The following is a 112,302-nucleotide window of genomic DNA, read 5'->3' on the forward strand; positions in this document are numbered from 1 at the left end:
GGAGAACAAAGGGAAACTGGAGAATAAAGCCACTGAGAAGTTTACCTGATAAAACGTGTTTAATTTTTTATTAACTTCACATTTTGGGCCACAAATGTGACAGGTAGCTACTGGGAGATCCGCACTATTGCAGCGGACGGAGTAATCTCCCAGTCTGTGTCCAGTCTCTCTGATGTAGAGAAGACCCACAGCGGGAGGAGCACCGGATGCAGTAGATGACCCCTGCAGATTGACGTGAAAAGTTGCTTCACTTGGAAGGACTGTTTAGGGCCCCGAATGGTGGTGAGGGCGGGATGAGGTGTGGGCCCAAACGCAAGAGGGAGCTTGTTCACGTGTGGAACCAGCCGCCAGGGAAAGTAGTGAATGCGAGTTCAAATTTGAACATTTAAGAAAAATTTGGACAGGTAATGGATGGGATGGGTACGATGTGACCAGGTGGGAAAATAGTTCGGCATGAGTTCCCCAAATGAGCGCATCTGGATAATTTTTCTCCATCACTCAAGAATTAGATCCATTTTTTTTTGGGGGGGGGGGGAATTTACCAACAGTATCTTATCATTTCAAAATACTTTTAATACAACTATTGGAAGTCTAGAAATGCAGTTAGACATCATTCTGGCGGGTGCTTTGGCCAGGCAGAAGGGAGTAGAACTAATTTCCCCCCCTTCCCTCTGGATACAGGATCGTAACCCAGCCACTTCCTCATTGAGTTCCAGTAAAGACTGACAACCCGATTGCCCAATGAAAACGCAGGAACGAACGCTTCGTGGAGATTAAGTTATTTATGTGGCATCCCCATGCATTTGAAAAATCGACTCTGAAATGGCCTTGAAGTTGCTGTTTAAACTTTTGGAGGTAACTGTCCTCTTCATGTTTCAACCTGCGATCTTTTTGGATCTTGAAGGTAAAAACTCCTCTGCTCATCGGTGGATACAACTACTTGCAACTCGTCCAAGAATTGGCGCGGCTTTAAAGCAGCACGAACAATTTACCTGTCGTGGGACCGAGGGGGGCGGGGCTTCTGTTGCGAGGCGACCCCCTGACTGGATACTGCAAGTGCCGATCACCGCGGGGAAAGCCAATCCCAATCGCCAGTTTTCCTTGCGCGGAGGAGCCCTTCACCTGGCGTCCTGTCTCAGCGCTTCCTTGCCGGCCCAGGTGCACCGAGGCGGAAGAGTGCAGGTCAAAGTGAAAATAAGTGGTCGCCATTGATGTATGCAAGTGGCTTAAAGCAATGGAAGTCGATCAATCCGAGCTGTGCGCGAGTTTGCTCATCTGGGTAAGTGAGTGCTGGAGAACTGTCATCCGCCACTGTCCTTCTGCACGGCCCCGTGTTCCCCGTCACTCACCTGCGGGGTTCTGCACAGGTGTGAGACCAGGCATGGCCACCCCGACTGGGACAGCGCTTCCACTTCTGTTCAGATACAAAGTCAACATGCCGCATTGTTAGTGAAGTGCATGGTATCGTTGCCGAACTACTGCAAAAATTTTAATCCCCCCCCCCAAAAAAAACCCGTCTTAAGAACAGGAACATATTTCTCCATTGCTCGTATCAATCATACAATTGAGCGTATTCAATTTGTACTCTACCTCTTTACCAATGTTAACATAAAAATTCTACTATAGTTAAACTCCAAATATCCAATATGCTCAGGATTATGGTGTCCATTTAGCAGATTATTGGATGCTATTTCTAGTAATGCCTAAAAGGAATTTTAATTCGCCTTTCTAATAAGTTACAAATTATTGTAATGAACTTTAAGGTGAATCTGGTCATTTGAAAGGGAAACTCGGCTCTGATGAGTCGAAAGGGGGTGGTGTGAATGAGTCTGGTGAGTGGGAAGCCTCACCTGGTGACCCTGAGGCCTGAGGATTTTTGCATAGTCCGACAGCAGATTACAAGGGATTTAGTGCAGTGGATGGAAATAGATCCAGTTCTGCTTTGTCTTTCTCTGGTCTCCCCAGGAAATGGGTTGCACAGGATAGTGGAGGGGTGCTATAGATGGATGAAAATGAGCAGCTGTCTTGTTGAGAAAGAGGAGTTGGTTGATACAATAGCTGAATCACAAATATATATATTTTTTTGTGATGAAGGATCGCCTACTTTAACCAAAAGCATAGTCACTGTGGAGTCGCTGAGCAGTAGATCTAATTCCACCAAACAAATTAGCAGCAGTCCATGGTCTTTAAACACACTTCCTTCATGTGTTGTGCTTGCTACTGCTTTTAATTATACTAAATTTGTCAAAATAGCAGAATGATGGATTACAGATTTTATTTTTCAATAAAATCTATTTCTTGTCATTGTCAAATATATTTTATTCTCTGTATTTTAAATGATTAGTCAAACACCAATCAAACAAGCTTAATTAGAGATGTAGAATCAAAATGTTACAGTCCATTCATATTTTATCAATTCAATCTGAAACCATAATCCCATTGCACTCACCACAGATGCTGGCTAGTTAGGTAAGAACATAAATTATGGAAGTAACATCTGGCCACTCATGCTTACTTTGCCATTGAATAAGATATCTCAAGATCTTTCCCCTTTCACCTTAAATGCCACCAGTTTTAGATTCCCCTTCCCTGTGAATATAACTGTTTACTTATCTATGCCCAAATAATTTTATAAACCCCTACAAGATCATCCCTCAGGATCCTACATCCAGTGAGAAAATACCTATTCTATCCAGCCTCTCTCATAACTCAAATTTTCATATCCCATCATCATCCTGGTGGATCTTTTCTGCGTCCTTTCCACCTCAATGACACCTTCTTACAAATGGGAAATCAGAAATGCACACGATGCTCCAAATATGGTCATGACATCCCAAATCCTGTCCAACACAGAAATGCTGGAGAAACTCAGCAGGTCTTGCAGTGTCAGTCAGAGGTGAAGATATAAAATGGACGTTTTGAGCCTGAGCCCTGAGATATTAGTTCCTTCAGTATTTCTGTCTCTTGACTACAATCTCAGCATCAGCATACTTTCATGCTTCATCCCAAATCCTGTGCTTTGTAACCTCCCAAATCTGCCAAACTCCTCCTCCTTCACCTGTGTCACCACTTTCAAGAACTATGTACTGTTACCCCTCGGTCTCTTTTTCCTCAACTTTCCCCAGGGCCTTACCAAGTCCTGCCCTAGTTTGTTTTGCCAGAAATACGTCACCTTATACTGAGTTAAATTTCATCTGCTTTTCCACTCTCCAATCTCTCACACATCCTGATCATTTTTCTTCTTCTGAGTAATTCAGCTGTATCATCTTTACATGGCTCAGGTCCCATGGCCACTGTGCTTATTTTGCAAGGTGGAATGAACAATGATTTGGGTTCAGGCAGCACAAACTGTGACCCTGCCTACTGGGCAGCATGATCAAAGACATTTGAAAGCTGTTGAAAATAATTTTTAAATATGTAATCATATTAAATTAATTTACAACACATTAAGCACCATTAACTGAAAGCATCAATGCTGTGAAATAAAAAATAAAAACACGTAGTTAAACTTACCTTTCTAATTAATGTCTATTCAGATGGATTCCGCTATGCCAGATGTACTAGTTGTGTTTTTTTTAATTTTTTTAAATTTTTCACAATATAAACCATATTGACCAAGACACATACAGACATTTTTCTTCTTAAATATATAGTGTCGTTTTCTCCCCCTTCCCCCCCTCCCTCCCTCCCTCACCCCCTCCCTCCCTCACCCCCTTCTCCATTTATTTGAAGTTCAATCTATAAGATACATTAAACCCGTTAAACAATGTTGTCACTTAATAAAAATAAACGAGAAATTTTACTGATTCAGTTCTTTTCATTATCTTCTCCTTCTGTCATTTTAGGTGGTGGAAGTCCATGGTAGGATTTCTCTATTGTATTTCATGCATGGCTCCCATATTTGTTCGAATATTGTAATGTTATTTCTTAAATTATATGTTATTTTTTCTAATGGAATACATTTATTCATTTCTATGTACCATTGTTGTATTCTCAAGTTATCTTCTAATTTCCAGGTTGACATAATACATTTTTTTGTTACAGCTAGGGCTATCATAACAAATCTTTTTTGTGCTCCATCCAAATCGAGTCCAAATTCTTTGTTTCTTATATTACTTAGGAGGAAGATCTCTGGGTTTTTTGGTATATTGCTTTTTGTGATTTTATTTAATATCTGGTTTAGATCTTCCCAAAATTTTTCCACTTTTTCACATGTCCAAATTGCATGAATTGTTGTTCTCGTTTCCTTTTTACAGCGAAATTATCTGTCTGATACTGTTGGGTCCCATTTATTTAACTTTTGAGGTGTGATGTATAGCCTGTGTATCCAGTTATATTGTATCACGTGTAACCTCGTGTTTATTGAATTTCTCAGTTCCGGAGCATAGCTTCTCCCATGTTTCATTCTTTATCTTTATGTTTAGATCTTGTTGCCATTTTTGTTTAGGTTTACTGTTTGTTTCCTCGTTCTCCTTTTCTTGCAATTTGATGTACATGTTTGTTACAAATTTTTTAATTATCATTGTGTCTGTAATCACATATTCAAAATTGCTTCCTTCTGGTAACCTCAGACTGTTTCCCAATTTGTCCTTCAAGTAGGTTTTCAGTTGGTAGTATGCAAACATTGTATCGTGAGTTATATTATATTTATCCTTCATTTGTTCAAAGGATAATAATTTATTTCCCAAAAAACAATTTTCTATTCTTTTGATCCCTTTTCTCTCCTATTCTCTAAAGGAAAGGTTATCTATTGTGAAAGGGATTAGTTGATTTTGCGTCAATATTAGTTTTGGTAGTTGGTAATTTGTTTTATTCCTTTCTACATGAATCTTCTTCCAAATGTTGAGCAGATGATGCAATACCGGTGAATTCCTACGTTGCACCAATTTTTCATCCCATTTATATAGTATATGTTTAGGTATCTTCTCCCCTATTTTATCTAGTTCTAATCTGGTCCAATCTGGGGGGCGTGGCAAGATGGCATAGGGAACAGACGTGCCTTCCAGACCTCTCCTGACTCTGATTTATTGTTTTGTCTTTAAGTGCCCGTTAAAGTTCTTTTAAAAAGTTTATAAATAATAAGAAGTGTTGCATTAGTGCCTAATGGTTTATATGCAAAAAAAAAAGGTAAAAGAAAATATCAACAGACTGTTAAAAAACTACATTTTCCGAAATTGTCTGAGCCTACTTGTTTACAAGAAGCCAGGTCTCAACGTAGAATGGATCCAGAGGAGGACGTGCAGAGTTCGGCATTGAAGCTTTGTTTTAAGCCGGTGAGGCTCTCTGAAGGTCGCACTCAACAGCTTTCAGAACAAGGGGCTGGACGGGTGCCAGTGTTTCGCACGGTGGCCACTGCAGGTGTTGTTGCTGAGGCTTTGACAGTTGAATCAGCTGGGGCGCCACCAGCTGGAGAGTTAAAGAGTTGTCATTCGACTGCTATAGTGGTGGCGCTGCAAAATGCATCTTCAATTACAACGGTTTTTCCAGACATCGATTCAGTGAAGATGATTAAAGAGATTTGGCTTAAAGATAACCCTGATCTTCACTCTCCTGGCATTGCTGGGGGGACTTTGAGTGGGATTTTTATACGAAGTCAAACTGTTAGAAAAGATACTAAATTAAGGGAAGGGACAGAAGATCCCGTGGTCTCTAAGGAACAGCAAGACCCCATTATGCCTGAATCTACTTCTGTTGAAATGTCTGTTAAGGATCTTGAAGATAAGATATATTCTGTATCGAGTCACTTAGCTAATTTTGTGAACCTGTTTATTTCCAAGATTAATGCGATGGTAGAAGTCATTAATGGAGCTTTTAAGCTTGAAACCATTGAAAGATTTGAAATGTGTGATCAAGGTTTAGTCGATGCACAGGATCAACTGCAAGATGAAAATAGAATAATTGAAACATTGCAGATCCAAAATAAAAATTTAGCAAAAAAGGTTGATTATTTGGAGAATCAATCTAGACGGAACAACGTGAAAATTGTTGGTTTGCCAGAAGGCATAGAAGGACCAGATCCAAGAAAATTTTTTACTGAATGGATTCCACGAGTGTTAGGACAGGATAAATTCCCTGAAGGTTTAATACTGGAACGTGCTTATAGAGTTTTAAGAAAAAAATCTTTTTCAGGACAGAATCCAAGATCTGTTTTGATCCGTTGTTTAAACTATTGTGACAGAGAGACAATTTTACGTACGGCTATTAGAAATGCCCAGCAAAATAGATCTCCTTTGATGGTTCAGAATAATCCTGTTTTCTTCTATCAAGATTTGAGTCAAGAAATTATGTTTCAACGACGCGAATTTAATTCTGTGAAAGAACGGTTGTGGGAAAAAAAGACATAAGGAAACATTCAGGTATTCTGCAGTACTGAAGATTTTTTAGGATGGAAATTAGCCAAAGTTCTTTGACAATCCTAAAGAGGTTATGGACTTTGCTCAGTCTCTACCAATCATGCAGTTTCAGGAACGATGTAGTCCTTCAAGGTCTCCAAAGAGAGTAGAGATGTAAGGTGGGATCCAGTTTTTTAAAAGAAATGGAAGCAATGGTGACCGAAGTGGTAACGTTGATTTAAAAAAAATAAATCTTTTATCTTTCTTTTGAGAAGAGTTTAAATAATGATGATAGTTTAATGAAATGGGAGTTGGGAGAGGGAACTGGGTGGGCACTAGTTTCCAGAAGTCATCAGCTACCTGTGAGTTATCTCACACCCAATATTTTGGGGTAGTTACCGCTTTGGGCGGTTTAAACAGGAGGAGGTAGTTGTGACCTCCGACCTGTTTTTTTTTTTCTTTTTAATTTTTGGGTTAAGAAATGAAGGTTTTTTTATTATTTTTTAAAAAATAAATAATTTTTTTAAACTCTTTTTGTTTTCTGATTGTAATTGAGAGGGAATTAGGAGGTTTTTTTTCTCTCTTTTTTTTCTCTTTTTTTGGGTTTTTTTTCCTCTTTTCTTTCTTTTTTAAGATGATGATGTCACAGAAGATAATAAGTCAAAAATTGAGGATGTTGAATTAGATGAAGAGGAAGATGAGGGGAAAGGTGATAAGAAGAAAAAGATGAAAATTAAGTACAAATACATTGAGGGAGAAGAGTTTAATAAAATTAAGTTAATTTCGATAGAGAATTTTGAAGATGTTATAAATGAAGAATATGGAGAATTTTATAAGAGTTTGAACTTTTTTCTTTTTTTTTCTTTTTTATATAAGGGGAGGGGAAGGGAATAAAAAGTTTATCTGATTGTTTTTCTAAGGGATGTTTTTGTTCTCTCGATGAATTATAAAGGAAACTTGGTATTAATGGAAATTCTGTATTTATGTATTATTAATTATGATTTTTTTGAATAACAGGTATGTGGTTGATATATGATTTTAATATTTGAACTTAGTTTTAAAGTGGATTTCATTTGTTAAATACATGTATTATGTTTGATTTAAATATATGTTTAAGGGTATTATTTTAATATTGATATTTTTTTGTTGTTAGTAATTTTTTTTTGTTGTTGTTGTTTTATCTTTTTTTTGTAAGTGGGGTTTTTTCTATTTTATTTACAATATTGTTAATTAATTCTTCACTCTTTATTTTGGGGGGGGAGTCTCCAGGTGGCGCTCATGGAGTGAACACGTTTTGGTTTTTGCTCCATAAAATATACTATTTTTAACCTGTATCCACCTTTGAACTAACTTCACAGAAGTCAGAAAGATCTTTATTATTTCTCGAAATAATACTTGAGTCTGTAAATTTTGAAGAAATGACTGAAGGAAAAGCTACACGAGCTAAAACCCGGGCAGAAGAAGGTAACGGCCGAGAGAAGAAACAACCAGACATTAAACTAAGTGAGATGACCTTCACTGACTTTTAAAAATTCTTTCGTGATGAATTCAAAGATGTTTGTCGCAAAAAAGACCTAGCTGAACTTCGTACAGCTTTAATTGCCTCAGAAGCTGAAGCCAAAAAACAACATACTTTAATTGCAGCTCTTCAAACTGAAGTTCAGCAAAAAGAGATTAGACTGACTGAGGTCGAACAGAAACTTTCCAAAGCAATTAAACAACTAGAAGCGCTCCAGCTGAAAAGCATTGATTCAGAGAACCGTTCCAGAAGACAAAATATTCGTTTGGTTGGAATTCCTGAAGGCATTGAGAAAGGAGATCTCCTGACGTTTTTTGCCGAGCTTTTAAAAGAAGCATACCCATCCGAATTCCCTGCTGATCCACCGCTACTTGATAGAGTACATCGTATCTGGAACCGAAATGCTGAAGCTTCCAAACCCAGAGTGGTGATGGTCCGTATGCATTACGTGAGTACAAAGGATAGATTGATTCGTACAGCCAGAAGACTTGGAAATGTGACTGTTCATGGCTTTAGTCTAAGAGCCTATGAAGATTTTAGTCCGGAGGTAGTACGCGCTCGAAGACTGTTTAAAGATCTGATGTCCGAATGTTTTGAGAAGAAACTGAAACCTGCGCTCCTGTATCCTGCGAGGCTCAGGATTTCTCCGGAGAACCAAGCTCGTCAAATATTCGACTCCGTGTCTGCAGCAAGGAACTACCTGTCGGCTAATTTCCCGTCTAGCGCGACCTCTCAGCCCGAGTGACTGATAAAAAATGCGGTAGATATCGGTCTTTTTCAGGTTAATAGTCAGATTCTGATTTCTGACCATTCGAAAAGTAATAGATCATTATAGCTCTCATTATCCTGTTCATCTTTAACACATTTTTATATATTTATTTTGGGGGGAGGATTGGACTAATTTTAAATTAGATGATTAATGTGTTATAATTATTGGGGGGGTTAATTTGTGTAGCTTAATGATGTAGTATTCTAATTTTTATTATCTTATTTTTTTATTATTTCTTTAAATGTAATTTTTATTTTATTCATGTCATAAAATTTTAAATAAAGTTTAAAAAAAAAAGATCTGGTCCAATCTGGTTTTTCCCTTGTTTGATAAAAATCTGATAGGTATCTTAATTGTGCGCTCTATAATAATTCTTAAAGTTTAGTAGTTGTAAGCCTCCTTGTTTGTACCATTCTGTTAATTTATCTAGTGCTATCCTCAGTTTCCCGCCTTTCCATAAGAATTTCCTTATTATTTTCTTTAACTCCTTGAAGAATTTCTCTGTTAGGTGTTTTGGTAATGACTGAAATTAGGTATTGTGTCCTTGGGAAAATGTTCATTTTAATACAGTTTATCCTTCCTATCAGTGTTAGTGGTAAGTCTTTCCAATGCTCTAAATTGTCTTGTAATTTTTTCATTAATGGATGGTCGAGGTTTTTATATAGTTGCATACCTAGGTATCACATTGCTTGTGTTTGCCATCTAAATGGCGATTCTTTCTTAAACTTTGTGAAATCCTCATTATTCATTGGCCTTGCTTCACTTTTATTTGCGTTGATCTTGTACCCCGATACTTCTCCATATTCCATCAATTTCCTATGTAATTCTTTTATTGATATTTCTGGTTCTGTTAAGTATATTATAACGTCATCTGCAAATAGACTGATTTTATATTCCTTCTCTTTTATTTTTATCCCTCTTATTTTATTTTCTGTTCTTATCAGTTCTGCTAGTGGTTCTATAGCTAACACGAACAGTGAGGGAGATAGTGGACATCCCTGCCTTGTTGATCTGCTCAAGTTAAATTGTTTTGATATATATCCATTTACTGTCACTTTCGCCAATGGCCCCTTATATAATGCTTTAATCCAATTAATATATTTCTCTGGTAGGCTGAATTTTTGTAGTACTTTGAATAAATAATTCCATTCTACTCTGTCAAAGGCCTTCTCTGCGTCTAAAGCAACCGCTACTGTTGGAGTTTTATTTCCTTCTACTGCATGAATTAAGTTAATAAATTTACAGATATTGTCTGTTGTTCGTGTTTTTTTAATAAATCCAGTTTGGTCTAGATTTACTATTTTTGGTACATAGTCGGCCAATCTGTTTGCTAATAGTTTAGCTATTATCTTATAATCTGTGTTAAGTAGAGATATTGGTCTATATGACGCTGGTGCAAGTGAATCTTTCCCTGTCTTTGGTATCACTGTAATTATTGCTGTTTTGCAAGAATCTGGTATGCTTTGTGTTTTATCAATCTGGTTGATTACTTCCAGGAGGGGAGGAATTAACAAGTCTTTAAATGTTTTATAGAATTCTATTGGGAATCCATCCTCTCCTGGTGTTTTATTGTTCGGTAGTTTTTTTTAATACTCCTGTAATTCTTCTATTTCAAATGGTTTTATTAATTTATTTTGCTCCTCTGTTTGTAATTTCGGTAGTTCAATTTTAGTTAGAAATTCATCTATTTTGTCTTCTTTCCCTTCGTTTTCAGTTTGATATAGTTGCTCATAGAATTCCCTGAAGTTTTCATTGATCTCCGTTGGATTATATGTAATTTGTTTGTCCTTTTTCCTTAATGCCAATACCATTCTTTTAGTTTGTTCTGTCTTAAGCTACCACGCTAGAATTTTGTGCGTATTTTCTCCTAGCTCATAATATTTCTGTTTTGTCTTCTTTATGTTCTTCTCCACCTTATATGTTTGTAGTGTTTCATATTTTATTTTTTTATCTGCCAATTCTCTTCTTTTAGTTGTATCTTCCTTTATTGCTAATTCTTTTTCTATATTTGTTATTTCCCTTTCCAACTGTTCTGTTTCCCGATTGTAGTCCTTCTTCATCTTAGTTACATAACTTATTATTTGCCCTCTGATGAACGCTTTCATTGCGTCCCATAGTATAAACTTATCTTTCACTGATTCCGTATTTATTTCAAAGTACATTTTAATTTGTCATTCAATGAATTCTCTAAAATCCTGTCTTTTAAGTAGCATGGAGTTTAATCTCCATCTATACATTCTTGGTGGGATGTCCTCTAGCTCTATTGCCAATAACAGGGGTGAGTGGTCCGATAATAGTCTAGCTTTATATTCCGTTTTCCTAACTCTCCCTTGAATGTGGGCTGATAACAGGAATAGGTCTGTCCTTGAGTATGTTTTATGTCTACCCGAATAATATGAATATTCCTTTTCCTTTGGGTGTTGTTTCCTCCATATATCCAAAAGTTGAATTTCTTGCATCGATTTAATTATAAATTTGGTTACTTTGTTCTTTCTGTTAGTTTTTTTTCCAGTTTTATCCATGTTTGAGTCTAAATTAAGGTTAAAATCCCTTCCTATTAGTATGTTCCCTTGTGTATCTGCTATCTTCAAAAAGATATCTTGCATAAATTTTTGATCTTCTTCATTAGGTGAATATACATTGAGTAAATTCCAAAATTCTGAATATATCTGACATTTTATCATTACATATCTCCCTGCTAGATCTATTATTTCCTCTTCTATTTTGATTGGTACATTTTTATTGATTAATATAGCTACTCCTCTGGCTTTTGAATTATATGATGCTGCTGTTACATGTCCTATCCAATCTCTCTTTAATTTCTTGTGTTCCACTTCAGTTAGATGTGTTTCTTGTACGAATGCTATATTAATTTTTTCTTTTTTCAGTAAATTTAACAGTTTCTTCCTTTTGATTTGGTTATGTATTCCATTAATATTTAAAGTCATATGGTTCAACATAGTCATTTCATACTTTGTTTATCTTTCCTTTCCATTTCCTCATCACCACCTTCCCTTCTTATCCATTTCTGCTTTCTTTTTTTGAACACATTATAAGACAACATTCCTAAAACATAAAATATTTCCACTATTCTCATATCTAAAATTCCTTTAGTCCCTCCCCTTTCTGAGTTGCCCTTTGTCCCTTGTCGGGCAACCACATCTCCCCTCTCCATTTGGATTTGCGAATCCGCTTGCAAGCGTCAACTGATTTCGCAGTGACCATTATTCTTCCCCACCCAGCCCCCCCAAAAAAAAGATTTTAATCTTCATATATAACAAAGATCACTCTCTTAATTCCCTCCTTACTTCCTTTCTTCCCTTCCTTTCCCTTCTTAGTTCTTACTTATACTCTATTTATATATATAGTTTGTTGTCATTTTTGTTCTTGTTACATCTCTTCATCTCTCTGTCTGTTTTGTAGTTGTTCTGCAAATTTTCGTGTTTCTTCCGGATCTGAGAATAGTTTGATTTGCTGCCCCGGAATAACTATTTTAAGTACTGCAGGGTATTTTAACATAAATTTATAACCTTTTTTCCATAGGGTCGTTTTTGCTGCATTGAACTCCTTCCTCTTCTTCAGGAGTTCAAAACTTATATCTGGATAGAAAAAAAAATTTTGACCCTTGTATTCCAGTGGTTTTTTGTCTTCTCTTATTTTTTTCATTGCCTTCTCCAATATATTTTCTCTTGTTGTATATCTTAGGAATTTTACTAGAATGGATCTTGGTTTTTGTTGTGGTTTAGGGGCTAATGTTCTGTGTGCCCTTTCTATTTCCATTTCTTCCTGTAATTCTGGTCTTCCTAGGACCCTAGGGATCCAATCTTTTATAAATTCTTTCATATTTTTGCCTTCTTCATCTTCCTTAAGGCCCACTATCTTTATATTGTTTATTCTATTATAATTTTCCATTATATCTATCTTCTGAGCTAACAGCTCCTGTGTTTCTTTAACTTTTTTTATCAGATTCTTCTAATTTGTTTTTTAAGTCATCTACTTCCATTTCTATGGCTGTTTCTCGTTCCTCCACCTTGTCTACTCTTTTTCCTATATCTGACATGATCATCTCTAATCTATTCACTTTTTCTTCTGTACTTTTTATTCTTCTTTTTATATCACTGAATTCTTGTGTCTGCCATTCTTTTAATGTTTCCATATATTCTTTAAAAAAAATATATCCATGTACTTGCCCTTCCCTTCATCTTCCATTTCTCTGTGTTCTCCCTCCTCTTCTTCTGAGTCCACTCCAGGATCTGTGTCCTTTACCTCTGTCTCTTCTGGTTTTCTTGTTGGGTTGTTTGTTTTATTTTGTTGGGTATTTTTGGTCTTCTTATTTTTATTAGAAGTGTCTTGATGCTGGTCTTCTTCCTCTGGGTTGGTCATCTGTTGTTTCTTTGATTTCCTATTTTTATTCTCTTCCTTTTTGTTCTCATTATTTTCTATGTTTTCCTGTTGAGAGTCTTGCTGTTGTGTTGTAGTTGTCTGTTTCAGCTGTGGAGATTTACTCCTCAGCTGGTCCCCCTTCCCATCAGTGTTGTTTTTGTCTTGCGCATCGCGCATGCGTGGTTGCGCACTTTTGTTTGGCTCCGTGAGCCATTTTTGTAGTCCTGAGTTCAGGGTTTCCACTGACGTCAGGGAGCGGGCTTCTCTCTCCACGGCGGGCCTCCGGTAAGGCCTTCAGCTTCCTCCTCCGACATCCTTCCTTCTTCTTTTCTTCCCGTTGTTTTTGGTTTTTCTTTCTTCGCTGCCATTTTCTCCACACTTTCACTTTCACTTTGTAATGGTTTCTATGTTTGTGCCTTTGTTTTTTCTCTATCTTTTTTTAACTTTTCTGGAGAGGGCTGGAGTTCCCCTACCGGCCACTACTCCATCACGTGATTTCCCCCCTACTAGTTGTGGTTGATGTAAAGCTGAGCATGTCCAGTCTCTCAGCAGAGTCAGATTTCAGATTTATTGTCAGAGTACTTGCATGAGAATATTTTTCCTGCTTATTGGTAGTGCAAAACAGAAATCTGTACATACCATACACATGTAAACAAATAAAGAGCTGTAAACAGATAGCAAATGTAAACAAACTGCAATACTGAAAGAATTTTTAAAAAATCAATAAAGTGAACAAGTCAGAGTCCTTAAATGAGAGTTTGTCATTGAGGAATCTAATGGTGGAGGGGTAACAGCTGTTTCTGAACCTGCTGGTACGAGTCTTGAGGCATTTATACCTCTTTCCTGATGTGAGAACAGAGCGTGTGCTGGGTGGTGAGGATCCTTGATGATTCCTTCTGCTTTCTGATGGCAGAGTTCCCTGTAGATGTTCTCGATAATGGGGAGGGTTTTGCCTGTGATGTCCTGGGGTGTGTCCATTATATTTTGGAAGGCTTTATGCTCAGAGGTGTTTTGTCCCCATACCAGACCGTGATGCAGCCAGTCAGCACACTTTCCACCACACATCTGTTGAAAATTTTCAATAAATATTTAGTTCATCCCTCGACTTAGTCCAAGTTTTTAATTTTGGCCCTCCGTGAATTTGAGTTTGACATCCCTGGCATACAGCATGCATCCCTGTAATACAGACTGAATCGTTATAAAACAGCATAACCCAGATAATAGGAATGCTGCAATGATATTTTGACATTAGAAGATGTCGATCACACAGAATTTCACAACTAATTCAAATCTCTTTAATCTGACATGTCACCCTCAACAAAGAAACCATGGGCATTACCTAAATAAGGAATACTATTAAGCAGATTCAGATTCTATAGCATCTTTAATGATGAAGCAAAACAAGACCACTACCATGAGACATTATTACATTATTTCATTTTTTCTCTTGGACTTGTAAGTCCCCTGCTATTATAAACTTCAGCAGAAACTAGGGGCAGAGATTTCAATGGTGTTGAGTAAAATTGATTTCACTCAATAATAGTGGAGATCTAAAACTTCTTGTCTGAAGAGATGATGGAGATGAATACTCTCTCAATATTTAAAACAAATACTTGGATGGATCTTTGAGGACCCCATAATCTACAAGGTTATGACGAGGAGTTCGCAAGTAGTTGAGACTTGAAGTTCAATTTCAGCAAGCATAGGCCTAATGGGCCAATTAGCTTCCTTCAGTTATTCTACTTAAATTTTATTAAATATGTGTGGATCTATAGATGAAAGTAGAAACTGTCTGTTGATTGAAGTCTCTGAACCAGAAAACAAAACCATTGCAGCCACTTCCAAGATGCTTAACATGAATTTCAATCAAAGTGATAATATGTTCACAGTTGGACAGATTAAAAAGTTTTAGTAGTAAAACATATCAGATTTTTAAAATCCAAATTTAATCCAGTTTGGGCTTGTCGGGGGGGGGGGGGGGGGGGGCGTGGCAAGGTGGCATAAGGATCAGACGTGCCTTCCAGTCCTCTCCTGACTCTATCTTATTGTTTTGTCTAGAAATGCCCATTAAAATTCTTTAAAAGTTTAGATAATTTCAGTGCTGTTAATTTAACTTATGATGGTACAATTGGTGGAAAAGAGCAAAAAAAAATGACAACAGATCATCAAAAAACTACATTTTCCAAAAGTTCAAGTTTTGGAGCCTACCTACAGGAAAGACACCGGGACTCAGCGTGAAATGGATCCCAGGAGAGAGGTACAGTGTTCGGATGTAGAACTCTATGTTACATCGGTAGAGCCCCCTAAAGAGGGCGCCAAACAGCCTTTAGAACAAAGAGTTACTCAAAGGCATTTGTCAACTGTAGAGGTGGCGCTGCAAACTGCATCTCTTGAGATACAAGAACCTATACAACTTGATGTACTGGGAGAACTTAATACATTATGGACTGGGGAAAACCCCGGCCAGCGTCCTCCAGTCATTGCTGGAGAGGCTGTGGCTGGGGTTTCCACACACAGTCATACTACAAGGAAGGCAACCAGAATGAAGGAAGGAATAGAAGATCCTTTGGTTATGCAGAAGAAGCAGGAATCTGCTGAGCCAAAATCTCTTCCAATTGAAAAGATTTATGTGAATCTTGAATCTAAATTATCTTATACAATGCAGGGATTATCCAAGATTATGACTGAACTTGGTACTAGGTTTAATACTCTGGTGAAAATACATTCTCAACAGATGGCTGAGTTTGGAGCTTTTAAGCTTGAAGTGAGAGATAAATTTAATTTGTGTGAAGAAGATAGAGACGAAATACGGGATCAAGTTTTTGATGTGACCAAAATGGTCGAAGACTTACTAACTCAAAATAAAAATTTGGTGAAAAAGATTGATTATTTGGAAAACCAATCCAGACGGAACAATATAAAGATTATTGGTTTGCCGGAAGGTATGGAGGGACCAGTCCCAAGAAAATTTTTTACTGAATGGATTCCGCAGGTGCTGGGTCAAGAACATTTCCCGGAAGGTATAATACTGGAACGTGCTCACAGAGCCTTGCGTAGAAGACCTATTTCAGGTCAAAGTCCAAGACCTGTTTTGGTTCGTTGCTTGAATTATTACGACAGAGAAATAATTTTACGAGTGGCTATTAGAAATGCACAACAGAGAAAATCACCCTTGATGATTCAAAATAATCGAGTTTTCTTCTATGCGGATTTGAGTCAAGAAGTTATGTTCCAACGACGGGAATTCAATCCTGCTAAAGAGTTGTTGTGGAAGAAAGGTTACAAGGCAACCTTTAGATATCCAGCTGTTTTGAAGGTTTTTCAAGATGGTTGCCAACCAAAGTTCTTTGATTCTCCAAAGGAAGCTATAGCATTTGCTCAAGAGCTGCCAATTACTCAGTTTCAACAGAGACATAGTCCACCGCGATCTCTAAGGAGACAAGAGATGGAAGAAAAGAGCCGTGCTCCAAGAAGGAATGGTTGTAATGGTGACTCAGCAGTTGGAGCTGATTAAAAGAAAAGTTGTCCTTTTTTTTTCTAATGTTTTTTTTTAAAAAAAGGGATATTAAATAATGATGATGTTAATTTAAGATGAAGTGAGAGTTGGGGGAGAGAACTGGATAGGCACTATTTCCTGAAAGTCATGTGCTACGTGTGAGTTATCTCACACCCATTTTTTTTTGGGAGTTACCGCATTGCGTGGTTTAGACGGGAGGGGGTATTTTTAACCTCCTACCCGTTTTTTTTTCCTTTTTTTTGTATTAGATTAAAGAGTGAAGGTTTTTTTTTGTTTAAATATAAAAAAAAAGCATAAGAAAGTATTTGATTGTTTAAAAAACTAAAAATTGATGTGTTTTTTTTTGTAAAGTTTATTCAGTAAATAAGGAATATGTGAAATTTAAATGTGAATGGGATGGATAAGTTTTTTTAAATATTTTTTCTTTAACTTTAAGATGAAAGGAGTGGTAATTCTGGTGTATATTATTTTGTTATTTTAGTTATAGAACAAAGGGAATAATGGTGAAAGTTATAAATTGAATTGTACAATTCTTAATGAGGCTTGAATTTTTTTGTGGTTTATGCTCCATTTGTTGAAGATATAGATTTCGTTGTAGATGTGTTTTTATTATTCGGATATCTGAATTTTAACGTAATGATTGGGGATATTTAAATGTGGTATTGGAGGTTTTATTGGATAACTATTCAAGAGTAAAAGGGAAAAATGGTGGAAGAGAACTAAAATTGAATTGTACAGTGCTTAATGAGGTTTGAATTTTGTTTTAAGATGGTGGTTTATGTGACTAATATGATGATAGATGTGAAGTTAGTTGATATTTGGTGAAGGTTTATCTCTATAGAGAAAGTTTTTTTTTCATCTTTTTTTTTCATGCTATAATTTTTTTTAAGAATTGATTATTGTTTAAGAATTTTTGATAGATAATGTTACTAACTTTACTAATTTTTTATATTAAGTTTGAGTTAAATATATGTTTCATCTTAACTCTGTTAAATATATGCATTTAAGTTTGATTTAAATATGTTTTTTAAGTCTGATATCTTAGTATTAATTACTTTTCTTTTTGTTAGTATTTTAATCGGTTATGTTTTTGTTTTTTTTTTGTAAGTGGGTTTTTTTCTCACATATATTATTAACTTTATTAATTCTTCACTCTTTATTTTGGGGGGAAAGGGGGGGTTGGACTAATTTGAGTTGGGTTATTAATGTGTAATAATTATTGGGGAGGGTATAGTTTATTTAGATTACTGATACTGTATTGTAATTTTATTATTTTATTCTTAATTTTTTTTAAAATGTAATCCTATATGTTATTCATGTTATAAAATCTTAAATAAAGTTTAAAAAAAAAGTTTGGGCTTGTCACCTGCATGATTTGGCAATTATATGAAATAATTTTTGAAAGATTGATGATGCATAGTTTCTAACACTTCTGTGGGCTCACACCCAACCTGTTTATCCTGTTCTTCAGTGTAATGAAAGACCTCTTGAAACAGCAATACTTTTAAATTGTTTTTGATTCTCTGTCTGGCCTTGCAAGCACTCCCAAACCAAAAACATTTGAGTTACCTATCATTTTCCAGTACTGACTTCTTTATTAGATATGAATTCAATCACTCAACTGTTGGTGGTCACATCTTAAAATAAAATACGTTGACTCACAGATCAATCCCATTCCTCCAGTTCTTTGGCTTGGCTTCGCGGACGAAGATTTATGGAGGGGTAAAGTCCACGTCAGCTGCAGGCTCGTTTGTGGCTGACAAGTCCGATGCGGGACAGGCAGACACGATTGCAGCGGTTGCAAGGGAAAATTGGTTGGTTGGGTGTTGGGTGTTGGGTTTTTCCTCCTTTGCCTTTTGTCAGTGAGGTGGGCTCTGCGGTCTTCTTCAAAGGAGGTTGCTGCCCGCCAAACTGTGAGGCGCCAAGATGCACGGTTTGAGGCGATATCAGCCCACTGGCGGTGGTCAATGTGGCAGGCACCAAGAGATTTCTTTAGGCAGTCCTTGTACCTTTTCTTTGGTGCACCTCTGTCACGGTGGCCAGTGGAGAGCTCGCCATATAACACAATCTTGGGAAGGCGATGGTCCTCCATTCTGGAGACGTGACCCATCCAGCGCAGCTGGATCTTCAGCAGCGTGGACTCGATGCTGTCGACCTCTGCCATCTCGAGTACTTCGACGTTAGGGATGAAAGCGCTCCAATGAATGTTGAGGATGGAGCGGAGACAACGCTGGTGGAAGCGTTCTAGGAGCCGTAGGTGATGCCGGTAGAAGACCCATGATTCGGAGCCGAACAGGAGTGTGGGTATGACAACGGCTCTGTATACGCTTATCTTTGTGAGGTTTTTCAGTTGGTTGTTTTTCCAGACTCTTTTGTGTAGTCTTCCAAAGGCGCTATTTGCCTTGGCGAGTCTGTTGTCTATCTCGTTGTCGATCCTTGCATCTGATGAAATGGTGCAGCCGAGATAGGTAAACTGGTTGACCGTTTTGAGTTTTGTGTGCCCGATGGAGATGTGGGGGGGCTGGTAGTCATGGTGGGGAGCTGGCTGATGGAGGACCTCAGTTTTCTTCAGGCTGACTTCCAGGCCAAACATTTTGGCAGTTTCCGCCAAACAGGACGTCAAGCACTGAAGAGCTGGCTCTGAATGGGCAACTAAAGCGGCATCGTCTGCAAAGAGTAGTTCACGGACAAGTTACTTCCTTGTAACCTGTTTACTCTTCCACTTTTCCATGACTTCTCACTCCCACCCCCTTCCCCGCTGATTCTCAAACCACCAACCTACATGAAACATAGTTTGCAGCAGTGAAGTAGCCGATCAATTAGCACGCTCTTGCAGAACACCCAGGGGAAGTGTGTGTGCCTATTTCTAATTTATCCAGAATGCATCCCAAGAAATAGGTTCTAAAATTTTGCTTAGAGGCGGTGGTTCTGTTGGTCTGTATAGCTTCAGACTGTTACCACCTGTTGGAGTTTTCAGCTCTGAGCTGAATCTGTGAAGCAAAGTTCCCCATATTTCGAGTACACTGTAAGTTGTGCTTGCAGTTTATAATGTTTCAGATAGTTACCAATCTGCATTTTGGTAATTTGTAAAAAATTATTCAACTTGGAGTTCGGGGAGTTCTTTGTTTGCAATTTATAAGCAAATAGGTCTTTTGTGCCAGCTCTGCAGTTGATGAACTTTTTAAGTTCCAAAGCAGACGATGCAGGGATGTGATGTTGAGGCTCTGTAAGGTACAGGTGAGACCTCATGATGTATTGTGAGCTGTTTTGGGCACTTCATTTGAGAAAGGATATGCTGCTGTTGGAGAGGTTTCTCCAGGATATTCTAAGTGAACACCCTTTAATCATGAAGTTGTGCCCTCTTGTCCAAGACTTTCTGACCATGGGAAAATAACCACTGAACATCTACTCTGTCCACGTCTTTCAACATTCAAAATGTTTTGATGAGATTCCCTCCTCATTCTCATAAAGTCCAATGAATACAGGTCAAGAACTTTCAAACGCTCTTCATATGATAACTCTTTCTGGATTCCGGTATTGAAGAGCGTTTGAAAGTTCTTGACCTGTATTCACTGGACTTAGGAGAATGAGGGGAAGTGTAGGAATTTCTTCAGCCAGAGGATGGTAAATCTGTAGAATTTTTTTTTGCCATAGGTGGTTGTGGAGACCAAGTCATTGATGTATTTAAGGCAGAGGTTAAGTTTCTTGATTAGCCAGGGCATCAAAGTTTATGTGGAGAAATATGAGCAGTGAGACTGAATGAGAAAAAAGATCTGCTCATGATTGAATAGGAGGGAAAAGTCAATGGGCTGAATAGCCTATTTCTGCTCCTATGTCTTATTAAATTCTGGTATTACGCCAGCACTGCTGGAGCCACTGTAATGGCAACACTGCCGCTGGTGCAGACCTGCGAGAGTGGAGACACAGTGCTGCTCTGAGGGTTCAACCAGCTGGTCCTAAGGCTGCCAGCTATCTACAGGCTTTAAATGGCCTGTTAAAGGAGCTGACAGTGTTTGTCAATAAACTCCTGCAACCATCATGGTCAGTGCCCAAGATGGCAGTGGCCACAAATGATTGCAGGTTCCAGGGGAAACAGCAGACTGGCGGAGGGCAGCAGAAACAGGGAGAATGTTGGGAAGGAGAAGCAGCGGAGAAGCCTACATGGGAGGGTGACCATGGTGGCAGCCAGTGAGGGGCTTAGTAACTGAAGGATCCTACAGGAAGATGACCACGACAGCGGGCCAACAAGGGGTTCAGCAGCTGAAGGATCCACACAATCTGCAGCATGCTGGACTGGCTCATGGGAACCAGGTAGTGGATCCTGGAATCAAGAGAATGCTAAGGGCAAGAGAGGCTCTCAAATGGCTTTGGGTGCTTAAAGATTCCTGATTGTGTCGGAGATTTTGATCTGGAGCTCGGATTGCCGAAGGATCGAACAGGAGTCTGTCACTGCAGAGGTTGCAAGAGCGAATCTACGGACACTCTCTGAAGAGAGTGATTCTCTCGAATCAGAAGAGGCCCCAAGCAACTCTAATGGTGACTCTTTGTAGATATTATGTGATGTACAATTACATGGCAATAAAGGAATATTGAAGCGTGAGAATTTCTGCTTAACAATTTTTTTAATTGTTTGAGTGTTATGGGCACCTGGTAGGCCAAAGCCTTACTGCCCATAGTGGTAAACTGTAGCCATAAACCAATCTAGTCCATGTACTGTACGATGTTGGATGGGAAGCCGATTGTACCAATCTCATTGAGCAGAGTCGTTATTGCAAACAGCAAAATGGAAGGTATTGGCAAACTTTTATCACCACGGTGACAATCATGTGTTCACTCACACCAAAACTGTCATTGGTGTCAAAGTCAAGTAGCTCTTTTTCCCTGGTGGTGTTTCTCATCATCTGCCATGGACAGGAATGGCAAATTTTGCTCCCAAGAAACAAGTTCCTCAGCTAAAGACAACAGATTTCCTTCCCGAAATATTCTTGAGCCAGATGAGCTTTTAAGGACAATGCACAGTCACAAGATTTTTAATTCTTAATTTATTAAATGGATGATATTGAAATTTTACAGGCACTGTTGTGGGATTTTTAAATCACATCTTTGACTAAATATTCTTATATCCCTAAATTATGAGTCCCATGGCAACTTCAATGCAAATGTATAAGCAATGAGTTCCAAATTTTGTGAACAACAAAGTCCTACCTTGAGGCAATATTGATAAAAATTTGATTAAAAGTAAGGCTAGGTTATAAATATTAAATTATCAAGTTAAACAGTAAAGGCTGCAGATACTATGAATGTAGTGCAATACAAATATCCCTTTGCTTCCTCTCGATTCTGCGGATCCTGTGGAGTTTCTCCAACACTTGTTGTGTAGTTTATGGCATAATAAATTATTACACTGAATTTGTTTTCTACCTGCAGCTGAAGGAAGAAAATAGAAAATAACTTTTAAAAAATGACGGTAATTTATAAGTTTCAGTGTTGCGTGGAAAGGTAAAATGGTCAGGGTGTCATTACAGAAATTAACTTGGAAGGACGCACGAGGAGGTCTGCAACTTCCTAATTTTCAGAATTATGATGAATCAGGCACAGTTGAAATTTATTAACAGGATGTTTGAAGTGGATAAACCTTTGATATGGGATCATATTGAGTTATCTCATATTGGGTGAGAAGAAGATGAATCAGTTTATTTATAGATGGAATTCTCAGATATTAAGTAATTATAATTTGCCTGTGTTGAAACATTTAATGGAATTTTGGAATTAAATTATAGGTACTTAAGGTAAAATTTTGGCTAAAACTCCTTCGTTTCAAAATAAGCTTTTTCCTTTTACACTTAATAATCAACTTCTGAAGTTATGGGATCAGAAAGGAATTAAATTGGTAGAAGATTGTTATGAAGCAGATATTTTATTTCATTCCAAAGAATGAAAAATAAATGAAATATCTTTGAAAACTCTTTTTTTCTTACTATTAAGTTAAAGCATAATTGTTGGATAATTTTGGGCATATGTTAAGGCTACCCAGGTGGTCTAAATTTGAAATTTTACTTACTGATGGTGGTAAGAAAGGATTTATATCCAAGATGTATGCTTTATTGCAGAACAAAATTCTTAAGCCAGATGTTTATAAATCTAAATTAAAATGGGAAAAAGATTTGACCATATCTATCTCGCAGGATGATTGGATGAACTTGTATGAGGATAGTATGACTAAAATTGTAAATGTAAGGTATAGATTGGTTCATTATAACTTTCTTCATCAGTGTTACAAGATCAAACCAGCAACCACAAAGAAGGCATATCACACAGGGGTAAAGATGAGCAGTTACTTTATTAACAAAAATTCACCTTCAAACTTTAATTCCCCCCCACCCCATTTTATAACAATGCCCACTGGTTACTATGCAAATTTCTAGAACAGTGTAAAACTAATAAATTCCCCAACCTAAATATAACATATGTAATTAAAGTCTGTTATATTTCTAACCAGCCCACAGAAAAACACAAAACACACAAGACTCACAAAACTTCGATCTCAACTGAAGCAAAGATCATAAACAAAGTTCAGTTTGTTTGGTAAACTGAAGCCAAAAGATCTTTGAGAGAGAGAGAGAGAGAGCTAAAAATTCAAAGTTGTCTTGTGTTGCTTGCAGAGAGAGGAACAACTGGCTTGGTCTGGATCATTCTGGCTGCCTTCAGAATGTTCATCCTTTTTGAAATCCCAACATTCTAAACTGTCCTTCAGACCATGACTCATGCTCTGTGCCTCCTTCCACTCCACAGTACCCCCCCCCCCCCCACCTCAGTCGTGGTTTATAGTCCAAGTCCAGAAATTTTTAGATCATTTTTCTGCACATGCTCAGTTCATCTCCCACTCTCTCAGCAGTGCACTTTCACCATGGCTCTCTAAGGCAAACTGTCACTTTTTAATACAAAACCACACAACACATAGGCCAATACACAACACAAATCTCTGTAACAATCAGTTATACTTAACTTCGGAGAAATTAAGGTAAGTGGTTCAGAAGCTGACATCCTGACTTAAAACTTCAAAATTAAATTACCACTCCAGAAAAAGGATGTCATGTTTAGCGTAGCAGTTAGCCAAATGCTATTACAGAGCCAGTGACCCAGGTTTGAATCCAGCATTCTGTATGGAGTTTGTACATGCTCCCTGAATCTACAGGGGTTTGCTCTGGATGCTCTGGTTTTCTCCCACCCACCAAAAACAGGGTTATGGGTTAATTAAGGTATTTGGATGGCACTGACTCTTGGACTGGAAGGGCCTGTTACTGTTCTGCAAGTTTAAATTTAAAATGTGAGCACAAAATTCTAGGCTAATTCTTCAAAGGAATAACCAGAAAATGTTTGTTGCATGATTGGAGAGCCATCTTTCAAGTGAGGTGTTGAATCAAGGCCTACCTTCTCTCTCAAATGTAGATCAAAACGTCCTTGGCACTAATTCAAAGAATAACAGGAACATGGGATGAAGATATACAAAAGCGTATTTCTAATTCCATGTTAGTGCCTGCTGGTATGAACTAACATATTTTGTTATGAACTAACACAAGAACAGCAATGGAAAATTCACCAAACTGGTAAAATCAAAATAATAGTTTTTATTAAACTATTAATCATTTCTTACTTTTCTTTGGCTTGGCTTCGCGGACGAAGATTTATGGAGGGGGTAAAAAGTCCACGTCAGCTGCAGGCTCGTTTGTGGCTGACAAGTCCGATGCGGGACAGGCAGACACGGTTGCAGCGGTTGCAGGGGAAAATTGCTTGGTTGGGGTTGGGTGTTGGGTTTTTCCTCCTTTGCCTTTTGTCAGTGAGGTGGGCTCTGTGGTCTTCTTCAAAGGAGGTTGCTGCCCGCCAAACTGTGAGGCACCAAGATGCACGGTTTGAGGCGTTATCAGCCCACTGGCGGTGGTCAATGTGGCAGGCACCAAGAGATTTCTTTAGGCAGTCCTTGTACCTTTTCTTTGGTGCACCTCTGTCACGGTGGCCAGTGGAGAGCTCGCCATATAACACGATCTTGGGAAGGCGATGGTCCTCCATTCTGGAGACGTGACCCATCCAGCGCAGCTGGATCTTCAGCAGCGTGGACTCGATGCTGTCGACCTCTGCCATCTCGAGTACTTCGACGTTAGGGATGAAAGCGCTCCAATGGATGTTGAGGATGGAGCGGAGACAACGCTGGTGGAAGCGTTCTAGGAGCCGTAGGTGGTGCCGGTAGAGGACCCACTTAATGCTAAACTTAATGCTAAACTTAACCCCATTATGCTCAAATGTGAAATGTATGCGTGTGTGGCCAAATCCCAGACTATTACAGTTTAGATATAATTCTGAAAAGCCAATTTTAAATTTCAGCATCAAATGTTTTGTGTTGAACTTGAAGATTTTAAAATTGCAGTTCAGAAGTAATTATGAAGCATTTTGAAACATCATACTTTAAAACTTTCTTTTGTAAAGTCGTTTAGGAGCAATGTTTCTTCATATGAGTGATTTCACAAGCTCCCTCTTACCTTTCCAAGGAGTTATGGAGTCTGTTTTCCATGACAATTTCTTTCTTAATAAAGAATTATCTTTTTTCATGGACATGAGGCTGCCCTCTTTTCTTAGAAGCAGTCGGAGTGGCTATTTCTTTTAAAATACAAGTTTTTGTGTTCCTCCTTTTATGAGCATAGGCAGCTTTCCTTCCCCAAAGGAAATTTTGCTGCTTTCTCAATCCAATCTCAATCACAGTCCAATCTCATTTCTCATTCCTTCAAGTTCACTGGTCTTTATAGGATGATCTTTTCATCTTCAACTGACCCAAAAATGTCTCTTTTCCAATATATATTCTATTCTGATCTTTCATGTCACATGGTATGACATCATTACATTCTTTGAAGATCTTCTGAACCTTTTAACATCTTCATGCTAAAAAAGCATAATTTAATCTTTGTCTTCCCAAACTTAAAAATCAAAGTAATTGTTTCTGTTTGATGTTTCTCTCCTGCTTCCTGAGTTGCCTGGTACGGATCACCAAAATGGCTTCTTGTATACTTAGGCAAAAAGTCCATTGTTCTTTATCTCAAAAACCATCACCAAATCTTTCTTCTCTTTCTGTAACTGTAGTCACAGTGGATTCTGTCTCTGAGATGATGTTAGTTGCCATTTTTAAAGAATCTCTCTCTCTCTCTCTCTCTGTTTTGAAAATGCAAATATGTTATCTGTGCCAAACTCAGAAAATAACCTTACTAAGATATATAAATATGAAATATAGTTTATCATAACTTTTAGCAATACTTCCAGAAAAGGTGCATTTGCTAATTAGCCTGATCTTAATTAATTTAAGCAAAAAAATGAGTATTAATTCTCTGTTGGCGTAACTTATTTAAAATGTTCACTTGAATTTCTTCCTGCATTTATTTCTGCAGGCCCTTTCACTGTTTAGATCTAGATATAAGCTGACGTTATACATTTTATAATAAACCAAGGAACCTCATGTGCTGGCGAGGTTATGTGTGAAAAATGCTCCAGAAATGCAAAGCTTTTGTCCTTCCTCATCAGAGATTTAACCTGATCTTGTTACACTTCTGTGCCGGTGTCATTACACGCTGTTGAAAGATACATCAGCTGGCACGGTGGAGATAGGAAGTGTAACGTGACTGTCACTCTGGTATGAGGAAATTTAGCAGCATTTACTGGGCCAGGATATCATATGCACAGCAATAAATGGTAAAATTTAGAAATCTATATTAGCAACCTTAGTCTACTCTCAAGAAATTGAGACCAAACTGATAGATCAGTGGCTTTGTATTGTTGTTTAAAACATTGATCTATTACACTAATCAAATTGTGTTCACAGTAACACAACACCAGTGTAGATCCGGTTTTCAGACCTGATACCTAATACCACTTGTATAGACTCCCTTAATATATAGCCATTTAACATTTGTCTCCATGCATGTATGTGTCCTGAAAGGATGTTCAAGTTTGCTCATGCTGATGGAGAGGCCTCAAACCTGCAACCTGTAATCCAGAAAACATCATACCTCTCGCTTTTATGTAATGTGATTCTGAGCATTGTAATCTGCAATTAAAAGTATAATTATTTCTCCAGAATCAGAATTTCAAAATTATTGTCATGAGTATCTCATGAAATTCATTGCCTTGCAGCAGCATTGTAGTGCAAATATTGTATATTCCATTTAAAACTAATAAATTCGTGCAAAAAGAAGAGTAAGTGGGGTAGGGTCTGTGCACACCTTTAGTCTGTAAACGAACAACTAAAAGTTCTGGTTGAAGATTAGGATATTTTGAAAGAAAGGGAATAATAATAACCTGTTGAATAAAATGATGATGTGTAATTCACAGCTTCAAAAATAGCTAAGCAAATTATATGAAAATTATGGAGAGGTTCTAGATGTTGGAAATCAGAAATAAAACTGGAAAATTCCAGATCAACTTGGGTAAGCAGCATATGCGAAAAGCAGAGTTAATGTTTCAAGTCCAGGATCCATTTTTATTAAAATGTTCTAAAGAAGGGTCTCACACCTAAAATGTTTTTGCTTTCCACAGTCAGACTTTCTGATCTAGCATTTTCGGTTATTTTAAACAATTTAGACTAAACCAGTGGTTCTCAACCTTTTTCTTTCCATTCATGTACCACTTTAAGTATTCCCTATGCCATAGGTGCTCTGTGATTAATAAGGGGTTCCTTAAGGTGGTATGTGGGAGGAAAGAAAGAGTTTGAAAACCACTGTTTTAATTGTACCTAATTGACTCGTCATGTGCACAGTTTCCTAACTCCAAAGGAAATGGGCCAATGACAATTTTTCTCAAACAAAATATTTCAGTAACAATTGGGTTGATTCTCAACCTTTCCTTCCCATTCACACACTGCCTTAAATGGCATTGGGATTACTTAAAGTGGTATGTGAGTGGAAATAAAAAAAATTGAGAACCACTGCACTAAATCATCTTTGTATTCAGTAAAACTAACAACAGGGCTCTTCATCATAAATAATTTGCCTGTTCCCCAATAATTATGAATCCCAAATCAATTAAAACTATTTTAATTTTAATTTATGTGTGTGCGTAAATAAGTTTGACAGTTTTTAAGAAGTCAACAAAAAACAATATTGCTAAAGTCACTGCTGCACGACAAGCAGGATTGAAGGAAAGTTCTCATGGTAGAAATTATCACCCTTAAATTCAGCATTTTCTCATGTTACTTTGTTTCCTGTTCTTTCATCAATTAAAATCTAACCTTCTTATTGCTTGTTATTTGTTTGACTTTGTTTCTCCATCACTCTCAATCTTGGCATTCTTTATTATGAATATTGCCTTCTCCAAAGGTTGCAGTGTGCAGAACTGCTGGTAATTTAAGACACAAGTGTGCTGGAGAAACTCAGCAGGTCTCACAGCATACATTGAAGGCAAAGATGCAGTACATAATCAAAATTTTAGGCCTGAGCTACCTTGACAAAGAACTCTGGTTCGAAACTTTGGTTATATATCTTCTTCAGCATGGTGCTGAAACAAGCCATGAAAGACCTCAACAATGAAGACGCTGTTTACATCCGGTACCGCACGGATGGCAGTCTCTTCAATCTGAGGCGCCTGCAAGCTCACACCAAGACACAAGAGCAACTTGTCCGTGAACTACTCTTTGCAGACGATGCCGCATTAGTTGCCCATACAGAGCCAGCTCTTCAGCGCTTGACATCCTGTTTTGCAGAAACTGCCAAAATGTTTGGCCTGGAAGTCAGCCTGAAGAAAACTGAGGTCCTCCATCAGCCAGCTCCCCACCATGACTACCAGCCCCCCCACATCTCCATCGGGCACACAAAACTCAAAACGGTCAACCAGTTTACCTATCTCGGCTGCACCATTTCATCGGATGCACGGATCGACAACGAGATAGACAACAGACTCGCCAAGGCAAATAGCACCTTTGGAAGACTACACAAAAGAGTCTTGAAAAACAACCAACTGAAAAACCTCACAAAGATTAGCGTATACAGAGCCGTTGTCATACCCACACTCCTGTTCGGCTCCAAATCATGGGTCCTTTACTGGCATCACCTACGGCTCCTAGAACACTTCCACCAGCGTTGTCTCCGCTCCATCCTCAACATTCAACGGCTTATGGATGCTCTAGGCAGAGATTTAGACTTTGCGTATATTTACTTGGACGACATCCTTGTAGCAAGTCAAAATGAGCAAGATCACCGCCTTTTCCAACGGCTCCAATACTTTGTTCTGACAATTAACCTTGACAAGTGTCTTTGGCAAGTCAACCATGGAATTCTTAGGGCATAAAATTATAGCAGACGGCATATCTCCATTATCAGGCAAGGTAGATGACTTCTGTATATTCTCCAGACCGGTCACCATCAAAGGGCTACGGAAGTTTTTGGGTATGATAAATTTTTTATCACAGATTTATTCCCGGGATCGTTGACATCCTGCAACCCCTGTTTGACATAATCTCTGCTCCAAACAAAAATATTACCTGGACCGCAGAGGCCGAGGCCGCATTTGTGTCCAGTAAAGAGGCATTAGCCAAAGCAGCAATGCTTGCGCATCCAAATCCAGATTCCTCGGGAACAGTTGTGGGTGCAATTCTGGAACAATACGTCAATGGCCATTATCAGCCCCATGCCTTCTTTAGTTGTCATCCAAGACCAGCGGAAATGAAGTACAGTGCCTTTTTGATCGAGAACTATTAGCACTTTATCTGGCTAATCACAAACACCTATGCCATAGGGATTACTTAAAGTGGTATGTGAGTGGAAAGAAAAGGTTAAGAACCACTGGGTTAGGATTTCATTCCCAAGAGTGCTGAAGAATAAGGGGAGATTTGATAGAGGTAAAGAAAATTATGAGGGGTAAAGATGAAGCAAATGTAAGCAGGTTTTTTTCCAATGAGGTTAGGTGAGACAAGATCTGGAAGGCGTGCATTAAAGGGGAAAGGAGGAAAGTTTAAAGGGAACATTAGGGGCAACTTCTTCATGCAGAGAATGATGAATGTGTCACAAAAGATCACAAGATATAGGAGCAGAAGTAGGCCTATTGGCCCTTCGAGTCTGCTCCGTCATTCTCATCATGAGCTGATCCATCCACCCACTCAGCCCCATTCTTCAGCTTTCTCTTTATAACACTCGATGCCCTGACTAATCAAATAACTGTTAATCTCTGCCTTAAATACACCCAACAACCTCACTTCCACAACCACCTGTGGAAACAAGTTTCATAGACTCATGACCTTTTGACTAAAGAAATTATTCCTCATCTCTGTTTAAAATTGACACCCTTTCATCCTGAAATTATGCTCTCTTGTCCTAGAATCCTCTACCATAGGAAATGTCCTTGCCATATCTATTCTGTCCATGCTATTTGGCATTCAAAATGCTCCAATGAGGTCCCCCCTCATCCTTCTGTACTCCAACAAGTGCAGTCCAAGACCCAACAATCATTCCTCATGTGGTAACCCTTTCATTGCTGGTGTCATTCTAGTAAATCTTCTCTGAGCCCTCTCCAATGTCACCATGCCTTTTCTCAAATACGGCCTCATCAGTGATTTATAGGGTCTCAACATTACATCCCTGCTCTTGTATGCTACCCACTAGAAATGAATGCCAACATTGCATTCGCCTTCTTCACCAATGACTCATCCTCGAGGTCAACCTTTAGGAAATCCTGCACGAGGACTTCCATATCCCTTTGCATCTTGGAATTTTGGAATTTCTCCTCATCTAAATAATTGTCTGCTCATCTATTTCTTCTACCAAAGTGCATAACCATATACTTTCTAACATTGTGTTTCCTCTCCCAACTCTTTGTCCATCTCCTAATCTATCCAAGTCTCTCTGCAGACTTTCTGTCTCCTCAGCACCACCTCCCCTACTACCTATTTTGGTATTGTTATGAGTCCAGAGGACCCCAAAACCCAGCAGCAATAGACATGCACTACGACAAAGGGTTATGTAAACAAAAGTTGCTTTTAATTATCTTTGAACATGAAAGCAGATTCAAACTTTAACTTACTTAATCTACTTAATCCCCTCCTCTAATTCAAGGCGCACATGTGTATGATATGTATGTTTAGAAAAGTTCTTTGGTTCACAGTCCAATCTCACTGGTTGCAGGCAATTCTTGTACTGTGCACAGAATTTAACATTAATACAGTTCACCAGGCTTTGGTGCTTAACAGGTAGATGGTTACCACTCAGGAGGGTTCTTGTTGGCTTTCAGAGAGAGTTTTCCTTGTTCCAGAACATCCACAACTGATTGATCAGTCTTTCTGATGAAACTTGTCCCTTTAAGGTTCTCCAGATGATAACCACAGACAAAGCTGTCCTGCATTTCTCATAGAAACTCCAGCCATTGCTGGTCTGCTATTTTCCCCATTAGTGTGCTTTTCCCAATTGACTTTGGCCTGTTCCTCTTAAATGCGACTGTAATTTCCTTTACTCCGCTGAAATACCCACACATCAGACTCTAGCCTCTCCTTTTCATACTTGAAAGTGAACTCAAATATATTGTGATCATTGTTCCCCTATGGTTCCTTTACCTTAAGTTCTCTAATCACCTCTGGTTCATGATACATTACCCAATCTAGAACAGCCAATTCCCTGGTGGGCTCATCAACAAGCTGCTCCAAAAAGCCATCCCGTAGACATTCCAAAAACTCTCTCTCCTGAGATCGAGTACTGACATGACTTTTCCAATCTACTTTTGTGTTAAAATCACCCATGACTTTAACAAACTGCTAGCTGAAAAGATGTATGCGGGCTTAATTTTGACATCCATGGAAAAAAAAAATTGGACAGGTACTTGGGTGGGAGGTTATGTTCTGAGAGCAGGTCATTGAGACTGGGCAGAATAATTGTTCAACCCAGACTGAATGGCCTGCTTCTGTACTGTAGCAGTCGAGGATCTATGGGAGTAGTGATACAATAAAGCAAATAGTACAAGGTATTAAGAAAAGTATAAAAACATATTGCTAGGAATGGAGAAAAGTGCATGCATAAAGAAAATGCAATTATATCATCTTTTTCCAGGAGCCTGTTAACTGTAATACAGCAGTCTTAGTTGGATTAAAGGATGTTACAGTGGAACAGCTGCTAGAGATGCTGCCTCTCAACTCCAGTGACCAGCGTTCAGTCGTTCATGTGCAATGTAGAGCTTGCATGTTCTTCCCTGAGACTATGTGGGGTTCTTCTGGTTGTTGCAGTTTTTTCCCCAAATTCAGAAGATGTGTGGGCTGGTTGGTTAATTTTATTGGTCATTATAAATTCCCCTCGGTGTGGAGGGAATGGTAGAAATTGAGGAAAAGTGAGGAGAATAAAATAGGATTGATATAAATGGCCCAGCAGGGATTCGAGAACAAAGGGCTTGTTTCTGTGCAGAATAGCTCTATGACTTGTCTACATACCCATTTGAAATGTGAAATATTTTCTGAAATTATTTGCATTTACCTCTCATAAATAAATTGAAGTCCAATTGAGGAAATTCCATTTTCAGAGCAGTAATTGAAAATAAAGCTCAATACTTCTAACTTTATTATCTTAAACACCATTTGAAAAAGTGAATTTCATAAGTAATTTCAGATACGGAATGTTTTTCCAACTTGAAATTCAGATATAAATAACATCCGTAAATTTGAGGATTCAGCCACATGTATCGTTGAAAAGATTTAAAAAAACCTGACACAAATCTGAAACAGGTTCTGATATTGTTTTGTATTAAACTAAAGGGCCTCACTGGTGTTTAAACCGAAGTCACCATTTGAATGGCCTGAGATTGCATATTCCAGTATCCACTGGATTCAGACAAGGCAAACCAAGCCTGTGACTTTCCTAGTATGTTCTTTACATTAACCCATCTGGTACGGAGCAGAGATGAATACTTTTCAGGATCCAGTCATGAAAGGAAGCTTGCAACTGCTCTCAACCCTTTCCCCTGGCTTAATGTGCCATGACCTCAGCCCTTACTGCCAGAAGGTGCAGAGAACCAAGTGGATGCACAAACTTTCAGTCCCCTTCAACAGCTGGTTGTTCTGACTTGTCAACTCCATTGTATTCAAACCTCGAGTTTACTTTCAAAGATACCTTGGGCCTCACCATTTTGACCATGTATTTTGTGCACTTCTCCCAAGAATGGGCATACCTGAATATCCAGGCAAGCAATTTTGATCTCACAAATGTTTCTATTTGAACTGTGATATTAGGAAAAGTAGACATAGAACCAATGGATAACAACTCTGTAGAAATTTTAATGGGTGACAACAGATGTCAGAGGAACTGAATGAATAATTTTGTGAAAACGTTAAAATGATCTACGGTGGCCAAAGAGCTGCCATGAACTGAAGAAGTAGTGATTGTATGCATGTTTGTGTAATTTATATGCGTCAACTCATTTCACGTTCAGTAAAAACAGCTTCTGTTTTCTTGAAGCAATCCATGAAAAATAGAAATGATAAACTTCCCTTATGCTTATTGTTTTTGAACAATAAATACTAAATACTTGGACATGTCTCTTAACCAGCATGGCTGGTGTAGGGGTGGCACAGTTGGCAGCGGTTAGCACAATGCCTTTACAGGGTCAGCGATCAGAACAGGGGTTTGAATCCCTGGGGGCTCCAGTTTTCTCCCACTGTTTGAAACGTACTGGGAAATTAATTGGATGGCACAGATTCATGGACTGAAATGGCTTGTTACCAAGATGTATGTCTAAATTAAAAATTTAAATTTAAAAAAATTACACGTCAAAGGCAGAAATTTCAGAAATGCACTTTAGGTGCATGTGTCCATTCTACCTGGCAATGTGCAAGGGTGAGATCCTTCTGGGAAGACCTGGAGGACACTGAAAAAAAAAAATGATAAAGGTGGATTTTCCACAGAATCCAGAGTTGTACTTAATAGGGGACACTGTGCAAACACCAAATTCGGTTTGTGAAGCCCACCTTGTCAGTAGTCAGGAAGTGTATAACAGTTACGTGGAAGTCCGACTCACAGCTAAATATTGCACAATGGAATATGGAAATACAGTGTTGCATTCCCCTGGAGAAAATCAGAAGAGATATGACACATTCGTTGAAGTGTGGCAACCGTATCTGAGGCACATATGTCCACAGATAAAATTCACAACCCCCTCTCTCCTCGAATAAGAGAATAGAAACAATCCATACAAGCAGGTAAAGGATTAAGAGTACGAAATGGGGAATGCAGCGCAGACAAAGTGTGTTTTTTGACCCTACCTATTTTTATTTAATACCCGAGGTCCTCCAGCATTGAGGAGGATCATTATCTTTATTGATATTTAGGTGGTTTTTGTATGTTTGTATTTTTATATTTTGGTATTTGGAGGGTGTAAGGAGGGGGAAATAAGGACTCTGTAAATAATATTGTGTGGAAAGTGATTGTAATATTTTGTTTGAGATTTACATGAGTCTAGAAAATCAAAAATAAAATATTAAAAAAAATTTATAAGTTAAATTAAAAAAAACCCCAACATAATTGGAAGGATTAGATGACTTTTAAGAATCAAACTAGAGATTTCTGCGTATATGTAGTGATATAATAGGTAGCAACTCTGTTGGTACTTATTGTTTTCATAATTTATTTTGATCCATATCCATATTGAAAAGAAATCTTGCTTAGTGACCAATGTAATTCACTCTCAATAGAATAAATATATGGTGGAAATTCAAATGATTTAAAAAAAAGATCAAGAAACCACCAAAAACTTCAAAACTAAACCACATTGATAAGATTGCCATAAGAATGTGTTGTATCTTTCTGACTATAATAAATTGGCTATTAGTTTAAAATGGCCAACTAGATAATCCCCTTGCAATATAATAGTCAAAATTGTTTGTGGGAGAATTGATGTAATTTATCCTCATATTTTTGTTTCAATGTTTCCTTTACAGCTAAAGACTTTTAATGTTTCCTCACCATGTGAAAATATTCAGGATTTGATCAGTGGAGCTGCCATGGCACAAGTTCTTAACCAAATGTAAGTCTTCTAAATTGTGTGTTTCTCCAGCGGTTTGGGCTGGAAATTGAATTCCATCTGAATCTAGATAAAATTCTTGTATTGTGCACACTGCTTGTATATCTTGAGAAAGCATTCGGGAGCTGCAGCCATCAGTGGTAAATTTAGCGGAAGTTCAATAGTTGTGAGAGAGAGTTAGCTGTCGAAAGGCCTGAGGTTAAACCAAGGGCTTGCATGGTGGGAAGATATAGATGGGAGGGGGATGGAGGTGGTGGAGAACAATCTGATTATGACCCACAGCAATTGGCAACTTTAATGTGGAACTTATAATTTTGTCTTAGCTTCTAAACGAAAGACCATTGTTAGGGCGCGTGTCAGTTGCTGATTTGTAATGGTTGAGAAGGTTGCTGCTGTCCATAAGCTCCTCACGAATGCCAAGTTCTGGATTTCTGGATGAACGTTTAATCAGCCCTGACATGACGATACACATGGCAATGTGTAAAGATATTCATGTGCAACAGTTATTTGCTGGTTTCTTACAGAAGTGTCTGAAAACAAGAAAAAATACTGAAGCAGCAGATTGGGAAATATTTAATCCTTGTAGTTAGGAAAGAATGGCTGTGATTTTTCTGTTTTGTGTATAATTTTTTTTCTGCAATCCTTGTAGAGATTCATCTTGGTTTAATGAATCATGGTTGAATCGCATAAAAAGTGATGTGGGTGAGAATTCTAGATTGAAGGTACGGTACTGAATGCTACGAAGCTGATGTTTTCAAAGTTTTATGTTCCATAGGCATGGAATATGATTTTTATTATTACAGATTAAAATTTGATCCCCACATTATCTGAGAAAATGATTTTAAAATGTAGATTCAAATCTCTTCTCTAACAGCTCTAAGATGGAAAATGTTAAAATTAATTTGTTAGAAATTGTGTTTGGCTTAATTCAAGTTTCTCTGAACATTAGGATTAATTCTATGATGCTAAAACATTGGTTTTTATTAACAAAATACAGAAACATGAATGATTTTGAATGAAAAATACTTTGTGGCTTTTAATAAGCTGTTAAATGCACACTTACTAATCCTAGTAAATTTCACTGTTAGTGTAAGAAGATCAATTATCAAACTTTATTAAAAATAAATCAAATGCTGGTTCTATATTTTTGTACTTATTATTGAACTAATGTTTTATTTGCCATGACTTAGAACTTTAAAGTTTATCCTGACAATAGACTGTAAAGATTTATGCATTTAATATCTGTATGTTATTCTCCATAGTTGAATAATTTAAAGAAAATCCTGCAGATTGTTCTCAGTTATTATCATGAGGTAAGGTTTTAAGTTATTATGGTATTGGCATGTGCGAGTGGGGAAGTACAAATAGGGCAGCCATCCAAGAAAATATCCTCATGTCTACATATTTTTTGAATATTTTATTTTAGTTTTCACAGACTTTCAAGGACCAATAAACAAAGCCATCCATGTACATAATCATACCCAAAGTGCATATTTGTCCCCATTCCTCCATCACCCTCACCCACCTCAGTGACACGTGTACATATTCATCTTGCCACATTAAGCATGCATGCCCCTCCAAAAACCAGCATATCTGAAATCCTTTCCTTGAAATGTGATACCATTTAGAAGTTTGCTAGCAGCAAGATTACACTGCTGTATATTTAGGGCCCCTTGTAAAACTGTCATTTTTCCAGTAAAATATTGTGTGGAGTGCTTTTCCAACATGGACACTGTATTCAGTCAGGCTGAATGATTCATTGTAGATCTGACTATAAAGCCAAGCAGTTTCTTAATGGGATAGTCTCCTAATTTGCTCCTTCGTAATCCCACTCCCCACTTCCCCCTCTCCGCTCCCCTCTCTTCAGAAGATTGAGAATAATATTGTCAACTGAGTGCTTCTGCAATTGCTCATTATCCATCCCTATAAGTTATCCTCTGTGGACCTTTCTTTTTCTCCAGTACATCACTCAAGTAGCTAATTTTTGTCTGTGAGTCTAAATTGCTATGGTTAATTCATCTGTGTCTGGTCTTTTCCTCCAGATGTTCACACATGCATGGTGTTCAGCTGTTCACTGCTTTTCAATCTGTCTGTATTAACTTAATGAGCCATTTTTAATACTCTATTGTCTTGATATTTGAACTCAACTAATGTAGTACAGACTAGCAATTTAATCCTGCATCTTAATTATCTGGATGGTTTAATTCTAGATTCAGTTGTATTTATAGAAATAGACTGAGAATCATCTGTTCAAATGTCATTAGAGAATTATTTATTTCACATGCACAAGGAAAAAAAATGCATTATAAGTAACTGAAAACATTTACAGGTACTTGGCCAACAAGTCGCAGAATCTCTTCACCCAGATTTGAGTCTGATAGTAGAGCATGTGGACGTAGTGGAACTTGGCAGATTGATGCAACTGATTTTGGGATGTGCAGTAAACTGTGAGAGGAAAGAGGGTAGGTAAATTCAACTGAGAATCATCAATATCTAGTATTAAAATAAGTTAAATGTACTTCTTTTAAGCAATATTAGAAAAAAATACACATTATTTCCCTTTCTAATTAATGCTGGAGTAAGAAATTATTGGAAAAATCTCCAATCCTGATCTCCACCTGAAAGTTTTATGAAATCCCAGATAAAAGCTTTTGACCACAGTACAGTGGTCACTGTACTTCCTGTAAAGGAACATTTCCACCAAAGAGCACAATTGCTACAGTAATCACTGGATACTCCTTCTTGGTGTATAAAATATATTCCAAGTCTATCAGTTTCACTGTAACATGAGATGATAATTGCTGTTTAACTGGGATTTCAAACTGTGACACATATATGGATGAAAATTACTACATATGTTTCGGCGTATAAGACAAATTCTGAAGCATCCAAAAGACACATCAAAATCAGGGATCGTCTTATAAGCCAGATACAAAAACGTGACCTTAAAATTCTACTCAAAATTGGTTCCATAACCCATTCAGACCCATCCTACAACAAATTTTTAAGCTACTGGTATATTAGAAAGAAATTGTAAATAAAAATCTAAAATCCTTCAAAATCACTATCACTAGCCTCTTTTACACTGGCACCTTGTCCCAGGATTTGACGGCCAAGTTACAAGTTAAAGGTCCATTGGGTAAGTGAGTCAATTGGCACGCCAGTGTTAAAGCACGCAAAATAAAGCTGGGGATTGACGGCCTCGACCCCTGGGGATGACTTGTGGGTGATGCGAAAGCAGGTAGTGTCCCGGTTAAACAGGCCCAGTGGGAACAGCAAAAATGACTTCTTTATGCAGGATACTGAATGGCCAATGAACTGGGATGCCAGTGGGAAAAAAGGGGCTAGAATCATTGTCTGAGCCAAAGAACAGTGAGCCAAAGTCTCACTGTTTACACCGTCATCACATGGGTCCCAGTCTGAATCTGATGGGAGCTTAGTCCAATTTTTGGCAATGGGAACTGGTTTTTCTGCAGCTGATGTATAATAAACTGCTGAAAACTGATAACTTTATTATCAAGATCTTTTGTTAATTTCTGAGAAATTTTTGTTGTTTGTCATATTACCAGATTTTTCCTGTTCATGAAGCGGCTGCACCAGCCATTTAAAATCTTCACTGTGTTCTGGATTTGACCTTGCCCACTTCAGTGCATGTGCTCCGATTTTATTTCTTGTGACTATATAGCCATCCTGGTTCACATACCCATTCTGCAATGTGATTTTCCAACTCTGGCCAACGAATTATTCCTCTTCTCTTTTTTTAAATTTTTTTTTATTTTTCACACCATAAACCACATTGACCATGATGCATACATTTTCCTTTTCAAATATATACAGTGTCATTTTCTCCCCCCCTTCCTCCTCCCATCCCATCCTCCCTACCTCCCCCCCATCCATTTAAAGTACAAAATCTAAGATACATTAAACCAGTCAAACAATGTTGTCATTTAATAAAAATAAACAAGAAATTCCACTGAGTCAATTCTTTCTTCTCATTGAGCATTGTTTCTTATAAACATCTTCATTCTTTCTCCACTCTCTTCCCATCTTCTCGGTTATGTCCAATGTCCTCGCAGCAGCTCGGTTGGTCGATCCCTTGGCCACTTCATTGACTCTTAACTTAAAACTTGATTCATACTTTCTTTGTTTTTCTGGAGGCTCCATGATAACAACCATCTTCCGGCCACGTCCAACAGCTCAGTCAACGTGGCACCAGCCCAGTCAACACATTCGTCTTATACACCCGACATATGATAAAACCATGAAATTCAGGATGAAATGGGGGACCCGTCTTATCTGAAGGTCATATTAGATGCTGAAATATATGGTAACTTGCTTTGTTATCCTGCATGGAACATGTTCCTGTGTTTCATTGTTTTAGACAAGATAGAGAAGATAAAAAGGATGGAGTCATAGCATTGCTTATCAGGGGAGTGTCACAAGCTGCAGTCAGAGAGGATCTAATGACTGATGAAGTGTGGATAGAAATCAGAAATAAGAAAAGTGAAATCACTGTGATTGGATGATACAATAGGCCTCCCAATAGCTTGTTGGAGGCGGAAGAACAAATATGAAGACAGATTATGGAAAGTTGCAAAAGTAAAAGGCGGGAGATTTTAACTTCCCCAATATTTACTGGAGCATTCTTTGTGCTAGCAGCTTAGGGCACAATGTATGTAGTGCATGCAAGAGAGTTTCCTGAAGCAGCATGCAGGTAGCCCAACCAGGAAGGGGGCCATACTAGACCTTGTATTGACAAATGAACCCAGCCAAGTGAGGAGTTCAGTTGGGAAACATATTGGGAATAGTAATAACTCTTTCTTATGTTTCAACATTGTTATGGACAAGGATAAACTTGGGCCTTGTGAAAAAGGACCAAACTGAGGGAGGGCAATTTGTGACCTGTTTAAATATGAGGCAGGAAGGAGTAAACTTGGTGCAGCTGTTATCAGGCAAACCCACAACTGACATATTATGGCAAGGAAACAGGCCATTTTGGCCCTTCAAGTCCACGCCAGTTCACTCAAACAACTCCGCTAGATCCTTTCACCTATTCTCCACCCATAACCCTCCAACCTCCTCATATCCATGTATATATCCAGTCTCCTCTTAAATGAAAGAATTGACTATTTGGATATTGACTCAACTATTTCCTCTGGAAGATTATTCCATTCAGCCACCACTCTCTGAGTGAAGAAACATCCTCTAATGTTTCTCCTAAAATTTTGGCCCCTTACCCTCAACTTGTGTCCTCTTGTTTCAATCTCCCCTGCTCTCAGGAGGAAGAATCTACTTGCATCTAGTCTATCTATTCCTTTCATAATTTTAAACACATCTATCAAATTCCCTCTCAACCGCCTACGTTCCAATGAATAAAGACCTAACCACTTCAATCTTTCTCTGTACTCTAGGTATTTTAAGCCAGGCAACAACCTGCTAAATCTTCTCTGCATCCTCTCCACCTTATCTATGTCCTTCCTATAATTTGGAGACCAGAACTGAACACAGTACTCCAAACCTGGCCTCACCAACGCCTTAAACAGACGCAGCATCACTTCCCAGCTCCTATACTCTTATACTATGATTTATGAAGGCTAACATACTTGTCAATATGGGAATCCACCTTCAAGGAACGATGTACCACAACTCCTTCCATTCCTCTGCATTCCTCAATGCCCTCCCCTTAACAGCATATATCCTATTTTGATCATTTTTTTCCAAAATGCAGCACCTCACACTTGTCTACATTAAATTCCATTTGCCATCTTTCAGCCCAATTTTCCAGACAAACCAAATCCCTCTGTAATCCCTGAAAACCTTCCTTGCTATCTGTGGCAGTTCTTTAAGGACCAATTCATTAGAGTACAGAACCAGCTTGTTCCAGTGCGAAGGAAGGTTAGGCATGGCAAGTTCGTTAATGATAGGAGTGTACATCAACTTAGTTAAAAAGGAAAAATAAGGCATTTGTAAGATTCAGGAAGCTACAATCAGACAGGGCTGTGGAGGAATATAAAGATTGTAGGAAGGGCTAAAGGAGAAGAGGATTAAAGAAAATTCCAAGGCATTTTCAAGTTGTGTTAAAATAAAATGCATAACTAGGGATAGGATAGCGGCACAGTACTAAATAAGTATGTTGCACCAGTGTTTACCAAGAAGTACATGGACATGTACTTGTGTTAGTGCATTTTGATATCAAGAGAAAGGTGTGTCGAGTCTTTTAAGGAGGCATTAAGGTGGATAACTCCTCTGGACCTAATGGCATATAGCCTCTGTTATTGAAAGAGGCAAGTGAAGAGATTGCTGGGGCTTTGACAAAGATATCTGCATCTTCAGTGGAGAAGTCCCAGAGGACTGGCATGTAGCTGATGTGGCATCTTTATTCCAGAAGCAAAAACAGGACAATCCAGGAAATTATAGGCCATTAAGCCTTAAATCAGTGGCAGGGAAGCCATTGAAAAAGACATTTTGGAATAGGATTTCTGCACGTTTGGAAAGCCGTAGCCAGATTAAGGAGAGACGACATGGCTTTGTGAGGGGCAGGTCACGTCTTACCAATTTGAGTGATATTTTTGATGAGGTGACAAAGATGGTCAATGAGATTAGGGCAATGGATATTGTCTACGTTGTCTTTAGTAAGGTGTTTGACAAAGGAGGCAAATTGGATGCATGGGGTCCATGGTGAGTTGATTGTTTGCATATGAAATTGGCTGGCCCATGGAAGACGGAAGGTGATGGTGAAAGGGTTTTTTTTTGTGCTGGAGACTGACCAGTGATTTTCTGCAGTGATCATTGTTGAGACCCCTATTGTTGTAATACACATACATGACTTGCAGATTTTTAGAGTTTTGGACAGTGTAGATGATTATCAAAGAATACAACAGGGATGTAGATCCATTATGAATAATGGCAGAGAAAGAGCAGATGAATTTCATCTGGATAAGTGTGATGTGCAGCACTCAGGGAGATCAACTGTGAGGGGAATGTATATCATTAATGGCAGGACTCTTAATAGCATTGATATGCAGAAGGATCAAGAGATCCAGGACTATAGCCCATTGAAAATGGCCACGTAAGTAGATCAGGGGATAAAGAATGCATATGGTACTTTTGCCCTTCATTGGAGAGGGCATTAGGTTTATTGTAAATGAGTAATGTTACAGCTAAGTAAAACTTTGGTAAGTAAAACCTGGAATACTGTGTGCAATTCTTGTTACCCATTACAGGAGGGATGTGAAGGTTTTGTAAATGGTACAGAAGAAGTTTACTTAGATGTACTGTTCTGTTTTCACACCGAGAAGTATAGCACAGGAACTTAACTCTTCAACCCATTGTGACCACAATGGCCATGATATTAGTCAAATTAATTCCTTCTGCCTGCACGGGATCCATATTCCCCTATTCCATGCCTGTTCATGTGTCTGCCTAAATGTTAATACTATGTCTGTTTACACCACTTCCTCTGACAGTACAATGCAGGCACCCACCATTTTATGTGTTAAAAAAAAACTTGTTCCTCTTAGCTGTGCACTCTTATATTTGGGAAAAAGACACTGAACTATCTACCCAGTCTGTAATTTTATAAATTGTTATCAGTTTGCCCTGCATCCTCTGTCACACCAAAGTAAACTGTTTCTTGCCGATGCTCCCTAATCCAGGCACTATCTCAGTGAACCTCTTTTGCATCCTTTCCAAAGCCTCCATGTCCTTCCTACCAGAACTGCACACTATACTCCTGATGTTCTCCATAAAAGTTTTGTATAGCTTCAATGTGGCTTGCCAATTTGTCTACAAATTTCAAGGCACTATGGACTTGCACCTCAAGATTCCTTAGCTGCTAAGGGTCCTGACGTCTGCTCGATTCTTTCTTCTTGCGTTTGAGCTCTCAAAATGCAACACCTCCCATCTGTCATTTCTCTGCCCAAATTTCTCAAACAAATTGATATCATTTGACAACCTTCCTTACTATCCACAACTCCTTCAATTTTCTTGTCAGCTGCAAACTTGCAAATTAGGCCACATGCTGTTGTTTGCATACATTGGAACACCACTGGTCACAGTTCAGAGAAACTTCCCTCCACCACTACTCTCTGCCATCTCTGGGCAGGACAATTTTGCGTCCAGGATGCTAACTCACCACAGATCCCATGTGACTTAATTTCCTGGGCCACCCTACCATTAGGGACCTTATTAAATGTACAGCTACTGGCAGCCTCAAGCAACCAGCAAAAATAATCGCAGAAAATAAATTGCTAAAAAATCTGGAAGTTTAAAATTGGTGTGCCCCGCCGTTAGTTTGCCAATCCACGCGACGCTAAAAGGTTGAAAATACTCTATTGGCAATAACCTGGTGTAGTGAAAATAAGATTCAAGAAAAAGTATTTTCAATTGTTTTGGACACTATACCCTTGAAAGTTAAGGCAATGAACTTAGAAAATTCACTTGCATGGTATCCATAAGTGCCAGATACCAGGGTTTTTTACTGTATTACTAAAATCGATGAAAGTACACTGCAACATTCACTGCCTATCAGTAATCTTCTTCACCTTTACAAAAAAAATAAATTTTTGCATAGATAATACAAATGAAACATAAAAAATAATTTCTCAGTGACTGATGATGATAAACATTTCAAGAGATGTGTTTTTTTTAACTTTAATAGCTCAAAATATTTAACTTTTAATTACAGAGCAAATCCAGAATATTATGACGCTGGAAGAATCTGTGCAACATAATGTCATGACTGCCATTCAAGAAGTAAGGAAGCATAGATCGAAGTGTATAGACAGTGCTCTTAGAATATAATAGCCTTAAGCAGCTGAGGAAAGGGAAAACGTGTTCTTGCCTTGTTGGATCAAAATGCAACATCCTCCCGGATGTGTGGTTGATTCTTTAGGTGGCTTGGCAACATACTGGTATATGCTGGGCACTAAATGCTGTCTGTGTCAGTAATGGCCACGTGGAAGAAAAAATAATGAGGAAATTTATGCTGTGTACAATATTATTATGAAATAGTGCATGATTGTTAACTATAGTAGAGAAATAACTATCACTAAAAGGTTGAAAATACTATATTGGCAATAACCTGGTGTAGTGAAAATAAGATTCAAGAAAAAGTATTTTCAATTGTTTTGGACACTATACCCTTGAAAGTTAAGGCAATGAACTTAGAATAAAGTAAATCACAAAATTCTGTAGACACTGTGGTTGAAGTAAAAACACAAAAAGCTGGAGAAGCTCAGCAAAGGTAAAGATATATGAAGGGCTCAAGCCTGAAATGTCAGTTCTGTATCTTTACCTTTGTTACATAAAGGGCCCTATTTGACCTACTGAGCTTCTTCAGCATTTTGTGTTTTAACTTAGAATAAAGTATTATTGATAATAGCAAAGATATCCAGAGAGGAGCATGTTTCTTCAAAAATTCAAAGATTCAAATATCATGACTAAGTTACTACCATTGGAAACAAATATCATTAGGCCCTGTCATACAGTCAAAAAGCCCGAGTGTAAAGGCAGAGATTCTCCGCCCTTATGTCAGGAGACTCACCTCCATGAATGCATCATGGCTGGCTCCAAGGCGCTGACTGCAATCCCTCTTGGGGAAAGGGTCAGCGCTCTGCCGCCTAGCATGAATGTAATGCCGCTGTAAGTGGCTGGCTAGGGGTGGGCTGATGATGTAACGGAGATGCAGGAGTGGGATTATTAAAACGACAACGGTTTGGCATGTATTAATGATGTCGATTTGCGGGTGGCGCTATAGCACCAGTCGCCCCGCCTCCATTGACTCCGGAGAGTGCTACGAGAGGCCACTCAACATAAATGCAATGAAAGAGCAGACTTTTAGGGCTGGTCCATGAAAGGTAAGTTTATTTTTTCCCTCCACACTTATAGCCGGCCTCCAGGCAGAGGCTTGGCATGACAGGTATTTCTAAGTCTGTGAATTGGCTTGTCCAATAATAAACAAGCAATAATAAATCACCAATAATTCAAAAAAATAAACTGGTTTTCCACTTTTAAAAGAACAGATGAATTCTCTTCAACCAGATCTATGGATTTTATATTGATTGCCTGCTGCTTGCTTGGCAAGTAAAATGAAATGTAAAATATTTTAGGATTCATTAATTAGCATATTTCAGATTAGCTGCATCTATTTTGGGGTTTCCTCAAATAGTATGTAAATATTAGAAAGAATGGCTGCCAGTGCAATACCTTGTGTTCAATATTGCAAAGAGAATAGTATGTAAATATTATAAGGAATGGCTGCCAGTGCAATACCTTGTGTCCAATATTGCAAATTGTTTATCATATTTTCATATGACATAGGAGGACATTAAACCCATCAAGTCCATGCTGACTCTCAACCCATCCTATTAATCATAATCCCCTACTGATTTCTCATTAATCCATTCTGTATTACATGTCCATCCACTCAATTTTGAGTCCCCCTGCCACCCACCTAATGATATTTACAGAAACCACCTATCTAACCAATCAGCATGTTTTTGGGATGTGGCAGAAAACTTGAGCATGCAGAGAGAGCCCCCCACATATCATAGAAGGTTCAAACTCCACATAGACAGCACCAGAGGGCAGAATCTAACCTGAGTCACCTAAGCTGTGAGGCACTAGCACAATTTACTGCATCACTGTGCTATGCTTATCTCAATGGAGGTGGATTGGAAGAAGGTCAAAGTGAAGGAGATCATTGATTGGTTAATTTTCCATTGCAGCTCATGAGTAAGGAACTGGCGGGCGAAACTGGAAATTTGGATGAACAGGTAACTAGAAACTATCGCATTTTACTTGGCTTACATTTGAATCTTGCATCCTTAATGAAAATATTTTTCAAAAACTTGATTCAAACAAGTTTGGGTTTTCACTATTCCTTAAACTGATACAGTGATATATTTTCCAAGTTAAATAAACTTTATTATTAATTAATATTTATTATTCACTATAACTGCTTCTATTATTAAACATGTAAGATTTATAAAAGAATTGACAGTGTTGACTTTTGTCAAGGAATAATAGAGTGCTGCAAACCAGAACTGAATGAATTGATTAAAAAAAGTGTCAGCAAGCAAGGTTCTCAATAATCAATGGTTAAACTGGATGTAGTGCATTCCTAAAGCAATTCTAAACTCAAGAGAAAATATTTCAGAGCACTCTACTTGGTAGAATAAAAGCTTGAAGGAGAGGAAATGTAAAATAATATTTTATTTTGGTGAAGGAGATCCATAACAAGGAGATTGTCGGTGCTGTTCATGAAACTGTGAAAGATCTAGTAATGGTAGATGCAGGGAAGAAGGTGAGGTAGAGGATGGCCATACCTTTAGTTTATTGAAGTAATTAGTGGCAACGTGAGCAGAGCAACTAATTGTGAGGAAGTCAGAAGTACATTTTTCTACAATAAATACAATTCTATTTAAAATTTAAAATCTTGTCCTCCGTATTCAGAGCCTAGGTTGCAGTCCATAATCTTTAGCCTATTAAAATGAACTTGAGTTTGTAATTGGGTTTCAAGGAAATAGCATGAATTAATTAAATGTCAAAGTGAGTACAAATGATACACAATTTTCAACCATAGGGAGACATGAAGCACAAAACATTTGTAGTTTCTGTTTTTGATGCATGAACGATTAGAATCTTAATTATGCACAAAAGCTGAGCAAGCGGGAAATTTCTCTTTATCTTGAATCTATGAGAAATCTCAAATGAATGACAGAGCTGTAGCCCAAAGTATAAAAACAATTAGTTTTTTTCTCTTAGATTTACAAAAAAAATATTTTTTATACTAAAAATATTTTTTGACTGAGCATGTGAATTTTAATGTTATCCACCATTTGTGAATGACCTAAACCATCTGTCTTTTTGTAAGTGAAGAACTAATATGAAGTTTGTGTTTTCAGCTGCGAAAAGCCCTGGAAGACCTCAGTGAGGCCTTGATTGAGAAGGCGGAATTGACACAACGGTGCCAGGAATTGGATATTCAAGTCAGTGTACAAAAAAAAACTAATGTTTGATTTGCATTTGGAGAATGGCCCAATGTATTTAGAATGTTTGATATCAAACAGCATTAATTTCAGATTGATTAATGATGTGAAAGAAAAGGGTCATGTTATAATTATGTGTACACCAACCTCGTGCACTCACTAAAATTTATAAAAGAGAATGGAATGGATTTTTTAGGGGTGGGAGAACTTTAGTCATAGCTTGTCTCTTCACTTGCTCAGTGCCTATATGATACACTGGTTCCCCTTTACATGAGCATTTGAAAGGAATAATGGAATGCCTATGTATTTTATTTGTATTTATCATCTAATGAGATTGAAGAATATTTGATGAATTATGCTTGTGTGCTATTAAGAAATACCTAAAATTGTAGTGTTGAATTTTTAAGGAAGAGGTGCAGAAATCTGGTTGATATTTGTACTGTTGGATTCTGATTATTCAAGGTCTTGATTGACCAGTGGATGGAAAAAGGAAAATTCCTGTACCTGATGATAGCTTCATTCATCTCGATAGGACTGGAGAAAGGGGAAAGTGAATATGGTGTGGCCATGGAAAATGAAAGAAAGCAGAGGGCTTAGGGGAAGAGTACAATGTTTTCTGGATTCATGAATATCCCAGACACTCTGGGATGGGAATTTGTCATTCATTGCATTATCTGCATTGTCTGGCATGTTCATGGTGAAAACTACTTCAGAAATTTGCTTTCATGGCCTGACAGCAAAACAAACTGTATATCCATTTCATAAATACGTTGGAAAATGAATTTCTCCCCAAGTTTCCAGCACACGTGGGAAAGTTCAATGGACACAATTCCCTTTTGCTAAGAAAAAAGCTTTTGCACTGGGTGCAATTCAGTGGGACTAGGCAAAAAAAAATGGTTTGGCACAGACTAGAAGGGCTAAAGGGATCCGTTTCTGTGCTGTAGTGTTCTATGGAAGGAGCTATGGTCAAAAATGCATTGAAGAGTTGCAGGTGTTGAAGGGTAGCTTCGATCTATACAAATACATTTTTTTTGGTTTCCCACTGGAGGGTTAATGGCATTTTGTGGTTGGTTATTGATGTATGATGACACATCTCCTGCCACACAGCTCCAGTGACCTCTACTGATGTCCATGTGGAGTTAGCTGATTCTCTCTGTAGTTTTACAGGTTTCTTCCTGGTGCATTGCTTTCCTTCACACCCCAAAATCAGGTTGATAGGTTTATTCACCACTGTAAATTGCTCTTAGTATTTGTTCTGAGGTTTGTGGTAGAACCTGATGGGAGTTGATGGGAATGTGGGGAGAATAAAATGGCATTAGAAGTGGGAGTAATGACATTGATGCTTGGTGATTGGCGGATTCAGTGATCGAAAAGATCTCTTCCTGCTGTGCGACTCCATGCATTTTTTAATATATTCATTCAAGGGGTGTGGCTTGTGCAGACCAAGCCTCTGTTTAATTGCTTAAATTAAATTGCCCGTGAGAAGGTGGTAATTAGCTGCCTTCTTGAACTGCTGCAGTTGTCGAGATGCAGGTTTACCTATAGTGCTGTTAAGGAAGATATTCCAGGATTTTGACCCAGCGCAAAAGAAGGAACAACACAATATTTCCAAGCCAGAAAGGTGGGTGACCTTGATGTTCTCATGCTTTTTCTGCCCTTGTCCATCAGGTAGTAGAGTTCATGGATTTGGAAGATGCTCAGTGAGGATCCTGAGTCTTAGTACACCCTGCAGCAGGTTCAAACTACTGCTACTATGCTACAGAGGTGGAATGAGCCTTTTAAGAGGGTTGCTATGATGTGTTTGGGTTTGAGCTCTTAAGCGTCCTTTATTGGTAGCAGAGGCTATGTGAAGAGAAAGAAATTGGCCCTTTGAAAATGGGCAAGGGTGAAATTATTACCGGAAACAAGGAGATGGCAGAGGAATTTAACAAATACTTTGCAACTGTCTTCACCAAGGAGGATATAGGTTATAGTCAGTTAGGGGGTAGTGGTCATGCGGTACCAAGAGACTTGGGGAACTTTACTGGGGAGGTAGGGGATCTAATGGATATCCGGATCCAGAAGCAGGAGGTTATGAGTAAATTGTTGGGACTGAGGGCTGATAAATCCCCAGGGCCTGATGGGCTGCGTCCTAGGGTGCTTAAAGAGGTGGCTATGGAAATTGTGGAGGCACTGGTCGACATTTTCCAAAGTTCCATAGATTCCGGGGAGGTCCCTGAGGATTGGAGAGTGGCTGATGTGGTGCCGCTTTTTAAGAAAGGAGGGAGGGAGAAAACAGGAAATTATAGACCGGTTAGCCTGACATCAGTGGTGGGGAAGATATTGGAGTCCATTATAAAAGGAGAAATAGCAGAACACTTAGTCAGTAATAATAGTGTAAGGGCTAGTCAGCATGGATTCCTTAAGGGTAAGTCATGCTTGACTAACCTTCTGGAATTTTTTGAGGATGTGACAAAGAGGGTGGACTCGGGAGAGCCAGTGGATGTGGTGTATCTGGACTTCCAGAAGGCCTTTGATAAGGTACCGCACGGGAGTCTAGTGGGCAAGATCAGGGAGCATGGTATTGGAGGTAAGGTGCTGACATGGATAGGAAATTGGTTAAGAGATAGGAAACAAAGGGTTGGAGTGAATGGGTCTTTTTCAGAATGGCAGGATGTGACGAGTGGAGTGCCTCAGGGATCGGTGTTGGGTCCTCAGTTGTTTGTAGTTTATGTTGATAATTTGGATGAGGGGATTGTGAATAACATGAGCAAATTTGCAGATGACACTAAACTGGGTGGCGGTGTGGGGTGTGAGGAGGATGTAAGGAAAATGCAGAGGGACTTGGACAGGCTGGAGGAGTGGGCGGCTAAATGGAAGATGAATTTCAATGTGAACAAATGTGAGGTTATTCATTTTGGGGGAAGTAATAGGAAAGCTGAGTATTATTTAAATGGAGACAAGCTAGGGAGTGGGGAAGTGCAAATGGTTCTGGGTGTACTTGTTCACCGGTCACTGAAGGCTAGCATGCAGGTTCAGAAAGCTGTGAAGAAGGCAAATGGAATGTTGGCTTTCATAAAGAGGAGATTGGAGTATAGGAACAGAGACGCCCTTCTGCAGTTATACAGGGCCCTGGTGAGACCCCACCTGGAGTATTGCGTCCAGTTCTGGTCTCCAAACTTGAGGAAGGACATACTAGCTATAGAGGGTGTGCAGCGCAGATTTACAAGGTTAGTTCCAGGGATGGCAGGGTTGTCATATGCAGCAAGGCTAGAAAACTGGACTTGTATCCATTGGAGTTTAGAAGGATGAGGGGGGACATGATTGAGGTATATAAAATCATCAGGGGGATAGACAAGGTGAAGTCTGATTACTTGTTCCCAATGATGGGGGAGACGAGCACTAGAGGGCATAGTTTAAGAATACAGGGTAGGCCCTTTAGGACGGAGATGAGAAAGCATTTTTTTACCCAGAGAAGTGTGAATCTGTGGAATGCTCTGCCACAGAGGGTGGTAGAGGCGGATTCGCTGACTATGTTCAAAAGAGAGTTAGATAAGACTCTTGTGGGTAACGGAGTTAAGGGTTATGGGGATAAGGCTGGAAAGGGGTACTGATGGTAATGATCAGCCATGATCTAAAATGGCGGTGCTGGCCCGACGGGCCAAATGGCCTACTCCAGCTCCTATTGTCTTTTGTCTATTGTCTATTGTCTATATGCTTTTCCAACTGGTACCTTGAAGGAGGGCTAAGGCCGGAAAGGTGGGATCTGCTGAGTTCCTCCAGTATTTCTGTGTTTTTACTTTCCTTCCACTGATCATTTATTTGGAATGGGATAAGGTGTTGGAGAAGCCAGGATGAGAAAGATCTGATCTGCATCCAGACACCTTTCTGTGAAAAGAAACTCCATTTTGTGAGGGGGGGGAGTGGGGGCTGGGGGGGACGTGGAGTTTGTATTTGAATGATAAATTCTCCAGCATATCCCTCGTGACTCCAGCATGAGATTACCCTTTGATTGAAAGTTTCTTCTGGCATCTCCCAATGTCGTGATGCTTTATGGGAACCCGTTAGCATTGTAAGAAACCGCTCCAAATGAGAAGAAAGATTAATGGCCGGCTCAGTGGGAGCAGCAGTGGGAGCAGAAGGCACAGCTGGACCAGGAGGACTCAGCAGCTGGGGATGATGTTCCCCTGCCTTCCTTTTATAAAGGGCATAAAGGACTGCAGTAGGTTTCCCATCAATATCACTTTTAGGTACACCTAACTTTAACAAGGTTAGAAAAAGGTCCTTTCTTGTCGGTCCGTTATTAGCAGCAGCAGTCCCTCTCCTTTCATCCTCCTTGTCTGATTTAACCTGGGTTGTACGTGAGTGGATTTTACCTCCCAACTCTAATTCTCGAAGCCCAGATAAGGCGTGCACCGCCTCAGACACAGGGTGCCCAATTAGCGGACTAGTTACGGACAGAACCAGTCCCCGTACAGTGGGTTGGGCGGAACGAACCAATCAGGTATGCATTCTGGCTGTGAACATCTCTTCGTCAGGGCTCCCCCCATGTACCCACTGCATCAAACCCCCTGCATACAAGGCAGAGGCCAGGGCCTGTTGATGAATAACTGCTATATCCTCCTCTGGGGTGCCCCAATTGTTCTGCAAATGTAAATCCCAATCTACTGGTGACGGGTATACTCATAACAGGGTATTCCCTAGAGTGGCAAGTAAGTAATCCACCCCTCTCATTCTACCACGTAGCTCAGCAGTGACCCAGATATCAGTAGTCAATGTTCATAATCCCAACAATTCCTCAGGGGTTAAATATACATTACCCCCTCCTTGTTCCCAGACACGCAGGAGCCAGGCCGCCAGAGTTTCTCCTGTCTTTTGCCTAAATCGATCTCGAATGGCGGCCAGCTCTTTTATAGAGAAGTCACATATTGTTGACTGCTTCTGACCCCTGTTCCCACTTTGGCCCACAGGGCCCTCTATGCAGTGGACAGGAGGAGGCCGAGTCTGAAACTTCAGCATGATTAAGCAGGAAGATTAAACGTTCTTGGTACCAGATGTCCCCTGGGTCCATTTGGGGGGCTGGGGCATCTATCCCTTCGATCTCTACCATTACATCACACCCCTCTCCATCTCAGTCTGTTTGGGAAGTCCACTGCCTTACAGGGCGGGCATGAACAGCGGGTGGAGAGAGGAGTACATCAGACACATGCTGGGGGGTATCTGCATTATTACCATTGTCATCATACCAGATAATCCCATCCCAATCATCAATTACATCAGGATCGTCACTATTCCTTATCTTGGCACGAATACGATGTGGATCGGGTTCTACCCTTTGCTTTTCCTTATCTGCACAGAGCTGCTGCCGGAGTTTAATATTACGGCAGATCGTTTGGACATGCCAATCCTCCCATTCTTTGGTTCGGTCCTGACTGGTGCGAACAATCTCGTTCATCATGGAACAGCGTTGTCGCATGGCTTCTATCTCCTCCTCCAGTTGCTCTCTCTTGTGCTGGGATTCTACTTCTCGCTGAACTAATTCTGCTTCACGCTGAACGGCATAGCGCAAGGCTGTGGCCAGCAGCCAAAAACCGTCCATCAGCATCCGCTTTTTATCAGGAAAGTTACTTTCTCGAAGGAGAGTGGCAACCCGCTCTCCCAGAGGTGCACTTGATGGATCTAACCTCTCATCCCAACTAATGGGTGGTCCCAACAAAGACAGGTATTGACCAACATGCCAAATCCATCGTCTTTGGAAGTCCATCCTGGAATCAAGAACTGCTCAGGGCTCACCTCTTTCTTTTGGCGAAACATCTCGAGACCAACCCTGCTTGCAGCGCCAATTGTCCTGGGTAAACTTGTACCTCTCACTTTGTTCGTTTTAGATTGGTCAGTGTTTGAGCTACCAAAAGAAAATAGACACACACCGAGAGCAGTTCAGTTTATACAAATCTTTATTACTAAATCTAAACTACAATATGCAAGCCCTTCCCAATTATACTTATCAACGCCTGGACTGGTCCCAACTGCCGAAGCGAGGCAACGGCCGCACACTTGTAGGTTGTTGGGGCGCCGGTAGCAACTTCTCCACCTCCCCCGACCGGGACGTTGTTTGGACTCTAGAAGTTCTTCTTCTTGCTGAGAGACGTTGCCACCCCTCAGAGAGTCTGAAACTTCAGCATGATTAAGCAGGAAGATTAAACGTTCTTGGTACCAGATGTCTTTTTGTCAGATAACTGCATCTCTGGGCCCCATGGTGGAATTTAGCTTATGACTGCTGATTCCTACATTATTCTCAAAGTAGGTTACTGGTACTCAACATGGTCTAAATCCTCCATTACACCTTTCTTCAGAACTTCAGATTTTTGTTGCATCACTTAGGGATGAGAGCAAATGTATAGTAGATATTGAGAAGATAGTTAGCTATGTATGGTGCTACAACTTCATATGTACCACAAGGACAGCTTCTTCCCCTCTGCCATCAGAGTTCTGAATGGACAATGAACCACAAATGATACCTCACATTGTCTTTTTCTTTATCTTGTACTATTTTTATTTTTTAAAAATGTTTATAGAAATGTTTGCACTGGTGACGCTGCCACAAAATAGTGAATTTCGTGACATGCCTCATGACAATAAATTCTGATCCTGATATTGTTGTACCCATTAAATGTAGGTCACACAAAAGTTTTATGGCTAAATTTAATATTGGAAATGATGTTATTTTTTACTGTGCTTTATAAAATAAAAAATGATGGCACACGAAGTTGTAGCAGTCACTTCAACTCTGTACAACGGTGAAATCCCCAATCCATTAAATATGTCATATGATAGTATTACCCTTGAGAAACTAAGAAATATGAACCAGACTTAAGAACTAGAGAATTGGATTGGCAAAATTCTGAGCAGTTTTAACATGCTCAGGTTGAGTTCACAGCATTCTCAGGAGGGAGGATGAGCAGCCAGATGTCGTGGTCTATGTAGTTACCAATGATGTAGGTAGGAAGGGAGAGGAGTTCTTGCAAGGAGAGCAGGGAGTCAGGTGCTAGGTTGAAGGACAGGACTTCCAGGGTTGCGATCTCAAAATTGCCACCCGTGCCACGTGCTAGTGAGATTAGAAATAGGAGGATAATGCAGCTTAAAATGTGGCTAAAGACGTGGTGCAGGAGGGACGGCTTCATTTTTCTGGATCATTGGGCTCTCTTCCAGGGAAGGTGAGACCTGCTGCGATGGGACGATTTGCATCTGAACTGGAGGGAGACTAATAACCTTGCAGTAAGGTTTGCTAATGCTGTTCCAGGGGGTTTAAACTAGATTTGTAGGAGAATGGGAACCAGAGTGCCAGAGCAGGTAGGGGAGTGGAGGAGGGAAAAGATGATGTGAAAATTGCATATAATGTTAGAAGTCAATGGGATGTATGTGGTGGAAATAATGTTCTCAGGTGCATCTATTTCAATACAAGGAGTATTGTCGGGAAGGTAGACAAGGTTAGAGCACAGATTGGCAAGTGGAATTATGACATTGTGACCATTCGTGAAACTTGGTTGCAGGAGGGGTAGGACTGGCAGCTCAATGTTCAGGGCTTCTGTTGCATTAGACGTGATAGAACAGGGGGGAACGAAAGGGGAGGAGTGGCATTGCTCGTCAGGGAGAATATCATAGCTGTGCTCAGGCAGGACAGACCAGAGGGCTCGTCTACTGAGGCTATATGGTTAGACCTGAGGAATGGGAAAGATATGACCACTCTCATGGGATTGTATTATAGGCCACCTAATAGTCAATGAGAATTGGAGGAGCAAATCTGTAGAGGGATAGCAGACAGCTACAGGCAACATAAGGTTGTGATAGTAGGAGATTTTAACTTTCCTCATATTGACTGGGACTCCCATACTGTAAAAGTACTGGATGGCTTGAAGTTTGTCAAATATGTTCTGGAAAATTTTCTCTATCTATATAGAGGTACCAACTAAAGAAAGTGCAATACTAGATCACCTATTGGGGAACTAGACCGGACAAGTGAAAGTATGTGTAGGGGAACATTTTGGGTCCAGTGATCATAATGCTATTAGTTTCAAGTTAATTATGGAGAAGGATAGGTCTGGGCCTAGGGTTGAGATTCTAATGGGAGAAAGGCCAATTTCGAGGAAATGAGAAAGGATCTAGAATGCATAGATTGGGATAAGTTGTTTTCAGCCAAGGATGTGCAAGCTAAGTGGAGGACCTTCAAAGGTGAAATTTTGAGAGTATAAAGTTTGTATGTTCTTGTCAGGATCAAAGGCAAGGTTAGAAGGCATAAGGAACCTTGGTTTTTGAGAGATATTGGGGACCTGGTTCAGAAGAAGAGAGAGGTATATACAAGGTATAGGCAACATGGAGCAAATGAGGTACTTCAGGAGTATAAAAATGCAAGAAAAACCTCAAGTAAGAAATTAGAAAGGAAAAAAGAAGATATGAGGTTGCTTTGGCCGACAATGTAAAGGAAAATCGTAAGGGTTTCTACAAGTATATTAAGGACAAAAAGATAGTAGGGTCAAAATTGGTCCCCTTGAAAATCAGAGTGGTTGTTTTGTATGGAGCCAAAAAGAGATGGGAGAGGTCTTAAATGTTTTTCTTTTCATCAGGATTCACTCAGAAAAAGGGCACAGAGTCATGGGAAGTAAGGAAAACCAGCAGTGAGGTAATGGAACCTACACAGATTAAAGAGGAGGACGTGCTTGCTCTTTTGAAGTAAACAAGGGTGGATAAATTCCCAGGGCCTGACAAGATATTCCCTCGGACCTTGAGGGAAGCTAGTGTAAAATTTTTCAGGGGCTCTGGCAGAAATATTTTAAAAGTCCTTAGCCACGGATATGGTGCCAGATGATTAGAGAGTAGCTCACATTTTTCTTGTGTTTAAAAAATGCTCCAAAAGTAACCCTTGAAATTATAGGCCTGTGAACCTGACATCAGTAATAGGTAAATTATTGGAAGGTGTTCTAAGAGATCGGATATACAAGTATTTGGATAGCCATGGACTGATTGGAGATAGTCAATGTGGCTTTGTGTGTGGTAGGCCATATATAACCAGTCTTGTAGGGTTTTTTGAGGAAGTTATAAGGAAAGTTGTTGAAGGATAGGCTATTGTCTATAGGCAACTGACCTACGACTGCAATGCCTGATGTTGTCTATATGGACTTTAGTAAAGACTTTGACAAGGTCCCACATGGGAGGTTTGTCAGGAAGGTTCAGATGCTAGGTATTCATGGTGAAGTAGTGAACTGGATTCAGCAATGGCTGGGCAGAAGAAGCCAGAGGGTAGTGGTGGATGATTGCTTCTCACACTGAAGTTCTGTGATTAGTGGTGTGCCGCAGGGATTGGTGCTGGGACCATTGATGTTTGTCATCTTTATCAATGTGGTCATGATAATGTGGTAAATTGGATCAGCAAGTTTGCAGATGACACAAGGATTGGAGATATTTTGGACAGTGAAGAAGATTTTCAAGGCTTGCAGAAGGATCTGGACAAAATGGGCTAAAAAATGGCAGATGGAATTTAATGCAGACAAGCCTGAGGTGTAACATTTTGGAAGGACAGTCCATGAAAGGACATACAGGGTAATGGTAGGGCACTGAGGAGGGGAGTAGAACAAATGATCTGGAATACAGATACATAATTCCCTGAAAGTGGCGCCATAGGTGGACAGGGTTGTAGTTAGCTTTTGGCATTTTGGCCTTGATAAATCAAAGTATTGAGTAGAGGAGTTGAGATGTTATTGTAAAGTTGTATAAGATATTAGTGAGGCCATATTTGGAATATTAAGTGGAGTTTTTGTCACCTAACTAAAGGAAAAATATCAATAAGATAGGAAGAGTGCAGAGAAGATTTGCTAGGATGTTGCCTGGCCTTCAGAAACTGAATTACAGGGAAAGGTTTAACAGGTTAGCACTTTATTCCCTGGAGTGTAGAAGAATGAGGCGAGATTTGATAGACATATTTAAAATTATGAGGAGCATTGACAGAGTAAATGTACAGTAGATAGATCTTTTCCACTGAGAGTATGAGAGATACAAACCAAAGACATGGGTTAAGAGTGAAAGGGGAAAAGTTTAGGGGAAATATGAGGGGGATCTATTTCACACAGAGAGTGGCGGGAGTGTGAAATGAGCTTCCATCTGAAGTGGTGAATGTGGGCTCAATTTTAACATTTAAGAATTTGAACAGGTACATGGATGGGAGAGCTATGGAGAGGTGTGGACTGGGTGCAGGTAAGTGGGATTATGCAAAAAAAAAAGGTTTGGCATAGACTAGAAGGGCCAAAGAGGCCTGTTTCTGTGCAGTAATGTTCTCTGGTTCTATTCTGAACGAAAGAAACCAGACTGCAGAAAACTGCAGCGCAGATCGCCGGAAATGTGGGAGGCTGTCGGAAGCACTATGTAAGTGGGGCAGCATCATAGACTTGTGTTAACCCATTCAGACACATTCCTGACAATCTTACTCACAAATGTAGACTCTTGGAGAAGAGAATGGATTACTTGAGCTACATCTGAACCACAAAGAACTGAAAAGCTGCTGTGCTCTGGTGATTATAGAAATGTGGCTCCAGGACTCCATTCCAACTCAGTGATCCAGCTTTATGGCCTTATCTGCTTCAGGGCAGACAGAGATGCTGCTGCTTCCGTCAAGACTCGAGGAGGGGGACTGTGCATTTACATCAGCAGGAACTGGTGCACAAAAGTCTATGTTTTAAAGCTGTTCAGCAGAGATAGAGTATATCCTGGTGAAAGACAGACTCTTCTACCTGCCCAGGAAATCCTCAGCCATGCTGATTGCAATGGCAAATAAGGGTGAAGCAATGAAGGAGCTTTATGGTGTTATCTGTGAAGACCAGACATAATGGTGGCTTGATTGTAGGTGGCAATTTCAACCAGACCAATCTGAAAACTGCTTCAACATATGTCCACTTCGCCACCAGAGGAGAGAGAGAGAGATAACAACCTAGATTGGGTGTATACCAATGTCCTTGATACATACAAGACTGCCCCTTGCCCGCACCTTAGTTACTCGGATCACATAGCTGTCCTGCTAACCCCAGCTGGGAAAATAGACAAAGCCATTTTGCAGGGAGATCAGGACGTGGAGGAAAGGGGCCACAGCAATGTGACAGAACTGCTTTGAGACTGCAGTCTTGAATAGTTTCAGGGAGCCGGTTAACTTCGAGGAATACATGCACTCAGTGACTGGCAACATGAGCAAGTTTATCGAGGACGTTAAGGAGATCAGATGTTTCACAACCAGGACTAACCAGAAACCATGATTTGACAGAGAACTCAATGCCTTTCTCAGAGCTGCCTTCAGGATAGGTGAAAAGATGGCACTAATATCAGCCAGGGCTGAACTCTCGCATGCAATCTGGAAGGCAAAGCATGGGTATTCACTGAAGATCCATAGACAACTTAGCAACATAAGGCATATGGCAAGGGATCAAAACCATAGCAGACTACAAGACGTCCTTGCAACTCAAAGAAAATAACGCCTCCCTTCTGGACAGACTGAATAATCTTTGATGAGAAGAACAGGGTGACATCAGATAAAGCTCATCTCCTCTGATGAATAGGCCACTTGCATAAGCGCAGCCAAAATGAGAAGAAACCTGTCCAAGGTGAACCCACACAAGGCACCAGGACCAGACAACATACCTGGACGTGTACTGAAGGACTGCATAGACTAACGGATGGTAGTCCTTACAGACATCTTCAACATGTCTCTCCGGCAGTTGATCATCCCTGCAAATTTCAAGACCGCTGTTTCCAAAGAAGATAACAGTAACAGGCCTCAATGACTTCTCCACTATGCACTGAGCTCTACCATTATGAAATGCTTCGAGCATTTGGTGTTCACCTCCCAGAGTTACTGGATCCATTTCAGTTTGTCTGATGATACTATAGCCTTGTACCTCCACTTTGTCCTATCCCACCTAGAGAATGCCAGGAGCTGTTCATTGACTTCAGCTCAGCATTTAATATGATTCAATCCAGAACTTGGTGAAGAACCTGGCCTTACTGGGGCTCAACATCCTTCCTGTAACTGGATTTTTGATTTCCTTTCGGAGAGACCACATTCTGTCCAGCTTGGCAGCAGAACATTGAACACCATCAAGCTGAGCACTGGTGCACCTCAGGGCTGTGTGGTCAGCCCACTCTTGTTTATGCAACTGACCTACGACTGCAATGCCTGATCCAGCTCGAACAGAGTTATTGAGTTTGCAGACGACACAACAATAGTTGGCCTCTTCAGCAATAAAGATAACTCGCACTGCAGAGAAGAGGTGGAAAATCTCATGAAATGGTGCGAGAATAAACCTGAGCCTCAATGTGATAACTGTTGACTTCAGGAGGACCAGGATTGACCACCCACCATTTATAGTTGGTAGTCAAGGGAGTACAGAGTACTAAGCAACTCAAGAGTCCACTTAAGAAGTGACTGATCCTGGACATGCATTTCCTTACTTGTCATGAAAGTGCAATGACTGCACTTCCTGAGAAGACTGGGGTGGGTAGTTGGGGGGGGGGGGGGCAAGGCTAATGGCCACCCTCCTATCAACTTTCCACAGGAACTCGATTAAGAGTGTCCTGGCTGGCTGCACCACAGTGTTGATTCCTTCCTCTAGAGCAATGGATCGGAGGTCAATCCACAGGACGCTAAGAGCGGCAGAGATCATCCCTGGACTCTCTCACCCCCCATCAATAGGATTTACCGGGATCGTTGTCTAAAGAGGCCTCTCAAAATCAGTGATGATCCCTCCCACCCTACACGCAGCATTTTCCAGCTACTCCAATCGGGTAAGAGATACAAGAGTATCTGAACCAGAACCACCAGACTGAGAAAAACCTTCTTCCAACGAGCAGTGAGACTTCAAAATGACTGTTTAACTTCTAATACAAACTCTCTCTGACTCAAGTATTCATTTATTTTAATATTTGTATATGTATTGTTTGTCTGGATATGTGTTACGTCTGTATGTGTTGGCAGTGTGTTGCACCGAGTACCAGAGAACACTGTTTCGTAGGGTTGCACTTGTACAATCAGAGGATAAATAAACTTGGACGTGAACTAATTGGACTGAGGAATACAATCTGATTTTGTATTCATTATTGTGTCATTTTAAAACTGTTCAAAAGCAGTGAAATAGCTTTGTGCAAAAAGAAGGTTATTTACGATTCACAAGAAAGGACGTGCTGTAAAACAAGATAATGATCAAGAATCGTATAAAAACCATACTTTGTAGCCTAAAAAGCCCTAAAAAATTGAGTTCAATTTTATAAAACAAGTAATTGTTTTGTCCGAGTCAATGGTAAGAGGAAGGGAAAAATATGAAGAGATTGATGAATGTCATGAGAGGAATAGCTGCAAAATGTGTTTTATTGTTGTTGCTAAACCCTAACCCTCGAGATGGAGAGAAATATACGTCACAAAACAAAATACATGCATTGAAATTTCTTCTGCATTTTTAGGGTTTAATATAGAAAATACAACATTCACTGAGTTATTTATTTAATATAAAATTATGCCCTAAATTAACATCTTCTTGGAGAGTGCGATTGCAATGAGTTTTGCTTTTTGCTAAATCTACAGTCAACAGACATGGAAGCAGCAATGTTTGGAGTCCAGCTAATTAAATAACGAGGTGTTTGCCTTGAAAGTGGGTTTCCAGTCTGAATGGAGATTAACCAGAAGTGGCTCATTCTCTCTCAATTTTGGGAGAATGAGTGATGGTCTCATTGAAAGATACTATATTCTTGCTGTGGTTAACAGGATAGATGCAAGTTTGCTGCTTCTCCTGGCTATGGTGTCTAGAATCAGGGACACAGTATCAAAATAAACGGTCATCATTCAGTATGAAGAAGGAGAGAAATTTCTTCACCATAAAAATGATGAAATTTTGGAATTTCTACACCAAATGATGCTCCATACTGATATTCAAGACTGAATTAAATGCATTTTTCTGTCTTGAGGTCATTGTGGAATATTGAATTAGTGTAGAAAAATGGCTCTGAGGTAAATGATTAGTCGTGATCTTATTAAGTAACAGATTAGAAATGCAAGCAAATACCCTACTCCTGCTATGTTTCATGTGCCATTTTAACTGATCTCAATGGTAATTCTTTTCTGAATTTAATTTTATTGTCTACAATAATGTTTCATATTCAACATTTAGAAAAAAGTTCACCTCTAAAATGAATTGCTAGACTCTTAAGGTTATATACACTGTTTCATTTGTTTCTACTAAAGTTGTTGAAAAATATTGACGCTGTAAACGAACATGGGAGAGGCAGCAATATTTTGGTATTTTCCAGCGGATTTGCAAATGATGCTTACTGGTAAATCCAATGAAATTCTTTACCCAGCATGACCAAAGCCTAATTCTGCAAAGCATACCATATATTTCGATGTCTAGGTCGAGTCGTGAAACCCAAAAAACACTAAAAAAAAAATGGGGATCAACTAAAACACAGGATATACTTTTGAGACATTAAATTCAGCTCAAATCCATTCCGCACTGATTCGGCATATAATTTGACCCTTGAAAAGCCAAAAAGAATCTCGATTGCAACAACGGTTCAGTACATCAATCTATGGGGGTCTCAGTCATCGCAAGCTTTCAGGGTCGACTTCTACACTGGTCAACGGGGCTATCTCAGGCAGCCTGAAAATGGGGGTCAGCTAATACGCCGGATATACTATAAAACCTTTAAAATGAGGCTGAAAAAGGCTGTCGACTTGTACGCTGTTCGACTTGTATACTGAAATATCCAGTAGATATAATGAGCCTCAATGCTTTTAAAGGGAAATTAAATGGGAGGGAGAAAGAAATAAGAGGAATTCTGGGAAGCTGATTTGAAGAAGTTCACATGATGCAGAAAGCTGTGTACAGTGTACAGCTTCCTCTTAAGCTGTAAAATTCCATGAAATCAAACTCAATGAAAAGTGCTGAATTATTCCTAAATGTCCTCACAAGAAGACCTGTTACTAAAATGGTAAACAATTTAAACTCATACAAACTGTAATGATAGCTAGTGATAATCCTGACCACTAGAGTTGTTGCAGCTGGTAGTCGATTCAAAGTGGATGCCTCCATGAGGTTGTTATAAAAGAACCAAACCTGATGCATGGAAGATTGCACTGCTACTTACCGTGGTGGGAACTCAAGCGCGAGAGGTTTTCAACACATTTGTTTTTGGTGAGGCAGCTGACCAGGGAAAGTTTGAAAAGGTTATCAAGATGTTTGATGAACAGTATTCACCAAAGAAAAATGAAAAGTTCAGGAGGTACATGTTATGCTCATGCATGCAGCTGCAGGGAGAGACCTTTGATACTTTTTTAACGGACTGAAATTAAAAGCAAGAACGTGCAATTTCGAACCGCTGCAAGATTCAATGATCCGTGATCAAATTGTGCTCGAGATTAATGACAAGAAAGTGAGAGAGAGGTTGCTGCGAGAGACAGAGCTTACCTTAGTTGGAGCTGTGAGGTTATGCCACACTAGTGAAATAGCTCCGCAGCACGTAGAAAGGTTCTGTGAGGGTGCAAAAGCCAGTGAAAATGAAGGCTTAGTCATACCCAGTGTCTTGTCACAAACATAAACAAGAAGTGAGATATAGGAAACAACAAAAAGGTGGAGAGACATTCAATTATAAATGATGAGGCACTCAACAAGCACCAAAACAATGCTCAGCCTATGGAGAAGTCTGTAATAAGTGCAAAGGGCAGAATCATTCACAAAGTAATGTTCTTCCAAAGTGAAACAAAACAGAAGTGAAAGCATGCACACTGTACACAGTATAGAAGAAACTACTCTCAGTGGGCCCTTTCATTGCAGTGAAAAAGCCCAACTGTAAAGGTGGAGATTCTCCCCCCTTACATCGGGAGATTTACCTCTATGAATGTGCTGTGGCTGGCTCCAAACTGCAATCCCTCTTGGGGAAGGATAATCGGCAGAGCGTTGCGCTCCACCACCTAGCATGAATGTAATGCAGCTGCAAGCGGTTGGCTAAGGGCTAGCTGCTGACATTGCAATGGCGCCATCAGCCCACGACCCAGCTCCCCTCTCTCTCCCACTCACTCACCCCTCTCCTATGATCTCCTCAGGGCAGGGGCAGACAGCGGGGGCCATCAGGGCTGGTGAGGCCATCAGCGGGCATCCAGTGGGGGCCGGCAGGACCTGTCAGGGCAGGGACGACCAGCAAGAAGCGTCAGGGCAGGGGCGGCTGGCGGAGGCCATCAGGGGGGGGCCGGTGCGGGTTGTGACAGTCCTCTGACACCTCACTGGTCGACTTCGGCCTTCGGGGCTGCTCATCAGCAGCTCAAAACATGGCAGAGCAATGGCTGTTTCCCTATCCATAATCCCCCACGCAGCTAGAACCTTTCTGGGAAACACAGAATGGTTCTAACACCATAGGGGATTATGGGTAGGGAAGACGCCATTGCTCTGCCACGTATTTATGATGGGTGGCACTATGGCACCAATTGCCCTTTCTCTATTGGCTCCACGTGTAGGAGGCACCATTCAAGATCAATGAGATGCAAGAACACCTTTTTAGGGCTGCTCCATAAAAGGTAAATTTATATTTTTCCCTCCATGCTTATAGCCGGCCTCCAGGTGGAGGCTTGGCGTGAAAGTGCCTAGTGATGCACTCTTTCTTGGCATGGTAGTGCAGAAAGACTATTAACCAACTGATACTGAACAGCCAAGTGTGAACAGAGTCGAGTAGGATGAGTGGACTATATCATTGCATACAAATGGAACAAATATTCCTTTCAAGCTGAATAAAGGGGCAAAGGTCAATTTGATCTGTGAGTGCGACATCAGAGGAATGAAGATAAAGCCATACATCCATGCAAACCCTGTACAACTGAAAGCATACAATGGACGGAGCATCAACACGAAAGGAACATGTAAACTCAAGGTGAAAGTTAAAGATAAAGAGCACCACCTCAGGTTCACGGTAGTCCCAGATTGGACATGAATCACTGCTTGGTGACAAAGCATGTGAAAACTTAAGCCTAGTCAAGAGAGTGTACCACAGAAGAGCATAGAGGAAATACTCCAAACATCTTCAAGAGGTTCCAGTGCCACTAAATAAAAAGCTCAAACAGGAACTTGATCCAATGATGGCATTAAGAGTCATAAAGAAAGTGGAGGAGTCCCCGGAATGGATGAATTCAATGGTGGGTGTCAAAAAGAATGGTGACCTACACATGTGAATGGACCAAAAAGACTTGAATGCCAATATAAAGAGAGAACCTTAACAGATTCCAACCAGGGATGAAATTACAAGTGAGATGGCCAATGCAAAGTTTTTCACCAAATTGGATGCATCTCAGGGCTTCTGGCAAATAAAATTGCATGATGATGGCACAAAATACTGGACATTTAATAAACCTTTTGGCTGATACTCCTGTCTGAGGATGCCTTTTGGAATTTCCTCAGTTCCGGAAGTTTGCCACAGGAAAATGGAGCATATCATAGAAGGCATAAATGTGTGGATGATGTGATCCTGTGGGGATCCACACAGGAGCAACACAACGAGAGGCTCATCAAAGTGCTACAACACATCCAGAAATATGGATTAAAGTTAAACAGAGCAAAATGTCAGTTTGGTGTGAAGGAAAAAGCTTTCTGGGAGTAAAATTGTCAGAGGCAGGTGTGGAGTCAGACAAGAGCAAGGTAAAAGCAATTTTAGAAATGTCCAGACCCACTGACAAAAAAGGCATATCGGGAATGATCAATTTCATTGGTAAATTCCGACCAAACCTGTCTTCCAAAATAATGTACCTGAAGAAGTTGTTACAGGACAAATGTGAATTCAAGTGGACAGACAACCATGAGGAAGAATGGGGACAACTGAAGACAATTCTAACTATTGAACCAGAACTTTTGACATTCTTTGATGCATCCAGAAGGATGAAAATATCTATGGACACTTCAAAAGATGGAATAGGTACCATACTACTTCAGGCTGTAGGAGAAGTTTGGAGGCCAGTAGCATATGCATCAAGGACAATGACATCATCTGAATGTTGATATGCACAGATCAAGAAAGAGTGTCTAGGTCTGGTCTATGGACTCAAGAAATTCCACAACAATGTCTATAGTGTACCAATATTCATGGCAGAGACAGACCACAAGTCATTAATAGCGATAAGCAAGAAAAATCTCAGTGAAATGTCATCTTGAATCCAAAGACTGATGATGAAGCTACAACATTATGACTGTGAATTGGTGTACACTCCAGGGAAACTTATGGTGTTAGCTGATACGTTATCCAGGGCAATGGCACAGAGTGAAGCACACAATGAGAGTTCCACAGAGATAGATGTGAATCGCCAGGTGATCCAGATCACTGAATCACTTCCCATATCTGACATGAAATCCAAGCAGATTACAGCTGAAACAGAAAAAGATACAGTTCTAACAGAAAGCTATCAAGAATCTGAATGAAGGAATACTTAGTGGTGAATGTCAGCCATTCTACCACATCAGAGCTGAGCTGAGTGCTGTCAATGGGCTTCTACTCAGACAGAGCAGAATTGTCATTCATCAATCACTGCGACAGGAGATGTTGAAAAAGGTGCATGAAGGTCACCTTGGAATGGAAAAATGCAAGAGAAGGGCCAGACTGCTGTTTATTGGCCAGGGATAAATGCTGACCTTGACAGGATGGTTTCAAGCTGTGGGACCTGTTTGAAACATCACAGAAAGTAGACAAAGGAACCCTTGATAATAACTGACATACCAGCAGAACCATGGCAGAAAGTTGGAACTGACCTGTTCCACATGGATGGAAATAATTACCAGTACTTGCAGGTTATTAATTATCTATTGAATGATCTGGAGACTGTTGCTTTCTAGTATGTCTGCTGCTTGTGTGATCAAATGTATGAAATCATTCTTTGCAAGACACCGAATACCTCAAATTGTCTACAGTGACAATGAACCGTGCTACACCTGTATAGAATTCCAGAACTTTGTAGAAGAGTATGATTTTTGACATGTGACTTCAGATCCTCTGCATCCAGAGTCAAACGGTAAAGCAGAGAAAGGAATTCGCATCGTTAAACAGTTGCTCAAGAAACACTAGACAGTGGCTCAGATCCATATCTAGCTCTATTGAGTTTCAGAGCTTCACCACTTGAACATGTCTATCCCTCATGAGATTAAGGGCCAAAATTCATCCCCGAGAGCACACATGTCAAACTCAGGCCCACGGGCGTTATAATTATATTTGGCCTGCAAGATCATATCAAATATGTATTAGAGCTGACCCGCTGGCCGCCGCACCAGTATAGCGCATGCACAGCTAATACTATAAATCCCAGAATGCTTTGCAAATGCGTTGGCGCCAGCCCGTCAGCCCGCTAATCGCCCCCACCTCCTCTGTTTACTTTCATTGGCATCTGCGACCTGTCGCCCAACTCACATGTAATAAACCCCTTACGAAAAATCGCCAAACCAAAGACAGAAAACAGGACCTTTCAAGACAGGTGGGAGGCAGACTATATGTTCATCATTTTAAAAGACAAACCTGTTTGTCATTGAAGCAAGTTATTATTTTTTTGACTTGTTGGCTTGTGAAAAAAAAAACATTTAAAAGGAGCTTAAAGGCTATAGAAAAATATTATTTATTGAATATTTTATTTCTCATTTGTTAATGCTTCTTCTGGAAAGAGTTTAACCAAAACTATTATTAAACATTTATTTTAATAAGAAAAAGTTTAACATTACATATGTTGAAAGAAAAGAAAACATGCAGATGTTGTTGAAAAATTTCAATAAATATTTAGTTTGGCCCACGACTTAGTCCAAGTTTTTAATTTTGGCCCTCTGTGAATTTGAGTTTGACACCCCTGCCCTAGAGGATCAGAGTGGTCAACTATATGTACCTCAAGAAAAGGAGGAGATCTTAAATAGTTTTTTTTTGCATCAATATTTACTCAAGACACTGGCATAATGGATAAGGAAGGAAGGGTCATGGAACAAATGAAGATTAAGGAGAAAGAGGTGCTTGCTGCCTTACAGTGGATAAAGGTAAATAAATTACCTGGGACAGATGTGATATTCCCTCGAACCTTGAGGGACACTAGTGTAGAAATTTCAGGAGCCCTGGCTAATATATTCAAAATGTCCTTAGCCACAGGTGAGGTGCCAGAGGATTAGAAGGTAGCTTATGTTGTCCTGTTGTTTAAAAAAGGCTCCAAAAATAAATGAGGTAATTATAGGCCAGTGAGGCTTACGTCAGTAGTAGGTAAATTATTGAAAGGAGTTCTGAGAGACAGGATATATAGGTATTTTAACAGTCATGGGCTAATTAGAGATAGTCAGTATGGCTTTTTGCGTGGTACATTGTGTTTAACAAATCTTGGGGAGTTTTTTGAGATTACCAGGAAGATGAATGAAGGAAAGGATATGGATGTTGTCTACATGGACTTCAGTAAAGCCTTTGATAAGGTCCCACATGGGAGGTTAGTTCAGGAGGTTCAGACACTAGATATTCAAGGACAAGTGGTAAACTGGATTCAAAATTGACTGTGTGGTAGAAGGCAGAAGGTGGTAATGGATGGTTGCTTCTTGGCTTGGTGGCCTGTGACCAGTGGTGTGCCTCAGGGATCTGTGTTGGGACCATTGCTGTTTGTTGTCTACATCAATGATCTGGATGATACTGTTGTGAATTGGATCAGCAAGTTTGCTGATGACACGAAGATGGGAGGCATGTGGACAGCGAGGGGGGTTATCAAAGCTTGCAGAGGAATCTGGATCAGCTTGGAGAATGGGCCACAAAGTGGCAGATGGAGTTCAATGCAGACAAGTGTGAGGTGATGAATTTTGGAAGGCAAACCAAGGTAGAAGATATCGTATAAATCATAAGGCACTGAGGAATGTAGAAGAGCAGAGGAATCTAGGAGGGCAGATACATTGTTCCCTGAAGGTAGCATCATATGTGGACAGGATTGTAAAGAAAGCTTTTGGTATCTTAGCTTTTATAAATCAAAGTATTGAGTATAAGAGTTGGGATGTTATATTGAAGTTTTTTAAGACATTGGTAAGGCCAATTTGGAATATTGTTTGCAGTTCTGGGCACCTAACTCCAGGAAGGATATCAATAAGATTGAAAGAGTGCAGAGAAGATTCACTAGAATGTTGCCAGGTCTTCAAGGGCTGAGTTACAGGGAAAGATTAAGCAGGTTAGTACTTCATTTCTTGGAGTGAAGAAGAATTATGGAAGATTTAATCAATGTTTACAAGATTATGAGAGGAGTAGACAGAGTGGATGTGAATTGGGGGAGATAAATATGAGAGTCATAGTTTTCAGCTGAAAGGGGAGAGGTTTAGAGGGAACATTGGGGGAAGTTTTTCACTCAAAGGGTGGGGGGAGTGTGGAATGAGCTGCCATCTGATGTGGTGAATGTGGGCTCATTCGTGTGTTTTAAGAGTAAATGGGATAGGTACATGGATCAGAGAGGCCTGGAGGGTTATGGTATGGGAGCAGGTCAGTGCAGCTAGGGAAATGAAGGTCAGGACAGATGAGAGAGGCCAAATGGCCTGTTTTCTGTGTTGTAGCATTCCATGGTTCTATGTCTCCAGCTGAGCTTCTGATGGGATGTAGACTATGTACTACACTTCCCTACTGTGCAGACCCAAACAAGAACACAGATGACAGAGATGTCAAATGGAAACAAAAGTGACTGCAATGGAGACAAAAAGCAAGCTATGACAAATCAGCAAGAAGCTTAGGGCCACTGGCACAACATGATACAGTGTCTTAGAAATTTCAACATCTTGGACAAAAAGGCTACTGTTCTGAAGGAAGCAAATCCAAGATCCTACACTGTCTGAACAGAGAATGGTCAAATACTGAGGAGGAATCAAAAGAACCTGCTGAAAACACAAGAGATACTGCAGGAACAGGCAAATGCAGAAGATCCAGCCTACACAGAGGAAACACCACCAGTGCTAGACATTAGTGGACCAGCAGAGCCGACACAAGCACCTGTATTAAGAAGATCCACATGCGTTATCAAAGCACGTGATAGGCTGAATCTCTAAAAGATAAAGAACTGCTCACTTAAAAAGTTTGTGGTGCTGATATTTGTATTTACGTTTCCATTGAACTTTAAATTGAAATGAATACTGTATTAGTTAAACACCTCAAGGAAAGAAGATATAATGATATAGTGCAAGTGTTAATCCTGACCACTAGAGGGAATCAGAGATGATTGTTGCAGCGAGTAGTAGATTCAAAATGGAAGCCTCCATGTATAGTTGTTATAAAAGAACCCAAGTTTCTTTATTGCAATAAAAGAAACATCACACAAACATGATAGTAATAGTTTATAAAAGATGAGACAATCTCAGCTTACTACAATTGATTTGTAATTAGTGTGTTATCTTTTGTACAAATAAAGTTAAGTGTTGCTTTAAAGTGGATATTACCTTTTAAAGAGAATATTAGAAAATTGCCATTATAGGAGGAAGGGAGTGAGCAGATGCATCTATGTGATTTTTCTTCAATGAAATTGTTTCATTCATACTGTAGGGAAAATCCACAAAATAGACCTGAATAATTCTAAATTTGTGCTCTGTTCTTTATTGCTATAATAGTAGTATTCTTATCATAGTTCAAGATGAATCCTATATATTAGCCCTCACCACCACACTTTGAGATGTTGTGTTATATGGAAAAATAATAGTCTGGACAGAAACCTTCCTCAGTATTCATGGCCATGTAACCACTTGAATACAGGGGGAAAGAACTAGAAAAAAAAACATGAAAATAAAAGAACATATCCAAGGAAATGCCTCTAATTCAAACAATCCCAATTATCCAAGAGATCTCATGATGATTTACGTATAGACTATTTATCGACGTTGAGGTATTGGGATTAAATTGGTAACATTTCAAACATATACTATTTGTAGGTTTCTGCTCTGCAAGAAGAAAGGAACAGTTTTTTGACTGAGATTGACCTTCTATCGGAGAAAATACATCAAATAGATTCACTTGATGATCCACAGATCTTTGCTGGAAAGAAGTTCTTTAACAACCAGCACCAGTTAGAGCAAATACAAGAAGAAAACTACAGGCATGTGATTCATTTCTGTTCATTTAATTTGTGCAGTAAATGTCATGGGGGTCAGGGGGGTGGGCATCTGTCTTGGAGTCAAACCTCTCATAAAGGTGGAAGATTGTGGTTGTCGATCATCGTAATCCAAAGGTCTACTCAGGGTGAGGTCCTTCGCCCAGCCATTTCCAGTTGCTTCATCATCACAAGGTCAGAAGTAATGTTTAATTCCATTCTCAACTCCTTTGCACATGAAACAGTTTGATGTCTGCACAGTTCAAGACCAAGACAACTTTGAGGAGAAGGGCTGGCAAATAATATTCTGGTCACAAGAGGAGCTTTACAAATTGCCCTCCCCACAGGTACAGTGACCCCCATTCAAATGAATGAGGCTTCCAGTCATACACCAGCCCTCCATAGTGCAAAAGTGGAAAGTTAGACTCAAACTATCTCTAGGATATCCTCAGCTATGAACTTAATGTTTCAGACTGGTTGTGAAGTAGTTCAAGCAAATTGGTTTCAACTTGGACACTGGCACCTTTAAGACTAGGGGGAACCATATTACAAGGGGTCCAGTGAACTTCAGAGGCTGCTGCATCTCCAACAAGAGAAGGTCCAGCCACTTACCTTTAACATTAAATAGCATTACCATCAAAAAATAACCCACCAGTATTATTCTGGGGGCTAACAATGACCAGTGACTCAACAGACCCAGTTACAAGAGCAGGTCAGAGGCCGGGTATCTTGTGATGAGCGACTTTTCTGACACCACAAAGCATTTCCACCATCCACAAGGATAAAAGAAACAATGTGATGAAATTGGCTCCACTCACTTGAATGAGTGCAATGCCAACAACCATCAATGAGCTTGATGCCATCCAGGGCAAAGCAGCCCATCAACTATCCTAAACATTTGTTCCCTGCATCCCTGGCACACAAATACATTGCAGTCATTTATCCCGGCTTCCAACAAGAATCCCAATCCCTTAATCTCTGACGTCAAAATACTCTAGGACAGCAAGCATGTGGGAACACAACCACCTGCAGGCTTCCATCCTGGTCGCACAGCAATCTGACCTGCAACTAGATCTCTGTCCCTTCATCACCACAGGGTCTAAGTCCTGGAACTCTCTTTTGTGAGAGTACCTCGACCAGAAGAATTGCAGTGCTTCAGAAAGGCAGTTCACCACTTTTTCAAACACAATTATGGGCGATAAATGCTGTTCTTGCCAGGCATGCTCAGATCCTGAAAATTATGTTTTTAAAATTTGCAATGTACGTTCCTTTTTGGCATCACCACTGCCTTCCCTATAGCTACCACCAGATGGAGGTTCATTTACTTTCATTGATAGTAGAAACAGCAGTTCTGTACTACCAGCCACATTCCTGACCAACAGCATGCATGTTTGGAGCCTCACCTTACCACATCCTCCCTTTATTCAGTTCTACCTTTAATTTTAATTTTTTTTAAAAAATAGTTTATATTCTAAAAGATACATGCACTTGTTATTCATCCTTCATTCATTGCACCATCAATTAGCGGCACTAACATAATGTGACATCACGTCCCTGTGTTTGAGATTTATTCTTTTAATTGTCCCTTACCATTTCAGGACCAATCCAGCTCTTCTAACTTTATAGCACCATTTTTAATATCTTCAGTTGCGATTCCTTCTCCCTCAGATAGCATTATAAAGTCCTTCAAGGGAGACACGAAAGTCTGCAGATGCTGTGATTGTAGTGAAGGCACAAATATGCTCAAGGAATTCAGCAATAATAGGAGGTAAATATACATCACCAACATTTCGGGCCTGAGACTTTGCAGGGATGAGCAAAAAAGTAAGCAGGTGACTGCCTGCTTGATGCTTATACCTTGAAGAAGTGCTCGGGACAAAGCGTTGGTTTTATGCATTCATCTCCTATTATGCTGCAATCCCTCCAGCATTTTTGTATTTTTAATCTAAAATTCTTCCCTTGCTTTTCAGCTTGCAAGTCATTTTATGTAGATTCTCTCTGATGTTGCTGCATTTTTTGATGGTTTACTTCACTCTGGATGGCACTTCGTGATCCACAGAACTGCATCCACCCCTGCACCCAAAACAACAACATCCTAGTAATGTACGGGTAGCATATTGGGAGATCAAAAAATAATAAGTAAATCTCCATTATAATTCACAGAAAGGAAATGGCTTCAAGGCGTAATAAATAGTAAATATAAAACTGAAAAGGTTAGTAGATATCTGATCAAGCAGAATATATTGTGTAAGAAAGAGAAATAGTGTTTCATGCCCATAATCTTTTTTTGTTTTGATTTTTTTTATTTGCATCAATAACAAATACATGGTTATCCATAATCATAAAAAGTAATAAAATGATGCAAAAAGAATACATAATTTTATATTTTCTCCCCCTTCCCTCCCCCCTCCCTTCCTCCCCAAAAAAAGTAGGAAAAAAAGAAAAAAGCCTACCTGAATTTATCATATAATCTTCATTGATTAATTAAATTTCAAATTTACAAATATAATCTTAAACCTATAAATTAACTCGGGTGAGTTGGAGCGGGAGTAGTGGACGCTGTAGATGAACTCTTACCAATGAAATCCATATATGGTTTTCAAATCTTATAAAATTTTTCTGGTTGATTCTGTAAATGATATGTTATTTTCTCTAATGTTATACAATTTAGTAATTCCATTGGCCATCTATTCAACCCCACATTATTGTCTAATTTCCACATTTCTACCGTACATTTCTTTGCTACTGCTATTGCTACAGTTAAAAACTTCCTCTGATAAATATCTAACTTCAAATCATAAATATCACTTAACAAAAATATCCTTGAGTCTTTCAGAACTTGTATCTTCATAATTTGTCCCAGTAAAATACTCATATCATCCCAAAATATTTTTACTTTTTCACATTGCCATACTGCATGTAAAAAAAAGTTCCTATCTCTTTATTACATCTAAAATATTGATCAGAGCCACTTGAATTAAGTCTGTGTAATTTATGTAGAGTAAAAAAAAATTGGTGTAAAAAATTAAATTGTACCTTTTGATATCTGACATTAATTGTGTTGGTTACACTTTCATAATATAGTTTCGACCTTACTTTTTCTTGAATTTGTATATTTAAATCTCTCCCATCTCAATTTAGATTTAAATAGATCTTTTTCTGCAATAGTCTCTTGTAATTTTATATACATATTAATAATAAATGTATCAGTTATTAAATATTCAAATTGAATATTTGTTCAGGTAATCTAAAATTCAATCCTAACTTTCTTTTTAAATATGATTTTAGTTGATAATTGGTCTCAGCATTTAATTTTTATCTCGTTCTGCAGATGTTCAAAATGCAGAACATTTCCAGCATTTCGGAATTCCATCATGCACCATATTTGGCTTTCCAATGTAAATGGTTAATATCTAAACCATTTCATGAACATCTTGTCTTATTCCATTTCAGTGCTTTTCTGTTTCTCTTTGTCTCCCACTTTCAACTCTCCTCTTTTCCTCTTATTTTTCACCTTCCACATTCTCTTTGACTTGCAGTGCTGGTGCACACTGCCATCTCTGCATGAGCCACTTTCTCTTGCTTACTTTCCAAATTTCTGTACATACATACTTTATGCCAAGCACAAGAGATTATGTGAATGTACTTTGCCAATTGCCTTCCCCACAGGTAGAGTGACCCCCATTCAAATGAATGAGGCTTCCAGTCATACACCAGCCCTCCATAGTGCAAAAGTGGAAAGTTAGACTCAAACTATCTCTAGGATATCCTCAGCCATGAACTTCATGTTTCAGACTGGTTGTGAAGTAGTTCGAGGCAAGTTGGTTTCATCTTGGGCACTGGCACCTTTAAGAATAGGGGGAACCATATTACAAGGGGTCCAGTGAACTTCAGAAGCTGTTGCAAATAGCTCTTAGAATGCCAAATGCAAATCCATGTGTTTTTCCAAAGAGTTGACTAGGGGATTCCCAGAGGTTACTGTGTGAGGTATTGCAGAAAGGTACAAAAGGATCTGTGGAACGATGTAAGTTAGCATTCTTCATGAAAGGAAACAATAATTATAGGGGAACGTTAGGGAAATTGCAACACCCTTACTAATGATCTGTGTATTGGCATTTTACTAACACTGCTTTTATTGTGCATCTCTTTAGGCTTGAAGCAGCAAAGGACGATTATCGTATTCATTGTGAGGATTTAGAGCAACAGCTGATAGAAGTACAGCACAGAAATGATGAATTAAACAGTTTGGCAGAGGAAAATCTTGCCCTTAAAGATGAAATTGATGTTCTGAGGTAAAAAGAATACAACTAAACATCTAGAGATTTTTACCTCCATTACATTGCGCAAGAACACAAAACATTGGTGCAGTTGCAGAAGGAGTCAGGTGACCTCATCAGCTCATGTTGCCATTCAGTAAACATCAATGATAATCTGATCTTGGCCTCAACTACAATTTTTTGCCTGTTCCCCATCACCTTTAACACCTTTTAGCACTGACCAGGAATTGTTTCATGATATTTTGTGTCATTAAAGAATTTTCATTCCTCAAAATAAGAGGACAGATAAATCTTTCCATTGAATTATGCAAGTATTATGGAAGACTTGCACAGAATTTATAAGATTAGGCTATTTGCTCAGCTGCAAAGGCCCCCTGATGAGTTCCAGTTTTGGAGAGAAACAGGCACATCCACACAAAACTGCATCAGGTGCCAGCAAGTTCAAGATTCTTGTGCTGTTCTCTGTAATTCTCTAACTATGTTCAAATGTTGAATTATTCTTGAATTCCAGTGGCAAAGCATGAGATTGCATTCACAGGGTAGAATATTCTCAATTAATCTGCACCAGGATAGACCTGGAACAGGAGCAGCTTCTCCCCTTGTTTTAATGAGGACCATCTGTGAGGAACCGAAGTTAGCTTTAGTTAATTAATTTTTTATCAGTTTGAATTCAGTTTGAAGATTTAGCATGTCTATTGCTTAAAATTATCATAGTCTGCATGCACTTAAGTGGTTTGTTTTGAATGGATGGATCTGGCTAGCTCGCCACCCATTCCCATGCCACCCATTCCCATGCCACCCATTCCCATGCCACCCATTCCCATGCCACCCATTCCCATGCCACCCATTCCCATGCCACCCATTCCCATGCCACCCATTCATGTGCCTGTGATTGCTTTTATTTAATTCATTTTTACTGCTTGGCATTTCAGGAAATTTGTTTGCAGCTCCTCCAAATGAGGAGCTTTCTGTTCTTTCACATGCTAAACTCTCCTGGTTACAGATTCAGTGGAGAGTAGCTATTCCCCAATAGGCATTGGCTCAAGGACTAATGTCATAAATGTAAAGTGATGTATTAAATGTACAGGGGATGTGAGGAAAACGTGGTGGCATAAACACCGTCAGTCAGGGCTTTCTAAAGGGAAGTAGATAGGCACTGAGAATGAATAATTTTCAAGGGTGCAGAGGAATGGAACTGACAGGATGAATGAACCTGGTTTGGTGTGGACTTGAATGGTTGTCTCCTTATGCTGCAAAAATTCTCTAATTCTGTGATCTGTCTTTTTGCAGGAATTATTCAGATAAGGTAATCAAATTAGAAGCCTCGGTGGAGACGTACAAAAAGAAACTAGTTGATATGAATGACTTGAAGAGGCAGATGAAATTATTGGAGGACAAAAACATGATGTACATGCAGAATGTAATCACCCTTGAAGATGAACTCCGTAAAGTGAATGCAGCCCGCGCTCAGCTCGAGACATACAAGAGACAAGTAAGTAAATAGCATATCCTGGTATCTGAGTTCATCTTCAAGTAAGGAACTAGCATATCCTGGTATCTGAGTTCATCTTCAAGTAAGCAACTAGCATATCCTGGTATCTGAGTTCATCTTGCATTTTCATGAACTACAATGTCATATAATTTGTGCCATAATGTAAATCTAAAATGAACCAGCTTTCCAAAGTCCATCATTAAACACTCTCTAATGCAATACTTAGTTCCAAGTTGCTTCATATTCTGTGTGAAGAAGGAACCTCCAATGACTTAGCAGTTGTACAATCATTTCTTGTATTAGTATCTCTGATCTAGAGATTAGAAAATGTAGCTTGATAAATGGAGAGCAAAATTATAAAAAAAATTTAAATGAATTTGTTTCCATTGTTTCAAAAAATATAGTAAGATTGTTGCAATTTCCCTAACGTTCCCCTATAATTATTGTTTCCTTTCATGAAGAATGCTAACTTACATAGTTCCACAGATCCTTTTGTACCTTTCTGCAATACCTCACACAGTAACCTCTGGGAATCCCCTAGTCAACTCTTTGGAAAAACACATGGATTTGCATTTGGCATTCTAAGAGCTATTTGCAACAGCTTCTGAAGTTCACTGGACCCCTTGTAATATGGTTCCCCCTATTCTTAAAGGTGCCAGTTCCCAAGATCCCGTCAAATTCAACATACGCTGATTATTATGCATTGAAATATTTATTATAAAACTGAATAATATCCAAAAAAAAAGACTTTAAAGTATGTTGGGATATTGGCTGAACATCCAGTCGTCCTGACAATCTACCTGTCTGGTGGCACCAAAATCCCAAGCATATAGGAGTTTTATTGTGTAGAGGGAAATTGCCCCTCCAATAGGAACAGGTAACTTGTAATGAGCTAAAAAATTCCCTGAGGATTTTCTTTTTCTGCTTGGGTTCTGCCATTTTTGAGGACAGCATTTCTCTGTCACTAAAAATTATCTTAATTTATTATAACGAGCCAATTGATCTAGTGACTTTGCATTACGCTGATTGCTTTTTGTCATTCAAGGTTCAAGAGCTCCACAGCTCACTGTCTGGAGAAATAAGAAGAGCAGACAGATTGGGTTTTGAGCTGAAACAGATAGAGGAAAAGCATGAAACGTTGCTGAAGGAAAAAGAGGCAAGTGTCCTTGGTGGTCCGATAGAAAGGCGCAACCTTGTATTTTTTAAACTCTTTTTGATTTGACTGCTTTATTAGCTAAAAGGTTTTAATGCCTTTCTTCAATACAGGTATATATTTAAAGCTTTGCACTTTGGTTTCCTACGAATCTGTCATCTATGATCCATTCGTTTTCTGCCAGTGATAAATTATTGCCCCGTTTACTCAAATGTGTCTTAACTAATTTGCACCAAATGTAGCCAAACATATGGATCACCTTGTTTTCTAACCTTTTGGACCATAAAAGTCAATAATGGACTTTAATACTGTCTCAAGATGCCAAATCTAAACATTGAAAAATGGCATGTGAAAATTAATGGATAGTTGGAGTCATGTTTAATCTTTTCTGTCCTGGCACTTCCAGTCATGTAAGCATTTATTCCATAGACTATGTGTCTGGCTTCCCAAGTGAAGGAATAGCTGAACTTATTTCCCATATCCCTCTTACAGAATAATTGTACAGCTTAAGAATAGCATATTCTTACTAGCCTGTTTCACTGTTCTTTCAACGTAAAATCACTTAGCTTCTCATTATTAGAACTGGCTTTGGATGCACTTTTGCGATTCCACATGAGCACTGACAAATAGTTAGGTCTTGAAGCCAACTGGTCAGTAGCTCTGCTCAGTTGCCAACATTTCAAGTTATAAAATTATATTTAATAAGTTTGCAAGTTTGTTGTCACATGTTATAAAATACAGTGATAAAGACCAGTAGACATCTCATTCATCGTACAGCTACAACAGTTACAGAGATGGAGTGTTCAGTTGGGATGGAGTAAAGGCAATATAAATGCACTATTTTGGAGCTAATACAGGAAACGAATAATGGCAGGAAAGAAGCTGACCTTCAATCTGGTGGTATATGATTTCAGTTTAAATGTTTAAATTATTTACAATGCTGTAGAAGCCGATTCCAGCCATTGAGATCTGTGCCATCCAATTAACCGACCAAACCTGTACACTTTTGAAGGGTGGGAGGAAACTGGAGCCCCTGGAGAAAATCCACACAGGGTTGTGACACTTCTTCCTGACGGGAGGGGTATAGAGAGTGTGGCCAGGATGGGATGAATCTTTTAATATGTTAGTTGCTTTTTCAAGTCAGCAGGAGTTGATGGAGGGAAGGGGGTTATGTGTGAGTCCTGTTCATAGTCCTCTGCAGTTTCTTGCATTCTTGGGCAGAGGAGTTTCCATGCTTTCAATGATGCACCTCCAAAGGGATGCTGGTAACATTCTAAATTTCCTCAAAATTACAATGTTCGTGCACATTCTTGGCCATTGCATCAGTGAGGGTGGCACAGGACAAGTCACTGGAAAGGTTTATCCCTGGGAATTTCAAGCTGTCGACTATCTCCATCTCAACATTTTTATTGTGGACTGGGAGTGGGCTTCACTCTTCCTTTGGAAGTCAATAACAATAACATTTGATTTTTAAAATAACAGTTTATTTTAAAAACATCCAATGAAAATACCACTATGCAGAACAGTGATGATTCCCCATAACTGTGCAAGTGGCCTTGAAGACCCTCATAATCAACAAGTCTCAGTCATACTATCATCTGAGGATTATTGTTAATATATAATAAAGTCCAGGTTTGTTCTGTGGACCATGTTACGATAATTTTGGGATGATGCTTTTGGAAACCATTGTACATTATATTCACTCACTGCAAAATTATCTCGTAATGTCTTGCATTAACTTCTGTGTGACTGTTATTTACTGAACTGTCTCTTTAATCTTCAGAGATTGATTATAGAACGCGATACTTTGAGAGAAACCAATGAGGAACTCAAATGCACACAATTACAACAAGACCACTTATTACAATCAGGTATACCTCAGTTTCTTTAACCGTTCACATGCTTAACTCAGTCCTTTTTGAGGTAAAACATAGAATTCTCTCCATCATTGGGTGTTTTAACTTGGTCCTTTTTGTAGTTTTTGACAACTAGGATCATGTATGTTATATAAAGTGTCTCTACTTTAAAAAAAAAACTTTCATTGATTGTCAAGACAGCATTAATTTTATCAAATTGTATGGAGTTTACCAGTTACAAATTGGAGTTTATAGTACATCTAGCTAGTATTTAATCTGAACTCCACATGCAATAAATCTGTGATTATCTTAAATGGCTTTGATAAATATGCTCATTATATAAAGGTTGCACCATGCCTTTTTGTTAATGGCTTTTACCCTGATAATTAAATGTGAAGTGGAGTTTTGCATCAAGGAGATGTAAATGGAGCCATTATATAAATATAACTCAATTGCATGCCTAAATGGTGAATAATCATAAGGATCTGATCTCTAGGTAAATTCTCCCTGGCTTCGCAGGATCACCTTGCAGCTGAAATTCTTCCTGTGGAATATAGGTATAACTCTTACATTCTACTTTGTTCGGAATTTAAAATCTCCTTCTGTTCATGGTGAAATTTGGAAATCAACCTTTTTCAATGTGTTTTTTAGTTTAAAAGCAGATCAACTTCAGGCAAGGTCCTTATTCTCTTTGTTCCTGAATTCCCATGGGTTCTCTCAATTTACCATGCTCTCAAATATTTACAGAATTTCTACAGGTGGTAAGAATAATCCACATTCATGTTCTCTGCTTTAAAATAAGAGTATTTTAAAGACTCCAACCCAAAAAAAATCATTCAACAAATAAATAAATATGAGAAATTCTGTCCAAAAAAAATCATGAAGTAGACCAATCAGCCCATCGAGTCTGCTCTGCCATTCTAGCATGAGCTGATCCATCCTCCCTCTCAGCCCCATTCCCCGGCCTTCTCCCTGTCACCCTTGATGCGAAAGGTTAACAAAGCTCTTGTGTACATTGTTTTGTACTTGTCAAGACCGATGATGTTCATTGCTTCAAAGCTAATTGGGCAATGATTGGTCCATGTATCTACTTTTTAGTTAGAAGCATAAACGAGTATCCTTAAATATAAAGGGCTCATTCTGGCTGAGCCACAACCTTTACTGAATTTGGACACACCTTTTTGCAGTTCAATGGTATTGATTGACCTGGGTTTTTCCCATTAGCTGTGTCTAGGTTATAATAACAGACCCTAATTTCGCCACTCCTGTAATGACCTGATAGTTCAAAAGCTTATTGATGTCAAGGGCTTTAAACTGGATTAAAATGTTTCATGTAATCAGATTTATTTTAAATTAAGTTGAAAAGAATTAAATAATAAGAATTTTTGTAAATTGAAAAAGTTGGATGGAATTCATTGTCAGAATGTTAGTATAATATGTTCTTATGCTCACAGTGTGCTATGCTATTCCTTTTGGTGAAAAATTCACAGAGCCCAAAAGAGTCAATGGTATTATTGCCCAAATTCATAAATTGAATGCTTGAGAATTGAAAAACGTAGTACATTCCAACCCAATGAGTACAAGTTGTGCTGGGAACAAGAGTTGTGCTGAGTTATAATAATCAAGTCTCCTCTGGATCCCTAGGGAGAAGTTCATTCGACTGCAGCATGAGAACAAGATGTTACGACTACAACAGGAGGGATCAGAGCATGAGCGGATCTCAATATTGCAGAAATTGTTAGACGAAGCAAATCGGACAAATAATGAACTGAAGACAGAAAATAGGTTGGGCTATGTTTTAAATGTAACCTGGCCTGTGCTTGTTATTTTTTCAGCTATAATTTTAAATTAGAGTCTGATTTATCCTGTGAATCTGCAGCTCATTTTAGGTGCCAGAGACCACCAAAAAAAAACCCAATTCTGAGTAATATTCAAGAATATCTGTGTGGTTACACTTTCAGGTTAAGTTCCTGTTAGCAGGTTGTCAACAAGAAATGTTAACTTTAAGGTTCCTTTTCTTGCCAGTAATAATATATTAAACATATAATATACTGTAACTTTTGCCTGCCTTAAGGCAAACAAAGAGTTCCCATAGTATTGTCCAATTCCCCTTTCAGTACAAGAGAATAAAAAGCAAAAGAGAGTCCCTTCAGAGTAATTTAGTGCCCGTGGATTCACCTCCACCACTCCCGCAGCCTTGCAGCCACACAGGTTTCTTGTTTGATTCATCAGCTACCTGCGCTCCAGATCCAAACCTCAAACATCATCAGGAGGCCTTCAGCGCCTGGGGCCCTTCCGGAGTCCTCCTGCTCCCAGCACCCTCTTGAATCCCAGTTCCCTGATCCCACCAGGTTGCTGACTGTTTCCAGCATTGCCATATCCCACCCAATTTTACACAAGTAATAACGATGCTGTAACAGGGGTAAGCAAACCAGATTAAAAAGCTTGCTACAGGACCAAAGCCCGTGATTATAAGAAGGATAAATCATTAGACTGGCTCATTCCCTAATCAATGGGTTACTAGCCTGGTTCTGATCACCAGAGCACATTAGCAAATTGTGTTTGTATTTTGAAAGCAGGCAAGCAACAATGGAGTTAAAGATAAAAACATTGGCCTGTAAATTTAATTAATTTCACTGTGAAAAGGGCTGATCCCGTCTTAATGCCAAGTGCCACAAAGATTCAGTGAAATCAGATGGTTAAATACAAGATCAAAAAAGTGCAGGTTAACTTTATATTTATATCCAGTGGACATGCCAAAAGTGTTGGAGATGGTCATTTTGTGGAATATTAGGAAAAAAAGAACTTGGATATTTAAAAAAAGATACCATAAATATAAGAAGGTAATGTGGAAGAAAGCAGAAAAATATTCCACATTTAAAAAGGAAGAAAAGAAATGTTAAGGAAGAGTATAAATAAGAATCGTGATTAACAAAAGGCGGATTAAGAAGGAATTTAATGAGGACATTAATAATAAGATATGATTTCAAAAATGTTGTAGGTTAATTGGGGTATTTGGGTGGCACAAGTTCATGGGTTGTTACTGTGCTGTACATAAATGTGATGAGATTATTTTGAGTGATGACAACAGATATTTTTTAACCTTTTGCCAAACCTTAGAAAAAGATTATTATCTGATTAAACCAGTGATGTTCAAACATTTTCTGTCCACTCACATTCCACCTTCAGTATTCCCTAGGCCAGAGGGGCACTGTGATTAGTAAGGGGTTGTTTAAGGTGGTAAGTGAGTGGAAAGAAAAAGTTTGAAAACCACTGTGCTACACTCTGAGATGTTGGTAGTATTTTGGTGCTTATTTTGATAGATAATAGATTTTATTTTCCAGGAATACCTCATGTTCGTGGTTGCCAAAATTAAAATTGTGCAGCTATAACTATTGGATGATATTTTTCAGATGGTAATCTCCACATTCCATATTACTACCTGAATAATGGGCAGATTAAATTGCATTTAGTTTCACCCTGGAGCAGGCAATTCTAACCAGAGTAATCCATATCTGAAATAAAAACAGGAAATGTTACAAATACTCAGCATGTCAGATGGCATCTATGGGGAGGCAAATAGAACTAATGATTCATGTCTAAGACCCTTAACCAGAAAACAAATTAATTTTAATTTGTAGAAATGTGGGGAGAAGGATGGTTAGGACAAACGGAACAGTAGGGCCAGGATATACATTTGATGTTGATGCTAACAGAGATGTAGAGTTATGAGATTAATGAGAGCAGTATGAAAGATGGAGAAAGCAATTGAAGGGACACGTTAAAGCTGTGAATGTAGATCAGAGCTGCTACTAAACCTAAAATCAAAATGAAAATGCTGGAAATATCTTGCACATCAGACAATGTATGTAGTGAGACAGAGTTCATATTATTACTGGATATCGTTACAGCAATATTGTCCAGATCTGGGACATGAACAATCAGACGAAGAGCTAATATACTTCAAGCTTACATTGTATCTCCCTGGAACAGTGTAGAAAACCAAAGATATTGGGGCTTCCTGGAACAGTGTAGAAAACCAGAGACATTGGGGTTTCCTGGAACAGTGTAGAAAACCAGAGACATTGGGGCTCCTTGGAACAGTGTAGAAAACCAGAGACATTGGGGCTTCCTGGAACAGTGTAGAAAACCAGAGACATTGGGGTTTCCTGGAACAGTGTAGAAAACCAGAGACATTGGGGCTTCCTGGAACAGTGTAGAAAACCAGAGACACTGGGGCTTCCTGGAACAGTGTAGAAAACCGGAGACATTGGGGCTTCCTGGAACAGTGTAGAAAACCAGAGACATTGGGGCTTCCTGGAACAGTGTAGAAAACCGGAGACATTGGGGCTTCCTGGAACAGTGTAGAAAACCAGAGACATTGGGGCTTCCTGGAAAAGTGTAGAAAACCAGAGACAATGGGGTTTTCTGGAACATTGTAGAAAACCAGAGACATTGGGGCTTCCTGGAACAGTGTAGAAAACCAGAGACATTCGGGCTTCCTGGAACAGTGTAGAAAACCAGAGACATTGGGGCTTCCTGAAACAGTGTAGAAAACCAGAGACATTGTGGCTTCCTTGGAACAGTGTAGAAAACCAGAGACATTGTATCTTCCTGGAACAGTGTAGAAAACCAGAGACATTGGGGCTCCTTGGAACAGTGTAGAAAACCAGAGACATTGGGGCTTCCTGGAACAGTGTAGAAAACCAGAGACATTGGGGCTCCTTCGAACAGTGTAGAAAACCAGAGACATTGGGGCTTCCTGGAACAGTGTAGAAAACCAGAGACATTGGGGCTCCTTCGAACAGTGTAGAAAACCAGAAACAAAGACTATTATGTTTTTAGAGATCATTGTGAAAGAGGGTAATGAAGGCTCATGCAAAAGAGCCAAAGGTGGAAAGAGGATAATGTTGGGAAACTCAAATTTCCCAATTAAAATAATGAATGGATACAGGGAAAATGAACTGAGAAATTATAGCTTCAGTTGATGAAACGAAACACAAGAATATCTTATATTGACTGGTTTAAGTGCATTTTTTTCTCTTCGTTAATATGAACAGACTTGAAAATCAGCGTGTGCAAGAACTACAGCATCAAATTGAAGATGTCCAGAGATTCTTGCATGAACAAGGCACGAAGGCAGAAGAGGTGAGTGAAAGTAAATTGTTTACAACATTATTTAAAATTAAAAAAAATTATGGAGCATAACATCTTTTGAGAGAGCAGAATTTATGACAGAGCAAAAGTTGAGAGACTGAATATCGTCATTCACTGGGACTACATTGCAGTTACCCTGAGGTGAGATCTCAGTCATTCTGGTGTAGAGATCCAGTTGTGGTCTGTGCAGTGTTTTCAAAGTTTCAACATAGCCTTCCTAATCATGTATATTGTGCTGCTATTTATGAATCCTAAACTTGATGTAAAAACTTAATATATCCTGCCACTTTCAAATGTTGCCACTGACCCATTTATTTTCTGGGCTTCACTATTGCTAACCAACTGACATATTGTCAAACACCTTCTGACAAGGTTATGTTTGAAAATGCAGACAGATGGCATGCACTGCATATCCTTAATCAACTTCTATTATATAAAAAAAAACCTTAGGCAGGCTTGTGCCATGATACAACAAATCTGTGTTGGATCTCCACAATCAGCTTAAAATTCTTCAAGTCATTGTCTCACCAATTAAGATGACTAACCAATAGTTTTGAGGTATTGCCTTCTATCTGTGATTGAACAAAAATGCCATTCTTGATGTTTGCCATGTTTATTGATCGTCTATTAATGAGTTCACAATGAAGGAAACAGATATATGTTTCTTTCCTATTAATAAGAAGAGACAACACCACTTGATGGAATTACCAGTGGCTGCATTATTTACCTGTAAAAATGATTCACAATGAATCAAGTTGGAATGTGCAAATCATATAGCTGACCAGTAAATAATATTTGGTGCATACTGAGGAGGTTCCCAAAATTAAAGTTCAAATGATTCTAAAATATGAGAATTTTTTTTTTAAATTACTGCTGACTCCCTGGATCATTTACTTATTTTTTTAGAGATTGTTCTGATTGCAAGAATGTAATCCTTGTAGTCTTTCAGCAGCTTGTGTATTTTCTGAAAGAGTACCTTTAGCATTGATCTTAAAGGAGAACAGGGAAAAAACTGATGTAATTGTAACAAAACTGAAGTTGATACATTCTTATCAATCATAATGTTTCTGCATTTCAATTTATCACCTCTTGTAATAGCAGCTTTGAAAAGTGATTCCATTTTGCAGGCTGCATAAATACATTAACATGATTTCTTTGTAATGTGCATTTAAACCAGTACTGACTTGTTCTGTAGCATATTGACATGCTGAGTTTCTCCAGCATCTGTGTATTTTTTTCACTTAACCACATTGTCAACAGAATCCTGTTCTGTAAGCATACGTTTATTCAAGTAGATTAAATAATTAAACAGGCTTAAATTACACATTTCACAATTGGAGAATGTCATGTGAAATTTCTTTTGCAGTCCAGTGAACTAAAGAAATTGGATGCACATCTGTGAGTAAACATTTTTTGAAACTTTTGGTTCATTTAATAATGTCTAAGATATCACTATATTTTAAAATATATAGATTTAATTGCATGTCTGCATTTCAAATGTTTCCATATATTAATTTTTTTCTCTTGTCATGAGCCATTTACTTTAATATTTCTCAAAAATCAAAAGAAAAAACAAAGTACTTGTGTTCTATCTTTTGATCTTTGTGAGTATGACTTCAACAGTCTTGGTACGCTCAAACCAAACTGATCTCAATTGCCTCCTGTTTACATGGTACTGAGTAAGTCTCATTGTGCTGGGACCTGTTCAATTGCTGTGCCAAGACAGCCCTTCTAGCTTTTGAATGACAAATTGTTTATCTGGACAGAAATGAACTTGTGTCAGTAAGCTATCATTTCACAAAATTTATTAACTTTTAAAATAACGTTTTCCAAAGCAAGTAGAATGGATTTGTTGCAGATAACGATGAAATAAAAGGAAGAATTTTTTAAAAAGTTTATATGGAGGTACTTGATTGGAATTGAAAAAAATTGATTAATTTTTCATATTTTTTACATTGAGCTATTGAATCATTTTTTGTGTGTTTTCTGCTGTAATTCTTATGCTTAATACTTTTGGTGAGTGAGATTATATCAAAGAAGCAAAGATTTTCTCACTGAAATTGATTTCTTTTAGAAGCAGAGAGGTATAATCTCAGGATAAAGCGCTGGCTATTTAATGTATAAATTCTCTGTGCCAATCAGCTGTCTATAATAAAGACACATTCAATGTAATGACAAAGATTCTCAGATATTAAGGGAATCAAGGCATTTGTGGATCAGGAAGTAAAATGAACTTAAAGTCCAGGTTCAGCTATGAATTTACTGGATGAATGAACTTCGGAGTCTGTGTGGGTACTTTCCTAGTTTCTTAATTGTTTCATCTCTTGTGTGCTGAAGGCTTTCTGATTGTATCGGAGGTTTGGATTTGAACCTTGGGTTGGCAATGGTTTGAACTGGAGACTATGCTGCTATAGAGGTTGTGGGTGTGCACCTCTGAAGGGACTCTCATTTGCTTCACTTTCTCTTGTTGTTAGGGGTACTAGGCAATGCTCATGCAACTCTTTGCCTTATGGCAGAGAAAATTTGAAGTATACCATGTATATTACATTTTTATGTATTATTACATGACAATAAAAGGAACCTTAACAGGATATGTACCATGTGCTTGTGGAAATTTATTTTAGTTGAGGCATCGTGTTTGGCGCAGAGCTTTGAGCTGAAGGGGCATTTTGAGGTCTGGACTACTCTGCTAAGATCCTGACATAAAAACATAAGAAGTGCTATTGCTTATTGTTGAGGTCAGGACATTCATGGGTTTCTGGAAAGAGCTGGTTCATGCACAATGTGCGGAATGTCCTTGTTTTTTGTGGAAAATTCTATAATTACAATTCTATGAATTCTTGTAGAAGTGATAGTTCTACAAGAATTAATACATAATGTTTGGAATTGTTCTAAAAATATCTGTCATCAAGTCCACCAAAGCAAATTCTTAGAAAATTATAATACTTTTTCATTCCTTTTAATTTAGCCTGTAGTAGCTTGAATCAACAAATGATGTCAAAATGTTGAAAGGTGTTTGACAATTTGCTGCTGACTGCACTAAAAGTGAAATGGACATGCATTATAGAAAACTGCTCTTGCACTGCCAGGCTGAGACCACCCACAAATTGGAGGAACACTGCCTCATCTTCCGTCTGGGCACCCTCCAACTGGATGGCATTAATATCGACTTCTCCGGTCTCTGTTAACCGTGCACTCCCTCCCCACCCCCCTTCTTCCACCTGTCGCACATACCAGCACTGATACTATCCCTCTTTTCCTATCGGTCTCCTTTCACCGAGCCAAAATCAATTCTCAACTCTCTTTATTATCCAATTAACACCTTTTTTTTTGGCCTAGACTCCTCCCCCTGCCAGTCTTTATTCTGATGCCTTCCTGTTCTTTGCTTATTCCTTGAAGAAGGGCTCAGGCCTGAAATGTTTGCAGTATATCTTTACTTCCTGAGGATGCTGCGAGCCCGGCTGAGTTCCTCCAGCATTTAAAACAAAAGGCAAATGAAGCGAACAAATAATGATGTGAAGCAAATGAAGGAAGTTAAGATCTGAACAAGAATTTTCTCTCAGTTAAAAAGATCTTTTGTGTCATATTTTGTACTCAGAGAGAAACTCCATGAAGCTCAAGATGAACTGCAGAAAAAAAAAGAGCTAATTGAAGACCTACAGCATGGAAACCAGCAGAGATGTAAATATAAAAATATATTAGTTAGCCTAAACTTGGCCTAAACTTCCTACAACTTGATATCTTAATGTTAATCAGAATAAGCAAAATCCAGGTACGAGAAATTGAAACAAACAAATGTTGGATAACAATTGTGCGTGAAGAAAGTATGCATAATTTTTTTCAGGTCCCTGATCGTCTGTCAGGACATCAGGATTAGAAAGTACTAAAGATGAGAGATTTATTTGTAAAAGGAAATGGGTCTTGAAAAGAAAGTACACAATAGAGCAAAAGAATATGTGGCAATTAAAGAAAATTATGATTAAAATGGAGAGGTAGCAAACAGGAAATTAGTCAATTACTGCTGATAAAAAATAGACAACAGAAAACATTAATGAAAGTGCTTTTGGATGCCATAAAGTTGCCCAAGGTGATATATAAAATCAAACATCACTTGAACATGTTTATATCTAAAAAATATGTTCCTATTTCCTCCAATATGTTCCTTAGTTCTCTTGTATCTTGTGATCGATGCTCTTGACCTTGATAAATCATTCAAATCCTATATAAGTAATTATTTAATGGAAATTCAATGCATTTCATTGGAAAACATTTTTTTTTACAATTGAAAAGCAGTTCTTTTTCCTGTTTTCAATAATCTTATTATCAATAAAACAAATATTAAAAAAAGCTCCTTACTGACATTTTGCAAGAAGACACCAAATTTATATTCAAACATAATTACATGAAAAATTTCCAAATTGCAAATCTTATTATTCTAGCTCAAAACATCGAAGAGTTGCAACGCAGCCTGATTAAAAAAGACGAAGATATGCGGGCAATGGAAGAAAGGTACAAGATGTACCTTGAGAAAGCTCGGAATGTAAGTTGATGAGCTGACTTACCATTTCTTCTGCATTTATTTTTAATTGTTGCTCTGGAGATGCTTCTGTTTTACTTTAGTCTGATAGTTGCTCTAAATAGATCTTAAATGTATTTTAAGTACAGTATTTGACGACATAAAGGACCCCCCCCTTTTTTTCCCCCAAACAAAATTGTCTCAAAAACCACCCCGGGTCTTGTACATGAAGGTGACATTTTGGGCACTGTAGTGGAGGCTTTCATTCACAAGATGGTGACTGGAGTAATGGACTCAAGTTACACTATTGCATACAAACTAAAACTTGTAACATATGCTAAAGAGCACGATAATAGAGTGGGAGCTAAAGTCTTTGGAACACCGCCCTCTCCAAAAATGGTACGTGCATGGAGAAAACAAGAAAAACGGCTAGAGGCTGCTAAAAAAGGTAAACATAATCTGCGATGTCCAGCCCCACATTGGCCACAATTCGAGGAGGAGTTAAAAAAAATCTGGGTGATAAATGAAAGTCATGCAGGAAAATGCATTTCTACCATGATAATAATACATAAGGCGAGGAGCTTAGGAGAATAACAAGAGCATAAAGATTTTCCCTATAAGAAGTTTGTAAGATTGGTGTTAATGGTTCATGAAACGGCATGGTTTATCAACGTGTACAAAATCATCGATTGCACAGAAAATCCCAGCGGATGATGAAGACAAAATATTAGAATTTCATAAATTTGTAATATATCTTGTTTTGAACTGAGCCAAATAGGGAACATAAATGAAGTTCGATAATATATGATGTACCATTCAAGAAAACTGTGAATGTTAAAGGAGCTAAACCGTCGTAGTAAAAACCACTGGTACATTAAAAATAAAAGAATCATAAGGGATAAAACGGGCCCCTTGAAGATGAAGGAGATAGGCTCTGTGAGAAGCCAGAGTAGATGGGAGAAATTTTAAACGATTTTTTTTCTTCAGTATTCACTATGGCAAAAAATATTGAGCTAGATGAAGTGAAGAAATATGGTAGGGAGCTCATGGATAATATAAGGATTAATGAGAAGGTAGTGTTGGATATATTAAAAAAGATCAAGTTAGGTAAATCTCCGGGTCCTGACAAAATATTCCCGAGGAGCCTGAGGGAGGTTAGTATACAAATAGTGGGAGCATTTATGGAAATATTTAAAATGTCACTGGCCACGGGGGAAGTGCTAGACGACTAGAGGGTGGCCATGTTGTTCCGCTGTTCAAAAAAAGGATCCAAATATAAACCTGGTAATTATAGGCCTGTAAGTCTGATGTTGGTAGTGAGTAAGTTAATGGAAAGTATTCTTAAAAATGATATGTACAACTATTTGGAAGGACAGGGATTGATTCTAAGTAGTCAGCATGGTTTTGTACGGGTCAGATTATGTTTAACAAATCTTAGAGTTTTCGAGAAGGTTACTAAAAAGGTTGAAGAGGGGAAGGAGGTGGATGTTGTCTATTTAGACTTTAGTAAGGCTTTTGACAAGGTTCCCTATAAGAGGTTTGTCAGGAAGGTGGAAGCATTAGGTATTAATGATGAAGTAGTGAAATGGATTCAACAATGGTTGGATGGGAGTTGCCAGAGTAATGGTAGAAAATTGTTTATGGAATTGGAGGCCAGTGATTAGTGGAGTGCTTCAGGGATTGGTACTGAGTCCACTGCTGTTTGTCATATATATTAACGATCTAGATGATAGGGTGACAAATTGGATTAGTAAATTTGCAGATGATACAAAGGTTGGAAGTGTTGTGAACAGTGAGGAAGATTATCAAAGTTTACAGGGTGATATAGGACAGTTAGAAGAGTGGGCTGGAAGATGGCAGATGGAGTTTAATACTGATGAAATGTGAGGTGCTACATTTTGGTAGGACTAATCAAAACAGGTCATACATGTTAAATGGTAGACAATTGAGGAGTGGAGTGGAACAAAGGGATTTCGGAGTCATGGTACAAAATTCCCTGAAGAGTGGTGAAGAAGGCATTTGGTATGTTGGCTTTCATAAATCAGAGTATTGAATACAAGAGTTGGGATGATATGCTGAAGTTGTATAAGGAATTGGAGAGGCCAAATTTGGAATATTGTGTGCAGTTTTGGTCGTTGAATTACAGTAAGGATATAAGCAGAATAGAGAGAGTGCAGAGGAGGTTTACGAGAATGTTGCTGGGGTTTCAGGGTTTGAGTTACAGGGAAAGGTTGAGCAGGCTGGGACTTTATTCCCTGGAGCATATACAATTGAGGGGTGATTTGATAGATGTATTCAAAATTATAAGGGGGACAGATGGAGTCAATGTGGATAGGCTTTTTCCATTGAGAGTGATGGAGATTCAAACAAGAGGGCATGGATTGAGAGTAAAAGGGGAAAAGTTTAAGGGAAACATGAGAGGGAATTTCTTCACGCAGAGGGTCGTGGGGTGTGGAATCAACTTATGGCAGAGGTGGTAGAAGTGAGAACGATATTAATATTTATGGAAAAGTTGGATAGGTATATGGATGGGAGAGGTATAGAGGTTTATGTGCTGAATGTGAGACAAGGTGGGAGAAATTGTTCAGCATGGACTAGAAGTGCCAAACTGGCCAGTTTCTGTGCTGTAAATAGTTATATGGTCATGTTTTATTGTTTTTGTTTATGATAGTTATTTGTTTTAATGTTCTCTTATTAAAGGTTTCTTTTGTTAATTACAGCAATATTAATATTAAAACAAGTTTTACCAATGTCCTAGTTGAATGTTCTGTCCAAGATTTGCCTATAAATGCACAAAAACTAATTTTTCCTAAAATTTAATGCTAAAAGTGGAAGGGGGGTCTTATATGCCAGTGGGTCAAATGTGGTACCTGAATGAATGGAACTGATGCATCTGGAATGATATATAGAAAATGATGAGTAATATATTTTACTGGAAAATATTTTCCTCAGGTAACTATTGATTTTATAAGCACTGAACATATCTTTCGTTCAGGTTACTTTTTACCATTTTGAACATCTATATTTCTCAACTATTTCCTCTCCCTTTTGTTGTCTGATGCTGGGAGAATTTCATCACCTAAATTTTTTTATCAATATCATCTTTTTAAAAATCATAATTAACCACATTTCAGTAAAGAATTCTAATAAAACCACCAAAACGCACAACTCCATATAGCTTCAGCATTTAGTATTGAAAATAAATCTTGTTAAGTTATTATGATAAATACAAGTTTCAGGAAGAGTTATTTATCTGATATGACTGTTGTCCCCAACTTCAGTGGAGAGAGTTAAGATCAAAAGGATATAGATGATCTAAACTTACCTCTATGAACTATTTAAAAAATATAGTAAGTTGAAATCTCATTCGAGTAGTTGATACTTCAATTCTGTTGGCAGAATGGCTATGAATTGGCATAAGATATGAGGGGGTTTCTGATTTTGCCTGAGAGTTAACATGGGTCCAAGAGATACAGTTTCTGAGCAACAAAATAGATGTGAACCCTTGTCACGTTTATGCCAAGTCACTCCAGGATATTATAATATTCATCCGAGTACATCTCAAGGTTTGTTGTTTGAAATGTGACCGCCAGCTACATGCACACATACAGTACGCCCGTATTTGTTTAGTATATTTCTCAGCTTCTCTGCAAATGAGTCATTTGATAAAGTGTTGTTTATCATTCTGGGGCATGGTAATGCTTGCCACCTTCCAGTCATGTGATTGGGTTAAACATCTGGTCTCCTAGCCTTAATTAATCCTTAATGTGGTTGACTTCGACTGCCATGACTAACATGAAATAGTAACTCCAAGCTGTACAGAATTTGGCATGGACAGTTCAAGAAATCACTTTTAAAGCAGCCCAATGCATATCAACAGACAATTAATAAAATAAACCATTCATTTGGAAGATGAATAATATTTTGGGCAGGAAATATTATGTTTGGAGGAAAGAGTGGATATCCATTTCACTGCTCTGCTTCACTAAATATTTGATGTTTAAAAAGTGTAAAATATGTTGGAACATTTTTTTGAACACTCTGATCGTTGGGAGCCTTGTATGCAGCAGTTTTATCAGAAAATGTTACATTGCCTCTTCAGGTTTTTTTGATTAACGTTCCCTTTCATCGGCAGTTTTTGTTAGTTGAGCAAGACATTAAATATTTTTGCACATCACTTACTCATAGTCATGCTAATCTTTGCAAGAAAGGGGACCATGAATGCTAAACCATTAAAAATATTCAGGCCAGACTTTAAAGTACTGTGGGAATGCAGAGGATGGGAATAGCACAGGAAGGTCGAGTTTACGGTCAGCGATGCCCTTACTGAAAACACACTGAGCTCAAAGTATTATTCAAAGTATAAAGTTATATTCTTACCAGGCATTACAAATGACCATATTTTTCAAACTACTTAATAAAGACACCAACGGCTCCTGTAAGGATATGTCTGTTGCAGAAGTTATCGCAAGTTGGGAGTTATCAGTAAAAGTCCTTCCCACTCTCCCTACACACTAGTGAAATGATGCTTTGTTTTAAAGTTTTATGGAGGATGCTTTAATGAAAAAAAATATTGTCCTGTTTACATCACATGTTTAGGTGATTAAAGCACTAGACCCAAAACTGAACCCAGCAACTGCTGAAATCCAGGTCCTCAAAACCCAAATCATTGAGAGAGATAAAAAAATACAAATGCTGAAGGTACGTCTATACTTTCTTCAAGATTATATTTTCCTCAATGTTTATGATTTTGTGATAAGAATAAAGGGGGAAGGTTGTGGAGGGAAGGAGGGTGGTGGGGGGGGGGGGGGGGTGGCTATCAGCAATGGAGGAAATTGGAGGGCAAATTCTAGAGTATGCACACACATGGTTAAACAGGGAACTCCAAAAGATGTGGTCTGTGCTGACTTGCTTCTTCACAGGGTTTGATGTACTGTTGTTAAGATGAGGACAAATGGAAATAAAATAAGCAATGAACATTTTATCACTTGCTTTGCAAAATATAATGCCTTCTGAAGCAAAGGTTCCCAAGTTTTAATCTCGCCTTTCTAGCCTGATAACTAATTTTATGGCTAGAGAACGACAACTCGCTTAGGACTCAGACTTGCACTTTCATTGAAACAGACCTCGTGTTCTTTATCATGATCTGTTCCTATGTAAAGTGGTCACCACCACTCTGGGAGTTTAAATGGATGGCATTGAAATGTTTATTGAGCTCCAGTGGTTAAAGGGAGCAACTATAGCAGAAGGCACTGAGAGTGAAGCAATCTTTCAGAGGGGCAGTAGAACATTCATTCATAATTCTTGCTGGATTTGCCCTTATTTTATCTGTTGCATTGTAGCAAAGAAATTCATCAGGCTTTTTGTCAGTGGGAAATAATCAGAATTATTTAATTGTGGCTTGAGTGGTTTTGTTGAACTAAATGTAGTAAAACCTCTGGTATCTAGAATTCAAGCAACTGGCAAAAAAAAGAGGAAAATAAAATTTAAAATTTGAAATAAATAAGATTAAAATAATAGGTAAAAATATGTAAGTTCAAAATTGTAAAAGTAAATGCTCTCTGAAGTAACACACAAACCTTTGGTGAAGATAGGAGCAAATATTCAGCCAGCAGAGGGCCTTGGCTCTGCTTTGTTGCAGCTGTTAGAATCAAGCTGTGTGAAACAGCAATGGAGTTGTCAAGGATGAAGAGCTGGTTGATGCCATTTGCCCTTGGGGTACTCTTTTAAAGTGTCTCCCTATCCCTGCTTTCTAAGAATCACCCTGGTCAGAGGCTTTATCTGTAAACCTAGGGGAGGGGAGGTTAATTATTGTTTGACTTTCGTGAAGCTCCATGGAGGGGTGCAACCTGCAGATGCAATGGCGGTCAAATGTTTTCAAAGAATGTGACTGAAAATAAAGTAAAATGATTTAGGATTTATTTATTTATGCAAGTAAATTTTGTTTAGTCTAAGTACTGTATAGTAGTTTTGTCTTTTAATCTGTTTATTCTTAATGCAGGTGTTATAGTTAGGCATTGTAAGAATAAGTCTCAAGCAACCAGAAAATACACTTACTCAGCATGTGCCAATCCCCATAGTTGCCAGGTACCAGAGATTTTACCATACTATTGCATATCATGGTAGATTCAGTATATAAGATCCCATTTTCCATTAAAATATGTAGTAAAACCCTGGTATCTGGTACCTATGGGGATTGGTAGATTGTGGATAAGTGAATTTTCCAGTTGCTTGAGATTACATGTTGCGTGATTGTCAAACTAACTAGATGGTGCCAATTTTAAACTTTCATATTTATTTTCTGCAATTATTTTTGCCGGTTGCTTGAATTCCAGAAAACGTGGATTTTATTGTGTAATTTTCACCTCAAAAGGTCCAATTGAGAAATACATTATTGATACATTGAAAAATAAATTGTATTGGAAAGAAACATTCTGGTCTACTTTTTCTTTGTGTTTATATACAGCATGATTGTGAGCAAGCAAAACTTCGTGAATACGAAGAGAACCTTTTAGTAACAGCATGGTACAATCAGGTAAATTATTAGCTCGAGTTGACATACCTCTTTCACCTTTTCAAAGGAGCTATGCATTTTCAAATCTTTCCAATTAGCCCTTGCACTTATTTTGGGTGTCCATCGAGCTCCTCTTTTGTCATGGCCTTCATTTTTGCTAACAATAAACTCTTTTCATCTCTTTTTTAATGCACAACTACATTGGACCTCCATTATTCCATCAAAGAAACTCAATCAAATTATTCAAATATCATGTTTCTTTAAGAAATCGAGGTGTATTGTAATTTTTGGTCTCAAATTTTCCAATCTTTATACCTCCTTTTATTGAACAAAGTTATTCATAATATATTTTAATTCACATTTTATATATCTATAATAATGGACTGTTATTCAACATTTCTCCAATCCTTAGTAATTTATGGGTCACTCATTTCATTACAAGCTTTTATATACTACAAGGGGAAGAGAAATAGAAACAGGAATAGGCCATCTGCTCCCTCAAGTCTTCTCTGCTTTTGAATACCACATGATCGATCTTCTGCCTTACTGCCCATTTTGTCTAATTTCTTTACCATCTAATAATATTTACAATCCTGTGAGTATTCCAAAAAATTGTAAGCCTCTCACAATCCACATTGGAATCCTAAATATCTGGCTGCGTTTCCTGAAACTGTGGTCCGAGTTCTGGAATTTTAGCTGGAGGAGGGAAACTCTTGGATTTACGCAACAACCTTGAAATCTGGAGGAACTCAGAAGGCTGTGGAAAGAAAGGAATTGTTAATGTTTTGGGTCATGACTGCATCAGGACTAAGAGTAAAAAGTAGAAAAGTGAAGGAAGGGTGTGATAGTACAGATTCTATCAGCAATGTATATATGTACATGTGTAAAGATGGTAGTGTAGGATGACTGTGATTGGCTGAGAGTGTAGCCATACCTACTGGCAGGTCTTAAAGGATTGCTCCTAGCCAGACCAGGTCATTCTGGACTGGTCGACCTACTTGTGATATGCTCCAGTCTTTTAGTTAATAAAAGCCTTGGTTTGGATCAACAAGTCTTTGGTTCTTTCGACGCGCATTACAAAGGGTGAGACAGGAGCCTGCAGGTGATCTGTATGTTATTTTCTATTTCTCAGTATCAAATAAATAATTGTGCATTACTTTCAGAATTTGGCTCTTCAGAAGATGGCTATTGAAACTCGTCTTGGAGGATTTGGCTCAAATGCAAATCGTTCCTTCTTAGCACAGCAACGGCAGGTCACCAGTTCACAGAAAACACTTGCAATCACCGTGCCCGCAGCACCTCCTAAATAGAACAACTTAGAATCCATGTTTACAGAAGTCTATTTTAAAAGAATTGTATGTTAAAATAGCTTGAAAATTAAAAAAAGAAAGATAATAATTTAGAGTCTACAGATGCTGTGATTGTTGTTCAATATGTAAAAGTGCTGGAGAAACTCAGCAGGTCGTGTAGTGACCATAGGAAGCAAAGATGCACAGTTTAGCCATTGTTTCAGGCCTGAGCCCTATGTCAAGCTATGATCATTTTGGTTATATAGCCTTGTTTCCTATGGTTACTGTGTGACCGCTGAGTTTCTCCAGTACTTATGTTTATTAAGTAATGATTTAGATCTGTGATTTATATGTCTGGTCCTTCCAAGAGTAGATTTTGCTTTTCTCAGTTTAAAGTTTTAAAGAATTGCTTTTCACCACATCTGATATATTTTGCATGTGAAAGCACAGAATTGTAAAGGCAAATGATAAAAAAAATTTGCATTTTTTAGTGTTTCCTTGGATAACTTAAATTTATATACAAAATCATGTGTCCCTTGACCTAGTATGTTTTCTGATAATTGAAAAGATTTATCACAGTTTTAAAGATTGCACACACACACACACACACACACACACACACAAGTTAAAGAAAATTTGGAATCCATTTTGTTAATTCAAAGTATATCTGTTCTTTATAACAAATATTCACATGTAAATAAAAGTTTTGATTTGTTTAATTTATTGAGGGAGAGTATTGCACTTAATTAGATTACATGAATGATATTTAACTATAAATCCTCAACTAAATGTTTTTTTCTATAGTAGAACACTTGAAATGTCTGAAGAGGGTTTATTATTCAGTTCCATTTAAACTATAATTCTATGCTTCATTCAGAAAACTGATTTTAAATGGGTGGATTATTAATTTATTGCTGAATCTTTAATGATTGATTATTTTCATTTTATTAACCCGAGTAAACTGCAACTAAAATATTCCTCAAGTTTTCAATTTATGTTTTTACCAACCTTACAGGAAAAGGTTTTGTAATTCTGTTTGGTTCATTTGGGATGCTGATATGGTATGAGTGAATTGCATATATCCCAAGAAAACTAGGGATATATTTAAATCATGTGTAATATATCTGTGGAATTGGCTGTTCACTGCTAACAGTGAATGACAAACAATTTTGGGTTGAACAAATTGAATTACTACTTTTTCCTAAACCAAACTTTGGTATATTGACCATCCTTTATTCTCATTTGACCTCAGGTGATAGCCGTTGCAGTGTGTTTCTCTGATAGAGCATCATCAGAATTTTAAGAGAAAACCATGGCAATGCTGATCATTTCTATCTTTGCATTTAATGGAGTTTGAAATTGCCTTTGCTTCAAAATTTATGTCTGATGCCCAAATGTTTGCAGTCTTCTTATCTGTGGTATTGGGAAGTTTTAAAAAAAATACTTGGATGACACTAGGAAAAATGTTTATGAATTAATAATAAGGTGATTGCATGGACTTACCAAAATTACACACTCTTATTTGACTGTAGCAACATTCTGCAGCAATTTTTGAATTGCATGGTCCCTTGAATTATGCACGAGAGTGAATTGTCTTCCTAACTCTAAAAGTGCAGGTTGTTGATATGGAAGAACACTCAATTTGCGACCTACTGTTGCAAGCCCAATGTTGTAAGAGGTGATTAATGTGTAGATCATTTTTATGATTCAAGAAAGAGAATTTGATGAGATGGTACATAATATTTGGAGAGAGGCAACTTAAATTGTCTGAAATCAGGTTCATTGTTTAATATTTTAATGGGGTTAGTTGGGTCAAAGTTAATAATTCTTTCATAATTAATTCCTGAGCCTCGAGTTTTCTTTGCCATGAAAACTTTGCAGCGCTTCCCACCAATCGCCCCCTTGACACCTACCCTTGATATTGTAGGAAATGTTATACTTAAGCCCAGACCTCCTCCCTCACCACCATTCGGGGTCCCAAACAGCACTTCACTTGTAAATATGGAGGGGACATCTGCTGCATCTGGTCCTCCTGCTATGGCCTCCTCTCCACTAGAATGACTGGGATATCACTTCATTAAGCACCTTTGCTCTGTCCGCCACAATAGCAGGGATCTCCCAGTGGCATCCCAGCGATAGGGAAAGAGAGAAAACCCTCACTCCCTGTTCTCTCTCTTTCTCTACCGCTCTGCCTCCTTTCCTCCTGCTCTGCATTCACAGAGCCATTCCCCTCTCCCAATCAATTTCCATCTATTCTCTCCTGTCCTCTTCATATCCAATCATCGCCTTTTGCCTGGTGGCCTATTCTCCTCCCCCCCCCCAGCTTTTTTATTCAAATGCCTATCTTTTTTTGCTCATACCTTGACGAAGGGCTCAGGCCTGAAATGGATGCTGCGAGACCGACTGAGTTCCTCCAACATTTTTGTGTTTTAGTTAAAAGAAAATTAAGAATGACCAAGTCTGCTAGGAATATTCTTGGAATGAAAGGAGCAACTGCTTCCTTTCCAGTTCCCAAACATATCAGCGAAGAGCAGACTAAAGGTGGAATGAACATACAGAATTAACAGGGAATGTGGGACATCATGGATATGAAGGAGGCCGCAGCCAGATCTGGGTAAACGTTGAGTTGAAAATTATGGGGCATGGGGAGGTTAATAGATTTGCTTGAAGCAAATTGTAGAGCAGTGAGAATCTCTCGTCCGGGGTAGGGATAACAACAAGTGGGTCCTGAAATATGTAAACTTACTGAACGTGCTGTCATGTCTCACTCATTCCCTACCTCCTTATCATGCGTTCAACCCATCTTTTTATGACTTAGTCAATGCACAGTTACCATTAGAGGCAGGTTGGTTTTGGTGGTTCCAAATCACCAAGATTATCTCATCAGAAAAAACATCGAGACAACCTGCTTCTTCTGCTCAAGTCCCAGGGAGTGCACCATTCAACATGATAGGAAACATTAAATAAATTGTAATTCGCAGAACGATTGTACTTGGGTGCTTGATAAAATGGTTTATATTAATTCATACAGAAAATGCAGACAATGTTATAGGTTTGGCAATGCTTGTTTAAAAAAATTGTTTAATTTTGTGAAGCATTTTGCTATCTATATGGTAATTTGCAAGAATGTTAGATTCTTGGGTACTTCAAAACACACAACTGACAAATATGGCAATTATTTTTAATCTAAGTCTCTGGATTTTGTTCAATGTTTGAGCTTAGTCACTGTGTCGTCGTATCTTTGGATCCATGCATTCATTTGAGGATATAATTGTATGGTGTGGATCAAAAATGCATTTTGGTCACCACTCTGGAGTCTTTTCTTGTCCTGTGCATTGATATCTCCATACCTACTGCAGTTAACCCCCCTTTGTTTGTCCAATTCAGAATATTTTTTTAATGGTGAGTAGTTAAAAATTGTGGGGGATAAAATGTATTTTCATGTCCACATAGGAAGTAGGAACAGGAGTAGGCCAAAAATGGCCCATCAAGCCTGCTCTGCCGTTCAATACGATCATGGCTGATCTAATTTATGACCTAACTCCACCTACCTGCCTTCTCCCCATATCCCCTAATTCCTCTATCATGTAAAAATTTATCTAACCGAATTTTAAATATGTTTAATGAGGCAGCCTCAACCACTTCCCTGGTTAGAAAATTCCAAACATTCACTACTCTCTGGGAAAAACTATTTTTCCTCATCTCTGTCCTAAATCTACTCCCCCGAATCTTGAGACTGTGTCCTCTCGTTTTAGTTTCCCCGGCCAGCTCAAAAAACTTTCCTACATCTATCCTATCCATACCCTTCATAATCCTATATGTTTCTATAAGATCTCCTCTCATTCTTCTGAACTCGAGCGAATACAATCCTAGATGATTTAATCTTTCATCATAAGTCAACCCCTTCATCCCAGGGATCAACCTAGTAAACCTCCTCTGGACCGTCTCCAAAGCCAGTATATCCTTCCTCAAATATGGAGACCAGAACTGGACACAGTACTCCAGGTGCAGTCTCACCAGTACCTTATACAGTTGCAACATTATCTCCCTACTCCTGAATTAAATTCCTCTAGCGATGAAGGCGAACATTCCGTTTGCCTTCTTAATAACCTGCTGCACCTGCAACCTAACTTTTTGCGATTCATGCACAAACACTCCCAAGTCCCTCTGCAGTACAGCATGCTGTAGTTTTTCACCCTTTAAATAATATTCAGCTCTTTTATTTTTCTTGCCAAAGTGGATAACCTCACACTTACTAACATTGTTACTCCATCTGCCAGACCTTTGCCCACTCATCCAGCTTAACTATATCCCTCTGCAGACTCTCCACATATGAGAGTTTCAAAATGTTCTGGATTGTAAATATAAAATGGAATGTTGGCCTTTGCCTGAAGGGGAAAAAGGAAGAAAATTTGGTTTAAAGTCTTTGCTGAATCTTGACTTTTCTTTCTGGTCATTAACTCAACTAAGTATTGGCCTTGTAAAATGTCAAGTGGAGATTCACAGTTCTGGTAACAGAATTGTAAGGGTTGGTATATGAGAAACTAGTATGCCCTTAACTTCTAGCTGTGGTAACAGCATTGCCACAGCCAGAATGGATCCGGGAGGAGCAGGGAGCAGAGATTCATCATCCAGTGCATTACACCAATAGCCCTGAACAAATTTAAACAGCCTGTAGAGGAGACAGGTGGTGTGCTTTATTTTAAACATTGGAGAATCCATAGAGGTCCATGCCCATGATGGTGACAGCCAGGCAAGATCCAAACCTCAAGGGTTGTGGGCTCTGGGGGAGCAGCAGACAGGTACAGAGCACCAAAGCAGGAGAACACCACCCTACCAAGAAAGGGAAGCCTGGGAGAAGACCCTACAGGGTAAGATACTAGAACTATGGACCAACAAGGATCTGCACATCAAAGGACTCACCTGGCTGCTTGTGGGAACCAAGTAAAGGGACTGGGATTCTTGAGGGTGTCAATGGTGAACCGGGTTTCCAAAGGGTCTCATGCAATAACAGCTTCCTAATCATATCGGGGGTTTGGAACCAAGAGGGCTGACTTGGATGCCTGGAGTCCAGGTTCACTACTAGAACCGACAAAGGCCATGCGGCTATGAAGGTCATAGGCATGCAGGAGGCAGTAGCATCAGAGGAGATGGCAGGATCCATGGACACTCGATCACTCTGAAGGGACTCTCTTTTACTTCTCTTTCTATTCTTGGTTGCGTCACCTGACAAGTGGCATCCCTTTGGATGCCTTTACAGGTAAAGAAAAGTAGACACCTTTTAACAATCAATAAAGGAGCCTTGAATGGCCATATAGCTCAGGAGGAATTTAAAATTAGCAATTAATGTTGGCTATTAGTGAAAATCCAACCAAAAGGCAGAGTTAGCATGTTCCCATGTGACTAATGATGGTACCGCCAAAGTTACCTGCTTGAAATTTTAATCTCTGGGGATCTGATATGTTTGAGACTAGAATGAAATTTAGACTTGGCAAGCTCAGTGGAAGTTTCCAGTGAGTTTCCAGAAGGGACAAGTTAACATGGAGTAGCAGTGAAGCACATGAGCAGTACAATGCTATTACAGCGCCAGTGACACAGGTCAGAATCCATCCCAATCAGTGAGAAGTTTATCCATTCTCCCTGTGACTTGCGTGAGTTTTCTTTGGGTGCTCTGGTTTCCAACTGACCTCCAAGTTGTATGGAGTTGGTAAGTTAACTGGGTGTATTCAATGCCACAAGTTTCATGGGCTAGAAAGGCCTTTTACCATGATGTGCCATGAAAAAAGTTCAAAAGAAATAAGAAGTACTAAAAGCAAGCTTTATTATGCATATTTTCACTTATACAATCAATAAATGTAGAATAGCAGATAACACAGCTGATGTTTCCAATTTTGATGGTAGGTTAACTCTTCAGTGACCTGTTTAATAAAATTTAGGCTCAGTCTTTTGCAGGGACTGGTAAATTTCACTTTAAAATGACCCTCACTAAATGATACTTCTAATTATTTTCAATTAAAACATTGGAGCTCTGTAAGTGCAAGTCTATCCAAAATATTACAGTTAACACAAGGGCAAATATTGATTTGATGTTGTCTTTTGCAGTTTGAAGAGAAATATGGAGACATTTTTAGTCTGAGAATTGGATACCCCTAAGTTGCTGTCATAAATGGTTTCAATGCTTTTATTGTGGCTGTGGTTTGTCAGACAGATGCTTTGCGGGACCTGCAGTAGTTCCATTTTTGAGGACCTTTTCAAAAGACACGGTAAGTCATTTGGTTAATTGCTTCATTGATATGAAGCAATTAAGTTCAAATTAATATGTGGTCTGTGACACATTGATTTACAAGAGAGAGGTTTTTCACAACTCATTAAAATTAATATCTTTATGCTTGGGGTGAATTCTGGTATTTCAATGCTCCTATTTGTTAAGCAAATTAAATCATTGGAGAAAGGAAGAATAAGGATTGATGTCTGTAAGTTCAGTTCTGAGTTTCAAATAATGCAAACTTCCCCTCAAACTGTTTTGGACATTTGAGTCGCTCTTCAGTTTTTCCATGAGATTCAGTAGCCAAATATGAAGATGGCCTCAAAGGAGAAAGGAAATAGAAAGCTCAGTTAGCTAATTAACTCCTAAGGCCCATTAACATGCACGTCAACAAAATAAAAGACTTCCAATTGTGAAGGAGCACAAATATCAATTGGACTCCTTGGGAGTGAAAACAATGCCTGTGTGTTAATCCAAATCTAAAAAACAAAGCCCTCAACTCCAAATGCTATTCTTTTTTTCACCACGCTTATTCTATTATAAACAGGAAAAGTAAAGTCTGAAATGGTAATGTTATGAACCCAGAGGTAGCAGCAATAGATATTCACCAAGACAAATGGTTACTTAAACAAAAGTTGCTCTTAATTATCTTTAAACATGAAAACAGAATCAAACATGAACTTATCTATTATTAACTTAGCTTAACCTAACTTAACACCCTTCTAATTCTAAGCGCACGTGCATGTAATGTGTGTGTTAGTTCAGAAAAGTTTTTGGTTCACAGTCCAATCTCACTTCTCATTCCTCCAAGTTCACTGGTTGCAGGCAATTCTTTTACCGTGCACAGAATTTAACATTTATAAAGTTCACCAGGCTTTGGTGCTCGAAAGGAAAATGGTTACCGCTCAGGAAGGTTTTTGTTGGTTTTCAGAGAGAGATATTTGTTATTCCAGGACATCTACAACTGATGTACTTCCATCAGTCTCCTCAGTGTCTTGCTGATGAAACTTGTCCCGCCAGGGTTCTCCAGATGATAACCTCTTTCAGGTCACCACAGAGTTCTTTTTTGTTTGTTCTATTCCAAATGAAACAGACAGCCAGTCCTCTCTCCTCTTGCATGAACCACAATGGCTTTGACTAGGCCATTTTCCAGACTGGGACCTTTTGTTAGCTTTTCCTGTTTCAGTTCCAGCTGCTCTTGCTAGCTGAAACACAGTCAGAGTGATCTCTGATTTTCTCTCTCTCTCTTTCTCTCTCTCTCTCTCACACACACACGCACTCCAAGACTGAGAGAAAGCCTGTTTGACTCCCTCTGCTTGCAAAACCACATGACCCTCTTACAGCAGCAAAACTATCCTGCAGACAATAGCGGTGCCATCTATTCCATCTGTTGCCTTTTGTAAACAATAATCCATTCGTGAAGTCTCTTGAGCAGTCTTCAAAGCTCTTGCAAAAAAAGTGTGAGAAGCCACTATGTCTAGCATAGCTTCAGTATTTCAATTAAGATCTCTTTTATAGTATTTGCATGTGACCTACTCTAACAAACCTTTCCCAATTTATCTCCCCAAAACATTTCTATATACTCTGTCACAGTAACAATGCTGGAAATGTGCAGCAGATTAGGCGGCATTTGTGCAAGAGTCATTGGTTCAGGTTGAAATCCTTCTGGGGGTTGGAAACAATGCAAAGTCTTTTGCACACAGATATTTGCATTTGCTAATAGCAGGGAAAGGTACAAGAGAAATGAAAGCTGAAAGCTAATAAATCTCAAGCCCACACCTGGACAATTGAGTACAGCTCTAGTTTCACTATCTGAAAAGGCAGGCTAATGAGAAAGGAATACAATGAAGGTTCACCAGCCTGATTTCTAGGATGTCAGTTATGTCGAATGAGGAGATATTAAGCACATTATTAGGCCAAGAGCCTCTGGAGTTTAGAAGAATGAGATATAATCACATTTTGAAACATTTTACAGGGCTTGATGTAGTAGAAACAAAGTGCATAAAACAAAGAGTCGGAGACTCCATAAGTCATTTGACACAGAAGGGAGAAGAAATTTCTTCCCTCACAGAGTCATGATTCTTTCTTTCTAGGAAACTCCAGAGGCTCAGTCATTTAAGGTTTTTAGACTGCAAGCATGTAATAGCACAATCAATGAAATTTGCCGTTACATGGGAAGTCTAAGAAGGAAAGTGCAGGAGTTTTTAGTTAATTCCTGCACCGCGATTTATCCTGCAGGATCCCTACTACTTGTTTGGGGAAGCCTGCAGTCTAAATCGCACTGCAAAACTCACCTCATGAACTCGACATCCAGCTGTTGACTCAGGTCACGTTACTCCACGTAAAAGCACTGGGACTAACGCCCACAGGACTTTAAGGCGTGCATTGTAAACGACCATAAGGTGAGTAATTATGTTAAAATGTTCACAGATTTTTCCATCTACTGAGTGCATTCAAGACAGATTCCTGATGTAGGTCCAAGCCCAAAACATTGGTGCTCTTTTACTTCCTATGAATGCTGCACGACCTGCTGAGTTTTTCCAGCACTTTTATCCATTGCAGAGATTGATAGATTTAAGAATGTAAATGAAAATAAGAGTTTAATGAAGGAAAGTGACTCAGATCAAATATCAGCCATGATTCTGGAACAAGGGTGCATTGTTTAAAAATGAGGGAATATAACAATTTTTTTTTCTCTCCCAGAGCTGAGTGTTTGGAACTCTCACATATGAGGGTGGAATCAGAATTGATGAATGTTTTTAATAGATGGATACCTGATAAGTAGGAAAGGGAAGCGTGACCAGGAATTGGAAAGAATGCCCCTTTGAGATTACAATCAGATCAGCAATCATGTTATTAAATGGCAGAGTAGACTTGAAAAAAATTAGTGACCCCTCCTTCTTGGCTTAATTCAAATTAGGGGGCTTCTCCTTGCCTTAATTTATGTGTTCATATGATCTTGTTTAATGTAAAAATAGGTAACAGAATTGAGTGGCCTTCTCCAGCTTCCAATTCTTCTTTTGCCTTTTGATTCTGTGGTCACTATTGTGAATGGAAGTGCTGTTGGAGTCTTCTTCAACTCCATTCACCACACACAACAATGTTGTGGGCGTACCTTCGCCAGTAGGATCACAGCGGTCCAAGAATGTGGCTCACTATAATCTTCCAAAAGGCAATTATGCACTGGCTGAAAAGGCTATCCTGGCTATTGATGCTCATGTCCAGCAGGTAAATTAAGAAAATATGCAGGGACTGGAAAGTTTTGAACCCATCCCTTGGTTTTAAGATTACAGAACATTGCCTTTCATTGGCTATCAATCCTATTGCCAATGGTTCAGCATGGACTAGAAGGGCTGAAGGGGCCTGTTTCTGTACTGTAGTGTTTTATGGTTTTGTGGTTCTGCATTCAGGTGGCCCTATGTTAGTGGCATTATTGGGCTGACATCTCAGTTTTGGGGAAACCCAGTACTACCAATGGAATCCCATGTCCCTGGCCCAATGGTATGGTAGAGTATCAGATATGCCAGGACACGTGGACAAAGCAGAATTCGTCCATTAACATTCAATAATCCTAACAATTATAATTCATAGTCCAGTGTTAAATCCAGCAATCACACAAAACCTGATAGAACTTTGAATGCCCAATCATTTTGTTTGTCATTTTTTAATATGGACTTTAAGAGGATTGTTAATTCTGAAAGATTTAACCTCTTGATGAAAAAAAAAAACAAAAATTATTCCAATCGTTTCAGGGAATCATACAGCACAGAAACTGGCCCATTGGTCCATTCTGATCATTAGACACTCAATTACACTAGTCTCAGTTTGTTCCCAGGATCTACCACTCTCTGACACACTAGGAGCAATTTATAGTGGCCACTTAAACTTACACATGGTGAGGGAGGAAATCAGAATTCCCATAGAAAGCTCAAGCTGTCATAGGTAGGACATGCAAACTCTACACAAAGAGCAACAGAGGTTAGAATCGAACATTAGTGGCTGGAGTTGTGAGGCAGGCCGTACTACAGTGAATGTTTTGGGTATCTCCACACAAATAGCCATGTAAAGCAATTTCAAAGCCCAATAGTTTTTTTGTACAAAACCTCACAAAGATAAGCGTATACAGAGCCGTTGTCATACCCACACTCCTGTTCGGCTCCGAATCATGGGTCCTCTACCGGCATCACCTACGGCTCCTAGAACGCTTCCACCAGCATTGTCTCCGCTCCATCCTCAACATTCATTGGAGCGACTTCATCCCTAACATCGAAGTACTCGAGATGGCAGAGGCCGACAGCATCGAATCCACGCTGTTGAAGATCCAACTGTGCTGGGTAGGTTACGTCTCCAGAATGGAGGACCATCGCCTTCCGAAGATCGTGTTCTATGGCGAGCTCTCCACTGGCCATCGTGTCAGAGGTGCACCAAAGAAGAGGTACAAGGACTGCCTAATTGACCCCCGCCAGTGGGCTGATCTCGCCTCCAACCGTGCATCTTGGCACCTCACAGTTCAGCGGGCAGCAACCTCCTTTGAAGAAGACCGCAGAGCCCACCTCACTGACAAAAGACAAAGGAGGAAAAACCCAACACCCAACCCCAACCCACCAATTTTCCCCTGCAACTGCTGCAACCGTGTCTGCCTGTCCCGCATCGGACTTGTCAGCCACAAACGAGCCTGCAACTGACGTGGACATTTACCCCCTCCATAAATCTTCGTCCGCGAAGCCAAGCCAAAGAAAGAAACTGTTTGATTACTAGTGATAAGCAGTAACCATCACTGTAAAGTTAACGAATACATTTGATTTAATTTGTAAATGCATTTATTTGTCCAATCTGCAAACATAACAATTCCAAAAATCAAAAGCAATCTTTGCGTTTGAAATTAGGTAGGATTATTTAGAAACATTTTTTCCATGTTTACTTTTGGTGTCCTAAAGACACTGACTAATGTCCAAGTTTGTCACCAAACACTGTTGTTTCCCAGTTGCTGTGAGCCCAGACAATGAATGAGTTTTGGTGGCAATGATTGGTTGATGTCATCTAAACTCAGCACAGATCCAGGCAAAACCTGCACACTCCTGGGTGATTTACAATGTAGATGAAGACATTTTTACCCATTAGGTCACAGGGAAAGTTTACTATTCCTTTCAATGTTTTCAGAAGACATTCTTATCTTTCTATCCAGCCTATTCTCCACTCATCAATCACAAGTATTAAGAGGTATGATGAATCACAGAAGACAATGCAAGATTACAACGATGTAAGCTAGAAAGTGTGACTAAATACGTCACGTATTTTCCAACACAGATGGACAGTCCTCAGATGAGAATGTATGGAGAGAGCAGCGAAAAACTGCACTTAGTAATTTTAGTGTTGGACAAAATCTTTAGAAGCAAAAACTCAGGAGGAATTCAACATCTTTTTGAGGAATTCAAGAGATTAAATCTTTCAGAATTAACATTCCTATTAAAGACCACATTAAAAGGGTACATATACTTTTTCTTAAGGATGCAATGTCATTGGACTGAATTTTGTGTAACGATGTATAATTGCTCACTCCCTTTATGTGGCAAAACAGACATCAACTTCTTGAGTGCCATGTTGCCAGTTAGAGTTTCCAATGCTGTGCTATGCAACATTACTGTTTGATGAACATATTGGCTCTCAAAAATAATTAAAATTATCCACTCTTTGTTAAATAACATTAATAAAATTAAACTGATGGATTTTTGATAGATTTGCTCAACATCTGTTTGCAGGGATATAAATTAAAATAAATGTGTGTGTCAAACTGATAAAGCTAAGCTAACTACATATTGCACACATCTAGTAAGCATACACCCATTCATGGATTTAATGATGCCCCTTGTGGAAACAAAGCACAATATTTCAAGGCTTTATTCCTTTCGATTTTCAGTAATGCATTCTGAAGGGAATTACCGATCTGACTGATGCCCAGATCCAAGTTAAAGGAGCTGTAGTATTGTGGATTTGGTGCTCTTTTCTATTTGGGAAATTATTATTATCTAACTGTCATTCAGGGTCCTCTGACTACAAGAATCTTATCTGAAACCCTAAAATTATGTTGGGATTTAATAAAGAGAAAACCTGCTGGTTATTCATTCTTGAAGTGCTTGAATATTCAGCCCTATTCACTAGTGAATCCTTCTATAAGTCGCATATTTTTTACGTCGATTATAAGAAAACACAATTACATGACTAGAATGGAATCATTCCTTTTCTTCATTTATTCAGAAGTTTGATGTTTCTGAGGGTGTGGAGAGTAGCTTTGAAAGAGTAAAACTCTGATATACAGCCCACTGTCAAACAAGACGTGTGTAGTTCCACATGGAACTGAGAGCAGTGATATCCACTGGCTGATGCAGCACCTTGGTAGCTATCTGTTTTTTTCCTTTTCACTTTCAGCTCAGTGTCTAATGTGCCTGCAACTCAAGTTCGCTCAGATTTTGCTTTTTCAAACACCATTTTATAAATATACCTTATTCTGACTCTTTGTGGAAATAACAAGAATAGCATTTGACACATTTGATCATAAAATCAACCCTCATTAACTTTCCTGAAATATTTATTGCGCTTCAATGGTGCTGTTCGTACAAATGAAACCTAAGCACTAATCTAAATTCTCTTTCTATTGTTTGGTTCACGCCATTACTCTCTCACCTTCACCTTCTCATTCAACTACAGTCTTTGGTGCATCCAAACAATTTTCTTGTCTGCAACCCAGGGATTCTGAGGAAAAGGTAATGGTATAATAGAAGCAGAGAATACAGGAGATTGAATTGGGATGAAGGATTATCAAGTCAGGCTGGCTGTAGGAAGCGCTAAACTCAGAGGGTATTGGCTCCTTATTTATATTCCAGGAATGCAGAGAAAAGTTGGCAAAGGGGCGATGCAAATAGACAATGTGTAAGGGAAGGGTAAAAAGTGATGGTAAAGTTGATGGAATTCACCTGTTGAGTGCTGCAAGACATTGCGCTGATTCCTTATGTGCTTGACAGAAAAGTGAAGGAGAGGAGAATGGTGCCAGTGTGGTGAGTGAGGGAATCTGAGTGGAGAGGGTTTATTATCTAGAGAGAAGAAATCTTGTTCCATTCCAATAAGTGAAAAGCATTAAGGAAAGGTGTCAGTTTTTTGTGGGAATATAACTGAGAAAAGAGGGCAGATGTTGTCTAGATGAGCTCAGTCAATCAGAAAACATGAAATAAGTAGAGGAATCTTGTTGAGCAAGGGGTGGCGAGTATCTAAAATTTAAAAAAATCCTGTAGATGTGGAAATCTGAAATAAAATCCAAAAATGCTGGAAAAACCCAAGATGTCAGACAGCAGCTGAAGAAAGTGAAACAGTTAATATTTTGGGTCCATGAAACTTGCTCAGATCTGGGAAAGAGAGAGAGTGGATGTTAGTGTTCAGTATGTGATGAGGTGGGGGGTGGGGGGGGGAGGGGTGGAATCTGATTGTTGGAAGTTATGTCATTCAGTTTTGAAATTTGATGCATTCTATATTAGGATGTGATGATTAATATGAAAATATCTGGACTTGGTTATTCATGATGCACATTGGAATAAGCTTCTGTTTTCTTGACAGGTACAAAGTCATCTTTCTTGCGCCTTGCCAAATCACAACTGCCCATTATATTTTGTGGCCAGCCAGCATTGTGGATGCAGGGATTAACAAGGTTGGTGGTGTCTTTCGTATTTTGTCCATCTGATTTCCTGACTAAATGTCTGTTTACCCATCCAAAATTGCTGGCAACTTGAAGCAAATGCACCCATCTGTCTGGCAGTCTAGAGTGTTTAATAAATCTGAGTTCCCTGGCTTTCTGTATGGTCTGGCACCTTTGAGTAGGTTCTCTGGCATTCAAGAAAATTTAAATTCAGTAACAGTCTAATGAGTTTAATTGCTTTGCGTTTGCTGGTGATCTTCTGGGCAGATGCACTGATCCTGCCTGAGATACTGATTGCTACATGCAAAACTGATAAACATGAAATCAGATTTCCACCCTTACCACAACTTTAGCCACAGATCAGCCAGTTGTGACAGCAATTAGTTAGATCGATGCACTGCAATTATAAAAAAAATAGTTTAATTAACATCAGAAAATATGGTTGAAATCTGGTGAGGAATTCTTATCACAGAAATATAGTCTCCTGCCATGCTGGTGAAGTCACTTGTTCGGCATATGAATGTTGCAATACGATGCTGTCACAAAACACCAAATTTCGAATCAAGCTGAAAAGCATAAAATTATCTGAAAATATAAAATCTTATTTCAGCCTACATTTACTGATTTATTTCTCCATTTAAATTCTACAGACTTCAAACAACATATTAATTATGAACAACATAAAAATGGTGGTTGAATGTGCAAATTCTGAGTGTGGTCTATTTTTTTCCATATTTCATGTCTCTTTAAACATTCAAATGAAACTTAATGCAATCAAAATTCTTATTTTTATTAAAAATTGGAAGAATATCTGCACTTCCAAACAATTAGTGACTCAGAGTGATGAGGAATTACAATGTTAAATTACTCTTATTGATTTTAAAATCTGCATCTTATCTATTCTTTTCATATTGTAGCCAACTTTGCCTACGCATCACTACTGCTCCTCTGTCCTTTTCTTGTTGAGCAGACCATGAAGGGGTCAAGGTCAAAACATTGCTGATGCATCTTTAACTTTGCTACTTAAAGGCACTGTTTGACCTGCTAAATTTCTCTAGCATTTGTGTGGTTTTTTTTCATTAAAAGGGACTTGATCAGTCTTCTAAAAGTTCATGTTCGCATCCAGTACACCCCCTTCATCAGCTCTTTCACTTCCAAAATTCAGTCAAGTGAAGAATTCCAATAGTTTCTAACCATCAATGTTGCCTGAATTTTACCAGTACAGATTTTTTAAAAGAGACAATTAGGTTGATCTCTTCTTGATGAAAACAAAGAATGCAGTGCACAAAGCTTTCAGAATAGAATGTACTCCAGTGAATTGCACCTGGAATAGTTGGTTGAGAGTGAAATGGAGAGAACGGGAGGAAGAGAAGTGGACATGGGACAGGGCAATAGTGGACTCTGGGTGTTCATGGATGAAATAAAAATGATGCATTCCCCCCTGCCAGCTATTTCTCAGAAAGAGGAAACACATGAGCAGTTATGCCATTTTAATCCTATTCATTTAAAGTAGATTTACTCTGATTAATAACACATTTACAGATACTATAGCCTGTTTGCAATTTGCACCATCTTCCAACTAGTTTTCAATTCATCACAACACTGAGCAGGCGTGCCCTCATGTGGCTATTTGGGGTATTGCTTTATGACATGCTGAATCATTCTGAATTCAGCTGAAACTTTCCAGGACCAAATTGCGATTTGAAATTTAGTCTTCAATTCTGTATCAATTTTCTATGGAATATGAAAGCCATGAAATAAAGAGCTTGACTTAGAGTCATAGAGTCAGCAGAAATAGGCCCAAATTGCCCATGCCGACCAAAATGTCCCACCTGCACTAGTCCCATTTGCCTGTGTTTGGCCCATTTCCATCCTAACCTAATGTTCAAATGTTTCTTAAAATTTGCAATAGTACCTCTTCTGATAGCCTGTTCCATGCCCTCCCCACCTTCTATGTGAAAAAAGTGACCACCACCCTTCCCCTCCCCCCCCCCCCCCCCCACCCGATAAAGATGCCTTTTTTGTTATGTAATAGTATAGAACATGTTTTCTTTGGCTTGGCTTCGCGGACGAAGATTTATGGAGGGGGTAAAAAGTCCACGTCAGCTGCAGGCTCGTTTGTGGCTGACAAGTCCGATGCGGGACAGGCAGACACGATTGCAGCGGTTGCAGGGGAAAATTGGTTGGTTGGGGTTGAGTGTTGGGTTTTTCCTCCTTTGCCTTTTGTCAGTGAGGTAGGCTCTGCGGTCTTCTTCAAAGGAGGTTGCTGCCCGCCAAACTGTGAGGCGCCAAGATGCACGGTTTGAGGCGATATCAGCCCACTGGCGGTGGTCAATGTGGCAGGCACCAAGAGATTTCTTTAGGCAGTCCTTGTACCTTTTCTTTGGTGCACCTCTGTCACGGTGGCCAGTGGAGAGCTCGCCATATAACACGATCTTGGGAAGGCGATGGTCCTCCATTCTGGAGATGTGACCCA

The 112,302-nt window shown here is 38.9% G+C and overlaps 1 protein-coding gene across 2 annotated transcripts; it reads left to right on the plus strand.

The window, feature by feature from the left end:
* Positions 1–884: 884 nt before the first annotated feature.
* Positions 885–99,062, plus strand: LOC138763787 (protein Hook homolog 1-like). Of its 2 annotated transcripts, none has more exons than XM_069938518.1 (22): positions 885–1,279; positions 34,459–34,544; positions 35,191–35,263; positions 35,804–35,854; positions 36,871–37,003; positions 43,228–43,295; positions 45,269–45,316; positions 46,448–46,531; positions 69,466–69,629; positions 73,775–73,915; positions 75,191–75,392; positions 76,438–76,548; positions 78,329–78,416; positions 78,898–78,958; positions 80,046–80,186; positions 83,462–83,549; positions 84,925–84,956; positions 87,157–87,239; positions 87,998–88,098; positions 92,674–92,775; positions 94,541–94,609; positions 95,752–99,062. In XM_069938518.1, the coding sequence occupies exons 1-22, from the start codon at positions 1,235–1,237 to the stop codon at positions 95,896–95,898; spliced, it is 2,118 nt and encodes a 705-aa protein (XP_069794619.1). In that variant the 5' UTR covers positions 885–1,234; the 3' UTR covers positions 95,899–99,062. The 2 variants fall into 2 exon arrangements, with proteins under 2 accessions (XP_069794619.1, XP_069794620.1); XM_069938519.1 differs by lacking the exon at positions 885–1,279 and adding an exon at positions 23,434–23,541.
* The last annotated feature ends 13,240 nt before the right edge of the window (positions 99,063–112,302 follow it).

This window comes from Narcine bancroftii, chromosome 5 (assembly GCF_036971445.1).
Source record: "Narcine bancroftii isolate sNarBan1 chromosome 5, sNarBan1.hap1, whole genome shotgun sequence".
Classification (NCBI taxonomy): domain Eukaryota; kingdom Metazoa; phylum Chordata; class Chondrichthyes; order Torpediniformes; family Narcinidae; genus Narcine; species Narcine bancroftii.

Excerpts from the sequence above, each read along its gene's own strand:
- LOC138763787 (XM_069938518.1), top strand. The coding sequence starts at position 1,235 with ATGGAAGTCGATCAATCCGAGCTGTGCGCGAGTTTGCTCATCTGG. Across the intron at positions 45,317-46,447 it reads CTGGAAATTTGGATGAACAG|CTGCGAAAAGCCCTGGAAGA; the intron begins GTAACTAGAAAC and ends TTGTGTTTTCAG. Across the intron at positions 80,187-83,461 it reads GAACTGAAGACAGAAAATAG|ACTTGAAAATCAGCGTGTGC; the intron begins GTTGGGCTATGT and ends TAATATGAACAG.